The sequence below is a fragment of the Varanus komodoensis genome, unplaced genomic scaffold, assembly GCF_004798865.1.
Source record: "Varanus komodoensis strain SLA01 unplaced genomic scaffold, ASM479886v1 scaffold20_1, whole genome shotgun sequence".
Classification (NCBI taxonomy): Eukaryota; Metazoa; Chordata; class Lepidosauria; order Squamata; family Varanidae; genus Varanus; species Varanus komodoensis.
Genome location: NW_025335587.1, coordinates 5,139,278 through 5,256,875, shown reverse-complemented (window position 1 = coordinate 5,256,875; position 117,598 = coordinate 5,139,278). Strand labels below are relative to the sequence as shown.

Genomic DNA, 117,598 nt, shown 5'->3' with positions numbered 1-117,598 from the left:
AGAGTCGTGTTCCCAACTCCCAACCTAGCCAACCTTTCCAGAAGGATAGCACAGTCGATGGTATCAAACACACATAGGATTGCCGCCTTAGAGAGCAATCCTATTGTCTTTAGGCAAGCATCCCAGGTACCAAAAAATGCTTGGGAAAACCCCTTCTAAGGTCAGAGACACTGACATCAGAAGGAGAGTTGGAGATCCAGCCTCCTCCTCTGACATCTTGCAGCCAGCACAGAAGGACCCAACTGCACTGGCTGTCCTCCAAGGTTGGAAAAGTGATAGAGGTGGAGGAGGAGCAAAGTCATTCAGGTGGACAGGGAAGAGACGACACAGGAGACAACAGCAAAGCTAATATTCTGAGTCTTCTCCAGGTGAAGACAGAGGATGAGGAGGCAAATATCAGCTCTGCCACTCCTCCCACTGTACTGGCTTCAGTCCTGCAGGGCATAGGAATTTTAGAAGTTTCCATAGTTTGGAGGCATCCAAGCAGCAAGGGTACAATTGATTGGATTTCCCCCTTATGGTACAATCCTTTGCCTATGCATGTTTACACAGAGTAAGTTCTGCAGCTTCCAGCAGGCTGTGAGTTCTAGTACTTATTTCTGTCTAAACACACGTAGGCTGGTACTCTTAGCTACAGCTGTCCCCTCACCTTTATATGTGAAAAGCAATAGTGAATACATTGCAGGGTTATTGTAGCCTACAATCTTTCAACATCAACCTTCCAATCCTACCTTAGCCTCCCCATGAGCAGCAATGTGACCCCCAGCTATGGAACCAGCTTGTCAGAGAGGTGCATCTAGAGCCTTATATGCTTTTCGGCACCAGGCTAAATCCTTTTTATTTTCCCTGTATTTTAATTGTTAAATAGGAAAAATTATACCTTATTTTATATTGTATTTTTATTGTCATTGGATCGCCTGGAATTAATCACTGTTTTATTAAGTTGATTAATGTCTAAAGGCAGGAGGCTACAAGGCAGTGGAGGTGCCTTATGATCATCAGACTGAAACTAGGAAAGAGATTATTGCTTTTAATTAACTGTTTATTAACCTATTTTTCTATATTTTCAAAAGCACAAGCAGAAGACCATTCAGCCCTACCACACTGCCTGCTTGCCTTCTTCCTCTCACATTGACTGCACGAGGCAAGAGGAGCAACAAGGAAGGGGAAGAAAGAATAGGCTTCTCCAGCCTGCTGGCCTCCAAATGCACTACATGACAGGCCCCATCATCCCCAGACAGCATATGCACGGATTATAGACGTGGTTGTCCAACATATCTGCAAAGCAGCAGGTTGGGGAATCCTGAAATAGAGAAATGGAGTGTGGAATGGCTTTAAAAGAGCATTAGCCTGGTAGACTCTAGGGCAGGCACAGGGGACCTGGTTCAGCCTGAGGGCCCAATGGACCCCTGAGAAGCATGCTGAGGCTGTATGACATTGGACCCTGCACCCACCTCTCTTACACACACTCACACACACCTATCCATGTGTGTATATGCATGCTAGGGTGGCCGGATGTCCTTCGTTACAGAGCCCAGTCTGTAGTCCTCTGGTTGAAGATGTCCTCTGTTTGAAGAGGCCTCCAGTCCAAGTCTGGTGTGAAGCTGAAGCACCTCAAGGAGGGAGAGCACTGGGGGGCCTTGGAGTGGTCCAGCAACGGGGGGAGCTGGCAGCAGGCTGAGCAGACCCTTGGACCCCCTGGACAGTTTTCTCCACTGTGGTGAGATGTATTACGTTTTACATTAAATTACAGTTATTTCCAAATTTGCACCAATGCATGTCAATCTGCTCATGCAAATATCATGCAATTTGCTGTACAATAGCATCAGCACAACACAGCTTAGCAAGAACTGAGAATGTACAGACTGATCTATGTCAAAAGCACACTTTCTGGAGGAGTAGCCATGGTGGTCTGCCATAGCAAAACCAAGGGATTTTGTGGTATGTAAAAAACTGGCACGTTTATTGTGGAATAAGCTTCTGTGCACTGGCGTCTACTTCATCAAAAGCAGGAAGTACAATGCTGTCCTACAAGTATATCTGAGGTGGGAGTTGTAGCAGTAAGGTTTAGGAGGAAATGTACAGACATTAATAATCCCCATATTAACAGTGACTATTCACAAAACAGATGTTCGGTGATAACAGACTTCCTTGCATTAGTGAGCTAATTACCATGTGTTTAGCTGTTTACATATTTCAGTGCCGGTATTGTTGTCAGCAATAACAATACCTTGACATCTCGATCATCTATACTGCCAAAAGATAAGTGCAATATTTACCTCTCATCAGCCATTGTCCTCGCTACTGGCACAGGCTTGTTTTCATGAGACTTCCATTAGCTCTGCTCTCATTTAGGATTTCCTTACCTTTTAATGCCAAGAAAAATAGGGATGCCTCTAAACATAGAGGACTGGAGGACTGCTGGGGTGAATTTTGCCTCCACTTTCCTCCTGTCCTGTGAGTTAGCTACAAGAGCTGATTTTGGCCATCTTGCTGTGCTGCTTTCAATGGTTAGAGGTGGAAACTGGCGTGCTGGCGCCACACACGGTATCGTAGTAGACCCAGTTTCCCCCACCCATCCTCTCTTACAACTTGTGCAAGAGATGGACCATAATTTGGAATGTTAGGGCCTAATATAGCAAAGCAGAACAAAGCCTGTCTACTGCTTGGAGTTTTCTGCACCGGCATCTTTGCTTATTACAGAAGTCAGGCACGTGACATAAATCATCAAGCTAGGAGAAAGAAGGTCCTTACACAATCTAGAGTATGTAGCACAGAACAGCCTTCCCTGGACTCACATTTGCCAGGTGTCTTGTACAACTCCCAGTATACCAATCACTCATGATCTATAACTTTGCAAAAATGGAATTGGAAGATACCAGGTTGCGGGCATAGAGAGCTTTCCATGCAATCAGTTTTGTGCTAAACCAGATGTGTGTAATTTTGGATCTTAGTCCATTTTGAAAAACAGCTGGCCAGGATCAGTTGGGTGCTGCACATGTGTCCCCACATACAAAATATCTGTGCAGATGTACTCTACAGGCAGCCAAAGCATGTTGTTTCACACCTAATGGGCATTATTAGTTAGAAATAGCATACAATTTACTGGGAATTGCTGTCCAGTAATCATGGCATGCAGCCCAGTCCTGTGTATATTTACTGAACAGTCCCATTATGTTTAATGGGCTTACTCCACCATAAGTTTGTATGGGATTGCAACCTGTGGCTTCTTGTTATGGTTATTATTATGATCGTTATTAAGATCCAGTTTATTATTTGCCAGGTAGCTCTGACACAGCAATCAGAGTGGCCACAGGTACCCTGTTCACTTTTTTAAAAGCATGTTTAAACTGGGGGTGTTTATTTTGAAGCAAAAGTACAAAAGAGGCCCCAATCCAGAGCATGATTCCTATCTGGCTTGGTGGGAAATAAGGTTTCAACCTCTGTAGTATGGATATCCACAGAAAGAAGCAAAGGGATTCTGTTGACCTAGCCTGAATCAGCCACAGTCCCCAAATTCCCAGCATTAATTTCAATAAATAAACAAGTCTTGAGCCCCTGTAGAATCTGAGATATGAGGCAAAATACACAGATACTATTCTGTGCATTGTTTTTACATGCAAAAATAGCAGGCTTCCACCTTTCAGTGTTTTCAGCCAATCAGTGAAGGCACATCAACATTAGACACACCCACTGCCTGCAGGATCAACTTCCTGATTACAGCTGCTTTCCCTTCCAATTGAAAGTGCTGTTTTAAGGTTCTTCTTGTTGTTGTCTTTAGTGTGAATAATGTAATCCAAAGTTTAGCCCTATGCCCTTGATAGTATATGAATGATTAAAAATACTGCACCAAGAAAAGCTGGTATCTGGGACATTTGAGAGCCATACAGATGAAGCAGAGACTCATATACTTGCTCAATTCCGTCATTTATTCTACTTCTGGTAATAAGGCAGAAAAACAAAAAATGACGCAGGAGACTTAATGGAACCTGATGGCCAGCCACTGCCACTGCTGCTGTGCCCTGTGAATGGCTGCAAATTCCTCATGTACAAAGGTGGCCAGGTGTAAAAGAGAATGGGGGGGGGGGGCAGAGGCTGTGTGGGGCAGCTACACCTTTAACTCTTGTGTAGAAGAGGGAATTTCAGCCAGTAGAGCTTGCATTCATCTGCTGGAATTCCTCATTCTACTTAGAGGTGCTGGGGTCTTGTCCTTGTCTGTTGTAATAGCCTTAGTTGCATTTTTGAGGTGTCAATTGGATGTGTGATGTAAACACTTGTGCCTTCGGTTGGCTTGATTAGTGGGAGTGGTCCCAGACTTAATCAAAGAGTGTTGCCATATTTTCAAGCAAGTAGTGGAGGGGCCCCTCAAAGGGTCAGAGTACCCTCCTTATTTTGAAGGGGGACCTCTGGGTGGTGGGGGTTGCTGGGTCCCTCCTGCATTGCCTCTCAAAAGACATAATTCTGCTGGTTTGTGGTTGGCAGGGGTGTTTCTCGAAGGTTCCCATCAGTTCCTAGGAACTCCCTAACTAAAGAGGCCTGCCAGGCATGCAGACGCATTTTCTGTGACACTTCACAGTCAGCTTCTGCTCCTCAGCAACATGTGGCCAGCTTGCCTTTGCCACTCCAAAAACAACCTCCCATTCTCCCCTGCATTCATACCACATATGTAGAACACTTTTACTGCACTTTAAATAGTCATTACATCCCCAAAGAATATTGGGGACACCCCTTCCTTAGACAGGTGCAGTTTCTAGAGTTGCTGGAGAGGGGGGAGTGACTGATAAACCATTCTGGGAATTGCAGCTCTGTGAGGCAAATACTGTTTTCCAGCAACTCTTAGCCCCAGAATTATTTGGGAGAAATAATGGCTTAAGTGGAATAAAAGTATGTTAAGTGGAATCAATGGGGGAAATTAGCCATGATGTCTGTTACTTAAGTTAGGCTATCTTATGCATGATAATAAAAGATTATTGGACATTTTGTGAAACTGGAACTCCTGAACAACAGATTCTGGACTAATGGAGGATCTCCCACACATGTATACACACAGTCAGTGGTTCCAGAGGTCACAGAAAATTAAAGAAAACAAACAGTGATTGTTATTCCAGATTGCTGCTTTTGGGTGAATATAACTACATATGTTTCTTTAAGTATGGGTAATTAGTGCCTGAGTTTTCTTTTTTCCTCTTCCCTCTCTGTACCTTTTCCCTTGTATATCAAGTTTTTAGATAGTAAGCCTCTGAGCAGAAACTGCCTTAAAATTCTACATAAGCCACTCTGGGAGCTTTTTGGCTGCAGAGCAGGTTATGAATGTAATTTTTAAAGATCATTCATAATAAATGATAAGAAATAACCTCTAGGAGCTGTCATTGTTTCACCTCAAAAATGGATACCCTCATCTTGCATTCATTACTCAACAGAAATTCAAACAAAGTAACAAAACTCATTTTTATTGTATAATCATTAGTTGCATAATCTTGAAAATAAGCGTGGCTTGGGGGTGTGGTTTGATGGGGGCCATGGCTTTGAGGTGTGGCTCTTACTATCATAACAGGACCCCTCACTTCTAAATTTGCCGCTGTAGCACTACATATTTTAATAGCTTTAGATAAATGGATAATTCTCCTGGCGAACCAATGGGGTGTCTCTCTCTCCCCTTCCGAATGAGCTGTACTGCTTAACTTGTGGAGAAATAGCAACTTTGCAATTGAAAGTTGGGAGAACTGTGAGTGGATGATGCTAAAGCATGCTTAGGGTGACCATGTGTCCTCGTATGCAGTCTTCTGTTTGAAAGGATTACAGAGGATCGAGCTCTACTTCAAAGGCTTCCTCTTGCTGAATGGCTGTGCAGAAGAACCATCCTAAAGACCAAGGGCACCTGGATGGCAGTCTGAGCAAGACACACAGTTCAATTGCCATGGCCTTCTCCAATGAGATAAGATGTACTATATTATGATTTAAATAGTTATATCTATATTTGCATTTATACATATAAATTAGTATATGAAATCATATGCAAAAAACATTCTGTACTCTTTTTTGCTCATACCACTTATGCTGCTACAATTCTGTTTGGAATCTGTTGCCTGCTTGCTTCTAATGGTTTCCAATTATATATTTGCAAATGGAGTAAATATGAAAAAGACAGAGCCCAGTAGTGCTGCCACTGGAACTCCTCAATGCTTGGGGAATTAAGAAACATATAAAACTAGTGTCAGAGTCTACACGGTTACCCATCAGAACATGCCAGAATTTAGTTACATTTGGTTTCTCCTGCAGGAGGGAGCTGCTAACGAAACTGTGCACCTTCCATCCATGGTGTGTTTATCATAACATGCAAACCAGGAACTCTTGGTTGTTTCTTGCCAGACAAGCCAGAGTCTTAGGGCTTCTCTGGATGGAATTTAATCTGCTGCAATACAGAGGCTTCCTCGGGGATTTCACTGCGGAGGAAAGTGTACATCTTTTAAACCGGGCTGTCCTCAGTATTTCTCTGCCTATGAATTCTACAAATTTACCACAAGAGAGCAGTGCGACATAACTGAAGAAGAACCAATTTTCGCCTTTTCACGAGGCCCTTATTCTGGCTTGTCACCCTTCAAACTTTAATACCAGATTTCTCTTGCTCAAAGCAGGGAAAGGAAGCAGGGGATAATGAAGAAGGATGGAAAAATTAGGAGAGGCCCTGGAAGACAGTGAAGTTATGAAATGGTGTTAAGTATATATAGCATTGTCTGCATTAACATGGGATGGTTCTGTCTACAAAACAGAATGTGTGTGTGTGTGGGGGGGGAAGGGTTAATGCCATAGACAAGAGTAGACTGACCCCTCTGCTTGGGCCCTGACTTACCTCTCACTTTTTCTTGTCCCATCTCATCTGGAAAGGCTAAAGGGTCACATGACTGTTTGCCCCTCCCCCACCATGAGAAATGAGGCATGTTCTCTCTCCCCGTCTAAGATAACTATGTAACATGCACCCTCCATTTGAACCAAGGGATCTTGCACGACTATACCAACATCTCTCCTTCATGCAAGTCACATATGGATTGCCTGTGAGTAAGTAAACTTTTTTAACCTTTGTAAGTCTCTCAGCGTGGATTTTAAAGATCCAGGTGCAAGCCGCTCTTCAGTGGTTACCTCTGCAGAATGTATATCTAACCAAATATAGAACAGGGTCCCAACAAAAGGCCCTGCAAACTTGCATCATGAGCGAACAATGAATGCCTCCTATAGAAAAGCTATATATATTTGTTGGCTTATGACTTGCTTGTCTGAAGAGACCAGCCAAAATTCCTGGTTCCCGTGCCATGAGGAACAGAGCATAGCACGGAAAGGGAAGCTCTTCAGAATTCTGCTTACTGTAACTTGCAAAAATGCAGCTACTGACAAACAGCAGCTCCTCAGTATTTCAGATGGCATCTTTCTATGCTTGCCTAGAGAGTTCCTCTGCATGCATAGCACATGATGTATGTTCCTGCACAATAATTAATCACCAACCATTAGAAGGCGGTGATATAAAGCTTAGGAAACGGAATAACCCATTGACCCAAACCATACATTTCAAGCCTTTGAGAATAAACACTTAGAGTTCTGCAAAGCACATTGTAAAACAGAGCACAACTCCATCAGCTTGTTCCAGTATGTCAGCCAGAAGGTGGCAGTAGAAGGGAACATTTGAGAAAGGTACTGATACAAGAAGGCCTTGAAAATTAATTAAAATGAAGCTGCTCTGGAGCCACCTCTCCAGCCCATCAATCCTGGATTGCTCTTGACTTTCATTCGGTTTGACGATGTGAAATGATGCCTTTCCTTACCCCATGCAGATACATTTACGGTATAAATGAATGAAATATTTAGGTTTGACAGCTCTGAAAAAGACGTCTTGTAGTCTAACTACGTCTGGCTCCCATTGGAAGTCTGTTTGTCTGTATTCATTAATTTATCGAATGCACAATCATGATAAAAAATGCCAACATTAGAAGAAAAGACCAGGTCTTGCAAACACAGGACCTAATTACTGGATCTATAATGGATAATAATTTGATCCCAACCATGAGCTACTGCTGCAATATTTAGCATCAATTCTGTATACACTGCAACTGTTTCCCACAGTAAGGAAACTATGCCATTGGACAGTATAAAAATAGACAGACTCTAATTGTCCCAAAGTAGCCACACTGAATGTTGTTTACCACAAGTTAGCCCTGCAAAGTACAAGTAGCATTGCACTTTACTGCATAGCCAAGTGGGCATCTAATTCTTCTGTCACATGGAAGGCTTAGTCTTTATCCTAGGATGAATTGTGTTAGGAAAATTGCATGCATCATGGACCAATCTGGCAACACAGTGGAATCATTCAAAGGCCACTCAGTAACACCTACTGAACTTGCTGTTCATCCATAGCACATTAGTCATGTAAACGGCTTCTGGCTTCTGTGTGCACTCCCTGAGGGTCTAACGCAGAGGAATGCAATCTAATTTGGGCCAGGGATGAGACCAAGGGGATGGGCCCTGCTTAGGCCCTGACGTAAAGCCCCTGACCTGGAGCCTCTCTCTGCATGGAGAAGGGGACTAAGCAGGGCTTTTTGTCATAGAACGCAGCAGAACGGCGTTCCGGCACCTTTTTTTCAATGGATTTTACGAAGCGATTTTGAATGGAGTAGCAGATCAGCAGCAAACATCATTAACATAGTGCCTGCAGGCTACTATTGTGTCTGAGACCTGCTATCTGATAGTGAGAGATAGCTGCTCCGCTGCTGGGCTTGGGATTGGGGTGTGTGCTTACTGCCGCGGGAAGTGGGTTCCGGCGCTTTTTTTTTTTTTTTTTTACAAAAAAAGCACTGGGACTAAGAAAACCTGAAGCACCTCAAGGTTGCTTTCAAGTCAGCTACAGGTGACATACCTGAGAATCTGCAGCCTCTGGTTCACATGGAAACAAGTGGAACAACAGTAGCCGGTGGGGGCTTATCGAAAGGACATGCTGGGGTAGAGCAACTCGCTGTGAATCACTTCTTTTGTGGCCCTCTTGTATGACTACAATCTGGATCAGCTTGAACCTGGTTGCCATGGTTTTTGCTAGGCAAGAATGAGAGCACCCTGAGGATTTGGCCCAGCATATATGCTGTAAGCCCAGCCCTGTCTTGGGATATGCAAAGCAAGCACAGTACTTAAGAGCTTTAGTGGGATTTGCAGAGGTATGTCTCGGGTCTGCTGTATGTACAGTGGGATGAGTTCAATTGTTATGAGATCCTGAACCTCTGCCTTTCCCAGCGTGTATGTGGCTAATGCTGTAATTTTAACAGAAGCTTCTCAGAGAATTATCTTCCCTTAATCTAATAGGGTCAGGAAAGCTTAGAAGTGATAATGTCAGTATTATTTTGAACTGGATAATTTAAAGCCAGCAGGCATCTTTTCTTCAGGGCCAGCTTTTGTCTGTGCAGTTCCAAAGAAGGAAGGGCCTGGCTTTGGCAATCTCAGAACAGCTGCCTTTGCACACATGACAACAGTACAAGAAGTCCGTGGGGAGGTGGCTTTCTTCCTTGAAGTTGTTGAGATGGACTTTAGTTCCAAATATTGCCATGCCTATAGGACGGTGAGAGGAAGGAGGGACATTTTCCATATAAGCATAACCAGAGGAAACCTCTATCAAGTGTTTTCCTTGAAACTCCCAAGCAGTGCTTTATTCTTTTAACAAGAAACCCTTCGATCGCTATTCCAAGCTGTTGTGATGTGTAATTATCAGGTGGCAAATCCTGTAAGGAATTATTAAAAATAATTCCTTTTAAGTCTGTGTCAGATTATCAGAAGAAAACAAAGGCACGAAAACCGGTCAGGAAAAACAATATTTTAAGAAATAATCACCTTGCTTAAAAGAAATGCCTACAAGACAGTGAAAAATTATTGGAATAAAACTCCTTCAAGGTAGCCTGGTATTACAAGACACTCCTCCAAGGCAATACTCAATTATTTAAGTGCACATTCCACAAATTATTAAGGAAATTCTCTCAAGGTAATAGTGTGTTATTGGACGGAAACTCCTGCAAAGCTATGCTGGTTTTTTAATGGAGACTCCTACAAGAAAGAGCATCACTTTCTGCATTTAAGGTTATCTGGTTTCAGCAGTTGGAAGTTCTGGCTAGAATTTAACCATTACTGGGTTTTTGGATGGAAATTGCAACTGTATAAACATAGTTGTGAAGGAGCTGGTACATGCAAGGAACATGAAGCGTCCAGCCATTGGAAGAAAAGGAGTCATCGCTTTCATCGGTGTTGTGGCTGTGATTTCTGCTTGTGTAGCTCTGGCAGTGACTCTGGCAGTCAAAAGGAAATGCCCGCAAGGTAATATGCCAAGCAAACTGAAGCTTGTTGGAATCAGGAGCTCTTATCTGATTATGGGTTTAATTACAAGGTTAGAATTCATATTAGATTTCTTATCAAAGTGTTGGCTCCATTGCAGCAGTTAGAAGTGGCATATTCTGAACCTTTTGCTTAGAGAATGCATAAGATACAAGAGGCAATGGGGGGAACTAAGCAAGTGCATTAGAACCGTGGATGCATCATGGCATTGGGAACAGGTTGGCTTTATAGGTAGTGTGGTCCCACTGGTCCAAATCATTATGAGATGCTAAATCTGTAAAATCAAATTGCTGAACTTGGATGGAGTCATCCTTTTATTATCAGTCCCTGATAGGTATTATTTTTGAAAAGTTTTAATGAGTAGGCTTTAGCTCTTTTACATGATTTAGTTACTTCTCTTTGTGCTGGTAATAGTTTTATTTCTTTCCACCAAATGTTGATATTATTGTTGATGGTTTATTTTTATTGTTTAGCTTTAATCATGCTTAGAGAATTTTATATAAATATAGCAGCACCAGCACCAGCAAAATAACTGTACTTGGAAAGGAAGTGTTGACTTTTCCTTTGCTGAAACAAATGAGATGCAGTATCAGCATAGCCAGAACATAAGCAGTAACAGAACGTATTTCCAGATATTAAAGAGGATGTTGACAGCTTCATTTCTGTACCTTCCAATAGTTGATGTTCTCAGGACATTTCACAATAATGTGTCATACAAGTACAATAATAAAAGTAAATAATAAAAAGTAACATAAATCATAACATTCCAATATACAAAATTTTAAACTGCTTAAACACCTGAAACACTTTCACTACAAATTAGACCAATTAAAACAGCTGACATGTCCCACCATGTGCCATTAAATAACGGTGTAGAGAGCAGTCTTAACCTGTTGCTCCGTAGGCCTCATGGGGAGATTATTCAGTAAATGGAGGGCTGCCGCCATGAATGCCGTTGTTGCCACCCTTAAATTGGCATTTGGAGGAAAGCCTTGGATGCAAGGTGTTGTGTCTCAGTAGCTTCAGGTAGTTTGCAGTCCTGGCCCAGGGCTTTATAGGCTAAAGCCGTCATCCTGAATTGGACTCAGAAGCATACAGACAGCCGGTACAGGAAGGCCAGAATTGGTCTCACACGTTCAGACCTTCTGGAATCCTTGATTAATGTGGCTGCTGCATTTTTCACAAGCTGTAGCTTCTGAGCTTTCTTCAAGGGCATCCTCACAAGGAGTGCAGTGCTGGAGTCTGACTTGGAGTTTGCAGAACATGTATTACTGAAACCAGATGACACAGGAAGCTGTGTTGTTTTCATTGTCCTTTTCAAATCCTTTCTTCTTTTTCGTTTCTCATGAGCAGCTCACATTTATTTCTGTATAATTTCCTGTTTGGAACTTGATCTTTCAGATACCATAGCTAGGCCCACCTTCTCTACGGGTGGAGATATGCTGGATTATTTGCTAAATCTGAGGAGAATAGACAGAAAAGATGGATTATTGGTCACCTGGCACCATGCTGCAAACCGAAAGAGTGAGATGGAAGAGGCCTTAAAGAGTAAGATACGTTTTCTTTCTATATAATTAATGCATATATGGATAAAAGTACCAGAGTACGAAGAAAATCAGCTTATATGTGTCGAGGCATAATTGTCCTCCCAACATCAAACAGCACAATCTGCTTTCAGACAAGCAAACAACCTTCAAGAAAAGCTAGTTCTGAGATCTGAAGAAGTTACCACCTTTTGTTCCCACCTTTTGTTCTGCATAATGTATTGCAGCATATCTTTTCCCATTTTGTTGCTGTTCACAGGGAAGAGTTAACTGTGAAGACCACCACTATTAAAAGCCACAGTAAACCCAACTCAACTGGGGTCTCCAACATGGTGCCCATGGACACTGTGTCCACAGACATTTCTTTTGTGCCCACCAAGTTCCCTGCCCAGTCTGATTTTTGTTTGATTTCTTTCTGAGATTTCACCAGTCATTCACCTTCTGCACAGTATTGTATTGAATGTACAGTAAGGGAAATTTATGACTTGAAGTAGAAAGAACATTTTTGCTAACAGCATTATCTTGATGAACCAGCAACTGTCCATAGAATTCCAAGCTTTCTAGCCTCAATTAGAAATCTTTTTTAACAAAAAGAAATTACAATACAATGAAAAAGAAAGCATACAATTAAAATCCTATGATAATATAACAAAATCATGCATCCCACCACTGGAACCATTAGATACATGCTAAATCATTTGCTCTTTCAAGAGACTCCATCCCCCTTTCAAAATTCCAATGAGTCTTGTGATGGTTTAAATTCTTTCCCTTTTATCAGCATGTACTCCATAAATGATCCCCAGATATCTTCAAAATTACTCTTATATATACAGCCTTTTTATTTTAATATCACACGTTTAAAAGATTCTACTTTATTGGAATACATCCTTGAAGTTCAAGAATGCAAGGTTTTGCACTAGAAGCTTGACTTTTTGTCACAGAATGGAATCCTGTCTACTTTCCATGTGCATGGGACTTTGTTTTATGTTTAAGACAGTAGATCTGTCAGACAGCATGTGCTTCTTCACATTTAGGTTGAGAATGTAAAGCCATGAAGTGCTTTTATAGGTTCAGTTAGTATGCCAAAGTCATGCCTTTCCTGCCTGGCACTTTCTTTCTTGCTAGGCTAATTCTGGAAGTGTGAGACTTCCCTCCCACAGTGATAGCCCAGTAGGAGGGACATCTTGTTTCTCAGGCCTTTGTGTGTAACCCCACCTCATGCACATACTCCTAAATAAACAGACAACTGCATTCTCAAAACTCTAGAAGGAATAGACCTTCCGTTTCTATCCGCAGCAGCTCTGTGTGAGGAAGAACAGCTTTGAAGGGGAAAACAGGTGAAGCATTTTAATTGCAGTCACAGCAAGTTCTTAACCCACGGCATGATCCTGGCTTTACAACTTGAGTTGCACATCAGCATGCCAGGAACTCAAATGCTAGATCAGCTGGCAATCTTCCCCAGCCCCAGCCCCACTTTAGACATGCAGTCCAAATTTTTTAAAAATAAAGCCACATGGGGTAAGTTTACTTCTACATGTTAAACTTGCTCCAGGGACTGAGAAATGTGTGTAAGCGATATGCCTTGCACTAGCCAGTTGGCACTGCCCACTGCCGTTGGGGTTTTTGTTCACTTGTGTATGTTTTCTGAGAAACAAAAGTTCTTTCCCATCTCCACTTAGGGGTCCAGCAGGAAGGAAGATGGCAGCTTGCACTTTAAGGCAATCTAAGGGATTTGCCTCCCTCAGATAGTGCTTTTCACAGGCCTGCTAGTGCTATGAGTCAAGGGGAAATCATATTAAACAGCAAAATATTAAACTTTAATTTTTTTGTAAAATAAGGACTTGCAAACAAGCCATAATTGACAAGAAGCATTTGAAGCTGGTTTGTTCCTTTATCTGACTGAGCAGCAAGTCACTCCCTACATGGAAAATAACTTCAAAAGACTAATCTTAGATTTAAATATTACTTTTGTATATATGTTTATCCTAGTAAACAAAGTAGTGGATTACCTAAATTCTGCTAAACTTTAACATATTACTGTCATAATTCTTTACAGTTAATCAAGACACAGAAATCTGTAATGATAAGGAAAAAGGATGGCTTACCTTGCAGTGATAAGGATAAGTGGTTGATTCGAACTGCACAAGATAAGACAGCTCTGTCAAGGTGGAGCAGTGCTAGATTTCTTACTGTGTTCTGTCTGAAGGGGCTTATCACCTTGCGATAATGAAACTGGAGGAATGGACAGAATGCACCAGGCTGATGCTGAACCCTTCAGCTTACATATCTGCTTTATTTGGCCTTCTCAGGCACATCTTGTATCAGACATTTAATCTAAAAATCAAGTAATTCATGGGAGGGGGACATTTGGAATCCCTCCTGATAGAGAAAGCAAAATAGAGAGATTTCCACTAAGGTGACTATCAGTTAGCAAGAAATGTCCAATGTAAAGAGATCAAAAGAACACTGCAAGCAGAAAACCTGAGGGTCACTTTGTACTTAGAAAAACTATAATCCTCATGATCCAAGCTGAACCTGTATTGATTTCAGTAGGATTTCAATAAACTGAAAGGGAGGGTGTTTGTTTTGGTCCAGTCAATTAAATCAATTTGCTTTTTTCTATTAGGCAACAATTTGTAAATTAGCCAAGACAGTGGTTCCTAATCATCTACCCCTAAGTGATGTTGGACTACAGTTCCCATCATTCCTAACTATTGACCATGCTGATTAGGGGTTGTGGGAGTTACCTGATAGAACTGATAGTCTGATAATATTTGTGGAACCATAGAAAAAAAGAATGGTTGACCAAAGAAAGGAAGAGCCAATCCCTTTGCAGGGAACAATTAAGTATGATAGAAGCCTATATAACTGGATCAAACAATGATTGCTGATGTCATTGAACAAATGTGGAAGGAAAAAATTAGCTCCAGAATTTCTAGAATTAAAGGCTCCAGGACTCAGATTTGCCTGGAAGTCCCTTCTGTGTGGAAGATCTGGCTAGCAAATTTACCCAATGTCACACTTTCCAACCAATACAGAAACTGAAACTCACTTTGAAATATGAGTTTCTTCAAATCTTGTAATGGAACTCCTTGATTTAAAATATATATATAATGCATATATGAGCAAAAATGCAAACAAAACTGTGTGTCTGTTGATAGAATACATTGAATTAATTCTTGCAAAAACTGTGCACATTAATAAAGTTGTGTATAAAAACATGTACTAAGATAATTTTCATGCAATTTCAAAGTTTGGGATAAATTTAAGACTAGGAAAATGAGAGAAAGAAATTGGTGGACTCTTCTATTTCTAGTCTAGATGTGGTTCAGCTATTCATAGTGAATGAGGGATGATGCAAAAGTGTTCTGCACATGACTAAAAGAGCACTGTTTCTTACTACATAAAATGGCCAAAAAGTTGTTTCTTGGCATTGAAATAGGTTGTACAGCTCAGCTGAGCTGAATCCTGTTCATATTAAACCCTATTCCAAATAAGAACAAGTCAGCTGTGGTACCTTTTTGGAGAGAGAGATGTTGAATCACTTTCTTTCCTCTCTTGCAGACTCCCATGTAGAACACCTATAACTGTAGCCAAGTCACTAGTTCTCTGCATCTAGCAATTTAAAAAATGCTATGCTATCATAAGCCTGTTGCTTTATAAAATCTTGCTTGCTTGCTCTAGATTGATAGTATTTGTTAGATTTATTATTGGCTGAATATATTACTGGCTTTCAAGAAGTGGGAGATAAAAGAAGTACAGCAAAAACTCTTTAAATACAAAGATTTTTATAGACAAACCAAGCCTCCAGAGATGGACCTTGTTGCCATCTTGACCCTTAAAATCTGAACTGGTGCGTCTGATAAGATCTACACATACCAAGATGCCACAATTTGCAATACAATTTGCTTCCTATAGTATGAATGCAGGGTGCTTCCTGACAGAGGGCTCCAAGTCAAATGATCTTCTGCAAATATTCCATCTTTTTCTCAACTTTTTTTTCTGGTAAGAACAAGGTAGAAGAAGCAGTAGGCAAAGAAACACAACATGTTGGCGGGCTTTGAATGCTTCAGGAAGGAAACGAAAGTGTGGTGGCTAGTTCTCTTTTCTTGATAGTGCGAACCTGATCATTGTCTGGACCCTAGTAAAATTTCATGAATGAGGTAGTGTGATTGACTACTAAAAGCCTGGTTTGGAGGCATTCTAACTCTGTTTGTGAAAGCAGGTGATGTTATGGCCCTTGAATCTGATGTCACTGTTGAAGGATACAACACACTTAATGAGACTGACAAGCCCATCATGGCCCATCCGCCTGCCGTCTACAGTGACAACACTCTTGAGGAATGGCTGGAGGCAGTGCTTAAATCATCTAATAAAGGCATGTTGGCTGCAAGAAGCAGTTGATCGGAGGTGGTGGGGCAGGGAATTCCAAGCCGCTAGCTAAGATGTTTGACTATGTTTTTGCTCTTATCTGAAAGTGTTCCATTATTTTCAGCAGGAGTAGGCAACCTAAAGCACTCTGGGTGTTTTGGATTACAATTTGCATAATCACGCTGGGAGGGGCCGATAGGAATTGGTAATCCAAAACACCTGGAGGGCACTTGGGATACTTACCCTTGATTTACCAACAGAGAAAGAATTATTTATTGAGATATATTTCCTGGCATCAAATTAGGCAAGGTGTGGCACTTTGCTGAGGACCCAAGATGCCAGGAGATACGGACCTGCCTCTGCTTAAAATTATTTCTAGATTTCCTTTAAGGGTAGAACCTTCTCAATGCAATTCACAAGATAAGAACCACACAAATGGATACTTTTAAAAATCAATAAAAACAAATATTGCCAAATAAAATAATGAAACTTACCAGTAAAAATAAAGGCCCTGGTTTAAAGGAAGGCTAGTGAAAATAGGTGGGTCCTCTGAATTTCTCAAGGGAAAGAAGGACCCTGATGAACCAGTGATGGAAGTCCATTCCAGAGGTGCTGGACACCCTCTGAAAAGGCCCTTTCCCTTGCATGTACCAGCATAACTGCCCTTGGTAGTGAGCAGGTGAGAAGGGTCTCTGTTGGTGTACGGGTAAAAATGACTTTTTAATTTTACTACAAAGGGTATTTTACAAGTCTGGCTAGTAAGGGATCTTTAAGTGACTTATCAAGTATGTACTCATATATACAGTACTGTGCTCAGCCAGCTCTCATAGAATGTTCTCCTTTGTCCAAATAGCCATCAAGCTAGATTTCAAGAACATCAAGTCTGTGGGCCCATCGCTGGATATCTTGGTCAAAGTCTTCTCACAGCTGGATGTTGACAGGCCTGTGTGGCTAAATGCAGACATTCTGAGAGGCCCAAATGTACCTTTTAATAATGCTATTAATGCAAGTCTGTGAGTAAAACTAATTTTCCTAATATCTGCATCAGAGTATATATTCTAAAGGAAAACAGCAGTCTTATGCCAAGTCAAGCATTTGGCTCATGTGTCTGTCTATATCGATTTGCTACACTGTGCCTTCCAGGTGTTTTGACTACAACTTCCATAACCCCACTGCTAACAAAGCTGTGCTGTGGATCCTGGGAGCGGTAGTCTAACACATCTGGAGGGCACTACTCTGTGGAAGGTTGGTCTTCTATAATGGCAGTGGTTCTCCAGGGAGTCATACATGAGTTTCTCTCAGCTCTGTATGGAACAGTTCCTGGGTTTCCTTTACCATGAACTATAATCCCTTCCCTCCAACATTTTACATTAAGACAAATCTTACATAAAATATTTACTTGATTGTGATGGCCTTTGGCTAAGACACTAAATTGGATAGTTTGTTTACAGCTGATTGGTAATAGGATAACAAACCATCTGTGAATCCTAATCTACCATAAAATTGTGCTAAGGAACTGATTTTAAAGAGTAGCTAGAATGATTTCTTTTAAAAGCTCTTCCATACTTCGGCAAGGTTAACACCACAAGAGCCAGTTCACACGGTCTCCACCAAGTAGATCAGATTCCCCAATCTGGTGAACTCTAGGTGTGTTGGACTGCGACACTTCTGGATGGTACTAAACCAGTTTGCTGTCCACCATGTGCAAAAAGTCAAGTATGATTGAATAAAACATGGGAAAGAGGCTGCACTCAGTGGCAGAGCAAGTGCTTTGCATGCAGAAGGTTCAAAATTCGATCTGTGGCCTCACCAGGTAGGGCTGGAATAATGCTGCCTGAAACACAGGAGGGCTGCTGCCAGTGAGCAGCAATATTGGGCTGGATGGACCAAGGATGAGGAGCCCATACGTGCTCGGTATGCAGCAACCCACAGGTACAAACTGCCTGCTGTAAATAAATGGTGCGTTTTCATGCTGTTCAGGTACACCAGGACACACAATATTCTGTACAATGTGAACATGAATTAGACTGTGAAGTTAATTGTGCAAAGACTATGCCCCAAGAACCATGCTGACTTGCCCATGCAGTCTAACTTAGTCACAGATCTATTCAAGGGTGGTCAGATACACTGCACTTGGCATACTCTTGCTCCACTGGAAAACAAGATGGGACAACAGACATCAACCAAATGTGGAGAAATTTCTCCAGATATTCTGGGAAGCCAATAAGCCCACACCCATCATCAATAGCAAGTACCATCTTGCTGTATATTTTGTTGTCGGTATGTGGCATTCATTTGTCTCCTGGGCAGAAACCGTGTAGTGCTAAAACAGGGCTAACATTTTCTTTGTGAAAAGTTTCCAAAATAATTCCCAGTTTTCTGTTCCTCTGCTAACACAGGGCTTCACTGAGCCAATTTCACAATGACGGAGAACACTCAATCCTTGATAAATGCCTCGTGTCTCCTTGATTGTGTCAGATGGTGAAGTTGGCTTGTGCCTGGAGACCTGCTATTAATCACAAGTCAGCCAAGCAAGATTTCCTCCTATATTTTGTACTAGTAACCAGACTACTAACATCTCAGATGATAGATCATGGAGTATACAAAATAAGGAAGGCCCTTAGGAGCCAAGTAGGGGGCCATATGGGAAATCTATGGGGTCCCAGATTGAGTTCCAGGCAGCAGCTGCTTTTCCTAAGCTGGAGAGTCTGATCAGGGTTTGTCTATTCCAATGCAGAGAGCAATGTCAGTGGCTTCTTTTTTTGAGTACAGTTGCAGCTACCTGATTGGAGCCAAAATCTGCCTTCTGCATGCTAAAGGGCCTTCTCCCTGATTTTGCAGATTCCCCGCATCCTGAATCTCTGTGTAGCATTTCCAGGAGGTCTGGAGAAGCTGCGATAGAAAGAAGGAACTTAGGGTGTAGTTGATCCAGCATAAATGCGGATCCAATCTGTATTCTGTTATTTCTTTTCCTTAGATTCTTCTCACTCATCCAGGAAAAATTCCCAAACTGCACTCTTTCCCCAGGATGGACAACCTTCTATATACCTCTCTTGCCAAGCATGACCTATACCCAGAAAATGGTTGAGGAAATGCACAGCCTTGTGAGAAAGATGCCTCAGCAAATCACCTTTCCTGTGAGAGCTGTCTTGGCAAGAGCAGCTTGGCCTCATTTGAGCTGGCTCTTGAATCAGTCCAATAGGTAAGAGAGTGACAGCCCACATCTATTTTTCCATTCCTATCAGAATGCAAAGGAAGTTGAACATAGTTCAGAAAACCTGGTTTGCTCAGAGACTAGAAATGGGCAAAATATATGTGGTGCACTTGATTAGAGCAGAACTGATCACATTTTAATGACTGTATAGATTTCCATTCACAGAAGGTAACAACATTTCAGATAGGTCGGGAGTCAAGTATATGTTATTCATGCTGTCTAACAGGAATCTCCCAACACTTTAAAACAAAAATAAAGCAAAGCAGTAACAAGGGACTACCAGTTTCTTTATAGAAGAGGGTTGTTGGAAGGAAGAGAAAGCAAGTGGTTGCTTAATTGTGTTTATTAAGGAAACTAAACCAGCTTGCCTGGACCTTCTCTTTTTCATTTTACCTTCCCAATAAACCTGTGAGGTAGGTTAGGCTGAGAATAAGTGACTGGTTCAGACTTACCTAGTGAGCTTCATAGGTGGCTGGGGACTAGCATGTGGATTTCTAGAGTCCCAGTCTAAGACTGCAGCTGCTACACCATGCGCTCACTCGCAAATCACTTCCCTCCATACCATTTTTCCAGTCAGTTCACTCATATCCAAGGAATGTTTGACCCAAGTAGCAAAAAATGGTTCAGAGCTCAACCATGAATCTTCTGTCTGATTAATAACAGCTTGGGCCTTTGCAATGAATGATTTACTGTTGAGTATCCTTGGTCCGGCAGGTTTGAGAATCTCTGGCTTAGCCTCCAAAACTCCTCCTCCTAGGTATAGCCTGACTTTGTGGCAAGGGAAGCTTGATCCAGTGACAGTGGAAGATCTCATGTTTATTCGAAATAATAGCCAACCTGAACAAATCTATTACGACCTTTATGATCCTGTTTTGTCTCAGTTCAAAGACATGGCACGTGAGTATTACATTTTACTCTTCTTCTTTAAAGCTGGAATATATGCCCCCATGAAAATAGGGGGTAAGTTAGACTGTAATCATAAAATATTTACATATTCCATAGGAGCACAAGAGTCACAGCCTCACTTATTTCAGGCAACTAGTACATTAGACTTGTAAACATGTTCTTGCCCCTGTAGTGACTTACATCCAAGTGACTAGAATGGGCAGCCTCCCAAGTGCTGGCTCTGAAGCAACAAATGACTAAAACTGATGGTGAGATAACAAAACAGTTATGTGGGTTTCTTTGCAAAACTGCTACCCAATCTTTGTTTCAGGTTTTACACCTCACTGGCTCTCTTTAGCAAGTCATGTGTACAAAGCACAGCAGGAACACTAGAAAGCCACAGGAGAAAGATTTGGGAAAGCAGCAGAAAGAAAAAGAACTCCACCTTGGAGTACTTTGAAATGGAACCAGGTAGTTCTGCATACAGAGGCCTTGCATTTTGAAGGAAGTTAAGCAACACCTTTGATTATTTCAGTTTCTTCAAAATTAGTAATGTGTTGGATGGGAACAGATGAGGCAGTTATTCTTGGTGCACTTTCCAGGGTCAAGTTTGCAGACTCTTTAGATGAAGACTGTGATGGCTGGGCATGGGGAGTGTTGGAATTGGGATGGCCAAGGAGGGTGAGGTTGTCTCAGGGAACCGCCATCTTTAGGTGCTCAGGCAGGCAAAGGGAACAGATAGGGGTTGAAAGTGAAGGGAGGGAACAAGGGAGGGGAGGAAGATGAGCCCATGCCTGACCCCATGATGCAGCAGCAGGTTAGAAGAACTACACAGTTAGAGGGCCTGCTTAGATCTAGGGGGCTAGCCCTTCTCAGAGGGGCCCACCCAGAGTGGTGGAGCCCAGGGTCTCAGAAAAGGAGGGCTTTTGGAAGTAGGTTCTACTTTGAGTCCAACAAATAACTTTGTTCATGCAGAGAGACTCGTCTACCAGTGGCTATAGCTTGATAGCTGTGCACTAGAAATAAAGAGCTCTTTTGCAAAGAGATTGTCTGTTGCTTGAAACGAACGGGGAAATCCAGCTCCCGACAGAAAGCTCTATGACATTCTGATGCTGTATTGGCTGAGGACGGGGATAGAATTGTTTGAGCCTTCTGCTGGCACAAAAAGAACCGTGGTTGTTGCCTCTCTAGGAGTGCAGCTAGGCACCAGAGAATGGGGAAGGAGCTGCATCAGAGTCGGGGAGGTTTACTGTCCAGCCTCCTCAGTGCTTCATCTGGACAGCTGAAGGCAGCTATCTAGATGAAATGCATGGTCTAGTACACCACAATGGTGCCCTCTCTAGGCATTGGCTGCATATAAGCCTCCAAATGCAGAGGCTTGCATGCATCTGCAGGGCTGGGCACTGGCTTGTGTCTTAATAGTCATAAACAATTAGTACAATTAAGGATACAATTAATTAGTACAATTAACAATTTGATCTGCCCACCCCTATCAGAACTGCAGCCAGTTTCTATCTCTTTAGGAAGCCACATAGTTCCCAAAATATCTTCCAGTCCTATTTGAAGCACATAGATTGGTATGATGTAGCAGTTAAAGGTAAGAGCCTGAATTCCCAGCTTGAAATTATTCATCAGCTCCTAGGTGGCCATACCGCTGTCTCCTTAGCCCAGCCATCATCTACTAGATGGAGAAAGCACTGGTACTTTACAGGTTTGTTTTCTAAGTATCACTGAAATACAGTAATGCAGAGAGGCAGGCTGGAAGTCAGGTTTAATTTCAGTTTTTCGTGAACCATTTAAGTGAATCCTAATATTCTGACCACGGCTGGCTAGTATGTTGGTGCAATTGAGCCAATAGTAGCCAAAAGCACTGTGAAAGTTTTGTATTGCTTGAGCCCTGTAACATCAGGGAGCATCAGTGTGAGGGAGAGGTTTGAAATAGAAACCGCAAGAATGCAGGGGAGGTTTGATGAGCCAGACCATCCCACTAGTTTTCGCTTAATTACCTAAATTGCAAAGGAGTAAAAATAATTTGGGCTTGTTTTTAATGGAAGACAAAACGATTTCAGCCCCTTGTAGTTCAAATCGGGCAGGGCAAAGGAACAAGAACGTTGTAAGAGGCTGTGCCCAAGTTCCCTTTTGTTACATGTATCAAATACACCTTGTAAAGACTGCTTTCTATTAAATGCAGTGAGTAGTAAGTTCTTGGCTTGCCAGGCCTATTGAGGAACTCCAGAATAGCTAGGCCAGCCTTCCCCAGCCAGATGCCCCCCACACAGTTTTTCTGGACTTCAGCTCCCACTAGCCACAGCAAGCTCAGCCAGTAATCAAGAATGTTGGGTGCTGTAGCCCAAAGCAACCAGAAGGTATTAAGCTATGCCATAAAAGGAGTCCAACTTTGTTAGGTGGTGATGGTGGTCTTATTATTATTAACCATACTTACTACTGTTTTACATTTGAAAAAAATCCCAAAGTAGTTTGCTAAGGAATAAAAACTAATTAAAAAAGCACACCTGTGTGCACCCCCCCCTGTACACAATAGTGTCATGAGGCTGATAGAAAGAAAGCACATGGCTACAATTAAGCTATAGCAAAGGGGGTTTTAAATAAATATGACAAACATTGCAGCATTTAGGTCTGACATACTTTGGAATGGGTACAGTGGGCATGCTGGCCTAATTTTATAGTAAGTACCCCTAACCAGAGAGGTTAATTGGGCCTCCAGTGACAGCAATGCATCCAGAAAGCCCCCAGTCTGCAAATTCCTTTAGGCAGTATATAACCCCCTCTAGAGCTTGTAATTTCCCTGATTTCTGAAATTGGGAACCGCTCATCCACAGTGCCTGTCTTAGAGGGTTCAGCTTCAGTTTATTGGCTCTCCTCCAGCCCACAGTTGCATTCAAGAACCGATCGAAGTTATGAATGGTCACTTCTGAGTTGGATGTCATGGAGAAATAGAGTTGGGTATTGTCAGCATGCTGCTGGCACCTCATCCCAAATCCTTAATGGCTACACACTAGCAGCTTTATATAAATATTAAATAGCAGGTTCGTTTTAGCGGTGGCATGCTTTCTTTTGTTTTGTAGCTGGCTTAGCAGCACGAAGCAGGAAGTGAATGCCCAATTCAAACTAAAGGTCAATGTAAGCTTACCTGTTCTTAGCTGTTGTGCTGAGAGCCAAATAAAAGTTCTACACTGCAAGAACTTCCACTGATGTCAGTAGAACCAGCTCAGTATTTGCAGACTGCAACCTTGATTAAATATGTAACCAATAAAAACCAAATAATCTATCTCCCTCCTTCTCTCTCTCTCCACAGTCAGTTCTACAAGAAATATTTTCACCAATCAGATTGTGATGGATCCTTTTTAAGGTAACCAGGAAAGTGCTGCTGTGTCAACAGACTGGGAATGCCATTGATTCTCAGGCTGTTCTTAAACCATCCTGTTTGGCTTAGACCCCTTTAAAACCAATTCTTAAGGAGAAGATAGAGCACTCAATAATTTGACAGAATAAATGAGAGAAATTCAACACAACTCATTAACTGATTGTGAACATGAATGTTAACAAGATGTCTGACACATCACTGCTAGAGTTATAAATTGCACCGGGGAGGCCTGGTGGGTCCTGTGGACAGGAGCACCTGCATTCTGTTTCTACTAGTTACCAGCTGCTTCACCTCCTGGAGAAGGCAGATCTGGCCACAATGAGCTGTGCCTTAGGTGCAATCCTATGCATATTTTAGCAGAATCAAGCTACAATCCCCAGCATTCCCCAGCCAGTACCTCTAAACAATCACTGAAAAGTGCTTGGAAATTTTAGCTAGTGCAAATTGTGATTGTACTTTGCTGACCATATTGCATTTGTCTTAGATCAGTATGAATCTGCCTGTAGTTTAAAATAATGCTTTGAAGGTCCTTCTATATGTTTCATCAGCAAACTTGGGTAGTAGACAGGACAAGGCCTTCTCTGTGGTGGCACCCCAGGTGTGGAAGGAGGCTGGGGCCTTTTTTCGTTTAGTTTTGGGTGAACCATTAAAAATGTATGACCTGCATGTCCTTTGAATTATTTTAAACATATTAGTTCTATTCTGTTTTAAAGAATTGTTTTTCTTTTGATCATAATTTGACAGTGTGGTAATTTATGGTTTAAAATTCTTCTAGTCTGCAATCCCATACCCACTTAAGTTAAGAGTATGTGCCACTGAACTTCTTGGTCAACTGAATAAACATATAAAAGATCATGCTGTTAAAAAAATAAAACTAAGTCACTTTGAAGGCTCCTTCAAGGCTGCAAGGTAACTCAATTTTATAAAGAAACTTTAAAAGCATTATGCATTTTAACACAGTTTTTAATAATTAAAGGCAGATAGGCAAGACTCTGTGTAAACTGAAAAACCAATAGGTTGTACACCAAGGTAAGATTGTTTCAAGAAAAAACAAATTAGATAACCTACATTAATTATGCAAATCAAGTGAACATGCATATTTTATATTTGTTCTGTGCAGAGCACTGACACACTATGTGTGGATAATGCCATTATACTGTTTATTTACCAGGTGGCATTAGACTTAATTGGATGGAGATACAACTGCTGTTGCTGTTCTGGTTTTGCTGGCCGAAAACAGTAAAAATTCTCATTGAACCTCTGATTGGTGTTTCCTTTAAGTTTTTCATGACACTATTCCTCAAAGTGACTCTAGTCTCTGAGGTTTAATATTCATGGTTCATGAGTTTTCAGCCTTATTTCTGAATATTTCCAATGCTAAGAACTTGATTTTTTTAAAATTAAAACTATACCACTGATTTCTATACCTGTCTTCAGTCTCCTTGCCTGCATATTCTAAGTGTAGATATATGGAAATACGGCAAAGCAGGAAAATATTACAAGCATTATGACATTGGTAAAGATAAGTGTCTTCTGCTGTTGTGATGCCAGGGCCCACAATTAGTTCTAGCCTACACAATGTTGCACCAGTGCCTTTGGACATACAGTATCATTGTATGCACAAAAAGTAGCTCAATCATGGTAACTTACCCTGGTGATAGGACATGGAAACCATTCCTTAGCCGACTGTTGCAGCTGTTCTTATATGCAGTGAGTGTATGGGATCAAACCACACCTGAGAAGCTTCGTCCCTCTGTATTTTCTTGGGCTCCGACCCTCATTAGCCTGAACCAGCATGGCCAGAGGCATGGCTAATAGGAGTTTTAATCCAACAATATCTGAGGGCTGTTTGCTGAAGCCCCACACCCGCTGGCTAAGCACATGTTCACACTAAATCCTCTGAAGCTTGAAGAGAAAAAAATGATGCCAACATATACACAACTTCACATGCGTTATGAGGCAGAAGCCAGCCAGCCACCTGTTCCATGGATGAACTAAACAGCATATCCCTGGAGAAGGCAAAGTCAGGATTCTTTTTTTTTTCCTTTTAGATATGCTTTTATTGCCATTTATTTCAGTAAATTGCCTCATCTGAGAAGCAATAAAAGATTCCAGGAGACAGAACCGATAATGTTTGTGCAAAAGTATAGGAGAAAAGACCTATCTAGCAAAACAGAAGATCAGGTACTCAGTGATCAAAGAAGAGAACGAAATTTCTTCCTACCAGAGGGTCAAGCTTGAATGAGCTTTAGATGAGAGGAACAATTGCTCTGCAGTAAAATTACCTATTCTTCCTCTGGCTTGGCCAGATTTGGAAAAAAAAAAATAGGCAACTTCCAACAATCAGGGAAATCTAAGGGAAAACACTTTCATAAAGAATGTTTAAATTGTCATCATGTGACATGATTTAATATTTTGTATTTGTGCAATGTGCCCTGAAGTGAAAGAGTTAAAACTTAATGTTGGAAGTATCCTCCACCAATTCTAATATTATTCTCTAGATTCTTTCAATAAAGAAATGTACTTCTTATGAATTTTCATTTTGAATTCTTGTGAATCTTCATTCCCTTGGGTAAAAAGGCACTTTAAAATGAGCTTCACTACTTCTACTTGTATATGAAAAAGTTATATTTTCTTTACAGCTTGTAAGCTACTGATTTTTAATACATATGTTTACTCCCTTCTCTAACCTATTGTGCTGGAAAAGGTAAGAAATGTGCTGATTTTAAAAATGTCAATTTTTCAAGTTTTCCTTTACATCAGATTTTCCTGTCAATCAAATCAATGCAAGACTTCAACAGAAGCCAACAGGGACAATTAAGGACTTGCAAAATCCAGGAAGAATCTTCATATAATGATTCCTGAATAAGTGCAGACACTGTAATCATTATAGTTTGGAAAAATAAATTGTCCAAGATAGAAATTCTCATTCTGATTGCAAGCCAATAAAATGATTATTTCCCAAATTTCAAGCTATGCAATGTATGAATTGGAAAAAAAAATCTGTTTCTTCTCCCTTTCTCAGATATATAGAGAAGACACTTCAATATTTACAGCAGACTTCAACATTCAATTCTAATTTTTGTCATGAGACAAAAACAAAATATTGCCCAAAAATAGTGGTGCCACTATAGAATCTCTGGCTCAATAGCAATGCTGTCTTTGTTCTTCTGGAGAAACTGTTCACAGTCTTGAAAGGTGGAGTGGAAGCTTGAAGAAAGGCCAGCAATGTTGGTTGTGATGTAAGTCAGCACACCTGAAGTAGCTTGGTGGTAATAGGAAATCTGGAAAGGAAAGCATTTTGTTAGTTTGTTCCTGGCCCCATGCAAAGCATGTCCTTCCTTTCCCTCAAAAGTATTAACTGCAGTGCAAAGGGTTTTTTCTTCATGACTTCTGTTCTAAATCATAACTTGCACATGACATTAATTTGTCCATAGACAGAATGAAGCACAAAACAGTTTAAGGTACCACAAAAGGGCAGCAAAGAGTCAATTAGCTGGGCTTTATATTTTTACCAGCTCAAAGGATGGGCACTGCATGAATTTTCTGCTTTAAGCACCTGAACATCTTAAGTCATTTGTGGATATTACAAGTGCCCTGGAATAGCAACTTTCAAGCCTGACCCCCAAAAAATACACTGGCAGTGTTGCCAATAAGAAAGCAAAGCACATGGGTACCCTTCCACATATGAAGCATTGCTTTTATGGTTTAAGCTTCCTTTAACCATAAAGTGTTAAAGGAAGAGGATGAGGTGGCTGGATGGAGTCACTGAAGCAGTTGGCGTGAGCTGGAGTGGACTCGGGGGGGATTGTGGAGGACAGGAAGGCCTGGAGGAATGTTGTCCATGGGGTCGCAATGGGTTGGACACGACTTTGCGACTAGCGACAACAACAACAACAACATGATTGTGACAATAGATGGCAAAAGAAGAAGGGGACGGCAGAGGATGAGGGGGCTAGATGGAGTCACTGAAGCAGTCAGTGTGGGCTTATGTGGACTCCGGGGGATGGTGGAGGACAGACAGACCTGGAGGAATGTTGTCCATGGGGTCATGATCGGTTGGACACGACTTCGCGACTAACAACAACAACCATAAAGTGTAAAGCCAAAATAACATTGGAGCTGAAAATGAAAACACTGACAGCTACCTCAACACAGGCATTTTCCTGGGCATTTTGTCCTCCACAGGTATGCCAAACATGTTGGTACATGTGAGTATTTGTGTTAATCACTGATACACAGATGGGTTCGGCAAGTGCTTTCCATCACTACAGCGGCTGCAAAAGTGAGAGTCAGGACTGCAGAGATCGCAGCTGAGTCTATCTAAAAACCACTGGATCTCAACACTTGTCTCCAAATGATAGCATGCATGAACACATTCAGGATGCATCCCATAGAGAAGCCTGGCCAATATAATGTGCTTCTGCAATCTAGGTGTTCTGTTACATGAAATGTGGTCTGGAAAGGACCACAAAGAACAGCATTTCCAACACCGGATAGTAAAAAAAAAAAAAAGGATCCAGCAGACTACTTGAGGGAAACGTGATATACAGAAGGGGTCTTGCAAAACTGTTCACAGCACAAAGAGGAAAGCATGCACTCTGTAACAGAGAGCGTAGCCTAGGGAGCCAAAGTGGAATACTGGCTTCAACAATCTAAGACAAGTAGGACACAGATTGCACAGAGTATGGTTCAGTCTGCATGTGTTTCTAAGCTCACACTTCCCCTCTTGTCTTCATATGCCAATTTTTGCTCATTTCTAGATTGCTTTAACTGTAACAGTTAATGCTTAGATTCAAATAATGGTTTGTAAACCCACTTCCACCCTATGGTTTCAAACTATTGTTTCAGAGTTATTACTAACTATGGCTTGTCTAATTTTGATGTCACAGCAAGCTATGGTTAGAGTAATCTGGAAATGAAAGGGACAATCCATGCATAAGAAAGGAGGAAATGAATGATCCTCCAACATGGTCCAAACTTTGTCTAAATATGTTTTAGGATTGTTCAAATTGTGCTATTGTTGCTTGTTAGTTTGCTTAGTTATCCTATAAAGATAAATGCTTACCTTAGCGAGCTCTTCTGTTTCCTGCCAAATACAGAAACCAGAACATAAAGTTTCCCCTCGTGTGTATTCTGGCTTTGCTGGATGTGTTGGCAACGTAACTGATCTGAATGCTACAACATACGGATCACTGAAAAAGAAGGAAGCCTGTTTAGGGCACATGAAATGAACTTTTATCCTCTTCTGTTCTGAAGATCAGCAGGTTCACAAGAGCAATAAATACATTCTTGCTCTGCTTAAGTAATGGGCTGAAATTGCCCACAGCAACTTAGTCTAGTTGCAGGTGTTCATTTTGGTACACGTAAAAAGAAGTGTGCGTGTGTGTGTGTGCACACACCATATTTAGGCTGACATCCTAAAGGTCAGAATGAGGGGAGAATGCTTGCTGACATACCCTCTGCTACAAGGTTTTCTTCGTGACACCAGAATGACAAAGTCCTGAACCTTCTTTTCCTCACTCATCGTTCGACTAATTACATGATAGATCATGTCATCTTTGTCAACATGCTGGACAAGTTCAGAACTCCTGGAAAAAATATGTATGTATTTATAAACCCAGAAATCCAACCCAGGTGGGGTTTTTTTGCACATACCTATAACCAAAAGATGAAACCGCTCAACAAGCAGGAACCAGGTCAACAGATAGGTGGGTAAGAATGCTAGGGAACAATGGGAGGAGAGTGCTATGAGCCTCCCAGAGGTGTCTGGCTAGCAGCACTGGGAAGCAAGATGCTAGACAAGGTAGGACTTGCATCTGCCCCAGCAGCACTCTTCTTATGTTAGCATTTCTGCAGCAGCACCTTTGATCATATAATACAACGGAAAGAAATGGAAACGGAAAGAGCAGCAGAAGCCCTCCTCCGGGAACCCTCTGTGAAAGACATCAGGAGACAGAGTACCCGGAGGAGGGTCTTCTCTGCGGTGGCGCCCCGTCAATGGAATGCGCTCCCCAGAGAGGTCCGCCTGGCACCGTCATTATATGTTTTTTGGCGCCAGGTTAAGACCTTTTTATTTAATCAATATTTTAATAAGTTTTAATATTGAATTTTATTACCATATTTTAATTTGCAGCCAGAGTGGGTTGTCAATTTATTTATATTATATTGTTTATGTACTTCGGAATTTTATTTGTGTAAGCCGTCCTGAGGCTCTTGCAAAGGATGGCATACAAATACCTTAAATAAATAAATAGATCACCTATGGGCTGATCAAAATGAATAAAGCCGGGAAAAAGGAGGAAAGTTGTGGGGTGGGTCTATATTCACTGGAACAGTGGTTCAGTCATTCATTTTACCTGTTCTCTGTTATGAATTTGTGAGAGCATGGAAAAGCCACAGCTTGTGGTGGTGGGCAGTGAACCCAGTGCTATGAGAATCTCAGCTTTTCAGGGGAGGTTCAGAGCAAGTGCTTGGGCAGAAAAACCCCTTATGCACGAAGATGGAATTAGGGATGCCGTTTCTACCTGAAGAGCATTTTGTAACAACTCTGCTCTGCAGTACTTACGCATAATGCTTATCCCACTCAGGCCGGCGCCGCAGGTCTGAGAGCAGCAGGAAGGCCCGCATTGCATCAATGCAGATGGTCATCTCTATTCGGATAGAGAGGAACTTGTCCTCCTCCAGTGTGTACATCTTCACCTAAAATGAGTGCAAAGAGAGACAATGAATGTTAACAAGATTTCTTCATCCAACAGCGATTCCAGTTCAATGCAAATGGACCCAATGTACAACAAATGCAAACACTGTCTATAGTAGACATGGGATGGAGAACAACTGGTTGTGTTTACAAACATAAAAGAGTCTCTAAGTTCTGCAAGGTCCAGTGTCTGTTTTCAAAAGGCCTTGTGCTGGTTCCCTTGAACGAATGTGTCACTTCTGTTCAAACAACGTAATAGGTGCAGTTGGAGAAAGTGCTTCTGAGGTCTAGGTGTACCTTCCAAAGCTATTCCAAGTGTTGTTGTCAGCCTTAAGCATGATAGCCCTCCCTAACATATGTGCACACACACACAATCCTTCTCCGTGGCACACATTATTTGAGTCAGAGATCAGCCCCAAGACTTATTTTCAATGCCGGAGCCCAGTCCTTAAATGAGATGCAATAATTTAGGTACAAAAGGGCCACTACTGACAGCAAGTCTTTCTTATCTCATGTTGGCTTTTGAAGAGAGCAGATGGCATTGCTTCTACCCTGGCATGAACTGGAGTCTTCTATTCTTATGAATGAATAGGGCTTGCTGCAGAACTCCCAATGCCACCTTTCCCTCATCACTCCCACCACGGCCGTAATAAGCAAGCTCTGTTCTAGATGAGAGTGGATACATTCAGATTTGCTTCCCTGCCTCCGGTTCTCTGCACTGCACAGAGGACTCACTCTGAAGGGCACCCAGCCAGACTTTTTCAACATGCATGGAACACATGAGGCCTGGTAGACGGGTGCCCTAATCTGACACTCAAAATCCAATCCACTGTGACATCCAGTTGGCCTTGGAAATTAAGCACTGCAAACAAAGAAGTATTTGCTAATCTTAACATGCAAATAGTGTCTATATGTGTGCAGTTAGTCTGGGACATAAGGCAAGTTCACAGAGCCCTTCCAGATGTTGCCTGTACCCTAATAGGAAAAGACCTGTCTCTCTCTCAGCACTTTTTATAAATTAGTCACATCGAGCAATATCTCTGATAATGGAAAGGGCAGAAATAACCTTCCTGCTGGGAGGCTTTTTGTCATATTATGGGAGATAGGCAGTCTAGTACTGGAAAGCAGATGTGCAAATGTCAGCAGGAAGAAAAATGGTCTGCGATAACAGAGGTTTACAAAAATTAGCAGCAGGCAGAAGAATGATGTGTAAGGTGCACCACAGCATTATCCAAGAGGTGCCTGTGAGATTGGTGCAAATGTGAGCCCCACAGCTTACCACACTCCTTTGCTGGCTACAGAAACAACCACAGTATGCAAGCAATTCAATTGTGCAGCTTAGCAACCAGGATTTCTCCCACAACGGTAGTGCTAGCTAGGACTGCGTCACCTAAGATAGCCTTCTTCAACCTGAAATTCTGCAGGTGTGTTGGACTTCAACCATATGCTCCTCTTGGGAGATGATAGGAACTGTAGCTCAACACATCCTGAGGCTGCCAGCTTGGAGAAGCTGTCCTAACCGCCATTTGTTAGAAAAGCCCATGGACAAGCTCCTTCGCTTAACCACATATTCTGCATTCCAAGCTAAGGAGAATTGCTGGAGGACAGAGTAAACTACCTTGTCTCTTTCTGATGCAAGTACCCAGTTGGCTTTAGCAACTAATGTCTTCAGAGCAGTAACATTGTTGTAACTCAGATAAACCTGCATTGGAAATACAAAAAACATGCATCATACAGTGATTGCTTCTGGTTTCCTACAGTATGACTTTTGAGCACATCCAACACCACCACAGTGTTTTTCAGAGCCTCCCTCTCACTCTAATCCTTCCTCTTACTAGTCCTGTAACCTTCACCTGTATTAAATTACATAGCTTTGGTCTAAGCAACTAGCATATGTCAAGTGCCCCAGAGCCAAATTCCTCCTGTCCTCTTTGTCATTCAGGCCCATAGAACAGTTGTGGTCTTGGGAATTCTGCAGATCCTGTGGAAGAACTCCTAACATTATATGAAAGAGTTTTTTTCTTTCTTCACACAAGAGTATTCTATAAAATCAATGTTTTTTGCTCTCTCACTGCTTTCACCTCTATTATATATCCAGGAAAAACATAACCTCAAAGCCAGCTTTCATTCTGACTGTACCATTTCCAAGACACCAGTAAACCCAACATCTTAACTGTATATTGATTCATGGATACCATCCAGAAGAGGACCCAGGTATCTGTGGCATGAAGCAGCTCACTATAGCCTTTCACTTTCTCCAGATGTTGAAAGAGTATGGATTTGAAGCCGCTCTGAAGGTCTATAGTACCAGAGGGATATCATAGAATCACAGAATAGAGCTGGAAGGGGCCAAAAAGGGTGTTGGATCTAACCCCCAGCTAAATAAAGGGCTCCAAGTTAAGCATGCCTAAAATGGCTGTCCAGCTGTATCTTGAATACCTCCAGGGTGGGAATGCCCACGTTGCTAATTCCTTTCACTTATGAATTGCTCTAAACATCAGGAAGCTTCTCATGATGTTCAGCTGTACGTAGAATCTACTTCCTCTAACTTGAATCCATTATTCTATAACCTATACTCTGGGATGATTGAGAAAAGTGCCTACTTCTGTGTGGCACCCTTTCAAATATTTGAAGAGTACTATCAAGTCTCCCCCTCTAGTTTTCTCTTTAAGAAGCTAAGCATGCCCAATTCTTTCAGTCTCTCCTTCCATACCTTCCAGTCTCCAGATCTTTGCAGCCCTCCTTGAACCTTTTCCAGTTTGTCTGCATCTTTCTTAAATTGTGGTACCCAGAACTGGACACAGTACTCAAGATGAGGCTTAACCAGTACTGAGTAGAGGGGAACTAGTAGTTGGTGTGATTTGAAAGTAGTATTACTCTTAATGAAGCCCAAAATAGCACTTGCCCTTTTTTGCATCCACATCACATTGTTGATCCATATTCAGCTTGTGATCTACAATTCCAAGATCCTTCTTCTTTGGAGTATTGTTGAGCCAAGTTATCACCCATCTTGTAATAATACATTTGGGTTCTTTTTCCTGGGTAACTTGGCTATTATCCCTATTAAATTTTATTCTGTTGTTTTCATCCCAATGCTCCAACTTACCAGAATCAATCTGAAATTTGTTTCTATCTCCCAGGATATTAGCTATCCCACTCTGTTTGGGTGAACATTTGGAAGGAATCTGTACCTGCTGAGCTTTCTACTCTAGAAAGCACACAGCACCTATATCTAAAGTCCCTTCTGCTGGCAGAAGTTCACAACTCAGAAGTCTCAAAGTTTACCTTGTTACTTTGGTCCCAAGGCACAGACAAAGGTACTTCTGTATGTTTACAGGAAATGACATATTTTCTGTAGAAAGCAAAAAGAATGTGCTGGTTACTGGCTGAGAGTCAAATGCTTTGCTTAAATATCATGCTCAAAGGAACATAGCAGATGTGTTCTGAACATGACCTTTCTGAGAAATCATCTACAAGAAATAGGACGTCTTGTTAGAAGTAGCAGCAGTAGTGAAAGCCAGTGTAGTATAATGATTAGAGTGTTGGACTAGGAACCCAGGAGATCTGGGTTCTGATCCCCTCCCAGTCATGAAGCACACTGTGTGGCTTTGAGCCACTCATTCTCAGCCTGACCTATTTCATAAGGTTGGTGTTGTGAAGATGCTATGGAGTAGAAGACGACCATGTGAGCCACCTAGAGTTCTTTGCAAGAGGAAGAAAGACAGGGTGTAAATGCAGTATAATAAAAACCACCACCACCTGAGTAGATTTGATGCAAGAATCAGCAACGGAAAACACACAGGCCACTCTGGATCAATAGAGATGAGACTATTAAGCAAGGGATGGGTTATGAGCAACACCCAAGACTAAATGCTTTTTGGGAAACCCCCTTGGGTATTGCTTCCACACCCACAGGGTCAAACATCTTCTGCTGGATCAGTTTGATTTGTGCTTATGAAGCCAGCTTAGTCAAGCCACCTGAGCTGGCTCAGAAATACAAGATGGTAGATGCATTTTCTAAGCGATTAAAGAGCAGGATGCAGAGATGAGAACCTCAGACCCAGGGGACATAGCAAGAATGTGTTAGCTCAAATTCAGTCCTTTCAGATTCCTGCCTCCTTTCTCCCAACCACCCATCTTTTGGTGTAATTTCTGGTCTTTACTGAGTTTTTTCCACCCTTTCCAAAAGGGTGGATATTTTGTCCAAGGCTTTGTTACTGGTTCTATACTACAATATGCAATAAGGATTGTATTTCCGGCTGCACCCTTTTTGCCTTTGTTCCCATCTACCTCCTGAATATGGTCTCCAGGAGCCCCTCTGAAATTCAATTTGGCCCAAAGGATGAAAGAGGTTCTATACCCCTGGCCCAAAGAGCATGTGACCATTAAGGGAAAAAAGCAAAACTGAGCATGCTTGAGGAGGGCTTGAGAAGGAGGCTTCACAAGAGAAATGTGTGAGGACAAACTGAGAGGTTACCAACCACTTCAAGGAGGACGTTATTAAAAGCTTATCTTAAGTTATACCCTATCCTGAAAGATAGGTTTCTTTAACTAGCCATATGGTTAGTCTAGATTGGGTGTTGAGGGAAACTGATGAAATGGGAAGAGAGGAGGGTAGATTTCCTCTCTTGAAACTTGGGTGGTTCTTCCCTATTTCTTCTTAGACTTCACAAAAAGGGAATGAGGCAAAGACTGGTAAGTGCCCAAAGTCAGTAAAGCTCACTTATAGTTTGAAGAAGCTTAGAGATAGGTACTTCTCAGCCGAGAACCTCTGGGAGCTCACCAAGGCCAGTTTTAGGGAACAAAGGGGCAAGTTAGAACCTGGGATGCCAGGAGAACAGAAAACACTTTTTACCTCAAGTATAGGCCACAATGTGCTCAAATGAGCTACCAAAGTGTAGTTTTCCTTTTTAATGTAAGTGTAGCCCTTCTCTGGCCTTTTGCTAGGCTATATATGAAAAGGGGTATGACAGGCAGACACTTGGGTAAAATTCAGTTTCAGTCCAGTGCACAGCAATCAATTCTATTGCTTTACCTTACATGTGGAACAAGAGGAGGCACACGTAAAGATGGTCTACAGATGGCTCTGCCTTTACAAAAATATACTGCACTAGATTCCTTGTCCTAAAGTTAAATCAGCAATAGCATAGCTTTGTAGAACCTGGCACAGGAAAGACAGCATCTCACATTTAGATGCTGGCATTCATTGAGGTCTACCCAGAGAAAGGGTTTGCAATGTGAAGTGAAAATCTATTGGGATTCATTTTAGGAACTAGAGGCAGAAGCAAATGGTGAGCATGGGATCTGACTCAGCCCAGTGGAGTACACTGCTGTTCTGAAACCAGTACTAGCCTTGGACTCAGGTGGCACCAGGTCATTTCATGATGAGATGCTCTTGTTCTTTGCTCAACTATCCCTCCTTTACAATCTCATTATCAGGGTCTAAGATAAGGAAAGGCTGAGGAAAGGATATTTGACTGATAACCGCTACCAGTGACCTTCATGATGAAACAGCTGTTGTGAAGGAGGCCAAAGTATCCCATAATAGAGATCTCACCTTGACAAGCTACATTATTTGAGATACTTTAAACACAGAATATCTTAAGAAGAGATTAGCCGAGCCAAAGTCCACAGGTAAGTTGAACAAGGAGATTCAGAGACACATGTGCACAGACACCGGCAGGCCAGTTTACAAGAACTGGCATGGCTCTGCACTTCCTTCTGCTCTGTAACGAAAGCATCCATGTATTTACTGAGACTAGAACACTATGGGCCTCAGAGTAATAAATGGCACATCTAACTGGATATTAATGCTAGCAACGAACTTATCATTTTGATGGCAAACTTGCAGAAATGGTTCTGCTATATTTCTATGCTTTCTATTGTACAATGCCTTATTTTGAAAGATTATATATTTCCTGGATGTGTAGCCTGTAAGGCTGGACCTAATACAAGACCAAACAGAAACACGCCTTTGGTGCACAGGTTTTAAGAACCCCCTTTAAACCACTGAAAGCAGTGTGCTTTCATCCCAAGGGCCAAATTCCATTTTGCAGAATTTCTTGGGCACTGCATTCCAGTGGTAGGTGAAGGCAAAAGAGGTGGGGCCAAAAATACCAGCCTATTTCTGCTTAAAGCTCCTACTGCCAGTACTTAAGCCTTAGGAATGGCATTTCTACTTCTTAGAATAGAAGGGGGAACTGGACAAAAGCCAGGAAGCTACCAAAAGATCAGTGGTTGGGAGAAAGTGTGGTGCAGGAGGAGGGGGTTGATCATCTAGAAATCCCCAGCAGGCTGAATTAGGACACTGAGCAGGAAGTTGTGCAGCCAATTTAGAGAACCTGAATTCAACATGCACCAGTCTGGTACTCAAGTAACAGCTCTGGGAGCAAGTAATACACATGCATACACTTGGTGGGTCTGTTCTAGAGCAGCAGAAGGCACCCTCTACACAGTCGATGACCCAAAAGCTGCCTCAGTGGCAAAGGCTAATCATTCTTGGAGGCACTCCATATTTGAAGCACCATTACCTTTGCTCCCACCTGCACGCCTCACAGCCCAGTGACCACACTGATGGATGCCATGTGTGTGCTGAAAGGCTTTCTTTAGTGACCTGTGATCTGCAGGATAATGTTACAGGGCATGCGTGTGGTGAGGGAAGAGGCATACAGGCTTGTACTCACTGGAGGGTGAAAGTTGCACAGGAATAAATTATTCTGCTGTGGCTTTCAAACATATTTAATCACAGTAAAATAGTCCCTCCTGCAGTTTTTCAGGGACTATTAACATGGCATTTTTCCTACTCAGAGCTTCTTTGAATGTAAAGCAGCCCTGAAACAGTCAGTGCTTAGTCCAGTCTTTCTGAATTCTCTAGTGTTTCATTTCTGTCTCAGGTCATCACACCCAATATGCAGAGGTCCCTGCAGTGAAGATTGGATTGTTATATTGATGATGGCGATTATACATGCACTTCTGAACCACAGCTAACAGGGAGCAGTAAAAGTTTGGTGTGTGGATCTTATGTGGACTATATTTGTGTGTTCCCCGCAAGATCAATTGTAAGATGGCATTTAAGATTTTAAGAAATCTGCAAGCTATTTTGTGATTTCCAGATATCTCCCTTAATTTAAGATTTTAAAACCATCTTTGAATGCAGGATTATATTTGTAAACAAAACATGTATTCCATGTTAATTGGTGGTGTATGTGATTTAAATTATTTTTTAAAACCCATTTGAATGCTGAGGATGGACTAGAGAGAAACAAAGACTGTTGAACAGACATGGGAGAGAATACAGTTACATGTTCTATGTGAAGCTTTGGCAATAACTTCATAAAATCTAATATTCAGACTTCTGTATTCTGAAGTTACTCACCCTCCCATCCCAAAACGGTATTTTGTTCTAAGTACCCTTTTCAGACAGCACTCCTCCTTACCCAGACAACTGGAATGAAGTTATTCTATAGACTATGTTACTGCTATACATTCTGGGTGGGTTTGTAAGCAGTGACAGATACAGAGCTAAGGACCAGGGGTGACAAAGAAGCGGGGACTCTTGAGCAAGAAGAGGCTTGAAACTCTAAGCTGAAGCATCCTCTTTCATGCAGCACTGCTTCGGCTGCTTGCACACCATGCCTGGTTCTTTCTTCCTTCTTTCCTGAGCCTTCTTCCCTCAGTGCTCCCAAGAGAATGCATTGATCCGGCATTAATGCCCCCCAGAACTGTGGCCTTCGGATAATGCACGCACTCTCTGGGTGTGTTCTGTAATAAATTATACATTAGAGACAACGAAACAACAAGGCTATAAAGATGCTATGAGGTTTTAGTGACATAACAGGAGACAACTGGAGAGGGTTCTGATGTCACCGCAAGGCAGGGCTGGAAGCAGAATCAAGCACAGAGCTGAAGAGCATTTGCTTTATAAATAAGGCTTGCTGCAGAACAAAGAAACAGACTGGGAGCCGGGGTGTGGGGGGAAAGGGAAATTTATTTCAGCTTTGCACTCTCTTTGCTGATTGCTTGTATCTCACCTTTTGTTTCTTCCATAAAACCTCTCCTTTACACCTCCCTAGTTTCCCACCTGTCTGATAAGTTTTGCTAGCAAAACACAATAGGCTGGGTGATACCCACTAAACTGTGGCTATGCCCTTCTTCCCCCATCACCCCAGGCAACATTTTGATTCAGCATATTTTACATACAATTTTCATAATTAGTGTGGAATGTAGCTTCCAAAGAATACTAACATTCTTCAAAAGAAAAACAAGGATGGAGGAAGGAGGAACAAATTCTATCCCCTTCCATTGTGGAAATATGTTTGTATATAGGCAGTGCTTGCGAAGAGCTCCAGCATCAAAGGAACTGAATTTACATGCCATGCATGGTTTCCAGATAACATATTACAGGACTGGGTTGTTCTAGCTACCACACCATTCTCCTTTTCCAGCGTGTTTAGAGTGTTTAGACTCAGGGTGTGAAGTTCAGGCTCAGGGTGTGAAGTAATAATAAAAGGAAGTGTGCTCCTGAACATGTGCAAAGTACTGTTTCCCTGCTGAAGATGAAATGGAGAGGTACACAATGCTATTTTATACAAGCTCCTTGGGATGGGGTAGGAGAGTAACGTAACACAGAAATAAATACACTTGCTCCTACATAGCTGAGATTAGGGTCAGGTTTTCTAGTACAAACGCGTTTCTTCCAGATTTGGAATTGAGAATCATTTTGTGTTCCTTCGTGGTGTTTCCTAACAGAGTTTCATACTAATCCACTCAGGGCTCAAGCCCCTTCCTACCTTGTGACAGTGATTGCATTTGCCAGCTTCAGTGGGCTGAACAGAAAAAATGACTGGGGAAACAGAGAGCAAGTATACATGACTCCTGGGTGTGTGAGTGAAATTCCCCACCCCAAGCCAACAGTTCCCAAAGCACAGAGCCTCTGATACTTCCCAAAAGGGTGAACATTTCAGGCTTTTCATATTTAGGCCCTCTGATGGGAAAGCACTGCCAAGAGACATGCTTTCCCATCAGAGGGTCCTCTGAAGTGCTCAGCCCAAGGGTTACGCCACCTCTGCTCCTTCCATGAGCATGTTGCTGAGGCAAAGAGGAGAGCAGAATGTTTCTGTGGAACACGTCACCCTTCCCTCCCTGTGGATCAAAGCCAGCAGCAACATGCCTGGGACATGGAAAGCCCTGCTTTACATGTAATAGATCCAGCCTCCTACACATCAATATAAATCTACCTTGGGAACATGCCATAGGAAAATATATCATATATGGATACCATTAATCATCTGTGTTCCTTAGATGGGAGAGCGCTTGGCAGGGAGGAGAAAAACTGAGGCAAGGAAGCTTCTAGTGTATTCACGATACTGCCTCCACTTACCTGTCCAGTCTAATTTTTTGCCTAGCGCTAGCTTCTTTAAATCGTCTTTGTCCATCCTATTAAAGGAAAATAAAATGTCTGGATTATATATTGGAAACCCATGAAGCATGCACAGGAACCAAACGAGTAAAATAGTTTGGCCAGAGTTAGGGTTTAACGCAAAGGATTTAGGTTTGCTCTGCTTGCCCTGCAACAAAAGGAACAGACTGGGAGGTGGGGCGGGGGGGCGACTCTTACTGAGCTTGGATCCACTGACAAGTAGCACCAACATGGTAGGTGTTACACCCCAAGTAGGATTTGCACCCAAACGTTACAGTGTGGGGCACTCCCCTTCACTGCTCTGAAGGCCAACCAGCCAGTCAGCCATGCTCTTCCCGTGTAGTCTTCTGTTTTGTCTCTTTCCAATAGGTAGTTATCACTCTGTGATCACGGAGCATGCTCAGACTTCATTGGTCTGGTTTTAGGGTTGCCTTCCCCTTAGGGGTTTTTTCCTCTACTTCTTATACCTGTGCAAATCTTGGGGTTCTGCCATATCTGCTAATCTTGTGGGGGGGGGCGGCGCTGTTGTGGGTATATAACCAGTAGCATCAACTGTGGATTAGTGAACAGAGTGTTAAGAGTAGGACTTGCAGGGATCCAGATTCCAGTCTCCACTTGGCTGTAAAATTCACTGGGTGACTTTCGACCAGTCACCAAATCTCAGTCTACCTAACTCACAAGGTTGTTGTGATGGTAAAATGGAGAGCAACAGAAGGATTATGTAAGCCACCTGGTTTCCTTGCAGGAAAAATGGTGGGATATAAATCTTTCAGAAAATCAATCTTAACCTGTTTAAAGGTATACTTCATACACACTTTTTTGACTTAATATAACTTCTGGCAATGTGCTTTTTGCCCATACATTTCACATGGTGCTCTTTATCTGATTGCATCCCATGTGGTAAGATGAGTCAGCAGAGCTAGTCTCAGAGCCTCAGACCAAAAACAACATCACTATGGTCATCTAAGTTTCAGTGAGGCTTAGGCCCAAGGCCACACTCCTGTACAAAAATACTCAGAAGGAAGTCTCATATTCCTGAGTAGGCATGTGGAAGATTGTGATGAAAGCCCTCAGTTGCTTAAACAGTAAAATATACAAGTACTGGCTCCACATACATTCTACAGACAAGCCTAGCTGCATTTTTGTAAGGAGCAGACAGAGGAAGGTAAAAACAAACCTCAGCCTCATGGAAATCAGTCAAGATTAGGATGATTGTCTTAGTCCTTTCAACAGGCTGGCTAATTACATTATTCCTTTATTCCTTTTCTCAGGGAGGAAAGCAGCTGGCGGGGACCATTTTGAGTAAAAAAACACAAAGACGGCAAAAGGTTTAAGCAGCCTCACTATGTTATTCCTCCACTCAAACTTGCTCCCTTCCTGCTGTTTTTGGTTACAGGAGTCAGGAGAAAGAAATATTTACAGGTGCATGTTATATAAATGTTAGGCTTTAGAATCTTGGATCTAATGAGGGTGGTATTTATTAGCCTCCCCCAATATGGTGCCCTCCAGATGTTTTGGACTTCAGTTCCCATCAGTCTGAGTCATGCTGGCCAGCGATCAGAAACCTTGGGGGTTGGGTTATATTATGTTATGTGATCTGAGCCACAATAAGCTAACCATGATTTATTAACCACAAACAAACCACAGCTCACAACCTAACAACAAGCCAGGGGTTTGCTTTCAATTTATCATTCAGGTTTCAAGAATAACCCACAGCTCAATGACAATCCACACTCAACTCTTGAGTGTGGGTTCTTATGTTGTCTGAATCTAGTCAGAGTGTACAACCACTCTGCAATAGAAAATGGTGTTCTGAACTGCAGTTATTTGATTCAATCTCAATCCTCATGCTGCTGTGCATCTTCCCGAAAAGATTTCTTTGATTTCAACATTCATGAGTCACATTTGCAGGGTGGCCTCAAGGAGAAATCTGATTTTGCACAGCAAACATGATTCAGTTTTAGTAATTTATCCAGAGTTTATTACTCATTTGATTCAAGACCATTGTCTACCACTTACAAAACCACACAATACCACTCCCAGTTCTTACCCCTGGTTCTGGTTTCAAAACTGGAAGTGTGCGTGGCTGACCCTCTTCATTCAAGACCACAAAGGTCATGAAGGCACTGTTGATGTGCCTTCGGTTGACTTCCATCTCATGTCGATAGGCCTCTACACACACACCAACCTCCATGCTGGAAAGGTAAGCACAACTTAGACAGATGACAGACAGACAGACATCTGTGGCAGAGTTCAAAGCACATGAAACATTGGGAAATGCAGGAATAGACATTAATAGAAAACCATTAATTTCATCGGAATTCATTTTTAAGGATAAGTTTTCCAAACAACATAAGTAAACTGTTATTTATTTATAGAAAAATTGAGCTTTTTCTTTTGATTCATTCTAGTGATGTCCTCACTGGAGAAATATTTTACATAGTCCATTTTTTAAAAAAACCCTGTTAATCTATCCTTTTTCTTAAAAAAAAAAAAAAACACCTGAATTTAGCTGGTTGGTGTTTTTCTACCCACCGACCCACCCCATCATCATCAACTTCTCAAAAAGCTTCACTGCAACTTGCAACAGAATGAAAACATGCACAATTCTAAACATGTACAGTTGTCCCACTGAACCATAAAAAGGCTCGACATGGGGCCAAAGCCCTGCTGTGGCTGGTGGTGGAGGCTAAATATCTGGAATGAGCCTCCTGAAAATGAAGAAATGGAGCTGCTAGAAACAGATTGAAAGTCATGCTTATTTTGGCCCTTGCACAACTGAAGTAAGCTTTCCAACAACTTCTGAACCAACCCTAGATTATTGTGGTGAAACCTGTGGGTCTCCAGATGATGTTGGGCAAGAATCCCCATTGGTTAAGCTGGCTGAGGTTGATGGGAACTAGAGCCCAGCAGCACCTGGAGGGCCACAGGTTCCCAGCTCTGCTCTAGAGAACAGAAAAGCATACCTGTATTTGAATGCATTGTTGACAATAGCCTTAAACAGGAGTCGGTCCCCAACTTGAGAAGGCCCCCTGAAGTGGAACATTTCAATTGTCTTTAGGGTGGGGTGAGCATGACACAATCGGCTATGAGAAAACCGAGAAAATGAATTAAGTTCATTCTGAGAACTAAGCAATTTTCTCTGAAGCATATAAGGAATTCACAGACAATTCAGAAATTACTGCCAATTAGCAATAGGCTATAATCTCGCATGAGAGATGCAAATGGATCACCATTCACAACACAATCCTTTCTTATGACACAATTTAGAACCAAAGTCACCTAGAATCTCAAGCCATATTCACTTTGTTAGACCTGTTGCTATAAAAGAAAGTCTACTTGTCAGTCCATACGAGAAGGCTAGGAATTATACAATTGACATCTTTACCCCTCTTCTCCACACATTTATCATCCAAATGTTCTGAATTACCAAAGAGAGAGTGCCACCTAAAGGAAAGCAGTAAGTGTCTCTGGGAAAAGTAAATGACAAGCTTTGGTTCTACTATCCAAATCTTTAGATAAAAACACTTCCAGGGAAAGGAGGCTGCCAGCACTAGAACAAGCTGTCCCTGATAAAGTGAGTCGCTGTGAGTGCGCCCATTCATGAGAATGCAAGAGCGCATGCACCAACCTCTCAGACAGGGTGAAGAAAGATGTGTTTATGCAGTGGTGTGGGGCAGACCAGAGCACCAGTTTGCCTCAAAGGAACGACAGCAGACAGAGAACAGCTTTGGTGGCAGAAAGGGCAATGCCTCTCAAGACGATCCATTTCCCCCACACGTATCCAGGTGGAACCTGTTGCAGCAAGGGGGTCTTTTGTGGGACAATAGTGAAAAAGGAGCTCTACTCTGCTTTTGCAGCAGCAAAGCCAAGTGTAATGCCTAAACCTTTAGGATGCTTCACCTACACCCTTGGAAACTAGGTTCTAACTGGCTGTAACAGGAATTGTAAGGGTGGTTGGGTTAGACAGCACTAGAAGGAGCCCAGGGAAGCTCGAATGGCAAGGCATTGGAAAAAAATCAAGAACCGGTCAGGTTATTTAATGTTTTGGTTTGTATTCTAAGGAGGTAGTTAAATAAGCCCTGCTGTGGAAATTAAGTTTCATCAACTGCAACTAAACCTCAGCCTAAACTAACATATTTCACATTTCAAAGTGAAAAGTACTTAGATGACACTTTAGTTAAACAGGAAAACAAATAGCAACAGCAAACGCTAGAACAGCCTTCTTCAGCCTGGCACCCCCAGATGTTTTGGAATACACCTCCTATCAAACTATGGGGCCTTTATCCCAACACATCTGGAGGGCAACAGGTTGTGTTAGAACCTGGAAGAGGGATGGACACCTTATGACTTTCCAGATGCTTTGGTCTACAGCTCCATCAGCCCTGGCCAGCTGAGCCAATGGTGAGGGAACCTAGAAGCTAAAAGTCTAAACATCTGGAGGGTTACAAGAAGTAAGCTAAATGATTGCAGATTTTCCAAACTTAAGGTGAGTCAGCCTTTGGTGCTCCTACTAGCATGACTTAGTGGAGGTGGTTAATACCAAGCCCCTTGCCCTTTTCCTTGATGATTAGTCCTTGGGCCACACTCCTACTCTTGGAACAGTGGTTCCCTCACAAACTACTCCTAAGTACATACTTGTAGGAAGCTTCCCTCAGTTTCCATTGTAGCACTCAGGATAAAACCTACAGCCACTGAGGGAAAGATGCTTGATAAAGGAGGTGGAGGCAGCAGGAAAAGAAGAGATAGTTAAGAACTGATCAAAAACTGGTTTGGGTCCCCAGTCCTGCTTCTCCTGATGAAACATGGAAGTAGTGAAAAAGTTATCTGAGCATGCACCTACATGCTAATTTAGGAGGTCACCATAGTGATGACAGCAACATGCAATTCAGATCCTAGGAGTATGGAGATGGCAGACCACTTTATTACCTCTTCCAACAGATCGCATTTTCAAAGAAGTTTCTGTGGATAGAGAACATTTCCAAAAGACAGCCATGTGAAACAGCCCTGAGATCTGCCTTTTTTCAGTCTGCAGGTATTTTCTAGGGTGGAAACTGGATGGATTTCAAACTCCACCCAGATGAGATCTATGTGACCTCCCAATTCCAAACAGGTCCATCAGGCATGTAGTGCTCAGCAACCGGCAGCCTGTGGGACAAGCTCGGCTAAATGACCCAGGTCAGGGGCACAGAACCTCTTCCCACCAAAGGACCAAATTCCATTTTGGAGAAGCCTTGGGGACTGCATTCGACTGCAAAGGCAAAAGGGGTGGGACTCTCAAAATACTAGCCTACTTTCACTTAAGGCTTTTACTGACAGCAACTAGAAGAGACATTTCAGCCTTTTAGAATCAGGGAAAGGACCATGCAAAAGCTAAGATATCGTGAAACAGCTGCTGGTTGGCAGAAAAGGTACGAGCGGGGGAAAGGCTTCGGCGAATGGGGCGGCATAGAAGCTTCCTAAATAAATAAATAAAGGGGCATGGCCACCTGGGGAACCACAGAGGGCCAGCTTGGTACCCCATTAAGGCTGAATTTGATGCAAGAGATTGAGGTTCCTCAAACAGGTCAGTCCTATTCATGTATAAAGCTGAAGCTGTGGCATTCCATTTTAACAGCAAACTAGCACTGCCCCAGTGTTTCGTTTCACCCCAAAGATAAAGAAACAGACTACCTTGCTGCTATTGTGGCCACATTTTCCATCCATGCCATGATCTGTCCTCCAAATGTGTTCCCCTGATGGTTGGCATGTGGTGGCAGAATTAGCTCTACACTTTCCACTCGGGTCTCTTTTGCAGGTACCACCGAAGTGCACTCCCTGTTCTCAAGCTCTGTTATCAAAAGAAAATGCATTATTTTTCAGAGAGGAACCTCGAAAGGGATGGCTGAATGGCTAGATAATACTTGGAGCAACTTCTGTGTCTCTTTTCCCACTCCCGAACCCATTTCTAGGGATCCAGGGACTGGTTTCATACAACATGATAACCCAAGTGCTAAGCATGGGTGTCTTTGAGCCATGGATTCTTGCTGCCACATGCACCCTTTTGTTGCCTAAACCCAACTGAGCTGAGAAGCCATGGTTTGTTAACCATGAATAACCCACGAAGAGAACCCATGGTTTGTTACTTATTTATGAACTGTGAGTGATTCATCCTGGTTTGTTATGTTGTCTGGGCTGCAATAATACAGTCGCCCGGGTTTCACCAAACCATGGTTCAACAACTACACACACTCAATCCATACTCCTATATGGCAGACAGGAGGGCAGAAATACCTGCAGGCTTATCATATAGCAAGCACACAGCAGGACCCATTGAACAGAGCACGCAGCCTCAGGAAGCCACAGATCTTTAGCTCTTGTAAGGAAGTGTCTACATTATCAAACAGAAAGCAGATACCAGAAACAGAATTGTGGGACTCCAAGGATCCCTTGCCCCATACCATGTCTCCAAGGAGTCTGCTTTGGATTTTATTTCTTTGGGCAGCAGAGAAGCTACAGCTCATCTTAACCTCTAATCTGGTTTATTCCTGTGCCTTTTCATTCACTCTTGTTCCATTTAAATTCTACCTCTTGCACCACAGAATGATTCCTCCTTTGTTACAGGCACTGGCAATTAAAATAAGCTCTGCAGTAGCTGATACAAGAGCACCTAACAGAAAGCCTCTGACATCTTTGTTGTCCCTCCTGAAACAGCCTGGCACAAAGATGGTGAACGGGTGTCCGGTCAGGGCCAAACACGTTCTCTGCAATAGGGATGTATGAGAAATTTTTTCAGTTCATTTTTGATCAAGATTTACCCAGTTTGCACCAAGCTGAATGTGAACTTGGATGAAATCTAGACAATATCTGTACATTCCTGAGCTTGAAATGTCATTCACAGACAAAAAATGGGTTTGGTAGCATGTATACATTTGGAAAAAAGCACTTACTTTTAAAAATGCATACAAATACACTTTAACCAATGGGAGAAGAATGTATACATTTCAAAGATACGCACAACTGATGTTTTTATTTGGAAAAAAACACACACAAAATATGCAGAGGCCAAACCAACTTCTCCTTTCTCCCTCTCCATGAATACATGACTGCAGTGTGAACCCACCTGTGGCTCACAGGGAGCAAGAGAAGGGTTAATACTGTAATGGTTAAATGTTACAGATTTTGGAGCCAGCTCAGCAGGAATTTGGCACCCAAGGTCTTGGGAGTCATCCTCCTCCCTTTGTGATGTATTTTTGGAAGCATAAATTATGGCCCAAAAGACTCTGGAGATAACAGCAATGACTGGTTAATGATCAGTCATCTGGAGGAAATGTTTGGCCTGGGATGTAGGCCATCTCCCCATTAGTCAACTGACCAGAGCGGGAGGAATAAAGGCTGAGGAACAGAGAGGCTCTTTGTTCCTCTTTGGGAGGTCCATTCTGCTGCCTGATCCCTGTGTTGAAAAACAGATCTTCTCTGCCTATCTTGAACCTGGCGAAGGTAGAGCTTCTGTGTATTGCTGAGGCGAGGGCTCGTTTTGTTGTTTTCCGGTCCAAGTGGGTCAACAAGGCTCTGGGACTGGGGGTGCTTCATTGGCTGTAAACTGTACTATTGCTGATCCCCAATTCCCCCTTCCCCATTTTACCCTGTTTTGTCTTTTTAGCCTGAATCTTTTAGTGTCTTCTACCCCGTGTTCGATCTTTTTAATAAACTTGTTTTGTTCCCCAAGCTCAGGTTGTCATGTGCTGAATCCAGTGTCTGGTCCAGGAATTGAGGGACCAAGGAAATGCTGGGCAGGTTTTTGCCCAGTTGGCCAGGGAAATGAGGATTCCCTGATGGCTTTCTGTTACAATGACAACAGGCTTCACTAAAAGAAAAAACAATTGCATATCACATACACACTATAACTTGAAAAGCCCACGCCTGTCTATCAGGTAGAAAGGAGGGGATGGCCACAGATACATATGGTCAAAGTCCCATGTGCTGGCATATGGGTCGTTCCTGAGCCCAAGTTCTTGCAAATGTGCCCCAAGTCGGTAGGACACTCACCAGGAACTGAGTCCCCCATGCTGCACAAACAGCGTCCGTCTTCTGCACTGTGTACAGCATCCTCGGTGTTGCTGCATGTGACGCAGAAGAAGGATGCTCATGTAGGACTCACCAGGAGTGGCACACCACATGACCGCTGAGCAAGCAGCGACCCTCTTCCACACCACACGCAGCAGCCTTTGCCTGTGCTGCTGCACCTGCCGCGGAAGGAGGACGCTGGTTACAGAAGCTTCCTTCCACAAGTGGTCATGGACTTCCTTTGACTCAGCTTGCTTTCCACGATGGGGCTGAGCATGCATGTGCAGAGGGATGTGCTCTGCCCCAGCCCTAGTCTCATGTACTAGACAGCCACTGTGTTTCAGTCAAAGCATCAAAAAGGAGCCTGTGGGTTACTGTACCAAACTGCACAGGGCTGTTGGTGGAGAGATCTTTGATCGTATCTGTATGGGCCAGTCTCATACGGCGGCGCTCTGCAGCAATGCTGTACTCAGTCTTCTCCTCTTCTGTTTGTGGAATGAAGGGCTTTAATTTGATCTGAGCGTATGGGAAGAGAGCATACAATATATCTTTTAGTACAGAACTTTGCTGGTTTTTAAGTATCCTGACCTGAATTCTCCTCATTCCCATCTCCTTGGAAAAAGATTAACAATTACTTCTCTGCATGCTGAACTAATATCTTCAAGCCTTACCAATGTTTTATATAAATAAATATGTGAGCACACAAAACATTCCCCAGCAGCATTTATGCTCTGTACTTTGGCCCTTCCCATATTTGCATACTTCCGACACAATACAGCTGCTCCTATCTTCACAGAAATGGCTAGATCAGGGGTCTCAAACTCAACTTACCTGGGGGCCGCTGGAAGTAGAGTCTGGGTGAGGCTGGGCCGCACCAAGTATTCCACCACCGAGGTGGTGGTGGGCCGCTCATCCCACGGCCGGCCCAGGCGCCACTGGCACTTTGAAGGCCGCAGGGCCCCTCCCCCATGCCCCGCCCCTCCCGGGAATTGGCCCGTGGGCCGCGAGTTTGAGACCCCTGGGCTTGATGGCATGGAACAACCTGTTGTTAAGAGCATGTGCTACTTTTCAGGGGCAAATGTCAGCTGTTGGCAGAGGGATTTTTGGTGGCTAAGCAGTTAAACCTCTATCTCTCACAGTGCTGTTCTGCTCCAAATTGGGTGCTCCCAAAATTGCTTGCTACAAAAAGAGATGTACTCAGCCCTGTGCACCTTAGATAAACATGCTACTCACATAGCTTTATGGTTTGGTCTTTGCTATGCATGAACAAACCACACAATGTAAATTCAGAAATGTTGATTCAGATGCATTTGAAAATACACAACAGCAGTAATGACTTGGCAGAAACATATCCATTCAAATTGTGGATGACCTTGTAGAATGGAGTGGATTGCAGATTCTCCTTTTACATTTAAGCAAATGCAGACTAGTCTCCCTATGGTCTATCAGTACTTTTTAAGTTTATAAATCCAGAGTTCATACTCAGGCCCTCTTTACCATTCAAGCATATTCAGTGTCAGTGACTCTAGGCAGGAACTCTCCTTCAGACTGTAAATGCATTGCTGGATCAGATAAGGCTCCTCCCAAATCAGCACTGCTTGCCTTATTTATCAGGAATCGGCAGGCATGATGTGAACTGGTGATTGGACCAACTTGTATGGTAGAAAATGCTAAGATGGGATTAGTCAGCTTGAAGGGGAGAGTGCAGAACATCCAAACAACTTATACTTGAATGAGCAAAGAATGTGTTTGAGGAAGGGATGAAGATCTGGCTCATTCATCCATGAATTATATCCATGAACATACCATCCATTGGGTAGTATCCAGTGGGGGTGCAGCAGTAGCAATAAAGATACTGTGCCAGCATAAACTGATACTAGCACCACGTCATCACCACCAGTGCTGCAGCACCATTGTATAGCGCCCATTATGTATAACAAGGTGGGGAACTGCTTTCTGCTCAAGGTCCAAATTCAGTTTTGGAGACATTTCCAGAGGGCACATGCTGGTGGCAGGTAGCATGAAAGACAGGAGGGCAGGGTAAAATATAGAATAGAATAACTGCATCTTATTTTAACTTAAAGCTCTTATGGTAGTAACTAAGCCTTAGGAGACACATCGCAAGTTTTTAGAATGCGGAAAAAACTAACACAAGCCTAGAAACAACTAAACAATTGGTGGCCAAGGGATGGGGTGGGACCAGTGGAAGGAGTTCTGACCATCAGAGGAGCCTGGAAGGACACCTGGAACCCAGGCAATCTGAATTTTCTCCCTGACCTCCAGGTTCCCCACCCTGATCCATAGCATGTCTGGTCATTCCTCAATGGAATATCACCCTAAAAAGTAGCACAAGCAGGGAAATGTGTGAACTGTTCCTTATACATACCAACAATATTGACTTTCTCACAGTGTAGAAATATTACGGATATGGTTTTCTCTACAAAATTTGCTGGGTACTCCCCATTGCTGGAACAGGTTCCCCGGAGCTTTTATTATTTTGGTGCCAGATGAAGACATATCTCTTTTCCAGTCACTTTAATCACTGATTTTAGTGGTAACTTGATTTTAAGTGACCGTTTCTGGTTTATAGGGGACGTGGAAGGCACAGTGGTTTAAACTGCTGAGCTGCTGAGTTTGTCGACTGAAAGGTTGGCACTTTGAATCCATATGATGCAATGAACCCCCATTGCTTTGTCCCAGCTTCTGCCAAACTAGCAGTTCAAAAGCGTGCACATGTGACTGGATAAATAGGTACCACTTTGGTGGGAAGGGAACAGCGTTCTGTGAGTCATAACCACAGAAACTGTCTGAAGACCAACACCGGCTTCCTCGGATAAGAAACAGATGAGCACCACCCCCTAGAGTTGGACACAACTGGACTTAATGTCAAAGGGAAAACTGTATCTTTTTATTTCTGGTGTATAGTTGATTTTAGTCAAAGTTTCTATGTTATATTTTGATTTTGATGGATTACATTTTTACATTTGAATACATTAATACATTTTGAATATGTTATTTAGAATATTTTGCTGTTTTAATTTACGTAAGCCACACAGAGATCCAAGGTATGGGCTACTGTAGCAGCATACAAACTGAAAAATGAATAGATAAATAAATAACCAAACAGATTGACTAAATTATAGGACCCTCCTGTGAGTGAAGTCTAATCTTCAGAGATGGTAAACTTGTAGTTAGGTTGTACCACACTGGGGCTCACAAGGAGATTGACTATAATGTGCCTTTATACAGAATAAGGGGAAATCGCGTCACACGGAAAACTAAGTGCACCATCCTATTCATGTTTGGGCAGAAAAAGAAGGTCTGTGGCTCCCAGGATGTACATCAGCCCTTAAAAGTCAGAATTTCCAACAATGAGAATGACTTTATAACACATCTAATCTATAACATGTCTAGTCTCTAAAAGACATCTAGTGTTCATATAGTCTGAAGTCCCTGATCCTGCCTAATCTTGGAAAATACGCAGGGTGGGGCCTGGTTGAAATCCAGATGGGTGTGAACTGCCCATAAAGTGTTTCAGCTACAGGCCATACAGAAATGTAATTAATAATAATACTCTTCATGTATTGCAGGACACTACTAGTTTTTGTTTTTGTTTTAATACTAGGCTCCACATTTCAAACTGAACATCAGCAGTGCTGCCCCAAAAGTATTTTGTGCAAAACTGGAAATAATTTTAAAGGGCTAATTTTATAATTCAGTATTAAAGCTCATGATACAATAGCCTGAACAGTCAACAGAAGTCTTTGCTTCTCCAAAGCAAATGATCAGGTGTGTGGGATGCAGGAACAGCGTATTTATCCTATGATACAAGGTGAAGCTACACATACTTAATTTTCTGAGATGTATGCTTACCTTAGTGGTTGGTTTGCCTTGTGCAACAAATGTTGCATATGCCTTGCACACATTCCATTGTTCCCCATTGCACAAATCCTCATAGCTCACCTGTACACCAACCTAGAGACAAAGGAAAGGAGGGGCAGAAGCCTAATGTTTTGTTTAAAGCCTCGCTATTCCCATTCAGAAGAAGAAAATTTGAAAGAACTAGATACATTCTCTTCCTCACAAGATACTTTGCAGCACCAGAAGGACGTGCACTGCATAACAGCTCTCTGTGTTATTCTAATTCTTAGTTCTGGTTTGGCAAGTCATACTTCTGAATATTTAAAGGAAGAACAGGAGGTGCAATTATTTCATTCTATGTACTGTTGCTTTCCTAACCAAAAGAAACACAAAGGTTTTTTCCCCCTAGGGCAGCAATATGAAAACCAGACATCCCTTGGATCCAACCGCTCCTTTCTCTAACAAACGAAACTTGAGTTGCAAACAAAAGGAGCAGCAATCAGGGCGCCTTTGGGCCTGGGTAGACTTTGCAGATTATTACAGAAAAGCTATCACAATTAGGGGGTGGGGAGGGAGGAGAAATAAATACTGCCTAAACCAGGGCCATGCACATGTGGTCTCTGGCTTCCAGGGAACATCAGGTTTTAGGTTTTTTGTTGGTATTTTAAATTTTCTAGCTCTTATGGTTGTAGAAGATATGTGGTGACATGGAAGTCATATCACACGCAGGACTCAGGCTTTCTTTATGGCAACCCACTTTCCTCCAGAAAAGTTTACACACATTTTAAAGGTTCTGATATTTTATTTCTTCCACCCCCAGCAAACACTGACCTGGTTCAAACAACATGACAGCTCATGGTGGGTTGTCACCCTTGTTTGTCTGTGAGGACCTGGTACAGTTTCTTCCACGTGGTTTCTTTACCATGTATAGGTAAGCCTGAAAAATCATGGCTTGCTGCAGAGTTGTTCTTCATGGCTTGTTTTCAGTGTGATGTGTGAACCCGGCAGAAGGTTCACAGCTGCCTGGCAAGAGCAGCCAAATACTCCAGTCACCCAGTGCCACCTCCCTTATCACCTACCCCTCTTTGGACACATTGGTAAGAAATAACACCAGTTAATGTAGTCCTCCACTTCACTGACTCCTTGTACAGTAACACTTTTTTTCCACTTTCAGGTATATCTTGAGCATTTACAGTTTTTGTCTGGGTGGGTGGATCTGCACAAATTTCATGTTATTTTTTTCCATCTTCAATGAGATTTTTCCTTTGCATACTGAGCTTTAGTGAATCCCTAAAGCAAGTATATCCCTAACAGTTTTCTAAAAGTTACATTTGTGCAAATCTCCCTGAAGTTCAAACAAATATGATTACATATGCACGCTTCCCTGAAGGCGACACACTCACCCCTACAACAACCATCTATGCTCTTTAGTGTTGTAGGCTGCTTTGGTTTTGGGGTAGGCGGCAGGAGAAAAAGGGGGCAACAAACCACAAGTTGTAGCTGTTTATTGTCTGTTACAAGCTACAACATATTGCAGAGCACTTTGTTGTCTGCTGGGGGTATTGCAGGTTAGCATCTCAACAACCGACAATTTGATTTATTTTCAGCATGGCTTATTGTGACATGCAAACCAACCCATTGCATTCATGCTTGCTGTGCTATTATTCCAATACAACACTTAGCATAATGCTAACATACAGTGTGGGCTAATTCCTGTTGTATTCCAGGATTCGTAAGTACAGAACAAGATGGAAAATAGCACAAGAAGGTGGTTGGATCTCATTGTGGCACATTAATCTTGCCAGTGCATTTGAGGAGCTCAGCAAGTCTCTTCCAAAGCACCTAGAAATAAAAGAATGGTATGCAGGTTGCAGCAACATTCTTCACCAGTCAGGGACAGCATAGCAGGGTGATTCTGACTTGCTTCCTTGTAAAACTCTCCCTCTCCTGCCTCATGTCCCTCAGTATGGGCGAGGTCAACTGCACAGGCATCTGCAACTCCAAATACTTATGGGAACTTGCCTGATGGCTGAAATTAGGGCTGGCTTGACATATTTTGCCACCTGTGAAGAACAAGCCCCCTCTAGTCCATGTATAAAAGCCACCTAGACTGGCAGATATCGGAGATCCCCCCTCCCAACACTTCTCCTTCTAAGCAGATCAAGACAAGTGGTTTCTAACTAGTCTTTATTATGGCAAAGCTGGCCAGCTAGGCTGGCTTTGTGATACAAAAGGAGTATTGCAGAAGTCATTAACAAAACACAGCAGCAAAGTTGCTCAGCCAGCTAATAAGGAAAAATTCCCAGTCTAAGTCCCCCCCTTTCCCTTCCTGACTTAGCTCCACCTTCAGGGTGATTCCCAGTGCTTGTGGGCCAGAAGAAATGAATGCTAGATGCTGTTCACCTGGCCTACTTGTTTGATCTAACACCAGACACCAGGACTGGTCAAATCACATCTGTCCCCTTCTGGTTCTTCCTGATCAACAGTGCTTTCTTTAGAACCACATTATCTGCTTCTTATCAGCAGCTTGACTTATCTGGAGGAATCCTATGCATTCCAACTCCATCTTTTCTTCCAGTGCAGATTCAGACTCTGAGGTTATCACCTTGGAGTGCAGCATTCTGGGTGAAGCAGGTCCGGTCCCTACCAGCAGATCAATCTGGCTTCAGGGCATGTCCCCACTGCACCTGTTGTGGCACCGCAGCCTAACGGAGGGCATGCACGGTAGGCTAAATGGCAGTCGGGTCTCTCCGCCTAAACCCAGCTGCTGCCATCACCTAGCATCTGCCACATGAGGGTGATTGCTTCATAAGGTTGGCCTTGTCTGAAATAGACTGTGGTCCAGTTTGTGGGACATAATAAGACATGCTGAAAATAAGCTGCAGCGGCTTGCTAGCTGGCGTTACTGACAGGTGATCAGACATTTTGTGGTTTTTTCCCCTTAATCCTCCCACCCACTCCCAGCATGTATCCCAGGAGCCCTCATGGCTTCACTCCATCAGCAGTCTTGTTACTGTTGGTACACTATGTGCTGGCATGGTTTGCCTCTGGCAACTCTGAAAGTAAACCTTTCCCCCTCCCCTCCCCTCCCCTCCCCTCCCCTGCAGATTGCTATCTATGAAAACTTTGCAAGAAGAGTTCTTAAAAAGGTTTTAAAAACTTTTTAAAGCCTTTTGCTGCATCTACTGGAGAAGCCCACATTCACCCTCCTTGTCTTCCTCTGCTACCCGCAGAGAGTTTTTTAAGCAATGAGAGCCTTCCCCCTGCATTTCAGCAGCATGCAATTTCTTTCTTTTTTAAAGCTTTTGGCTGCCCTTCAAGTCTTTTAAAAAAAATTCTCCTTCTAGCAAGAAGTGAGTAAGAATGTGCAGCAAGAATATTCTTCTTCCTAAAGAGCGCTCGCTCTCTCCCTCCCTCTCTGCTTGCAGGTGTGCAGGCATAATTCACTTACCTTTGGGTAAGCACGCACCAGCTCAGTTTAGGACCTTGGTGAGGTCCCTTTCCCCTCTTGCATTCTGATTTTTCCCCTCTATTCTTAACCCTTTCTGGGAAGGGATTTCAGCATGAAAACAGGAAGAGGAAAGCTTAAATTCCCCCCTCCCCCATTGCCTCAATCATTGTGGTTCCAAACTGGAGCTGCACAGGTATTCCTAGAGTAAAACAATTGTGCCTATGTGCATAGCTCTGCTAAGAAGAGGAAGACCTCAGCTGGAAAGGGGGAAAGCTGGCCAGTGTCATGCAAAGCCCAAACTGGAGGAGGAAGAAGACAAATGGAGGTATCAATAGCACATGCTATTACCAGGCAGAGCTCCCCAAGTAAGATCACAAAGAGCGGTCAAGTTTTTCATCGACCTTGTCAGAAGACTCCATAACCCTTCTGGACAAACTGAAGTCACCCTGCCAAGTTTGGATGTCATAACAAGCCACCATGAACAACCCAACAATAAGCCATGGGTTCTCAGGCTGCATAGTTCACGAGCCATGCTAAATCTACCCTGCTAATTTCAGACAACACAACAAGCCACTCTGGCATTCACTGTATTACGAGAACCAGTCCCTGGAGGGATTCCCAGGAAGCTTCCAACTTCATCAGTTAGAGGTGGTGGCGGCATGCCTTCCCATGGTACGTTCACCTGGCGCCATATTTACTACCTTCCAGACAACCATCAAAGATTGTTCTGCTTGCTCAAGTGTTTGGGGTGGTAGAAGTAATTACTTTGTTTTTAATTTTCTATATTGTCCCTGTTTGTGGCTGTATCGGCTCACACGCTGAGAGATTTTCTACACAAGGCATTTATTGTGAGCTCCTTTTTTCTTAATCATGGTTCTTTATGAGTTCCTTAGAAATCACCCCCTTGTACTCCTGCCACCTTTTTCTTTGCCAGATCACTTCCCTGAGTTTTTATACCAGTGAAAATGGAACATTATTTCTGAAAGTGAACAATAATGTATTTAGTCATGTAATTGCGTTATTCTGCTATGGATTAGCACTACCTACAGGTTATGTAGCTGAAAATAAAGCCCTGTGTAGAGCTTGAATCTCAATTCTGGGACAAAATTGAAAGTAGATACAGCAGATTAATAATTTCATGCAGAAAAACATTGAGAACATAAATTTCTGATTTTTTTTAAAAAAATCTGTTTAATAGTAGCTGTTTAAAACTGTTTTATTGCTTTTGCATTTTTGTCATTGCTTTATAAAGCAATTAACTGTTCACAATGCATAACTGCTATGAATGTCTTTTTTTGCCAGAAATGTGGAGTATAATTTTAAAATAAAATGAAATGTCATACAAGAAAACAGTGATACCCACCCAACCTTTGAACATCAGTAAGTTTTGCCTGCACCTATACTGGGGTCATTAACCAGCACCAAGTGTCAGGACTTTATGAAGTCTGGAAATAAATCTGGAGTTTAACCTTAGTTCCACATGAAGCCCTGACAACCTTCTGTTACCTAGGAACTGATTTTAATGGTCAGATGACAACATTGTTGTGCTATTCATTACTGTTGCAGAACTCCCTCTGCTGCCTCACTCTTTTCCTTAAAAAGGCTCAACCTCACCAAGAACATTTCATCAACTTATCATCCATTAAAAATGTGTCTCATATACCCCAACAATAAAATTTGGCTGTGTGTGGCACAGTCCTGGGGAAAGAAGAGTTTTATATTCTTTCTGGGAACAAGGCACACTTATAGAAAGTCCCACCCGGCCTGATATCCGTCACGGAAACACAGACCTAAAAATAAAAGTAATAACACATCCAAGATAGCATGCTGAAGTATACAAACCTCCATGCTAGAGTTAAAGGCTCGGTTCACTTTTGCTTTGATGTTGACAACCTGCCCGACACTAGGATAGAAGAACAACAAAAAACTCACTTAAGATAAAACATTAAAATGCACTGGGTAGAAAGCATCTTGCATGATATCTAGTAGACACTGCTTCATAATATTGGTGTCATGGTTCACTTGTTAGAACAGTTGCTGCTCAAATGAGTCCCACTGGCTGCCTAAAGGCCACGGTGCCAGAATAATTCAGGCCTGCAAGCTAGGTCACCTGGACAGTTCATGTAAGGGTCGGAAGGCAGCTCTGCACAGACCTCGACTAGAGATTTATGGAATGAAAATTATATGTATTTTTCTCTAGGTCCCAAGTGGAGACTTAGCAGGCCCAGACCTCATGTAGTTTTCTGGTTCATCAGAAAGGGCACACAGATAAGATTTCACCCTTGGCTAAATGCATATTTAATCATATCTACTACTCAATAAAGGAAAGCGAATCTGCAGTCCTTCAAAAAGTCATCTGTCTGGGTTCAGAGATGTTCAGTTTTATTGCACGTTCTCATGGGTGATGGTGAATCTCTTCCCCTTTTCAGATTTCTAGCACAGAAATCCAATTTGGGGGCGAAGGGAGGAAGACAATGTTCATGGAAAAAGGTCATACAGGATGATAAAGGTATTTCACTTCAACACATCCTGTTGGACTTCCATAAGCTGACACCAGATCAACCTAGACTGAAGTGATGGATGCTCATTAGCATGCTGCAAGCCTGACACTGGAGAGTTAAGAGTGAAGACACCCTCTTGCTGTAAGCTTCACGAATTTGCATGGTATGAAACCAGACTTAAGCAGCCCTATGTGGGTTTTATCCAGGATGCCATCCATGGTACATCTCATGAAATCCTAAAAAGGATACAAGCCAGTATAAAAATGTTTTAAGTAACACAATAAAACAAATAGTGCAATAGATGATGAAATGCAAAGTGACGGTTCAAGTGATGATACACAGTGTACTACTGGAGCCAAATGGTGCAAAACAAACTGAATTCATACCACTTAAAATTGCACCCCTTTAAGCTGCAGGCTAACTATGGCTGTATAAGCTAAGCTGGGCTTTGCAGCAGAACCACCTCCATGCTGGCACATGCACACAAAGGATCGTGTATTATGACAATGAACAGGTTCACCTACTAACCCATCTTATTTGAATACACACATCTTCCTTTCATTGATAAATGTGTAGAAATTATATGTAGGCAAGTTACTTATTTTGTAACAAAGGCTCCTGACACACAAACAGTAAAGAAATAAATATATCTGTCTGTCTCAGGTTATTCAAGATATTGCTCCATATCAGAAGCATAAATTATTTATATTGTTGAGTGAGCAGGTTACTGTTGGAATGAGTTTGCTTAAAAACATACAACAGAAGATTTGGCTCTTGGATCAATCTTCTCCTTGAGAATGGCCAGCAGTTTGGTGCCAACTCCCAACCTGAAAACATAGCCAACTAATCCAGAATAAAATTGTTCATGGCTACACAGTCCACAAAGAACATGCACTGGTGCAAGTCTTACTAAAAGTTGTGGGTACATATCAGTCCTTAATAAATGCCTTTTTAGTGAGAAGAAATCACTTAGGAAATTTTTAACTTAATACAAAGTTCTTCCCAATGGTGGTTCATGCAGCACAAGTCCCACTGAACTTCCTCCCAAGGGTAATGCACAAAGGATTTCATGATCCTTCCCTCTCTAAGCCTGTTTCTACCAACATATATAACAAGTCTACTTGGTATTTTTAAATGCTTAGTTTGCACATTAACTCTACTGGCAGAGTGGAGCAGAAGCTATTTCTAGATTCTCTGCGCATGACCAGAACATTATTTCCATGTGACACCACAGGAATGAGCTACATTTCCATCACTTGACTCTTGGGAAATGCATTCATATGACAGTAGGTAGAAAACATAACTCTCCAGCAATTTTGCTCCAGTTAAGTGGTACAAATTGAGATGTTCTGAATGATCTAATCAGATGAAGTTTTTAAAACCCCACTCTGTGCTTGGTTGTCTAAATGCAAGTAACACAAAACAATATGAATGTCTTTATAACAGGATCTCTCACCATTAAACACTGCTGATTTTGCTTTCATACAAAGAATTCTAAAATATTAGGGGAGGTAAAGTCCTCCCACTGAACTTTTTGGTGTTTGAAATTTTGGTCCAATAGGATGTCATTAATTCTCTTTCTAGTCTGTTTTAGAGCACTCTGAAAAAAATCATTCCTGTAAAAGAAGTTTTCATCTGGCACCTGTCTGTTTTCTAGAAACCAGAGCAGCAGGTGGGCAAAGGAACCCTTCATTTTTCAGACAATTTTGCAGTCATATGTACATCTCGTCACTCCAAGCATCAAAGAGTTAAAGTTCACTTTAGATTCTAGAATTTTTCTGCAAACTGCAGAAAGAGAATAATGTTAAGCTTTAAGAAATGACTCTGAACAGAAAAAGCAGGCTGGTAGGTACATTCTGAACACTGTATCAGTTAGGTTAATCAACACAAGTATCTCAGTACATCAGTAGGTTAGGATATCAGCAATCTAATCTATTGCTGTAAAATGTGTACCACAAAGGCTCATACCAGGCTTCATTCTTTCCACATGAGTACCAGAGAGGACTTATACGCAGCTGTCTAATACAAAGGGGTAAGAGGGAAAGAAAAGTGAGGGTGAAAAAGAAGTCACCCATCAGAATAGGAAGACACATCTGCATTACATAGTTTCTGTAGGATCCAAGGAGTTTACTGTAAGATATGTTTGACATCTTAACCAACCAAGAAGTAACTATGTTTCCACCTAAGGCCTGAGGTCCAGGTCAGAGGTTCTGATCTGTGAGTCCCTGCATACTGAGTTTTGGTTGGAGGCTACTCATGATGGGCCTTCCCCGTGGTAGCCCTGCAATGGTGGGATTCTCTCCCCTGGAGGGGTCTTCCTGCCACCTAGTCTGCTGGCTTTTAGGCAGTAGGCTAAAATCTTTTTATTTTCTCCTGCCTTTCAACTTGCTGTATGCTTATTGTCAGGCGCTTTCCTCCCAGCCAGAGATTTAAAAAGAAAATGTTTTGAATATTTGCTGCCATTCAGTACTTATTTCCTCTTATATAAACTGAGTTTTATTCCTGCTTTTTAATTGCCCACCTGATCAACACAGATGAGTAGAACCGAAGCACTCCTGCGACAACATTAGATGCTTTGTATTTGTGAGGAGCAGGGTGATGAACAGAATTAAGACAGGACAGAGAAAATACCAGCAGCTGCTGTTCATATTTTCTATTCTTATCATAGAAAATCTAGTTTTTAAAATAATAAAAGCAACGCTTAGAAATAACAGAATTTCAGACCAACCAAAAGTCCTTGATTCTATTTTTTAACTACTCCAGTATGATAGCTGAACAGTCAAGGGGGACTTCCAAATGAAGGGCAGTGCCAATTTAGTGCATCCCATATCCTTAAGCCTCATGAAAACAGTGCCAGTCCACATGCTTTTCTCCAAGAGACAGCCAGATGTCCCTGGAAAGCTCATAAGTGAACAGCTATCCAGTTGATTGTCTTACACAATTGATAATTAAAACTTTACCCTCTGTAAATGAAAGTCTTGTTCGTGCTTATATGACTAAGTGTTCTCACATCTGGAGTTTGGGCATGAATTTATTACTATTCTTCTTCAGGAAAAGAATGCAAAAAATAGAGTGACGTTGTACCACAAATCAACATTCTGGTCAATGAGGAACATACTGGACAATCACATTACAAACCAGTTGAGATTTCAGCAGTTCCTGCTATGCATGTCAAAAGGTCTTCCCAGGCACTGACAGACCGGTCAATTGTCTAATCCTTTCTAGAAACATCCTATAGCAAAAGAAAGAAACCCCTCAAGTATAATTTTTCAAATTTATCTGTCACTGTTCCACTCTAAATAGGCTATGGAGGTGGCTTATAAACAAAAGGGTCAATAAAAGCAATAAGAGTATAAAAGCATTCATCGTAACAGTTAAAACCCATAATCTATCCTGTACCACACACTGCATGAGAAAGTCGTACTTCTTGCTTGTCCAGAACTCTCCTGTTAATCCAAGTTAATTTGATACAGGGTAGCTTGCTCAATCAATTAGAAAACCATATTGGACTTGTGGTTTTACATGTATTCTTCTCTTTCTGTTTCACACCTACTGTCAGAGTTGCTCAGACTTAAGGACAGACTCTTCAACAGTTACACAGCCTGACTTCAATCAATCCAATACACTCAGGATGGGATGCACCAGCTCAGCCTCTCAAGCTATCTAATTACATGAGAACACAATTCACACAAGACTTCTGCACCTTTTGATTTCATCTGAGCTGACTAGAAATAGACTGACTCTCACTTGACTGGGCTTTTATTTCTCAACTTCGGGAAGAAATACAGAAGGATCATGAGTACATGTCATTCTTAATCTCCCCAGAAGAATTTGTATTGGCTTAGACACTGTTGTTATTGTATCTGGGCTGGGTTTTTTTTTAACATGTCTTCTCTGCTCTGCCTCTGCTGTGACCAGAGCTGATGGTCACTGAATGTTGCTGAGGCCTGTGTTTCAGGATTCTGAAATGCACCAGTCTTTATAGGATTGTGGGCAAGTCGGGTTTCCTGGAAAGGAACAACCGGAATAAGGACTGCATTAAGAACTCTGAATGGTGTTGGACTTAGAAGCCAGAAAAGTTTATCTGTATGTTGCTTCAACAAGACTGAAGGAGTCAGTCGTTTGGCCTCCTTTAGGGTGAGCAACCCCATGCCTGCACTGTGCCCTGTGCCTGCTTCTCTTCAAGGGACCAGTCTGTTTTAGCAGCCTCAGGGTGCAACGATGTGGAGTAAAGGTGTCTTCATGGCTAGAATCCTCAGAGTCCGAGGATGGCAATGCAGCTGCCTCTAGATGCAAGGGTCCTGGGAGTCTTCTTGGAGAATTGGGTCCCAAAGAAATGAAAGGGTCACGATGCATTCATGTAAGGCTTCACCCTGAGCAGTTAACTCAGAAGCCTCTCTTCTAAAGACAAGAGGTCAAGATCTGCTGAGAGGGCAGCTTTGGGTCCTGGTCCATAACAATTTTGTTTCACTGATGACTTTACAGAATCATTAGGAAGTTTAGCCAATGTGATTTACAAGCAGCCCTGGCTATGATTGAACTGTGCTGGGCTACCTGAACAACCTGAGGTGCCTGTTGGCATGGCCCATCCCTGCCAAAACACACTTTCACATTAAGATGACAGATCCTGGGCCTAAGTGCTGATCCTTGAACCATTCCTGCACAGAGGAATGTCTTGCTTGCATTCTGTCAGGTTCTGAAGATTTGACACAGCTCCCATGGTGATGAGCAGTGTGATTCCCTCTGCAAATGTCTGTAGGACCAGGAGCAGACATGTGGGACTGGAGCCTGTGCAATCACATGGCACAGCGGGAAGTTCTGGAAGGTTCTGCCAAAGGCTTCCTTGCTCAGTTTTGCCACAGCAACACAGGCCTTCATGGCAGCTGCTTTGTGGTCCTGATCCTGGTTCCAGTCTTGACTTGCTTCCAGTTGTGCCTTGACTCCTGCCTGCACCGGACTCTGCTCTTGCCTCTGGTCTGACCCCACCTTGCCAGGTTCCTTTTTCTTGTCCTCTCTGACCTTGCCTCACCAGTATCCAACCTCAGCTTGCCTCTGCACTGTGCCTTCATCTCTGACCCTGCTTTGCCTTGCTGGCAAGGTGGGGTTAGTCTTACACAGATAGATATCAGTGTGACCACTGTTCAGGTCAGATGCTGCATCCAATAACCAACCAGTCTGGAATGTCTCTATCTACATTTGGGATTCAAGGCCGGACATAGATTTGGAGGATGTATTTCCACCCCACAAGACTCCCTGTCTGCATTAACAGAGGTAAATTTAGAGGAATCCAAGGCTTGTGGTTATAGGGAACTTCAAAAAACACATCAGGATCATCATGTTTGGGATTTCATAGCAACTATGACAACCAAGGGCTCTTCTCAATATCTAGCCCAGTGCATGTGGCACAGCATATATTGGACTGGCTGGTACTGGTTTAGGACAGCCTTTTCCAACCTTGTGCCTTCCAGACACGTTTGGACTGCAACACCCAGAATTCCTAGTCAATGGCCCTACTCTAAAGGTCACCAGGTTGAGGAAGGCTGGTTTAGGAGATAACAGATCATGAAGAAGAGAGCTGGAACTACTTTGGTTGGTATGACTCTGGATAATAATCTGAGCCACTCTTAGTCCCTACAGGGGTGGGAAAATGATGGACCAACCACAGAGACAGATGCATTTGGATGGTTTCTGGAGATATCTTCAGAACTCTCCTGCCATTTTCACCAAGAAACTAGCTATCAGTACAATTGCTTCCAAATGTTCTCTACTCAACTATAGAAAACTATCTGGCAGGGTCTGGGCAGCTTCAGGGCTCCTCCTGCTAGCAAAGGACCAGAATAACCACCTTGGTAGTTGCAGGATTAGTCCCAGGCTCTATTGCAGCTTCCAGGGCCTTCACAAGCACCACCTGAGAGCCCTGGAGGAAGAGCTGTTTAAGAACTGAATCTTCCCTCCAGAAGCTGTCTCAGCAACACTGGTCTCTAGAATGCTGGTGCTCATTGTGTCCTGATCTTGAGTGCCCCTGCCCTGAGGGTCCCAACTCCACTGTGCTGTCTTCGTGGCTCCTGACCTCTGGTTCATCTTTGACCATGCTCTTGCTTCCTTGACGGCACTATGACTGACTCCTGGTTTTTGGATTTGTGATTTGGACTAGTAATTGGACTCTGGCTTTGTGCCTTGTTGCCTGGGTTTTGGTGCATTATCTGTTATCTGGTTGCCCATGCTGCAGACCTTACTGTATCAGTGTTTTGGCAGAACACATAAAGTGCCCTAGAAGAACATTTGGAAAATGCCATTTGGTTCAAAATACAGCAGGTAGGCTACTAAGGGATCCTGCTATATGGCTGGTTTCCCTCCATATGAACGGAGTGTTGGGCTGGATGGACCACTGGTATGATCCAGAATGGCTTTTCTTATGTTTTTATATGAAATATAAGTCATGATGCTTGAGTCGCCTTTAAAGTCACAGACCGTTTGGGGCCCAGGTACCTCAGGGCTTAACCCGCCTTGTTAGTACATGGAGGACCTAGGATCCACACCAAGGCCTTTGAGGTAAGTAGTGCCCAGAGATGAAGCCTTTTCAGATGTGACACCCAAACTCTGGAATGCCCTCCCTGGGAATGCTTTCCCAACCAAACTGTACATCCTTTTCATGCTAAGATGAAGGCATTTTTATTTGCCTGGGTATCTTAAATCTTTTCATCATTTTGCTTTGCAGTCTCCTGCTTTAATTACAATTACTCTGTTGTGTTTCTATTTATTATTGAGATGTATCTTGTATTGTTTTAATTTATTTATAAGCCACCCCAAGAGCCCTTTGTGCCAAAGTAGTACAGAGATACCTAACTAAACTACATGAAAAGTTACCTAAAGTGCAGGGCACAGTTTCTCTAGAGATCTATAAGGTCTACCCAGTGCACCATGGTTTGATGAAAGCATGTCTGAGCCACACTCTGGCAATGCCCACAGCCCAGGCATAAGCAACCTGATACCCTCCAGATGTTTTGGACTACAGCGCCCATACCTACCACTACCATTAGCCCTGTTGGCTATTGCTTATGGAAGCTGTAGCTCAAAAATCCAGAGGGTATCAGATTGCTTACCATCACCATAGGTAGCCTTACAGCACAGAACTGGTTAAGCAATGTGGCCTACGTATACATGACACAGAAGTTCCGGGGTCCACAGCATCACATGACCAGCAGGGTAGGAGCATGTTGTTTAGGGGACACCCCTCCTAACATTTGCTGAGCAAGGGCAAAGTCCTCTGTTTTACAACAAAAGCCATGCAGGTGGTGAAACCAGTCAGCATCGTTCACTATCTTGAGCAAGCACACAATAATAAATCGAACCATTTGAAAAGATCAAGATAAGGGCAAACATGGACTGAAATCTGCTTATACTGGAGTGATATACAATTCTTACCAATAGAATAAATATATGAATAATAAAATTATGGTCTGTTTTATTTTCTTGAAGGCAAACTTCCAAATTCATCAAAATTTCCAGTAGCTTTCCCAAAACAAAGACATGCTCACCTACCACACTGGCCAGGAAAAATACCTAGAGTTTTTGCATATTTCTATAGGAAAAAGAGTCTACTAGTTTTTTTAAGCCTTCACTTCATCCTGAACAGAGGTTAATAAATTTTGTAAACAAATAAATTACAATTCTTGGTCTTACTTTAATGAAATTATGCCTTTTGCATAACACACTAAATAGATCCAATAAAAGATATAATGGCAAAAAATAAGCTTGGGTGTTATTTCTAGAAAATATTATTTCTAAGCCATAAACTGAAGCTTATCTGTATAAGCAAAAATTACTATGCAATTACCACTTTCCAAACTCCATGGCTATTTAATAGACTGCTAGAATTCATGTATGTATAAGCTAACTATGCCGTATCTCAAACAAGATTGAAAAGTGTACTGATAGCCCAGAGCTCTAGTGCCCACATTTCTGTGAGGGGGACGCTTCCACATGAAAGATTGTGCATTCCTGCTGATGCCTCTGATATCCAGAGGGACTGGTCACATGAACTGCTACCATGCGAAGTGAGGGTTTCCAAGCTGTCTCCCTGCCCTCTCTCTCTCCCCCACCCCCACCCCACTTCTACTCCTTTGCTGAAAAACCGCATCTTTAAATGTAAATAGTTTGGGAAAAAGCAATACCTAAGTGATAGAGCACATGCTTTGCATATAGACACTGTAAATCTATTCTGCCTATGTTTTGCAGTTGTCAGGAACCTTTCATTCCAACCTCCATTCACTGATGGAACTGGATTCTGCAAAACAGCATTTGAATGCTTTTGCACACATTTAGAGTTGCTCAAATTTGCACTCTCAGAAATACACAAATTCACCCCTCCTGTCACCCCCCCCCCCAACACTCTGCCAAAATGTATATTTCCATGCTTCAGTCTATGGGAGAATGTTATTTTTGATCAGGGTTATTTCATGTTATCCATTTTAATTTCACTAAGTATGTGCACTATTTGGTACAATTTTTAAAAATCTGTGAATCAACAGAAAAGCCAGTTCACTGTGAAATCCATGGGTTCAGCTGGCTTCTTGCAAATCTGAGCTCAGCCGTTACAGATTTCTCTGATATCATTACCTAGAAGGTTCAGTCCCAGCATGTCCAGTTAGGGTTGGGAAGTACCCTTGTCTAAAACCCTGGACAGCTACTGCCAGTCATTGCAGATAACACTGATCTTGAGGGCCCAGTGAGCTGACTTTGCATACAGCAGCATACCATGTCCTAAAGGAAATAGCTTCCCCCTAAACATAATGTTTTGTAATCTAGATCTAAAAAGCCAAAGTCCGCTGGTAAAGTACATGCTTTGCATGCCAAAGGTCCAATGCTCAGTTCCTGGCATATCTAGGTGATATGCTTCCAACAGGCTGTAATAAATAACACAGCTTGATCGGAGAAATTATTACAGTGACACACAATTCAAGAGTTCCCAAACCTTTTGGACCCAGGATTTGAGAAACCACAGTGTGTACCATGACAAAACACCCTAATCAGTGGATCACTACTTTGGCATTGACCTGTCATGTCTGGGTATCTTAGGCTGCATATTTTTCAGCAAAAAAATTGTGTCTATTGAACACTGCAATATCTCTTTCAGGACTAATTCAGCTAATTGATGGCTGTGCAATACAGCCAATACACTTTTTAAACATACATTTTAGCCAAGTCCAGTAGTTCCTTCTTTTGGAGAGGAAGTTATTATACAGATACATTTTGTAATGGAAGAGTCTTTAATATTCTCTGATATACACACACCTTTAAATGATTTACTTCATGGAAATTAACAAATTAGGAGGGGCATGGATGCTCGACACCCTTTTGAAAGCTGAAAGACTGCTATTACACCATCAAAAGGATTAACATCCAGTGTCTTACAATGCAATGAACTGAGGACCTTACTATGTTTTCACTATATGAATGGATGGCATAGAAATGCTACCTTCAAATATATTCATTTGTATATTTGTTCCACTTTTGTTGAAATTGCTAGAAAGTTGCATGTATTTCATATGAATATGTGTACATTTATTTTAAAGGTTAGGAAAATAAAATGTAAAAGTCAGATGCCTCCAGGCACCATGCTAGCAACCTCTTCTTGGATGCCACACTTGGGAACCACAATATTACTCTATAATCACTTGATAAGATGTTGGAACTTCATATGACAGTGCTGGCTTGTTTTAGATCACCTAGATGGCCTATCTAGAAGCCATAAATCTCTGATCTGAAGCTTTTTCCCTAAGTACAGATATGCCAGGTGTGCTGAATTCTGTCATGGAGGTGGCATTCTGTAAACCTTCCAAAATGCGTTTTTTGTTTTTTTGTTTTTTTTAAATTCTTAGAATGAATGCAACCCATGCCAAACCTTAGCACCAGAATTCAAGGAAGTTCCTCAAGTCTGAGCTTTGACTCAAATTAAGCAGTGCATTTAGGATGTCTATTTGTGTTGAACAAGGTTTCACAGAAACATGTCCAAGCCCCCATTGTTCACACATCTTTGTTAAGAGCACACACAAAACACCACACCAGTTGTCTTGTTTTGTGATCATGCCCTGACACAGCACAGGTGAATCTTAACTGATAGGTCAGATCCATGCGTTTTCCCCAGTATTTTTCACTGGCTGCATGGGCTGAGGACTGGGGAAATTTAAGTAGACTCTAATGAGCTAATTAACATGGCACAAATTTCTACAACTCCTGCATTTGCTGAGGGCACATTTTAAAAATCCATTTAAAAATCCAGTTAAACTGCAAATGACAAGGAAGTGAGGCAGTTACCTAATTGTGTGCTCAAAATAGATATCGTCCACTGAAGCTGTGACGCAGGAGCAGCCAGCATGCCTCTCGGCTGAAAAGGCAAACAAACCACATTGGTTATATACATCATGGCACCAAACATGTGGTTCTTTCTGTTCACAGTAATTATAGTTACAGGCTTAGAATGGGAAAAAAAAACCTTTCTTTGCAAGAACTCAGAAATCAGCACCGTAGTAGAATGCAAGCAAAAGGCAGCACCCAATATATGGGCCCTTTATATAAAAAAACAGTGTCAAGATTAGCCCAGTACACAGGACTGGGAAAAATTCCCAGGCAGATTATTGTACCGTTGGCTAAAAACCTTCTGCTGGAACATAGGAATCTGAAGCATCTTTCAGCTCTTTATGAGCTTGGCTTGTAATGATTTGATGTTGGCTGTTGGGCATCTGAAATATGTTCCTTTATCTAAAGGCTATTCATCTCTTCTAACATGGTGATGATCTGTCCATTCCTATTAGTATTGCTGTCTTAATCATAAAAGGATCATAAAAGGTGCTATGTGGGGATATGCCCTCACTGATACTTTTCCTCTGCCGTGCTATTTCCAAGATATTGATAACACCTGGGCCATAAATTGTAATTAGTTTACTTGACAGATTAAAGACACACATTTAGGCAGAAGAAAGACACACAACTCCCAGCATGCCCAGCCAGATGGCTAAACATGCAAAGGCTCATGCCCTAGATCAACTAAAGCTTTAGTTGATTAAACAGCAGTGTAGTGGAAGGCCATTTTATTCAATGATATCAAAATGTAGGCAGTGGGGTATTAGGATTTCAGGCTTGCTTGGAATTAATACCTGGATTCAATGGAAGCGTACACTCAACAGTTTATTTACAACAACAGAAATCCCTAAATTACAACAGCACAGAAGGGGCATAGTCCAAGAGTGGCTATGAGGAACGGAATATACACAGTGTTTTACGGAGTTGCAGTCATGTACACATGGCAGGGAGGGGAATGACACTTTGAATGGGTGCCATGCAAGAGCAATATAGAAACACTCAAGGAAACTGCATTGAAAAATCCTCAGGGAAACACTGGAAAAACATCATGATGCATCAAGGTCTTGAGTGACAAGATAAAACAATCAGAAGTTACAGAATTAACAGGCCTCTGTGTTTGCTTTTTACAGTCCAAGGTAGGAAATTGCAGAAAGACAATAATGAGCTGGCCCAGTATTTGAATATTCTAGTTGTATTGAATATACTAGTTACATTGTATCATCCCCCTGCCCACTGTGTTCTGCATTTGAGAGCAATTTGCCAGTGGGTGAATCATTGCATATCCCGGGGGCTGTTCTTCCTTTTCTAGTAGAAGGAACCTGAATGGAAAACCCTGCAGATGGGGCTGGGGGGACAGGCAAAGTTTCCATATTCTAACCTATAAAATGTATAACTTTTACTAGGGCAACTCCAACAGGGGCTAAGAGAAGCTTCTGCAAGCCTAAGAAGCCCCCCTGCCCCCATCTTCAGAAATTATGCTAAATAGGGCCAAGGTGAGGCAGGCAGAGTAGGGCAAGACTGGGAGCAGGGATATATGCACAGTCCTTACTGCTCTTTTCATTTTCAATTTGAGCAATGTACAAATAGAGCTGAAGAGCCTCAGAGGAGACACCTACTTCCTTGATCTCTGCAGCAATGCAGATACTATGAGACCTAACTTTTAGACACCAGTTATAAGCCACCAAATCATCCAAATTGATAGAATCTGTTAAAAACCCACAAAGCAACTGAGCGTTAGCAGTACCCATGCTCTAACCAGAAATCCAAGTGTTGGGAAAGCTGTTTAGAGCATGGATCCTCAAACTACGGCCCGGGGGCCGGAATGGCCATTTATTTGGTCCACCTCAGAGGTTTTCAACACGCTGTGCGCACACCCACCACCTGCCTGCACCCCCCCCCATGTGGGGAGGCAGCGGTTTGCTCGCAAGGAGATAATTTTGGACTCACTTGGAGAAAATGATCTCCAAGTGAGCAAGCTGCTGCATCACGCGCCCGCCACTGCATCACGGCGCATGCCCGCCCCCGACTTGCCCACCTCCTCCCCCCTCGCTGTGCCCACATGCCCCACCCCCATCTCAGCACCGGCCCTAGCCCCGCTCCTGTGCAGGCCCGCGCATCCCACCAGCACCACCTTTCCGGCCCGCACCCAGCACCGGCACCTTTCAACTGGCCCCCCGATAAAAAAGTTTGAGGGTCCCTGGTTTAGAGGGCAATCCTGTCCATGTCTGGGCAGTAAAATGCCCATTCTTTGCTTGCTTTTTTCTGTGCTTTAAAAATTGACAACTACAGCTGCAGTGTTATCAAACTGAACATCTATGTGAGTAAAAAAAACTGCATAAAGTTGAAGATAGTCACAGTTACTTTGATAAATTAATCTGAAAAGTCAATTACTAAATGAGGCCTATGGGGGAAAATACTGACAGAGTATGTACATGGATTGGGTTTGAGCTGACTGACTATTCAGGAAACCTGAGATCCTGTCACAGCAGACAGCTCAGTGACAACCACAACTCAGTGTGGGGTGTCAATGAAAGAAACAAAAGAAAAATTCAGCTTGGGAATATTAATAACACGATCAGAAGAAACTGCAACTTTCTTAATGTTTTCATACAATCTATGTTACAACTGTATTTGGAACACTGTGCAGTTTTGATGCCCTGTCTCAAGTGGTGTATCATATAGCAAAAAAGCATGCAGAGAAGCAACATCTTCCTATGAGTAATGGTTAAAGTGCTGGTTGACCTTTTTCTCCCTTAAAAATTCTTAAAGACGTGACAGGTATTTATAAACATGACACATGATGTGAGCACACACAGAGGGCAGTATATGCTGGCAGTTTACCAGCACTTTTCAGGTTGTTAGGAGGTGTCCAATGTGCTACTGGGGAAGAGCAGAGGGCTAGTACTAGTAGCGCCAGAAAGAATGAAGCGACTGGGTCAAAGCCGAAAGGACACTCAGTTGCAGATGTATCTGGTGGTGAAAGGAAATTCCGATGCTGCAAAGATCTATACTCCATAGGAGCCTGGAACATAAGATCTATGAATCAAGGCAAGCTGGACGTGGTCAAACATATGACAAGACTTAACATAGACATCTTGGGGTGCTTTTGGATGTGGGCTTCTAGCATTGCCAGTCAAAAGTCACTGTTACTGTGCAGCTATTGTAGAATATCCTTAATGGATTGTTGCAGAAAGAAAAAGAGCAAAGCGGCTGAAAAAGCCGGGAAGGGTCATCATCTGGACCCTCCGTAAATTTCAAGGAAGAAACTAGAAGCACCCTGGGAAAGCTGGCTGGCTGGCTGGCTGGGTGAAAGGACTCTGAGCTCATTTCTCCTACTGGAAACTTTCTCGGGCTGAACATGTGCTCAGCGGCATCCTGGCTGCTCTCCTCTGGAGCCTGAAGGCTGCCCACCCACCGGCTTTCTATCCAGAAGGCTCCTCCCCGCGCGCGGTGCCTGTGCGAGCCTAACTTGGTCAGACCACCTTAAAACCCGAGAGAGAGCAAGCAAGCGAGCGCACACACACGCACGCACGCACACACGTCCGCCCTTTGAATTTAGCCGAGGGAAGGCTGCCAAGACACACCCGCCCTCCCCTCCCGTGCGTCCACGGCAGGCGGCCACGGCGGCTTACCGGAAAGGCAGGCTGCTGTGTCGATCCATTTCAGGAGCTGCCCGATGCTGAGCTCTCCGCGATAGTTGGTGTGACACGGCTGCACCATCTGGCTCATCTGAACCTCGGTGGCGTTCCGGTAATTCTCCATGGGGTGCCGCCGGTGGGGACCGTCGTCCTCCGACAGCGCTGAGCTTGCTGCAGCCGCCGCCGCGGGGCCCTGGATGGGGGGAGCGCAGGCCGGGACGGGAGAGAGAGAACAAAGCGCCAAGTCACTATTGAAAGAGGCAAAGGCGCCGCCGGTGCCCCGAAGCGGATGGTCCTCGCCTGCCATGCCCCGACCTCACCGCGAGCGGCGTGGGTTGCACACATCGTTTATTTATTTGAAACATTTCTATGCCGCCCCCATTGCAACGAAGCCTCGGGGCGGCTCACAACATCCAAAATAAACATAAAAATACAATCAATAATCTAAAACCTGGTACCATCTCGACAATATATATTAAAATCTATAAATACAATAATAAAATAACAGTTAAAATAACTTTTAAATAAAAAGGTCTTCGCCTGGCGCCGAAAAGCAAATAATGACGGCGCCAGGCGGACCGTTCCCATTTACCTCCAGTCCCAAGCTGCACAATGCAGTGAAACAGACGTGCACGAATGCAACGCCCCTTAGAAGAGGGGTCCCTGTGCTGCATTTGAAAATCAGTGCCGGAATTCCACACTTTGAGGAGGAAAGGAGAGGAACGCCCTTCCAGGTACTTTTTAGCATGGTTGGCAACATTCCCCGCAACTGCCACTCCCCCCACAACAAAAAAACAAAAACAAAAACAAAACAGCCTAATTAAATGACTGTCAAAGGAAAACTATTCCATGGAAACTTGACTTACACTGCCATTCTAAAGCCCCCTTTAAAAATTTTGCAGACTTAGGTGGCAAGAAAGAAGAGGCACTAGTGCTGGACCGAATTAGCAGACACAATTTAAAATCCAGGACAAAATGAACTTCCAGCTAACCGTCCCTCTCCATGCTCATAATCCGCAGAGACAACCTGCCAATCCCTTCCAAGTTTACAAACCCTGGGGTAAATTTGGTAATTTCTGTTGGTTTAAGTGAAGTCCAATTGGGAGCCAGAGCATGTGCAGGAATTTCTGCTGCGTGTGTGCAAGGGATCAGGGCAGCAGGCCCACAAGAACAGCACACTGCCTTCTTAGGAGCCCCAACAGAGGCAAAACCAAAGCATTCCTTCATTCAAGCAACTGCTTGTCTGAACTGACCAGGTTGGCAGATTTTCAGGCTGGCCTCCCTGCTCTGCCACTTCTCCATGAAAGTGCTGGTACATAATGCCTGCTAGCACAGGGATCTGCAGTATCCTAACCTGGAAGAAACATCTACAAACTACTGAAATTCTGAAAACCACCAGTAACTTCCCCAGAGGTAGTATAATATTGATGCTGTATGACTTGCAGGGTAGGATGACTGCAGCATCAGAGAGGGAAATTTCATCCATCAGAAATATCCATTCTACTAGAAGCACACTGTTAGGTTGTATCTAACAGTACTTTCCAGATTCAACAGAGATATAGCAAGGAAGTGGCATGAACAAGATTAGAAAGGTTTTTCCTCCCTGCTTTCATATCAGGGAATTAACTCGAGCGAGGATGGTTGGTGGCCCTCAGGGAGAGTGCATTGCTTGCTCATAACAGGTAATTTCTGCAACAACAGTGCAATATTTGGTCCTTTCTCACTCTCATCCCAATGTGGAATGTGTGGAAATAAGAGGCATGTGGCTCTTGGCTCCACAACTTCTGAACTTTGGGTGGCACATATGAATGGGCTTTTTCACATATAAGGTTCCCATTTGTGTGTCTAAACCATGCATACACAGAACTGATATCTCACATATTGTAACACAAAAGCTGATGTTCACTGAGAGGCTTAGGTATGAGATAGCCACTGAAGTTCATTGACTCACCTATGCCAGGTACACACAAGAGGGCCAGCCCAGGCTTAGGGTAATTCCCTGAAGTGATCTACCCCATAGCATTCATATAAAATCTAGCATCTTTTTCAAAATCTTCTGTTCTCTATCAGTAAAGAATTTGAGGCCTGTGCTACATCCCTACTGAAGTGCTTACTCTGTTCCACCTCTGGTCTATCAACTTGAGAAAGGTGCTAAGAGTAGGGAAAGAATTAGTACAGGCAATCCCTAGCGGCAAATCTTCTTTATGGATATAAGCATTTAAATATACACAACAGCAGAGTTTTGACAACCAAAAAATTTATTATGTACTTGAAAAAGTTGTTGGGGGTGGGGTAAAATCCTCAAAGCATAGAAAGAAGTTGGCTTGGAACTTTGAAAAAAATTACCCAATATATTTAAATAAATGAATTAAGGGGCAGCCCAAAGGGCAGTTACCAGGGTCCCCATTTGCTAATATCACAGTAAGAAGGCAACATAAAGCATGCATGCTTTTTATAGTAGCCTTGCAGGCCACATGGGATCAAAAAGACAGGTTATAATTTCAAAAAACAACTGCAACTTCGATAGAATGTTCTATAACATATAAAGCATATTTGATTGAAACTTTAAGTGCTAAGCGTACTTAAAAATGTTTGATGTTCATTCTGAATGGCTCATCAACTATTCAGTACAGATCAGGTTACTAGCCTAAAAATCTTTTCTCTGTCATATACAAATTAAGGAACCTTTATGCAGCCAAATTAAATCTCTTGTGTAAGCTAATTAAAGGAGAGCATTTAAAAGCACTGTATCTTCCAGTAAATTGTGTGTATGCTTTTCTATTAGAAACAGTCTAAGACTGTTATATACTGACAGTGCAATTGCATAAAGGTCTACTCAGAAGGAAGCCCCAGTAAGTTCAATGGGTCTTATTCCCAGGTATGTTTTTATAGGATTCACACAGATACACATAATTATAAGATCCAGATATAACATTAAAATAGTGTCCTCCATCTCTAGTATTAAATCAACTCAATATCTTCCATTTGCTTGTGGAAACAAGAAGAAACATTCTTGTTTCAATATAGGTTGACTGCTCAAGAGATTATTTTTCCTACTTGCAGGAAAAATACCTTACAGTTAAAATAGGCTGAAACATTTGCAGACAGTCATTTCTTGCCTGTCTTCTTTAATACTTAGTTGTTGAGCTGGCAGTTCCTTTTTATGCCAATACTGCTGCAAAGACCTTAATTTGATGATGAGTAATTCAACAGACAGCAGCCGCTTATCTAGCATTTTGTTTCTGAACTTTCTTCCTTTTCTTGGCTTAACATAGGTAGTACCCCACTTGAACATCTATGAATTCAACTGCAGCAGCTTGGAATTAACCTGTCAATGTAATAAAAAGAAAGAAAAGAAATACAACTCTAAGCTTCATTAGGCGGCATTTCCATCTTTCTGGGTCCATAATAATGGAATGCTGGCTATCCTCTTGGGCAAATAGTACTTTTCTCCTACTTCCAGATTTACCCCTTTTATAATGCTAACAACTTCCATTCAACTAGCTATATGTAAAAGTTAGCTAACCTTAATAAAGCTACCTTCTGATGCAGGATATGTTAGAACTATCCTCATCCTAATGTTTGGAAACACACTGCAGTCTTTTGACTAAGTTAGGCAGATGTTGCCATCCAGCAGCAGATTCCTTCTAGTATGTTTCCCAGCCATTAGATGAAACCTTTTTGTCCCAACTGTATGTAACTAGCAGTCTTCTAACTCAAGCCTACTGTCCAATTTTAAGCCAACTCTCATGTCTATGTACAAGTGATAGGCAAGGGAGATCTAATTTTAGCAGCTTTCTGGCTGCTTAAAGACATAAGCTTTGTGGCGTATCAATCTTTCATTTTGATACCATTTAAACAACGAGAGTCTTCATACATATTTTACGAATTTTGCTGCACTCCTTTGCACAAATATGAGAGCAAAATGTAAGCTTTCATTAGGGCCAAAAAGGGGACATGGTTTTGAGTTATATGGTTATTTAGCAGCATTTTAAATACAACTTTCTTCCCAAACTGAGAACCAAGAGTGGATCCAGGACTCTGAGGCACAAGGCTGCTTCTTGAAAGCTTATTGCATGGTGCTTGTTTAGCACCAGGAAGAAGAAAGGGTCTCCGGCTGCATGGTTTCGACCCAGCAGCATCACTCCCCAAGAGCCATGTAAAAATACAGGGAAACAGAAATGGCAATACTAGGTTTATGCTGTCATTCAAGGCTACAAACAAGCTCCTTCCTTCATGGTTACACAGAAGCCACATTTCAACTTAGAAAGAAGAGCTGAGCTGAAAAGGGGACAAATATTTTCAGCAGCTTTAAAACACCTTTTTCACCAATTTGCTTTCACCAAAAATCCATCAGTGCTTCCTGGATAGGCCAATATTGCCCTCACTCTGGCTTTATTTGCCATCAGTAGCATGAATGCATTGTAGACTCTTTGCTAAATTTTAGCAGCTGAACTGAGGGATGATTCTGGAATGGCTGATGTTAGTAGGTCCAGAAATGGAGCACATCTGGAACTACCAAGTTAAAAAAAAACAGGAAGTCTGATTAGCTATGCTGTAGTATGACATTATTCCATTCCTTATAAGATTCCCAACTGGTTGGCAGGGCTGTGAAGCTGGTACATAAAACCTGCAACTCTGACCCCGACTCTGACTCCTCAATTTATGGTACCTTTGACTCAGACTCCTTTATTTATACATCAGTACCGGAAATAAATATACTAATTATTTATTTCTTATATTGATTGAAAGCACTCAATCTACAAGGCAATTAATCACTGCCAATGTGAATCATTGGGCTACTTTGGTTTGGATCTAAAGGCTATAGCTATGCTACTAATTTTTGCAACACGTCTTTTCACAATCATCATCAACTATAATACATTGACACACATAATATTTCTCATCTGTTGCAATTGTAAAGTGTTCAGAAACAGCCAACTTTGTTCACACTTTTTTGTCATTGTGAATTTTTTCAAGGAGCATTGCTTTCACTAATATATGAAATTAAAATATATTCTAAATATATAATCTGAAAAAGTAGGCCAATCAAATTATTATCTGTGAAATAGGGAATTTGAATATATTATTTCTATTAGAATTTAAATTTAATAGGAATTGGGGTTGGAGTCAGCACATTTTTCCCATGTCCAGTAACCCAAGAATTGTTTCCAGCTCTGACTGCACAGCCCTGCTGGCTGGGACAACCCTTGTGACTGATCCAGGGGCCATTGTCCTCATTCTCCATTGGCTTAATTTGCCCTGGTTGAGTTGGCACAGCCAATGATTAGGTACATAGTGATGTAAAACATTATAGATTGTGATCCATGTGAGCGAGGATTACAATGCATGTATAACTAAACCTGAGGATGATGATACAGAAGTGACAAAAAGTGCCACTAAAGAAACAGCAGCACATCAGGAAAAATTTGGCAGCCAACAAGACTGAGTAAGTGAAGATTCTTGCAATTCATTTTTTTTTGGTGGGGGGGTTGTCACCTTGTCAGCTGAAGTAAAAACGGAAAGAATCATTTTGGTTAGCCCTATTGTGAAGAAGTTGCCCTATGACTGGTTGTCAACCATCCAAATGTACCATAACATGAAAGAGATTAAAGTGGGCTAATGCAGAAAGCACATAATAAGCCATTTTGGCCCAGAAGAGTTTCCCTATGCTAAAGTACTTGTAATCATCATGATGGTTGTGTTTTACTCATGTATGCTACTAAGATTGCTTGATATTTCATAGGTACAGCATAGAATAAGCCTGCACTTGTTTATTATGGTAGCACCTTTATTTTCCAGCACCTTTAGGCCTGGAAAAGAGTTGTGTGCAATATGAAAGTTTTGTTTATTCCTACAGTGTAAGAATGTATTTTATGCTATTTTAAAATTAATGTTTAATTCTTGTCAGTGCTATAGCTATTATATTTTATTGTTTTTATACTTTGTTGTAAGCCGCCTAGAAAGCTTTGGCTATGGGAAGTATAGAAATTAAATTATTATTAATAATAATAATAACAATAACGGGCATTATTCCACTAAAAAGTACCAATAGCCAATTTTTCATTGTTCATTGCATAGCATCAACATGGAAACAATGGTTTGGTCTTAATAAACATAAACAGCCCAATGGAAACACCAATAAGTAGCAACACCCTGTGCTGATAGGAGAAGCAAGCTCCAGACCTCCAGAATGTGCACAGGCCAAGGTGGGGCACACAGCAAGAGTCAATGACAGCTTGCTGTCCCTTGCCAAGTGAGGTTGCCTCATGCTCTCTTTAGTGGTCCACAGAAACCACATGACACCAGCAATTCACAAAAATCACATGAGAGGAGCAGATCATCCTTGATAATGCTCAACGGGATTATATTACAGCAGTCTTCCACAACCTGGTGCCCTCTGCATATACTGGATTATGATGCCCATCTCCTCTGTCAAGAGTTGTGCTTGCTGTGGATGATGAGTGTTGTAGTCCAACTAGGAAGCTGTGATGGGAAGGCTGAGTAGGGACCAAATTAGCAGTGAATCAAAAATCCATTGGTCATTATAGTGCAAAGACTTTCCTGGTTCACATTTTCGTAGGAAGTTATTTCAGGAAGAGTTATCACATCCTGAAAAGTTGGAAAATGAGAAGGAAACTTCTCTTTAAAAATATGGTATCACTAGCTACTTTTTTGCTGCAGGAATAGGAATCAACAAATACTTAAACAAATAAACCAAACTACTTCACCTGATTTCAGTGGAACTGAATGAATCACAGTCCTAATAATGATCATTAGGTCACTTGTGAAATCCATGAGCAATCCTTACAAGTGAACACAAAGTGTACCAGCACAGTGACACCATTGTTTGATCACAGAATAGCTCAAGCTTGTATGTGGAGGAAGTGTCATTATCTGCAATATGAAGTCTAGGTACAGTGACGAAGCAACTGAATTTCATCACATCAGAAATATACTTTTAATAGTGTCATATTTCAAAAGAGAAGCAGATAGTAACAACTATGTTCTGTATACTTTCTCTCTAATCAGATTAGATTTGGCTCTGATTTTTATGTATATATTTGCTTTTCTTGATTTGGGCCCATTGTGCTCCGTGATCTGCCATAAAAGATCTTGGACCTGTGAACATTTGGCCCAAATGTTTTTTCCCCATTTTGGCACCAGGTCAAAACCTTTTTATTTTCCCAGCATTTTAGAAGTTAGTCTTGTTTTTAATGTTGATTTTATATATTATTCCAATGCTGCATCTTATTTGTTATCACTGCCCTGAGACACTGTCAATGGCAGTATACAAAAATTTTAAATAAAGAAACATGCATTTGTAGGGAAATGTGTGTGTAAACTTTGACTTGAGTCATGCCACCTTCCGGTCTGTTCTTTAGCCTGTACCATTTTGGGTACTGAAATGACAGCAGTGCATAATGTGCATCTCAAAATTTTGCTGAATGAAGATGCTGGCTTCAAACCGATCTATAATTGCATTTCAAGAGTATTTTGGTTTCTTGAGCTTGTGAAACTTTGCATACCTCAATGATCCCCAATGATTCTTTCAGTTAGCATCCAACCTTCTAGGCCAGTGATGGCAAACCTTTTAGAGACCAAGTACCCAAACTGCAACCGAAAACCCACTTATTTATCACAAAGTGCCAACACTTCAATAAAACCTGAAAACTGAGGTTTCAGTTTAGAAAAAGCAACTCACAGCCAGTCCAAGCAAATCTCTCTCTCTCTCTCTCTCTCCTTGGCAGTGCACTGACTGGCCATGCGAAAGCTTGGACAAGTTGCGGCTTGTGATGTCATCGCCTGGCACCACTGTTCTTTTCTGAGCATGCGCATGGCCCCTATGTATGCTGTTACCCGATGTTTGGCTGCTGGGGCAACTTGGCTCACGTGCCAACAGAGAGGGCTCTGCGTGCCCACTGTGGCACATGTGCCATAGGTTCACCACCACTGTTCTAGGCAATGATACAGCTTTGGAAGTCTAGCAGACAGAATAGACTATTTACCATATCATCTTTTTCAGCCATAAGAGTCGAGCATGGTTTTTTTTTTCTTTGAGAGTCCCCAACCAGAACAAACAGGGATTGAGAGAGACCCTTTGTCCTGTTCACACTTTTACAAGAGACCCACCTAGTTATCACTCAGCAGAAACATGCACACATGAGTACAAGCCTCTGCCTTCATGCACAAAACTGAACAAAAACTACCAACTATTGTTTTGTACACTGTGTCCTGGAAGCAATACATTGCGAAGATCACATGAGGACAAAGTAGGAAAAGAATCATATCTTGTCAGTAATCAGGATATATAAACAAGGGACTCTGAGAAGCAGAGTGTTCAAAGAGGGACTGAGTCTGCAATAGTAGACACACTTACCTAAAAATAAGCCCTACTGAATACAGTCAAAGGTATTTCAGACCAAACATGCACAGCAATATGTCTGATACCTGCTATGCTTGGTCTTCTGAAACCTGAACTCTCACAAGTCAGTTTTCACTCCTTGCCTTTCTCAGATGTATTTAAATCTGTGCAGCAGATCCTGAATTCTCCAGTTAAAATTGAATGCTAACTACTGGACAACACGTGGGCCCAGCAACTGGTTGTGTGATTGTACTTGAGGGACTTATTCCCTCATTGCACCACCAAGACTCAGGCCTTCAGCTCAAGAGGAAAGAGTGGTAGAATTCCTTTGCCTCAGTATAGCTAACTTTTGCCAGCTTCCCAGTGACACAGTAAGCATGGATTACTTCACAAATTGTGTCAGCAAGGAAGTCAAACAACAACTTTAACCACAGACAGAAAACTTACAATCTTTCAGCTCGTGTTTGCATAACTTCAGGCACATTTTTTGATGGCGCACATAATGTAGGGAGGTGTGGAATCTGTTTTGTGCAGAAAATCTGCCTAATTCCTTGGTTTTGGCTTCCTGGACTCCAGTCTACTTTGCAAGGGCCCAGAGTCTGAGTTCTTGGAGCACATGCCCAGAAATCAAGCCCCACAAGTTGCACAAGCAGCATTATTCTTCTACACTGGCTGCTGTTGCCAGCTGCAACAAGTGGGAAAGAAGGTTGATCACCAGGCATGGTGGCTGGGGAAGGTTGCTGTTTGTGCAAGCAGCGGTCTGCAAGCATTCTCAGGCTGCTTCTTGGCTCAGCTCAGCTCTTGGTGCAGGAAGTCCATGGATCCTGAAGGGATGAATTTCAAAAGGGTTCATCCCAGCCTTAACCTGATGATGACCATATAGAGGAAATTATCTCTTTCTTCAGCTGGTTCTGTAATAACAGCAATAATGCAGCTATTTAAAGTGGTTAAGGCATGACATCCATAGCATGTGCCTTAATTGCAGAACAGTCCTTATATCATTTGCTGAAGAGGGTTTATACTAAGAGCTTCTCTACCCAGGACTAATCTGCTGCATGCACAGTAGTACCTTGGCTCACAAACTTAATCCATTCCACGACTCTGGTTGTGACCCAAATTGGTTGTGAGCCAAGTCAAATTTCCCCATAAGGTTCAATGTAAATAAGGTTAATCTGTTCTGTAACCATTTTTAATCACAAAAATTTTAAACAAAGTGACAAAGAACAACAAAGACTGTGGCCATCTCTCCCCCCACCCCCCGAGCACTACCGCAATCATGCCCGACTTCCTACTACATTGCACTCGGGCAGGGTAGACAAACATGATCAGGGCCATCTCCCTCTCCCCTGAGCACGACTGGGGCCATCTCTCCCCTGAGTGTGATCATGATCACCACCTGATGCGGTGTTTGCAACCCGAGGCAATTTTTTTCTGAAATTTGTTTGCAACCCAATTTGGTTGTGAACTAAGGTGTACTACAGTGGTACCTTGGCTCACGAACTTAATCTGTTCTAGGACTCTGGTCGTGACCCAAATTGGTTGTGAGCCAAGTTAAATTTCCCCATAAGGTTCAATGTAAATAAGGTTAATCAGTTCTGTAACCATTTTTAAAATAAGAAAAATGTGAAGCAAAGTGACAGCAACAAAGTTCGTGGCCATCTTCCCCCGTCACCCCAAGTACAAGTGCGGCCATCCCCCCCCGCCCCCCAGCACAACCGAGATCATGCCTGTCATCCCTGCATGTGCCCATCATCCCGGCACACTGGGGAGTGGGGGGGAGAGATGGGCGCGATCGCGGGCACACTGGGGAGGAAGAGACGGGTGCAAAAGGTGCTCTGGGGGACAGAGACGGACGAGAACGAGGTGTGCTGGGGGAGGGAGAGACGGGCGTGAATGGGGTGTGCTGGGGTGGGGAGATGGCCGCGATCGTGCTGGTTGGGGGGGGGCAGGATTGGCTGAGATTGTGCCTGTCTTTCCTGCAGGAGCACACCTGTGATCACGCATGCCTTCCCTGCACGAAAGCAACTGCGATCGTGGCCATCTCCCCACTCGGGGTGTGGGGAGATGGCTGCAATCTTGGTTGCCACCCAATGCAGCATTCACAACCCAAGTCAAAATTTTAATGAAATTTTTGTTCGTGACCCAATTTGTTCATGAACCAAGGCGTTCGTGAGCCAAGGTACCATTGTACTTTGAGTTTCATTGCAGAACTTATTTCAGTTCCTGTCTTTCTGGTACATAACCTCTAGGTGGCACTGTAATATACAGCATATTTACACCAGTCAAAACAGTCATTTATTTTGGTTTCTTTAAATAATACCACATTTTCCCTGCTCTAAACAGACAAGCAATTTTTGAAAATGCTGTTTGAAATCAGAAATGAAACTTGAAGGGTCACAATTCTGTCTGAAGAACCTGTAAATAACCATGAATAGGGTTATTTCAAGTCCACAATAAATGTCATATAGAGGAGAGCTTTGCATCAGATTATTGCTCAATAATATTTTGTAAAATTTGTATACTTGTAATATTGACCATTATGGTGCAGCTTGATATTCTGGCTTGTTTTTAAAATCCCTGAATGCTGTTTTGGGGGAGTCACATCTAGTTTTATAGGTATCTTATCTCAGAGTACAAGGGGCCAGTCATGTATTTTCCCTGTCCAAACTCTCCAGGAACTTGTTGCATATTACCCGCCTACCTACCTCATGTTTTTACCCACTTATATGCTTTGTTATTTGGAAGAGGTGTAATCAGTTGCATAGTGGCCAGTTTTGACATGTAGGCGCTCATCATGATAGCCTCCATAGCCACACCCCCAAAGAAAGTCCAAGAACACAGGCAGATGGGTGGATTCATATTAACAAAACAGTCTTCACCCCCACTAGGAGGAGGTCTTTTATAAAGCTAATGAGTTTTTAATTGCCCATTCAGGAGCAAGCCACCCCAAAGTACTTTGCATTACAACAGGGAACAATGTCTTGCTGAGAAAATTCATTTCTCCCCAGCTACTAGGAGGATTGCAGCTAAACTGAGAGGAAGGAGAGAATCCTGACAGGGCTGGCAGATGATAATGGTAGTAAAAATAGTGCTGGCATTGCTTCCCTGTGAACTCTAGTTCCATGACACCACTAGAGGGAATTGGTATAATTCAGGTGGCATGACCTCATGCATGCCTTACCCACTCAAGTGGCTTATCACAAGCCTGGCTTTGAGATATTGGGTTGGATCCAGCATTCTACTTATGGAATGGAGAGTTTTCAGACTCTTCTTCCCTCTGTCGTCCCTATGTACTCCTCCGTCTGAAATCCTTCCATTCAGAGGACACTGTGGGATCCAGACTATTAATTAGGCCAAATCATCAGGAGAGTAGCTACCATTTTCACAAAAGAAAGTAGGTCTCCATTACCTAGAAGATTCAGATGCCACTGAAACTCTATTGGACAAGGTGGACATGGGCTGATTTTCACTTCCTTGCTTCTTTTGTTCTCTCATAGAACCTGTGCTTAGAAAAAACAGAAGTTAGCAGCCAACCTTCTAGACCAGACCTGGGCATTGTATGGCCCGCGGGCCACATCCGGCCCGATGGCTGACCCTGACTGGCCCACATGAGGTCACTGGCAAATTAAAAGTCAATGCAAATATATATCGCCGTAATATAGATGCAAGCAGTACAACTGCACTGCTTTTATTTTGAAGGATCTGCTAAATTGAATTTATTGCTTTTCATGTAATGTTAATGTTTTTGTGAATATTCATTAAATAGTGTTGTTCTGTGCTCCACATTTTCATTGTATCATTGTAATGTTTCATTTACTGTTTTTATAGAGATATATATTGAGCAGAGCTGTAAGTGTATTGGTCCAGCCCTTAACAACTGTCAAAGTTTCTCATGTGGCCCCATAGGAAAATTAATTGCCCACCCCTGTTCTAGACAATGATACATCTTTGGAAAAAAAGATGTATCATTGTCCATCTTAGGACAGAGTAAATTTGTCTGTAGTCTGAGTGCATAGCAGTTATATCCTAACTTTGAAAAACTCTCTGCTATCAATTTCATAATGTAAATGTGGGTTTAAACTTTTTTCCTACCAATTACTCTAGGTTCAATCACATTATCCTTTTTTAAATCTAATGAAAAAAACCCTGGGGGAGTGAACTGATGCATGCCCAAATGTTTAGGGCCAAAGGAAAGTCTATTTGCAGTGTTACCAATATTAAGTGCCCTTTTGAGTTTCTGCTTTTGGAATTGAGACGGAATATATGGGAGGTGTGTGTGGCCACAGGGAGACACACATCTGATTCTAGGAACTCCTATTTTCATTTCAGTCATATATTGTAATACAGCCCTTGAATGTGGCAGAACTTGAACTGTGCCTACAGGGACAATCTTGTTTATGGTTCCCATGAAAGGGCAACAGTAACATTCCCAAAGATAAAAGCTCCAAAGTTAAGCTCAGCCCTTTGCCTGAGAAACAGGGAACCAGATAATGTTTCCAGGCTCCATCTTTAACTCCTCAATGAACTCAGCCATCCATTTGTTCTCAAATCTGATTCTTCTTACCAGGATGGGACCATTTTCTCTCAGTCCTTCACCTTGCTGACACTCTCCAGCAATCTCTTGTCAGCTGAGCTGTAATCAGTTTCCTGCTAAGTGGGGACAGGAACCTGAATCTTTCTGCATCTCTGTGAGACTCCATCCTGCTCCTGAGAAGACTTGGTTCAGATTTAGGCACTTGTAATTTGGCTGAAAGAACTGAGCTTTCACACTCCACAACCTCCATAGAAGGCCATCCAATCCCCCAAAACGTCCCAGAGAATCAGGGAACTGCTGAATGGGTAGGCTGTGATAGAAAGGAAGATTCCTGGCAATTGAATGGAGGCATGTTCTCTGCTTACAGAAGGTGCCTCTGTCTGATCTGGGGGATCCCCATCTCACATTCTCTCCATCAAGGAGAGTCCCTAAACCTTCAGTGTAGCATTTGGTAGGGCTGCCACAGAAAGGAAGGTTGAGGAAGCTTGGATCCAAGCTAATGTGTTTGCGCCAGAAACGTAATTCTAGCATAGGTCCTCAAATTATGGCCCGGGGACTGGATCCGGCCCGCCATGCCCATTTGGACCCGCTGCCCACCTCACCCTGTGTGCAGGGAAGCAGCGGTTTGCTCGCTTGAAGAAAATGATCTTCAAGCAAGCAAGCCGCAGCCTCGTGTGCCCACGTGCCCACCCACACCTCCCCTCCCTGCACGTGCCACCCCCACCCCCTCACCAGCCCACACGCACCGCCAGCACCACCTTTCCGGCCTGCACCCAGCACCGGCACCTTTCAACTGGATCCCTGGTGAAAAAGTTTGAGGACCCCTGTTCTACAGTGACTTCCTGGGGGCTTGCAATCCAAGAGTGCAAAATCTACAAAATGCATAATGGGCAAAGACTGTACAGGCAAAGAGGCAGAGTTAAAATTAAGCTTACCCATGACAAATCAGATCTTGCACCTCTTTGAGGATTACCTGCTCCCTTTTTAGGGCCAAAATACTGGAATTTACTTTCGATAATGTGCCTAGAAGCACTGTTAATAATCAGCCCTGAAAATCTTGGGCCTAGTTGCTACTCAAATAGCAAGCTAAATTAAGTAGACTGTTTGATAGACTTTAGACAGCTCCTTAATGCCAGCTGAAAAGCAAAAGAAACGCACACCTAGGAATAAAAATGGAAGAGGTGCAGGATGCTAATTTTCCCTGCCTGAGAATTAATTCTAACAGAGGTTTTGATCAGTTCACAGAAGATAGGCTTTTGTTTACTGCCCTTCAGGAAAGGAAAGCTAATGACACTAATAAATGACTATTCAATATGAACAATAAGAGAGAGGAAAAGTGACAAGCTGTTAACTAGACAAACTGTATAATTAAGGCCAGGCTGGTGGTGAAGGTTGATTTTCCCCCATCAGAGAACAAGGAATCTGGAGCTATAGCGGAGTGCTTCCATTCTGGAAATTAGGCATTAAAATAAAGAACGTCTAATGTAATGAAGAAAGAAATTTGACATCACCTTTGTTGTTATATTAAATTGCCCTCTCCTGAACATATTTAGCTACATAAAAAGGAATTAAGCGACAGGTTCTAATTGCTCCAGTCTCCTGCAAGGAATTTTTTTCCTTTAAAAAGAGAGCTTATGTTAGACAGGATCTCTGCCATTAATCACGTACTTTCCCCTGAAGTTAACAAATCCTGCCTAGAGAATGGGATCTGGTGTTAACATGGGGTGTGATTAGAAAGCCTTTGATAGTCAACCACTGAAATCTGGTCTAGCCAAGCAGGAGTCAGGCAGTGATTTTCGAAGTCACTGCAGGTCTCTGCAGAGAAGACATTAAAAACCAACAGGCAGAATGCTAGAGAACCCACTGCAGGGGAGAACTTGGTATTCCTAACAGGAATTAGACATCCTAATAGGCCTTTTCCCCTCTCTTGATTTCACATGAATACTGGATCAGAGCAGCAGCCTCTCAGTGTGTTGGAATGCAACTTAATATTCATGGTGCAACATTCATAAGAAGTCACAGCACGTCTGTGTCACTGCAGAGATTGGATATTTATGCACAGCCCCCTAAGTATTGTTGTGAAGGAGGGTGGGTGAGTTTGCTTTGCTCATGGCTAGTTTCTACTCCTCCCTGGCTGAGAAGAGGCAGCATGCAGATGTTTGCATCTGGAGGAGGGGGAGGGTTGAAATGAAAGAAGGCCAATGAGAATTCATGAGGAGCAACACCAGCAAAACTAACCTTTTTGGATTATAAATTCTAGTACATTAACTCATGCTAGCCAAGATGAAAAGCTCCAGAGGCCCAGTTCATATGAAGAAGGGGAGAAGAGGATAGTGTAATGCGTTAATAATCAGCAGATCCTCCTGTCACTGCATATGAACAATAGCTTGTGAAGCTCCCATATATGGCTATTTCTAATGTAACTGTCATAAAGCAATCAGAGGTTATACCAAAAATGGGTACAACAGATTCTTTTATGTTAACAGTTGACCTTGGCCTTGACACTATTTCGCAACCTAACCTATTTACCAGGATGTTTTGAGAAGGTCTGTGCTCACTGGAGAAAGAACAGGCCATTCGTTATATGTATCTTCCAGGCAACATATACACCCCCTGTACCTGATTTGCGCTTGTCAACTTGTATAATTTTGGAATGATGTAATGATAAATTTAAAAATGTTTGAGAAGGTAGTTTAAGAAACATCAGTTGTGCAAGTTATCAGATTTCAACCAATCCATTAAGATTATTGACACAGAACTCACATGTGTAGATAGTGATTGACCACTTCACAGCTATGTAAAGTGATACCTATTTTTAATTTTGACAAAAGGAGCTCCCTTCCTTCTAGCCATATTATTCCACATGGAGCACTGCAATGTCAACTAAACCTCACATTTTTAACTTTAATTAATACTTTGCTAGCATCCTTTTTCCTCCAAGGAGCTCAAGGAAACATACATACTTCTTCCCCTTCCCTTTTTACTCTTGTGTCTGAATACCAGCCAAGCTGGCCAATTACCATTTGAAATAATGGTTTATTTGTTAAACTCCAGAATGAAAAGTTATAGAGTAGTGTATGCAGTATATTCCCATGGTGTGAAAAGCCAACAACAGACACTATAGTTCTCTCTTCCCCACCCAGGCACCCCCAAGAGCACCTGCTTTACATAAAATTCCCAGGTTTGCATCCTAGAAACTCCAGAAAGGGCTTGGATAGAGAAGGATGTCTTCTCTAATCCTGGAGAGTATAAACATAAATGAAAGATGACCGTTCAACCTGGCAGCCCAAAATCCATTTGCCAAAGCTGTCAGAGACAGCATCTCAGAGGCCATAGGATAGTTCAGTTTCCAGCTCCAAGGTTGGGTAATGAGCCAACCTCAGAGCTAGGAATTGGGAGTCCCCTTCTGTCTGCTTGCAGCAGTGAAGAAAAAACTGCACTACCTGGTCACCGAGGTTAGGAAAGCAACCTCAGAAAGGAGCCATTCTCAGGCTTCCCCCCTCCAAAATACCCCAGCTAGATTGGTGAAAGAGCCCATCCAGCACATATGCAGAGCAAGAGGCTGGGGAGGCTGGGATGGTCTCTGCCATCCCTCCTGCCCATCTGCCATTCTTGGCCACTGAAGTAGCCAGCACTGCCCTGAACCCAGAGACGGAGGCTGGCTGCAGCTTCATTACACAGGCGCTGACAGCACTGTACCTTTTGCAGATACACCTGCAAGTCTCTTTGCAGCCTAAAGTACTGAGACTTTTCAAGCCAGATCCAATCACTCCCTGGCCGCATTGTGGCAGGCTGCCAAAGTAAAGTGCCTTTTGCCCATTATTCAGTGCCCCGAGGTGATGCCAGTGCTACTAGCTGGGAAGAACCTCAGCTTGCAAACACATTCTCAAGGGAGCCAGTGCAGGTTCACGTGTCCCTACAAATATTAATATTTATGTGAATAGCTTAGGGAGTTTATTATCTTTAGCAGAATATAAGTATCACAAACAAACAAAAACATGAATAAAATAAGATATTCAAGTCTGGCCTGCATCCTCACTCTTAGAGTATATCAGACTCTGGTTGGATTGACTTACTTGTTAGTTTGCAGTGGCAGAAATTCCATTAAAAACACTTTAAATGAATCTAATAATAATAAAAGTGAACAGGTTTTCAGAATATCCAACATTGCTTGTGGGGGCATGCAGGGGTCTGGCAGTTTAAAACAATTTTAAAACTAGGGTCATCCCATGATAGAGTTGCATACAGCAGGCAGAGTGGATTTGGGTCATTCATTGTTAATTGCTTTACAAAAAATGCTTTATCAGGTGCTCCTGACACTCACATAGATACATTCCATACCACAATCACAACAGCTTAACTTCATGGAAGGGCTACATTGTCTGCAGGTCCAAAACATAGCTCTGCCAATGCCCAGAAAATGCAGTATGACCCTGCATTTCCTGAATGCAGAAAATGACATCAGAAGCACAACTCTGAGTATGGATAAATGCAAGAAATAATTGCCCTTCTGTGGTATAGCAGCATAGCAACAGTTAACATCCATTTTCGTCCGATCACCATGGAAGTTCAATCTCAGAACAACCCCATGGCTGTCAAGTCCAGAGAGCCAAAAGAGAGAGTTTAATAATAATATTAGGAAAAATCAGCCAGGAAAGGGAAACTCCTACAGAGCTGCTTTCTTCCCCAGATGCAAGCTGGTAGTTTTTGGCACTGGTTGCAAAACAAACAGCAGTCATGCTTCAAGGAACATACATAAGCCAGTCTACAAAGGTCAAAAAGTTTCTATTTCCAAGACTTATTGAGCAATCTTTGTGTGTGGAGCTTGCTGATGAGCTGTCTGAGCACGGAGCACATATGTGCAGGTGTGCACACCCAAAGTCAGTCTATAAAGATTTCTTACCAAAACATCTTAGGAAAAATCATCCTCTCTGGATGGTGTTTTTCGTACAAATTTTGAGCTACTTCCACCCCATCCCAAGTCACCTAGACAATAAATTATGGATATCCCGAGTTAAATTTTCTATTTGGAAACGCTTTTTTTTCCAGCTATAACTAGTTATATCTCAATTTTTAAACACAGGACATGATGGAAGGCATCCTCCTGGTCACATAATTGCCATAGAAAAGTATGTGCCTACATGACACACATGTTGGAGGGAGAAGCAGCAACACCTGCACATGAAAGCTAACTTTGTGTGGTGGACAGGCCCGCAAATGCTAGACCCACACTCTGCAGCACCATATGCCTCTGAAACAGCATTCTTCCTGCATCCACTTAAACGCAAGGACAACTCTCCATATGACCAGGTTCAGCTTTTTATGTGCAACAGCAACCCAGAATTCAGCCTCAAAGTAATGCTAGCCCCTGTGTTTTTTGATGAAGGAAAATATGCCCAGCGTATTAAATACATTCTATGCCCCTTCAGGTTGAAAGATCAGAACCTATATAGATTCTGCTACTTTTGGAGGTGTGGAAGGAAAGAAGGATTATATGTGCTTCCTTGATGCTTTACTGATGTGAAAATGTGCCCATGTGATCAAAGGGAAGCAGAGGCAAACTGTCAAATTTGCCCATGTGTTTGGTGTGGATATTGGTAAGGAAGAAGATGTCTGTGCACATTGGCTTTGTACACAAACTTCCAGATTTTAGGGAGGCTTATGCATTTAAGGCAGGGGTGAATCTCATAGGCTAAATCTGGTCCTCTTGAGGGTCAAAAGCCAATGCAACAGGAATCACTGGATGACCATGCACCCTTTTGCTGGCCCCACTTCAACTGCTGATTATTTGGTGGGTTCTTGACTCTCCCAGTTTGTTCCCCATTCTCAAAGGTTGAACGGGTTCTTCTAAGACTTAGTTACTGTCAGTAAGAGTTTTTAGCTAAAATGTTCTGCTGTTTCTGTGTTTCCCATTCCCATTGCTTTTGGTTCATCCATCACTAGACTCCTAGTTTAACCTAAGAAAAAAAGAGGATGTTGAATATAGTTTCATTCTTTGAAGTAATCCAAAGTGCTTTAGTCCTGTACTGAAAGCCCTTTTTGGGGATTACTATTTCTAAAAATAATATGCCTGTAGATCACTCTGAAAAGTTTGTCTACAAAATCCTGTGATAGATATTTTAGATATCCTGAGATGTTGTCACTTTATTCTCTTGCATAATTTTGGATGTTCTACAGGTTTGTGTGACCACCGTAAAATATAAATATAGGCTATATTATAGAATATAAAGATGGGGTATTTGTAAAAAATAAATGGTCATCAAACGCAATAGCAAAATAGATTAAAATAAATAAAATCATAATAGTTTCAGAAATTAATATTCTAACTTGAAATTAAAAAAGTTAAATCAACTTTAGATCCTAGCTAGTCCCTACGAAAGCACATCCAGTGCCAATTTCATTCCTACAGCAGATTCCTGCACCTCGCTCTTTGATTCAGTCACAATCTGCATTCTGCTTGCATTCATTAGCAAATGAACTACAGTTAGCTTAATTAAATAGCCTCAGAACTATGCTGGTACTGTGATACTATAGCACTGCATTTATTAAAAAGGCAGGAAAAATTAAACTGGTCAACAAGCTCCCTGATAATTACCGTATTTTTCGCTCTATAAGACGCACCTGACCATAAGACGTACCTAGTTTTTAGAGGAGGGATCCATGGAAAGCTTCCTGATAATCACAGGCACATTCCCCATCACTTCCCCGTGGGCTTCATTAAAAGACGGGTTGCCATTTGAAAACACACACCGACCTGTGATTCAGCTCTCACCTGCGCCGGAGGAGGGGGGCGGAGCAGGACGCGCCAAGCACGTGCCGGCCAGGTGTGGTGCAGCCGGGCCGGCAGCGTGCCAGCGGTGGTCTTCCAGGTGGCGCGGCAGTGGCGGCAGGTCTTCCCGGGCAGTGGGGGTGAGCAGTCCGTCTCTCCATGCAGCCGGCAGGTTAAAGCCCGCGGCTCCTCCTCCTCCACACTGTTCCCCCTGAGCAGCACAGTCCTCACCTGCGCCAGAGAGGGGGGCAGAGCAGCGCGCGCCGAGCGCATGCCGGCCAGGTGGTGCCACGTGGTGCAGGTGGGCCGGCAGCATCCCGGGTGTCAGGCACACACACATTTGCTCTATAAGACACACAGACATTTCCCCTTACTTTTGAGGGGGGGAAAAGTGCGTCTTATAGAGCGAAAAATACGGTATGCTTGTTCTTTAAAGACAGGTGGATAGGAAATAAGACTATTCAGATGAGTGTCCCTTGCCTCAGTCCTAAAACATGGGACATCACTGCTTGGGAGATGCTAGACTGTATTAACAAATTAATATGAAGGTCTAGGATAGGGATGAGGCCATAAACTAAACCCTGCAATGAGTGAAAGCTATGATATTGCCCACTCTGCTAGTATAAAATACACATATCTACATTATCTCAGAAAGAAATGGAGAGCCCTTATTGCACAGGCATAATTGGTATTCCAGGAATATGACAAAAAGACCAGCAAATACCACTTTATTGACTGCAGGGTTTCAGGACCAGTAGAAACTGCATCCAATGAGGATGCTATTATCCTTCAACAAGCCTTCTTTGGAGTGTCAGAAGCTGCACTGAGTGTGCCTAAATTATTAATTTAGATTCTAGAAACATTAGCAAGGTGAAGGAGTATTTTTTAAGAGTACTTGCCTATTGAAACTAACCAAGTGTCTGTCCTCGTTAAAACCTTCAGTTTCAGTCAGCTGTCAAAATTCTGAAAGCTGTTGACTGATACAGCCTTTAGGGTCACCATAGCAACAAGATACATTACCTGGGTGGAGGCAGTGTTCTTCCAGCATCACCTCTTGGATGACCTAGTTCTGGCCCCCCACCCCCCAAAATGCTGGCATTACATTTTGTATATAAGCCTTCAAGCAGAATCATCACTCCTCCCATGCTGTCATGTTAGTTTTCTCTGTAGTCAGAGAGGTAATGAAAAGCAGGGCATCTGCAAGGTGGAGGCAGCATTAAAAATACAAAAAGTAGAAAAGCTGCATGATCATACAGGCCTGTGCAACAATAAGTTTCAGTTTGATGCAGCTCAGTGTACATCTGCTCATTGTATACAAGTATCAGATCAATGCTGAATAGCTTTAAGTTCTCTAAAGGACAACAGTTGTGAAACTATCATTTAAGTAGTGCTCCAAATCTCTCAGGAAATATCTGCCATTTTGCAGTTTCATCCCAGTTCATGATGGCAAGCTGAAATAGATGGACACGCAGTCACAATCACAGGAGCAGAGGTCACATGAATGTTCAGGCTAGCTTCACAGCCCCATCTTCCCTAAGGAGAATAGCAACTTGTGCCTCAGACACTGTGGGATGACCATCACAGCCATAGTGCTGCACCATCGGCCGTGCTGACTTGGGCTTCTGGCAGTAAACATCCAAAGCATCTGGAGGATACCAGGCTGAGCAGAACCTCCTTGTGCCCATTGGGAGTTGCTATTTCACTTTCCCAGAATGCCATGAAACAATGAGACATCAGGGATATAATGGGAAAAATTAAAATGGTAGCTCAATTACAATGCTGCATCTGCTCTCTACTTCTCCAGATAAGCCTATGATACTAAGAGAACCCATGCAAGTCAGAGGGGCTTCAAAAGCACCTCAAAGCTGTAATCTGCCTTGGATTCTGAATCCAGGGAGAAGTGGAGAACTTAAATAATCTCCCATTCTTAATTCTATATTCATTGTGTTTTTGTAAGCCTTGGATTTTCCCAAGGAGTCGGGGAGGGGGGCACAATGAATTTAATGAGTTTAACTTGAACCCTTCAACTCCCAGTCAGCATGGTCAGTGGTCAGGGATGATGAGAGCCATCGTACAATACTTCTGGAGGGTGCCAGGTTGGCCTAGGCTGCAATAGTAGGGCAGGGGCCACGTTTTGCAGCCTCGGTACAGGAGTATTCATGCTTATAGGGACTGGTCCACATATATTGGCCCTATTTTAAGAGCATGTATCTATAGTAAGCTATCTTGAAGGGCATGTGCACACACACACACACACACACACAACTTTGTGATGGTCAGCAGCCCTCCACCATAGCTCTCCTGCCACCTATAAAAAACTCCTATAAGACCAAGTAGCCTGAGAGCAGGAGAAAGGAGGACTGATCAGAGAAAGATGAGCTTGAGAATGAATGAATTCCATTCATGGCATTCCTGTACAAATGGAATGAACCTCAAGGTTGTGTTGGTCAACTCTTAAGACATATCACTGAATATGTATAGCAAGCTACTTTGTATAATCGGCTTATTTAGCCTGTAAAAAGAACAGACCATCAGGAGGAACTGGATACTGGAAATGACCAAGGTGCAGCATGTCCTTTACTAGAAGTAAATACAAATGGCTAGCGGATGAGTCATAGACCAAGTTGCCAAAAGAAGCCTCACACTAACCTATCCTGACCAGTGAAATGACCTGCGCATCCAAACAGAATGAGAAGAGTCAATTGTCAATGCCTAGCTTTGCTGATCAACTTCTCATTTGCAACTGTTTAATCTCCAGTACTGAAAGCTGTTTGAATTCCAGGGATGAGAGCAACTATTCAGCCCATAGCCCACCACATTTCCCACCACCCTGGCATCAGACAAAACAACTCAATCTTCCAGTTATATAACAATTTACACCTTTTCCCAGCAATACAGAATGTCAGCTAAGGTAAGGGCACTACAAACATAGGAGAGTAAAACAGCCATTAGAAAGTTTGACTGATTCCACTTACTCCATTTAGAAATTACAAATTGTGAGAGTCCTTATGTAGCGAAGGAAGTTATTATGTATGGTTATTAAATAACAGGTTCAGTGGGAGGGGAGTTCCTCAATTCAGTCTTGGAGCATAGAAATTATTGGAAACAGGGATAATATTGTTGGATTGAAACATCCTGGGGCAAATTAAAATTTTCCTTCTGTTTTAACTCCAGGGCTCTGGTTCAGCCAAGGCACTTCACTTCAGATTTGAGGGTACTTAAGAAGAAAGAAACCACCTGTGTCAGTGATGATACACAACTTATTGAATACAGTGATAAAATAGAGATGTAGAATATAAACAAGAAAGTTTATAGTCTCCTTTTCTATGGCTGTATCGATCCTCAGAATAGGCTAGGCTAGGGGATGTTCCATGAGTCTCTGAAGGTGCCTGAGTGAGGGACACAATTCTTCTCCCCAGGCTGCGAACCAAAGGCAACACCTTTTGCCATGGATTTCCTAAAGTTCCTTTCTCACAGTATTGCAGATTGTGTCAATATGCACACATGCTCTAACCACACATATATGCCCCCCCCCCCTTGCATCTTCCTGGGAGCAAAGCTGCTTCAATAAGGGAAACAGTTTCATTTTCACAGCGAAAGGGCTGCTGAAAGGGCTGCTGAAGGTAAGCAGTCCTTACCTTCAAGGCTACACAGTGAAAAAAGCTGACAGGAAGAAAATGGATGCATTCAAAACACAGTGCTGGAGAAAAGCTTTGCAAATGTCCTGGACCAGTAAAAATGAACAAGCGGGCCCTAGATCAAATCAGGCAAGAACTTTCCCTGGAAGCATCAATGACAAAACTGAGGCTGCCATACTTAAGGCACTTTGTACTTCAGATATTTCAAGCAGAAAAACCCATTAGAGAAGACAATAATGCCAGGGAAAGTCAAAGGCAGAAGAAAAAAAGGAAGACCACCTAGGAGACGGATCAGTGCTGTAGCCATGCATTTGCAAGAGCTTGGAGGGGCTGTCAAGGACAGGACGTTATCAAGGGCATTCATTCATAGGATCACCATAAGCTGGAGACAATTTGATGGCACACAACAGCAACAGTTTTCAAGCCAATTATCTCTGGTGTTCTTCCTAATCACCTGATGAACTTGGCATGGCTTCAAGAAACTATTCTGGCCTTTGGACGCAGGGAAAGTTTTCTATACTACCCACTGAATAAGAATAATTCTTATGCTAGAGCCTGTACGATACACTATCCATTTAACAGATGTTTGGAGCTGGAGTTTTTCTCAAGTGGTAGCTGACACAACTTGGGCCAAAAAGGGAACAAGGATTGCTGTCATTTTTGGAAATTTATCTTTGAATTTATATACAACTTTTAAACTACCCACTGATTCTCAAAGAATCCCACAAAACAACAACAAAACAGCAAATCTTTGTCATTGCAATGAATGTTTTAAAAGCCAACTAAAAGCATAGGAGCAGAATAAAAACATTCATTAACTTAGAATCTTATAGGTTTGGGCAAATTTTAAAAATCACTTGGGATTCAGAAGACAAAGTCACTATTACCCAGGGAGGACTTTGCAAATACAGAGGTGCACTGCTACTGAAAAGTTACCATTCATTTCACCATCAAAGGTAAGGCGATCCAAAGAGAGGCCTCTGAAGTAAACCTCCACATCTGGCAAGTTCATGTGGGAGAGAGAAGGTTTGAGGTGCCCCAAACCTAAACTGTATAGACTGTGGTCAGACTTTTCAAAAGGGTAGGAGAAAGTTAGATGTTCTTACTCTTAAGAAAAACTCAGAGTCCACTTCTTGCTCTAAGAAAGAAACGGACAGACACTGAATTCAGACAACATAAGTAACCCACACTTTAGGATTCAGTCTGATTATGCTGTCTGAACCCAGCTGCACTAACAAACCATGGTTTCTAAACAACAAACTACCCATGGCTAGAACCCATTATTTGTTACTGAACTGTGGGCTTTTTGTGGTTAACAAACCATGGTTTGCTAGTGTAGCTGGGTTCAAACAACACAATAACCCACACTTCAGCAACCACCCACACTCAACCATTGAGTGTAGACTACCATGGACTCTGAACCAGCCAAAGTGTGTGGTCTTTCTCACCTTCCTATCAGGGTTAAGAGCCCTGGCTCATCACAGGACTTTTCTAAAGGAATTTTAATTAACTCTAAAATTTAACATCGCCTCTCTTCACTCAGCTGGTTCTGTTATGCCACTTTCTCGATCCTTCTGAAGAACACTGACATTATTCTTTTCTCTCTTTTGAAATTTCACTTGCCACTGGGTTCCTGAATGCAGCATCACTCTGCACTTTCCCTCTTTTTCCATGCACAGAAACAATAGCCATTTACTTCATCAACTTCTTAACAAATTCCCTTAGAAGATCCTCCTTCCTCACTGCTTTGTCTAACCTCCCTTAAAGTGTATGGTGGTGGTGCTCCTTCTCTGGTTCGTGTTGCTGGCCCCACTTGATTCCTTTGCTTGACTTTAAATCCCAGCAAAGGGAGGCAAGTGTGTCAGAGCCAGTCCCAAGGCTCACATGCCCAGGCTAACCTCACTTCCAGCTGGCCCATCCTCTTTAGGGAGTGCAGGCAGGTATGCCCCATGCCCATCCACAGTAACATCAACCTTTCTGTTAACACATGGCTTGCCTTCCTTTTTGTGTGGTAAGCACTTTGATGGTATATCTTTGTGCCTTCCTTCTTGTGGGCCACAGAGATCTAGATTGCTTAGGGATGTTGTTGAAGTGTGCTGGGTGAACAGTCTCACAGCATAGTTGGATGCTACCCTAGATCATTTTTCACATCCATGTAGGGGTGGTTCCAGATGGAGAGCTCCTAGGCACCACCATTCAAAAAGCACTCTGCAACTATTCCATCTCTTCCTTCCTAATTTTTTTGTTGTTCCTGGTGAGGGGAAAAAAGAGAGATGGAAGCAGTAATGGAAAAGCATGAGAGGGATACAAACATAAGATGATATCATCTGTCTCCCATCCATAAAATCCATGAATGAGGTGAGCTGAATGTACAATAAAGGCTTCATGAAGAAGTACGCTAGCTCTCTGAACCCTGATTACCAACTTCTGCTAGCGCAAAAATAAAGCATGGGGAGGGGAGCAGATTTAAAGTAGTAAGCTCCATGTCTTGCTGCTTGGGAGGCTGTCACTTTTTCACTTTGTATTTTAACATAGATTCCCCTTTATTTCAAATCATGTGTTCCCAATTTTAAAACATCAGAGTATATTTTACACTTTTCCTGGAATGTTTAAAAATGCAAACATGAGCTGCAATCATAAAATACTCATGGGGGATTATTGGTGTATAATTAGGCAATATTCATAGTAACAAGCAAATCTTCATTAACCTGACCTATTTTGGGGGGAAAAAAACCCATTAAGCTTGTTGGGGCAATGATGTATCTGCTCAAAGTTTCCCCCAACTCTGAAAACACAACAAGGATTAGGCAATTAATTCTTCTCAATGAAAAGGCAACAAAAACTAAGAACCAAGGACTCCCATGGCAGCTAAGCAGAACCTAATTAGACTTGAGTAGTTCTCTGCTCAAATTTATAAAAATAAAAACCTGGAACTATGAAAAGAAATAAGGTAAAGGGATACCCTAGATTTATGACAGCTTCAGATGTTACTTTCTTTTGTGTATATCACATATACACAAACACACAAAGCCTACTCACACCCCACCCCACCTTGAACAATTTTGAAAAGTGAGATAGACATTGGTTAAATGAAATATATACTATCAAAGTCCTGCAGAGGAGTTGCTTTCAGTTTTCTACTTATCTGAACATATGCAAAGTAATTTGCTAATGTCATGAGTAATATCATTATGAAAGGGTTTTTAGCGCTTGGGTAAAAACTGCAGTAACCACTGCCCTCCATTCTGGCCAAATCTCCCAGAGCCCACAAGGTACACCTCTCTACAGTGGCCTTTCCTAATCTGGTGTCTTCCAAAGGTGCTAGACTACAATCCCTACAATCCCCAGGGACCTTAGTCATTGATCTTACTGGCTGAAATCGAGGAGGCTGCAGTCTAGCACATCTGGAGGATCAACATTTTGAGGAAGTCTGCTCAATATGCATGGCTCTGATCAACTTCATTGGGTTCTTCCTCTTCCAAAGATGTAGATAGTCCTTAATGGCTCAGAAGACACATAGCAATAAGATTTTTGAGAAAACAGACACATTCTACCAAGGAGGTCCAAAGTCCTTATCATGCATTTTTCCACATAGCTAGTAAGATTGCATATGAATGGGGGAGGTCAGGGAGAAGACAGTCCTTGTGCAAATGCAACTGCATGGTGCAGGAAGAAGTTCACTGTTTGGCCAAACTTCAGGAATGCATCCTTGCTACCCCAACCCCTGGCACCTCCCCAGAATAAATAACTGCACACTCAGTTATGCACCCAACCAGTACCTGAAAAAAAATCACTGCTCCCCGCTGCATGCCCTCATTCAGCTTACGCACTGATTTCCATAAAAGCTAGGTCCAAACAGCAATCTGAAAATGGATGTCATTTCTTCCTAATCTCTCTGCAGTTTGTTTAACAATCTTTGTTATGGTGACAGTCTCTCCCCACTACCACCCGAGTGGTGCAGGGTATATGGCCCTCATATAAACCTGTTGCTCACTGCCTTAACATAGTATCTAGAGGTAGCAGCAAATGAATACAGACCTTTATGGTACAGCAGAAACATAGCACAAGCTATTATATACTAGAGCACAGGAAGCCGCTTAATAGAGTGCCAGCCTAGGGTGCTATTCCATCTGTCGATGACACTAACTGCCACCAGCACTCCAATGTTTCAGGCAGAAATTCTTCCAACCCAGCTTGGAGAAGGTGCAAATGGAACCTGTGACTTTCTGTATTCGGAGCAGAGCTCTGTCATGGAGTTACTGCCCTTTCTATTTGTCCATCTGATGGAAACAATCTAAATACAAATGCTTTGGCCTAGCTAACTGTAAAGAGAGCTCTTGTAGAGTCCTAACCATATCTACCTGGAAGCACATCTGACTGACTTCAGTAGAACTGACTTCAATTGAGGGTGCTTACAATTGTGGTTTCAAAACGCAGCATGGACAAATACTAATGGGATAGCCGGTGCCAGGTTCAAGTTTTAGGGGCCCTCAAACAAGATGGCTTCAGTGGGAGGAGGCTGCTCACAGCTGCCCTTTCAGATGTCATACCTTCCAAGCATGGTTCACACACACGTCCAGAAGGACAACAGAAGATACGTGGAAGGAGCAGCTCCATCTTCTCATTTCTGTCACTGCTCACCTGCTCAGAGAGAACCGCTGAACAAGCAGAGACTGCACTGAGGCAGAGGAGCACAGCTTGCAAGCTCCAGGGATCAGAACGGTGCTAGTTCAAAATGATGCTGATCCCTTAACCCCAGACCTTGAGACAGGTCAGTCATAGGATTGCCACATATCTAACTGTACACAGGCCTCAGCTCCTGCCTAAAAACAGGGCAGAGAGAACAGGCTGTGTGTCCCCCAGATGTACCCTTACACAACGATGGTGAGCATTTTGTCATGCTGTGTTCTTTCCAGGAATAGGAGCTTTCCAGACAGAAAGTTAATAGCACTTTTATTGCAAGGGAAGCCAGAAATAGTCCTTCAACAGAAGCTCTCCATGCCATTCAGTGATACACATATATGCAACTGCATTCTTTATAGCAATAGCAATCAAAATGAACAAGCACCTGAACACTGCTGTTTGAGTGCTAGAAAAGTTCTGTTCCAGAATTATTCTAAGGAACAACAACATACTGCATGAAGGAGGAAGAAAGCCCACTACAGAGGTAAAATTTCAGATCTCCCCTCCCAGTCAGTTTCCCACGCTCTGGAACCAACTTAGCAACAACTCCTATCAACTCCTAAACTATCCAGTCTGGGAAAGTTCCCAGGCCCATTCAACCCCAAGTTGATATGATGGATAGAGTTTTGGATGTCTTGCCCCAACTATCAGACTAACCACTCTGTTGATGCAGCACAATGAGTAGGAGTAGGAACCTCAAATTCAAAGGCTTTCAAAGAGTCTGGCAACTGTTGCACCACCAAAGCAGAATTCAGTTTTAAGTTTACATCATACAGAGAAAAGAACCCACGCCAAGAAACAAAAATAAACAGGTTCACATTCCTTCATCAATACCTTCCAAACTAAAGTGTGCCTTTCCCTCCAAACCCTTGACTACTGAAGTAACTTTTAAAACAAACAAAGCTACCAGCAAATAAAGCTCATAAAGAACTCTGTTTCCAGTTCTGCCTGAATGGCAGCTCGATCTGCACAAAGTACTGAACTTATACATATTGTGACTGAAACAGCACTCTCTTGATAATCTGCTCTGAGATCAAAAGCGCACAGGGAACTCTGAGAGGTCATATTCCAGCCTCCCCATCCCCTCACAGCCCAGCAAAACTGTCAGATCAGGCTGCTTCCTTCCTTTTCTCCCTCCTTCCTGGCCCCCAGCCCCTCTCACCTTTGCCGGGGAAGCAGAATGCTACAAAGCAGTATTCTTACTCAGGAGAGAAACAGTTGCAGTGAATGATCAGCTCAGGCAGTTACTTATGGGCAAACGGAAACGTCGGGCCACCTGCTCGCAGTATTTTTCAAATTCACGCTCTTTACGCCAAGTATGTAGGTGCATGTGCCCTAAGGGCTTTCCAAGCAGATCGCTTCTTTGGATCGCTGAAAAGTATTCTATCCCCAACTTCCGTAAAGAAAAAAAAATCCTGCTGAAGTTTTTTTAAGGTGGAACATAAACCTCTCATCATGAACTACTTTTCAAAATCTTTCAAAGCAAAACTCTTCCTCTGAGAGATTTCTTCAGAATTTTCAAGGCTCTTGAACATTAACCATAAGTCAAGCCTACATATTGCTCCTTATAAGTTCATGGGAGAAAGTATAAAATGAACAATCCTTTGCTTTCTAAGTTTCTAATGCACACTGTTGTTCTGATTTCGTTTTTTAACTGCAAATTCAAATTAAATGTTTGTAATTTAAGTGTCAATATCTTAGCTCACAAAGACATGCAATGTATATGTGGTGGGGAACACACGGGGCAGTCTGCAGTCTTGTCAAAATGTCTATCATGGGAATTTGAAGACAGAAGCAGGAGGGAGCAGTTATTCTACAACATCTGCCTGCCACTTTTCCCACCGGGCACTTACCTCCCTTTAAGCCTAACTGCAGTGGACAAGGGACTTTTTTTAACAAATCACAATCATGTTGTGAAAGGGATAAACCTCCACTCCCTGCATATGGCCGCAGTTGAACAAGAGCACACCCTATAATCAAAGAAAAAACAATGGCCCAATTGCAACAGACTCAATTCATGTCACGTGTAGTTTGACCCTCAGACCAAAGTTATATAGGCAGGCATCTAAGCCTGAAACAACCAATGCGTACAGAGCGAAAGTTACTCTCCAAGTGATCAGGGTTTGTTGCAAGCACAGGAATCATCTGAGCTGAGCAACAAAGAGATAATAAAAGCCACAACTGTTGCTCTTGCAAAATGATTGAGAATTCATGTGTCACACAAACATAGATTTGTATATTTTCTATGCTGATTGATAGTGGCACTCCAGGGTTTCAGAAAGAAGAGGAGGAACACATCAATGTTCTACATAGCTAGCTTGCAGGAAAAAATGCAGAATCAATCCAGGCAAGAGGGAAATCCAGTCCACCATGTGAATGGAAAATGATGGGTACACACAGGATTACAGTGAAAAAACAGGGTTGTGAAGAAAAGTGGCTTTGTGAATGTGCAGAAAGAAGTTTGCCAAAAATTAATGCTTGAAACCAGGCTGTATAAAGCAGCAGTTACTAACCACTAGGGGGTTTTATTGCATAATGATTTGATTGCATCACAACACACTTTCTAAGCTGGCTTTTAATCACCTCGAGTAACAGAGCATACAGGCAAGAGGACTTAAGCTATGCTATGACAATTGTTTATAGACAGGGCAGTGGGCTGGGCAGCAGGGAACAAAAGGCAGCAGGCACCTGCTCCATCCTACTTTTCTGCCCATCCAAATCTTTTGCCACCCAGTGATTCAGCTCTCTCTGGAGACTCTCCCTCCAGAGAGGGAAACCTGCGCTGTCATTGTGCTGAAGCAAGAACCCAGTGGAACTTCCCATCTCATATCGCCTGGCATGCTTGTTTGGTATTTCTGCAGCAGTGCGGAAGGGAGAGAATGACTACACAATGCTGTGTAGGTGGGCAACCATATTTCTAGGGTGGTGTGGTGTCCTTATCACAAGCCGCCTTCCCTCTTGAAGAGCTGGCAGAAGGCAGTACTCCTATTGAAGGTATCCTCTGTTTGAAGAGCGGTCCAGACCAAGTCTGGTTTAAAGGCAACTCTGCAGAGGAGAGCACTGTGGGGGGGGGGGGGGGGGGCATCAACAGGGTGGAGCAGGACAGCAGGCTGAGCAGGCCCTCCCACCCGCTGGCCAGTCTTCTCCACTTTGGTGGGGTGCCTTGTCTTCTTTATTAAATCACTTACTTTGAAATTTGCATCCATATATAAAAATTCGCATATGAAAATGAAAGCGTTATCCACAAATCACTGTCCCCTTTCTTTCTCTGTTCTGGTGATGCATTTATCATAGGAGACAGTGGGTAAGTAGCCACCTAGACTCCAGTGCCCATATCGCTCTGCATCAGCTAGAAGGATGGACTGACAGAAGAGAGATTTGGCCCATTTTGCAATATCCTAAGACCTAATTCTTGAACAAAAGGATTTACTGTTGTCTATCCACACAAGATATTTTCATTTGAAGAGTGCAAATAAAATCGGAAAGGAATGGCTAATCTCCAGTACATCAAATGTGCACACACACCCTCACTGTCTTTCTATATATCACAGAGGAAAATATAAATAAGTGTAACATGTGGTAATGGGACAACACATTCATTGTAAGCTTCTGGGTAAAGCTGCAGGCACATCATAGTGGCTCTTGCCAGTGAATGAGCCATCTTCCAGCATACAAGCTGTAGTCTTACTCTTTGCTTTCATAGAACTGCACTTTTTCTTTCTCACAAATTATCAGTGAGATGAGATAATGCCTGGATTCCATCTGGCAGGTTTGCCACTCCAACCCCAAAATTCTGTCTCAGCACAAGCACCATGGAACAAAGCCCTGGACTAGCTTTTCAGCTGCTCTTAGGGAAGACAGAGCTAGTGTCACTCCATCAAGTCCATAGTAACCATGCAGCCTTTACATTGTACTGCTTTACAGAATCACGCATTAGAAACAACATTAAATACTTTTTAAGCATGTGGGAAGTTTAACCACTGCAACTGATTAGGCACGGATGTGGTGGATGCACCATCCCTAAAGAATCTTGAAACTGAGAAGGGATATTTTTGCATCAAGTCATACATTTAGTTCAAGCCAGATGTAGATGTTGGATGCAGTAATTCCAGGATGACATTCTAAAGCCAACCAGAACAGCCCCCTTTGCCCTTAGAAATCCAAATACTTGTGAGGAATTTTATTAATGCATATTTCAAACACTGAAAAGGGTAAAAGGAATTGAGCAAGGCAAGAACACCCCCTTGTCATGATCCACAGGAGGGGAAGGCTTGCCTTCTAAACCTTTCCACTTGTTTTTCTTCTCAATATGCTTACATTTCTTTAGAGTTGCTCTTTCCTGTTCACTTGGATATTTACTCTTGAACCCCGGGGACTCGCCGCTGGGTGTTGCCTGATTGCACAAATATGGCTTTAGTTTGAAGAAAGAGTACGTAGAGAGGGTTACATAGGCAGGAATATGGATCTGAAGGACAAACTATGTCCAGAGCTGAACAATCTGCAAAGAATTAAATGTGTTGTCTTTTGTTCAACCCTAAAAAAGAGAGTCAACGTTATAAAGAAAAAGCTCACTATGCAAGCATTGTGCAGTGTTTTCAGACAGCAGCATCCACAGCAATAGGGTTCGGAACACAGCTCCAAGAGGAAACCAGACCAACAAATAGCCCTGCAGCATTATAAAGACTAACGGATTTATTACGGTGTCAGCTTTCATGGCTATCCACTTCTTTGGAAGCATTAAATGTAATCCTATGTTGGCACGCATATATAAACATAGCTGGAAAAGGCCCTAAACTCATACTGGACTGCTGGGTCCTCAAAGCCCAACCACAGAAACACTTTCATGGTCTGGGAGAGATCCATGCCCAGATTGCGGAGCACCATATAGACTACTCATTACAGCAACTTCGGGTGCTTCCAGAGAAGGTTTTTATATGCAACTATTCTGCCTCATTCATGGAATTTTATGGATTGTCCACATGTTATTGTTAACCACTTGCAATACTCGTATTTCTATGTTTTCTCACCAGTTCCTCTGTCATTTTTGTTACTGCAGAAAATCCAATGCGAAATAAAAGATAGAAAGGCAGAAGAGCTGCATGATGCCTTCCGAGAGTTAGGAGCCATCTGTCTGGAAGCATCCATTGAGCTGGTTCACATGACACAACAACCATCACAAATAATCAGTTATCTTGGGTTGTCCTGTCATCCAAACCTAGATCACTTCCCACAGGGGAGATAATTTTCAGCAACAAGCCACCCTGACAACCCATAGCTTGTTCTATGGGTTGTTGGATCCATGATGGTTTGTAGTGTCATCTGAACCAGGGAGAGCAATTTCATTGTGGGGTGTGGGAGTCTGCTAGTGAGCCTTTTGAAAAGAGTAGCCAAAAGGGGAAAAAAGACAAAAGTTTTCCTGATTTCACCATTGCTGTCACCAGTGACAGCTTCTTCACCAATACCCAAGGGGCACTTTGGAGTCATCATAACTGGTTTGCTATCCATTTTACAGCCACAAGAAACTGTGCAACTGTATTTGTAACTGTTGGTGTCAGTCCTTCCTAAGTGCATTATTATTGGCTATCTTGCCTGTTTAATTGCTTTGTATGTTTCAGCCGTCAACGGGAACAACTGAATAAGTAACTTATATGGGAACTAACAAGCTGAGAAGTATATAGTCTGATTTGCACACAGCTGTCAGTGGCTAATTTCAAGTCATGAAGGGAAAAAAGTAGCAAAAGTAGGTGCATTAACGGGAGGGCCATGTTTTCCTCTTGCCAAAATAATCCTGTTGCTTTAAAGTGTTAAAACTAGCATTTCTCTGTGCCCTCCACTTTCCAGGTAATTCCCTCCACTGTATCAGCAGGGAAGTTGGAGACTCAAGAAGGCACTGAGATGTGTCAATGCAACATCTGGAAGCTGTAGTAAAATTGCCAAGACAGAGATACTGTCTCCCGTTCTTTATGGGGCACCTACTTTTGCTGATTTCTAGAGCCTTTTAACTGGACAACTCAGCAACTGGTCCCCCGCAACTACCTGCAAATCAGCTTATATGGTCTAGTCTTGTCAATTTCCATGTATGTGCTATGTTACCTAATCCACTTGGCTGCTCCCTTTAGCAGCTGGAACAACAGTTTACCAGGCAAGGCTGCACATGTCTGAGAGGCATAAGAGGCACTTGGAATAGACTGAAAGGTTGTTGTTGTTGTTGTTGTTGTTGTTTTTAAATCAACACATTTGTGCAACTTTCTAGGGGTGGAATAAAATAACAAAGATGACTCCCACTGTGCATTTTGAGGGTCTAAAGAAAATTTTTAAAAAGTGACGAATGAAAAGTGGCAGCAATGGAAGCAAGGCAGGTTGTGTTGCAACACACACACTAACATGCCAAGTGGAGGATAAAGGCACAGAGGGGAGCCCAAGCCACAGTGAACCTGATTGTCTGTCAGACATACTGTGACTTGTTTCAGAAGCAAACCACACTGTGTAGCATATTAGCAGGGTGGCTTTGTATGTCATGCACACCTTCCTGTTGTCTCAAACCAACCAACCAACCAACGAATGCACTTGTGCCAAATTCCTTGAGCCTTTATTCATGACTTCTCATTACGTCCTTCCATGGCATTCAACTTGCACAAGCCTCTTTTGGGATTGAACCCTTAATTTCAATTGTCCACAGGAGGAGGGGCAATTCGAGGTTGCTTCAAGGTTTCTGGGGGAAACTGCTTCAAACTTTCTGGAAGGAAGGGGTTACAACCTCCTTCACACCCCAGCAAACCCAGTTGGGATCTTTCTTATTTATTTATTTATTTATTTATTTATCAATTTATATCCTCCCTTTTTCCTACAAAGGGCTCAAGGCAGCTTACATCTCCTCCTCCATCTTAAACCCACAACAACAACCCTGTTAGGTAGGTTGGGCTGAGAGTCTGTGACTGGCCCAAAATCACCCAGTTGGCTCCATGGCTGAGCGGGGACTAGAACCCAGGTCGTCTGAGTCCCAGTCCCATGCTCTTAACCGCTACGCCACACTGGCTCTTCACTTCACCACCACCATTAGCAGTGGGAAATGGAGATCTTGGCTGCTTAGGGGATGTGGGGAAAGGAGGCTAAAGCCTCCCCCCTGCACCCCACAACCACAACTGGGATTGCTGTTCTTTTCCCTGCAATGGAGTAGATTAACTGGGCTGCAGCACAAACTCAGTGGAACACCCACATGCAGGCTCTGAGAAGAACACAGAAAGGGGCAAAAGCCTGCATGTGGACCATGGCCCACAGACCCCTACACAAAGGGAAATATGGCTGCTTAGTTTCTAATACCACAAGGAATGGTATTCTTTACTGTAAGACATACGAACTGTGCCTTAGAAATCCAGAGCACCAACTCAATTAGAGTTTCTGCATTAGTCGATAATGAGAGAACTGAGCATTTCCCATTGTTCTGTAGTAAATATCGAAGAGAAAACCTGTTACATAAAAGCTGCTGTTGCCCACTGAAGATGAAGAACTTAAAGCAACAACTATCATCACACTGTTTATGGCATATCATCCATCTGGTTCATATTTTATCTGGAATACATATCCAACCATCTCCCCAGAGGTGGCATTTTCCAGAACATTTTATAGCATTGCTTTTCTCCCCCAACCCCACACAGACTTGTTTACAATGTGTGCACTTTTATAGCTGAGGAAAGAAAACAGCCTCTATAATCATGCATAGTAATCAACCCTCATTATTTACTCTTAATGATTTTACAGTATTTTTACACTAGTCCCCTAGAAATTTTAGTCATCCCAAAGAGAATAGCTTGCTTGTAACCATTTGCTAATTGCACGTATGAATGTCAATTAATTCACTTAGCTAATTATCCACTCTATGAGCATCATGCACCAAAGAACTGTAAAAAGACAGGCATATGGTAATAGATTTGGAACAGATATAGCTTGTTGGTGTGTATTCATTCAGCAGACATGGAGTTGTGGGGGGGACACATGTGTATTAAGTTAGCACACCAGCACACCCTAGATGAAAAGATGCTGTCAGCTTGGGGAATACAGTCTTTATAAGCCATAATTACAACATTATGCTAATTGTGCCTGAACATTATCAACACATGAACATGGCACTAGAAGGATATCAGAACATCAGTAGAGTTTTGGTTTTCAGACTTCATCACAGGTCAAGCATTTAAGAGGCTCTCATTATTCTGCTTCTTACAACGAGCGGGTTATATTGCATCTAGAAAACCCTCTTGAAAAAACACAAGCGGAGAAACACAACTTCATTATCAGAGCTCCCCATCAATCGAACTGCAAAGAAACCCAAGCACAGAAGAAAACAAAGCCAACAAGAGCTAATCTGTTTTGGGTTGAGAAGTATGCTTGCATTTTATATGGCACTTTGGTCCTAATAATGAATGGAAAACACAGGATGAGCAGAACGAAAATCAAAGGAGAGACCAAAGAAACCATGAAACGCCTTTGTTCTCTGGAATTCACCAACAAGGAACTGCAAATTTTATTTAAACTGAAGTATCACTGATGCTTCAGGTGACAGAAGACAATGATGCTGATTCTAGGCTGGTGAATCCTCACAAATGGTCTTCTGCTGCAAGCAAGGTTCACAACTGCAGCTGACTGCATACACTTCAGAGGTACAGTGCTTTCTGCGCACATATCCTGCTATCTTCTGCCCACGCTGATGGGCTTCATACAGTCCTGTGAGTAGGGTATCCAAGCATGCCCCATTTTTAAAAACAGTTTAAGTTTACATTCAACTAACTTGTTACTTAACAGCACTGCTGCCAAATCCTATTGTGAAGGTGAGCTAAGGTAGAGGCATGACCTTAACTTCACTGGTCCAGCACTTGTTGCACATCTCAAAACTACACCTCTTTAAAAACACAGTGGGCTAAGGCAATTTACAACTGCAGGGGTTTCGGCTCTGTTCTATTCTTTTTTAAAAAGCTAGATTCCCTGTAAACTTAAAAGAGACAGAAAATGATTGGGAAAACACAGGAGAACCTCATGTAAATGGTCCATGTCATCATATGGATGCAATATCATGTAAATGGCCAGGTATTTTCTTGCAAGATCTTTTTAATAGTCACTCAACCTGGTTAGCGCCAGCACATAAGCTTATTTGTCTGCTGGCTGATCCTTCTGTAAACTGGGGGAAAATGGTCCTTCCCCTCACGGCAACACTCATCTTCCAAACCGTGGATGTGGCACAAATCCCTATAAAGATGTATGAGAGCTTATGGCCTAGCAGATACGGCTGAGACCCATGGACTTGTATGGATTTGTATGCAAGGCAGCATTTTACATGCATTTTTTCAGGCCTGGACCTCCCACACCACGGAAGGAAGTGGAGAAGTCTTGATATGGCAGAAGTGAAGTATCAGTATAATATGAGGGATCATTTAGTAGTGATTTAGTACTAATTTATAGAGATAAACAACTGTAGTCAGAAGGACAATAACTTAGTAAGCAAAGATGTTTTATGAGCTACATAGCACCACCTTCAGTATAGCCACGGGAGTCGGCTATCCAGACATCTGAAGGACCACAAGTTGCCTGCCCCTGCACTATGGCATCAAGACATTTTCCAATGCAAACCAAAACCTTTCCTATGCAAATGACACTATGTAAATTCTCCTACTTTTCTTTGGACTATTTTTCAGGAAACCCACCTCATTATAACCACACCTGTAATCTGAAGTGGTACAAACCTTTCTATTAGCTCAGAATTCTACAGTCACTGCATGTGTAGCTCTAGTCCTATTAATTCTTAATATCTTAGGGGTAATACAGGCCTACCATGCCCATGTTTCCAATGGGGAAAGAAGTGCTGTTGAGGCTAGAACTGCTGGTTTTCTGTAGCCAACCAGGGTATTTAAGGCTGAACTGGGCACTACTTCCCGGTACATGTGTTGAACATTTATGCCTATACCAGCCCCTGTCTGCATCACCTATTTGCATTGACTATGCAGACTTTTCAAAGATGGACATAAACTATAATCTCCTTTTACTCCTTCCACCTAAGATGCAAGAACTCTCTTTTGCAGAAGAGGGTGGGGGAGGAGGAAGAGTGAAAAAGAGCTCTACAGAGAGTGTTCTACAACCTGGAAACTTTACACTTCCATCTGCAAAGTGGATAATAAAAGCAGTTTTGCAGGCATCTCTAGTGGAAAAGGCTCATTATGAAATGGGGAAGAGGCACTAGTTGGCGCATTAGCCTAATAAATCAAAACCTTGTGGATTCTTTTGCATTAGCTAGCCTAGCCTCTGGGACAGCTTGAGTTTCTGGCAAAGAGATGGGAGTCCCAACCACAGTATTAAACCTTTGCGGCTGTGCTAGTAAACTATTCTCCCTCAGTCCATTCCCAGCTACAACTGCCCTTTTTCAGCTCAAGCTTCCTTTGAACGCTTCACAAGCTCACAGGCTGGCAAGTTCAGCTGTGGCCAACAAATTAACTATTTAAAGGAAGTTTCCACTACAGTCATGCAGAAGGTTGGGTTGAGCAGCCTGCTATACCAACTGGGAAAGAGGAGAACGGCAGACCAACATAACTGGGACAGCCCAAAGTTAGGGTGTAACTGATTGAGACTGAAACCTGTTTTGAGAGTTCTCACTTCTCCTAACCTTCCTGCTAATCTCCCTTCAGCAGGTTGTAGCCAATGTTAGTCCACTCAACACTGCCCAGGAGCATTCTTCAGTAACCATAACTGATCCACTCATTTTTCATCTAGTGTGGGAAATCCAAAGCCAGGGGTCAGACTAGATGGCCCAGGAGATCCCTTCTGACTTGCTCCGTTTCTATGTTTCTAAATCTACAGTATTTCATCTAGAAGTGAGGCTGAGCATCTTGCATTAAAACCAAGAATCAGTACTTCTATAAGTAGGGAATCAAACATGTTGTTCAACATGTTCTATACATATTACTATGTGCAGGGTTCAGTCAAATTGAAAGATCCAGCTTTCACTTAGGATGGGAAGCACTGCTTGTTATTGGCTAGCAAGGAGTGTTTTGTATGAACAGTCAATTCAGTAGACTGCAGAAACAACACACAGGTGCTACTCTAATCACTAAATAGCTGCAGTTTGTAGGACTGAAAAGGGAAATATAGCCTGGTGCCTAAAGCTTAGACATATGCATCATATGCATGCAAGTCAGGTAAATGCCTCATGAAGATAGCCTGCTGAGTGCCTAGTTTTCAATTTGAATACACAAGCAGCCTGTTTGCAAACTACAGGCAAAAATGCTTGGCCACCTAAAAAAAAAAAAGCTTGTTTTCTCATGTTTAGATCTGCTTTTTGAACACACTCAAAAAACTGGACAAACTAATCTATTAAACTAGCAGTTTAAACAGTTTATCTTTAAGAATTTTAAAAAGTGAGAAACTTTAAAATCTGATTATGCCATTTGAAGAAGTGTACATTTCTTCCTGTGGTTTAACAGCAGGGGTCCTTCTCCTGCCAAAACCAACAGTGTTTAGTACAAGCTAAATTAGCAATGTAATTGATCCGGAACAAACCCAAGTTTACAGCTCATACCATGTTCACACCACCACCACAAAGTGGGCTAAGGCAGTTTATGCCACCAGTGTTCCAAAGACACAGTTCTTGCCCTCCTAGTTCCTGAATCCAGTTCAGCTTTAAGCTTAACTGTGCATCCCTAATATCAGGATCACCACAGTCCCTTATGGGAACTGAAGGAATTCACCTATGGTGAAGAAATAAAGAAGTTGTTTTTTTTTTAAGCTGGAGGTTCCTACTGTAACTTAGACTTACATGGTATATCTAAAACACAAGGGAAGGGCAGCATTGGCATTTAAACTCACTGATTGAAGGGCAGTGCAAGACTTGTCTGAGCCAGGCTTCTCCAGTCTGGTGTTCTCCAAATGTATTGACTGCAACTCCCATCACACCCAGTTAGCTTGGTCCGAAATGATGGGAGCTGTAGTCCCACCCATCTGATGGATGCCAGATTACTGCAGCCTTTTTTAAGTTCAACTCAGGGTTCCAGCGAATTACAAAAACTTGAAAGGGAACGTAGCGAAGCCTGTAAAGCTTTGTAGTTAACCAGCTTGTGCATGTAACTCTGCCCTCTCCTGGAAGGAAGTGAACACTGCACTGTGTATTAAGCATCACATTCCAGTTCTGATTTCCACCATGTTTATTCCAACTATCACCCATAGAAGAAAAAGAAAAAACATAGGTGGGATGCTATTAGAGGAGAACCACTCTTTAACTAGAATATGGACTGAGTCAGAATAAACATTCATTTAATATAGCACAATTAACTAAATCTTGTGACATGTCAAAATACTGACTACTTCCTTCCGGCATAATGAATGAGGGAAGGCAGTGTCATCCAGCTCTGTCCATTTCATCAGCTGCACGAACTTGTTTAGGCCAAACTGACAAATTTATATACAAATGCTGGGATGGGGGATGGGGGGAGAAACTGTGTGGTCAAAAGGAACCAAAATGCTTTCGAAGAACACACATTTCCATCAAGTGTTCTTAAATAATACCCCTCTTTCTTCCCTAAGTTGTGACTGTAATGGGAGATGAAGGAAGCAGAAGAGAAAGCTGGCATCTGTCCAGACTAGAAAGAAATCCCATCCTCAACTCTCTGACTTGAGGGTCACTTTCAGTGTTAACAAAAAGTGTGTTCTTATTTGTTACTTCACTAAGGTACAAATATTTAAAACAAAATGGGGAAAGAGTAAAATTAAACAGCCAAGTCATTATTGAGTCAAGAAGTGGAAAGTGGAGAAGGAAAATCATTTCCAGAAAGCATTAAATGCCAGATCAGTAAATGCACTGTCAGTTCTTGCCTTTGCCATGTGAACAAGCATTACAAGATTGACATGAGAATACAGCACTACATTACCTGCTGACTGGAATCACAGTTGCAATTCCACTTCCAAATTCTTATAGAATAGCAACATTCAGTAATTCTAAAAGACTGTAAGGTAGACAGGGCATAAGCACACAAACAAGGAAAACACAGATATATTGCAGCAGCACTTGCTATGCATATCAGTTACAATCACATACCACCATACAATTCCAAATTTTCTTCAAAAAAAACCCTGTTGTTCCCCGCCCTCCACCCTATTATGGTCTATACACTCAAACAGAATGTTGCCAAATACTGTAATTGCTTAGGGAAAATTAGTTACCCTTCCAAATTTATGCTGTTTTATTCCTGTATACTACTAGTGGCTGGGAAGATGTACCCTTTAAAAATTAAAACAATTATTAGAGACCAGTAAACACTTCCAGCTATTTTCTAAATAGTTGGAAAAGGGTAAGCTTGCATGTTCTCTGCGCTGCCTAGCTCCTGCCCAACCTTTTGTAATTCCTCCCAGTAATCGCAAACTGTGGTATACAGACACCAGGAGAATGGACAGGGTCAAAGTATTTAGTGATACTATAGTGATCAGGATAAAAGTAAAAACAAGCATCTGGAAACTTAATTTTTCCCCAGCATGTATACTTAATGCTCAGTACCAGTTCACCTTTCCTAACATGTTGTAGGAAAGGATCAAACTGTTGCTTTTGTAGAAAATAGCAGGTAATTGTCTTTTTTGCAGCAGGCTATTCTCAAAGAAAACAAGAAGGTGGAGAGGAGAAAAAGATAATCGGCTTGAAAGGAAGTTTGCTACTTCCTATCTCATCTTCCCAGTAGTTTATGAGACAGGGGGTCGCAGGGCAAAACTGAGTAAGGTCAAGATGAACTAGTGAACTTATAGTGAATAGTGCGCATGCTTAATAGGCTTATGAATAATAACTGACACACCACTCATAGATAATAGGCTTATTAGCATAAATATGGGATGCATGAGTGGGGAGGGGAACATAGCAAGGAGTAGTATGATAGAGGCGGACAGAGAAGATGGTGACCTCCTAGAAGCCTACCCAATAGGTGAAAGGAGGAGGGACTATGCGGATGGGATAGGGAATATAAGGCATGCTTTTAGTGTTCAGGGTGTGCCTGCTCTGTGGGACACCCGCCATTGCAATCGCGATAATAAACTTAGTGATGCTTGAATTAGTGTCATGAATTTATTCTCTTGAAGAAAGAAGTACAAGAGTGATTCTCACAATGTCAAAATAACTGGATACATTAGTATGCTTCAATCAATTCAATAAAATAAACCAGAGTTTATTTTGTTGTGACCAAAACAGTAGCTTCAGGAAAATGTGATGCTCTTTCCAATATAAAGATGCAGCAGTAAAGGCACATGATTGTGCATTTATTTTGTTTATTTAGTATACATTTAAACCATCCAATAAGGCTTGACAGTGTACAATACATTAAAAACATGTAGTAGAAATATTAAACAAAAATACAGTACAGAATAAAACCAAGATAAAAACCATCAGCAAAGTGTAAAACCATTACAATGTTATAAATCAAAATACAAATTATAACCAGCAGACTAGAGTACTAAACATGATAATATGCATTTAAATGATCTGGAAAAATTAAAAAAGGGGTGCCACAATGTAGGCCCCAGTCAAGTCTCCCCGGGGAAAGTATTCCAATGAAAAGGCACTTGCCCTTGTAGCCACCTGCCTTCCCTCACTAGGTGGGGGCACTTGGGGGACACCATCTTATTGTTCAAGTAGATAAATATGGAAACATCTGATCTGGGTGTACACTAGGGAAAGTATCATAACTTACATCATGCCCCAGGTCTTGCAACCAATTAGGACCCGAGGCCATTGTACAGGAGCATAGCAAGGCTTTGTACGCTAAAGGTCCAATCCTCAACATCTCTAAGTAAGGCTGTGAAAGATCCCTCTTTGAAACTCTAGGGCAGGGGGATCAAATTCCAGACACTTCCCTTGGCATCCTGTTCATATATCAAGAGTGTTTTAGGATCCTTAGTACATTGCTTTATAGGAAGTGATTGTTCATCCTTCTAAAGTTGTAATATCAGTCTTTTAGCTCCATCTCCCTTGCCACTTCTAATTTGCATGAAGTATGGAAATAATTTAGAGGTTGTATATCCACAATATTAAAAGCTATTCCAGTATAAAATGTATCTGCGTAAATCGAAGCAAAAGAAGCAAGCGACCAAACATAGTCAAAACATATGTTTACAAGAAGCATTAGCTGTTTGCACTGTCTGCAATTAGATAAATTAGGCAACCCCTTATAAAAGAATCATTGCAAATTAAAAAGATTTTGTGGAATAAGATGCAGCCTAAGATCCACAGACACTACAGGTCAACACCAGACTGGCAATGCACAGATGAGGTATTTTATGCTGACACCTACAGCAGTTTCTCAAATTCCCAAAGGTGCCCACAGGTCCAAAGTGGTTGGTGACTTGCCCTGGCCTAGACAGTCAGGTAGTCCACCATACTGAACTATGCAGGCAAGAGGTCTTGACTCAGTATGACAGCCAGTCTGGTATAATGGTTAATAGTGTGGGACTGGGACCTAGGTGATCTGGGTTCTAGTCTCTGCTTGGTTATTGAGCCAATTGGGTGACTTTGGGCCAAACTACCTCACAAGGTTGTTGTGGGGATAAGATTAAGAGCAGGAGGAAGAGAATGATGTAAACTGCTTTGAGTTCATTGGAAACAAGTGGGATATAAATAAAATAAATAAATAAAATCCTCACTTCAGCTCCCATGAAAGCAAGCAAGACCTATGCTGATAAGCTAAGAAACCAACATGAGAAAGAACAGTCCACTGTATCTAATTCTGAAGTATTTGTGTAGTTAATTAGTTGTGGTCTTCAATTCTTTAGTCCAGCAAGGGTAACTCCAGCAACTGATGCATGACATCCATTAGAACAAGCTCTATCTACCCCTTAGGCCATTTTAACTGTATTCACATACAGCTCATGGAAAGCTACCCAAAGAAGAACAGATTCCTATATAGTTTAAGGAAGGGAGGAGCATAATTCCAGATCCTCCCCACCAAAAAAAGAACGAAACTTGGAGAAGGATGAACTTAATTTCAGAAAGCCCTGCAGAGTGTCCTGCAAGTCTGGAGCACACAGTGGGTCTTAGCTGCACAGTTTCAAAACTTTCAAACATGGGTGAAACAGCCCCACCTCCTTGTTCATGCTGTACAAGGGACCCCACAGCAACTGTGGCACCTGCACATCACTACTTCGAAAACCTTTGTTACTATTTTATTGCATCCGTTAATCTGTGGCTTCTTCCCTTTGAAAATGACAGATGTAAGCTCAGTTCAGTTCCATGACCCACGCCGTTCCGGCAAGACAAAGACGTGTTCCCCGAGAGAATAAAGACCTGCTACACTGGATGCGCTTTACCCCCCCCCCCCGCACTGGCCCCGCAATCCCCGCAGTTTATACACCAGTTGACAGAGGAGAAATAGGGGGTAGGGGGCCTGCTCAGAAAGTCAAATTAGCCTGGCACCACGTGCACTTTTTAAAAAAGCGGGAGTTCCGAGGAACACCGCGGCAAGGATTAGCTGTCCAGCTTTATCTTTCCGCAAGCCATATTGCTCCTTGCAAAATTAATCTCTCTCACTCCTCAAATTGGGAAATGAAACCCACTTCCTTTGAGTCAAGAACCGGCAGGTCATGGGTGCAGGAAAGCGGAGAGGTCTCTAGGGGGCACTCTTGCCCCGAGCTTGTAGTGGCCGGTCGGGCTCGCACGGCAAATATTATTCTGTTCTCAGAAATGTCGTCGTCCCCGCTCCTCCTCCACCCCGCCTTTCATCCCCAGCTCTGCATCCTCTTTCCTCCCTCCCTAGTGCCAAATGTCAGCCTCAGGAGGAATTAGCCATTGCAAAACCCCCAGGGAGGAGGAGAGAGCCGGTGTTGCAGAGCAGAAATCGCCAGGGTCTCGCTTACCGTCGAATCGCCCCGCACCACCACAGCGGGCGTTGCAGTAGCTCTAAAGCAAACCTGCTGCACCTCTCTTTGGAAAGTGTGCGTCGGGGAGGGTAAGGGACAACAGAAGGGGAATCTCGCTTACCACCCGTCTTTTTTTTTTTTTTGTTCTCCCGTCTCGCCTCTTTGCAAGTTAAGAGGCAGTGAAAAATAGCAGACACAAACCAACACGCCTCTCGCATTAATATCTCCCCCTCCCTCACTCTTGTGAATGGCTACATTAGGCATCTCTGCACAAAATCTGCAATAATGAATTTCTCCAAGGCACATTGCCCCCCCACTCTAGTCTCTGACTCAAGATTCTCCCCCCCTCCCCGCCGTGCATGAAGAGGCTGAAGGCTCCTTAAAAAAAAGTGAACCTTTCCGTATGAATGAAGGTTTCCTCTTGCAGAGGCAGAAAAGGAACCCCCAGTAGTTAACTGGGTGATCCAACGTTTGCAAGTAGCTCACTCGTGAGGGTAAGACGAGCACTTGCGTTTTAGATCCCTTTCCCTGCACAGCGGTTGCGGGAAGCAAGTCAAACAGGAGGGGAAAAGGAGTCCTGAAACTGCTACCATAACCCTCTCCTATGTATTTATTTACCAGAAGAAAATCGAGGCTGGAAAAATAAGAAAGCAAAGTTTTGTTGTGGGGACGCAGGGGACTTTGCATCTAATCACTGGAGGGGGAACTTTAAAAAAGAGAGAGAGAGAGAGAAAACCACATGCAGAGAGCGAGCGCGCCTTTAATTGAAACCATCTCTGCAGTGGAAAAAAACAGCTCCCCCCTTTTCCCCCGTGTCCTATGAAATCATAATAAGAAACGTGCAATGGGGGGGGGAGATAGGGTTGTGGGAGGCTAGGATAAAATCCTGCAGGCACTGGGACACAGTTTTGATACTATGGTTACTTGATCTGACCAAAACATGCAGCAAAGAGCCGTGACAACAACAATAGATCAAGCAGCAAAGGAAATTCCTTCCGGGATGGACGGAGTGGA

At 42.5% G+C, this 117,598-nt stretch overlaps 2 protein-coding genes across 9 annotated transcripts; one reads left to right on the top strand and one right to left on the bottom strand.

The window, feature by feature from the left end:
- The first annotated feature begins 10,220 nt into the window (after positions 1–10,220).
- Positions 10,221–20,579, top strand: FAM151A (family with sequence similarity 151 member A). Its single transcript, XM_044430343.1, has 6 exons — positions 10,221–10,338; positions 11,758–11,904; positions 16,126–16,278; positions 17,125–17,284; positions 19,249–19,473; positions 20,243–20,579. Exons 1-6 carry the CDS (start codon positions 10,221–10,223, stop codon positions 20,541–20,543), a joined length of 1,104 nt encoding a protein of 367 aa, XP_044286278.1. The 3' UTR covers positions 20,544–20,579.
- On the bottom strand, positions 10,992–103,713 carry ACOT11 (acyl-CoA thioesterase 11). 8 transcript variants are annotated; one of them, XR_006414706.1, is made up of 19 exons: positions 103,700–103,713; positions 100,884–101,082; positions 71,727–71,925; positions 68,050–68,119; positions 59,701–59,751; positions 57,074–57,134; positions 51,793–51,894; positions 48,300–48,435; positions 45,547–45,703; positions 42,840–42,959; positions 41,924–42,068; positions 39,835–39,890; positions 33,741–33,807; positions 32,074–32,157; positions 30,324–30,457; positions 29,215–29,346; positions 28,824–28,950; positions 25,406–27,039; positions 10,992–11,816 (listed from the first exon to the last, which is right to left on the bottom strand). XR_006414706.1 is itself a non-coding variant. In XM_044429863.1 (18 exons), exons 3-18 carry the CDS (start codon positions 71,854–71,856, stop codon positions 26,884–26,886), a joined length of 1,728 nt encoding a protein of 575 aa, XP_044285798.1. In that variant the 5' UTR covers positions 71,857–71,925; positions 100,884–101,082; positions 103,700–103,713; the 3' UTR covers positions 24,698–26,883. The 8 variants fall into 8 exon arrangements, 7 of the variants coding, with proteins under 7 accessions (XP_044285798.1, XP_044285804.1, XP_044285803.1 ...); XM_044429863.1 differs by lacking the exon at positions 10,992–11,816 and having other exon boundaries at positions 24,698–27,039; XM_044429869.1 differs by lacking the exons at positions 10,992–11,816; positions 29,215–29,346 and having other exon boundaries at positions 24,698–27,039.
- Between the last annotated feature and the right edge of the window lie 13,885 nt (positions 103,714–117,598).

Coding starts and splice junctions, on each gene's coding strand:
- ACOT11 (XM_044429863.1), bottom strand. CDS start 71,856: ATGGAGAATTACCGGAACGCCACCGAGGTTCAGATGAGCCAGATGGTG. Junction 42,069..42,839: donor AACAATGCATTCAAATACAG/GTATGCTTTTCT, acceptor TTACCTTTCCAG/CATGGAGGTTGGTGTGTGTG. Junction 27,040..28,823: donor AAACAGAAGAGCTCGCTAAG/GTAAGCATTTAT, acceptor TTTCCTTTCCAG/ATTTCCTATTACCACCAAGC.
- FAM151A (XM_044430343.1), top strand. CDS start 10,221: ATGAAGCGTCCAGCCATTGGAAGAAAAGGAGTCATCGCTTTCATCGGT. Junction 11,905..16,125: donor GATGGAAGAGGCCTTAAAGA/GTAAGATACGTT, acceptor TTGTGAAAGCAG/GTGATGTTATGGCCCTTGAA. Junction 16,279..17,124: donor GCTTAAATCATCTAATAAAG/GCATGTTGGCTG, acceptor TTGTCCAAATAG/CCATCAAGCTAGATTTCAAG.